The sequence below is a fragment of the Ixodes scapularis genome, unplaced genomic scaffold, assembly GCF_016920785.2.
Source record: "Ixodes scapularis isolate PalLabHiFi unplaced genomic scaffold, ASM1692078v2 PGA_scaffold7__128_contigs__length_106722199, whole genome shotgun sequence".
Classification (NCBI taxonomy): Eukaryota; Metazoa; Arthropoda; class Arachnida; order Ixodida; family Ixodidae; genus Ixodes; species Ixodes scapularis.
The window spans coordinates 101,500,893-101,645,071 of record NW_024609882.1 but is presented as its reverse complement, the minus strand read 5'-3'; the positions used below and the strand labels follow the sequence as shown (position 1 = coordinate 101,645,071).

At 47.1% G+C, this 144,179-nt stretch overlaps 1 protein-coding gene across 1 annotated transcript; it reads left to right on the top strand.

The window, feature by feature from the left end:
* Positions 1-27,984: 27,984 nt before the first annotated feature.
* On the top strand, positions 27,985-141,494 carry LOC120841323 (flavin-containing monooxygenase 5). The gene is made up of 6 exons (XM_040501583.2): positions 27,985-28,389; positions 29,597-29,852; positions 66,386-66,747; positions 80,368-80,575; positions 89,040-89,261; positions 141,288-141,494. The coding sequence occupies exons 1-6, from the start codon at positions 28,013-28,015 to the stop codon at positions 141,492-141,494; spliced, it is 1,632 nt and encodes a 543-aa protein (XP_040357517.1). The 5' UTR covers positions 27,985-28,012.
* Positions 141,495-144,179: the final 2,685 nt, after the last annotated feature.

Genomic DNA, 144,179 nt, shown 5'->3' with positions numbered 1-144,179 from the left:
CGTGCAAGACCTTTTTTATTCTCTTCCACACCAAGCATACTTGCCTCAGTCAAGTCCTGCATTGAAGAGCAAGGGGAGCTCTCCTTCAGAAACTCTAGTGGTGTTTCTTTAGAAGGCTTTCTAGAACTTCTGCAATTCTATTTGAACTCTATGATCGTTGGCTGGAACAATGGTACCTTTACGCAGCGGTGCAAGTGTTGATAGAGCTACTGAAGGTGCCCTTAGCACATCAGAAGTGTCAAAGGTGTTCCGATACGTTGACGATTTTTGCTAGTGTATCCCAAGTCTGTTGAAGGTGATTACGTTGATAAGGTTATGAGCGTATTTTCCAGGTGCGGCCTTGGTCTTAAATTCACTGTTGAAAAACCTTCGGACGGAAAGTTACAGTTCCTGGACCTTTCGTTATCTCTTCATACAAACCATATCTGCTGGAGTTTCTCTCCTAGGTCAAAAAAGAGCATCTTTCACTACACATCCGCACATTCGAAAGTTGTTAAAAGGGGGATTGCGGTTACCATACTTGGGGCTGCACTTACGAAGTCCTGCTTTCACACTGTTCGTGAAAGTTTTAATGCTCAAGTTGAGAGACTCCAAAAGTCGGGCTTTCCATCACAGGTCTTAAACGAGGTGGTGGCGGTCTTAGTACGCAAGACTAAAGGGATTCGGAGAAAGAAACCTCGAGATCCACAGAAACGAAAGGTTGTTGTACCATACATGCACAAAACCTCTCATAATTTAAAAAGAGCAGCCCAAAGGTACGATGTGCCTGTGGTGTATTCGGCTCCTAAAAGAATAGGGCAAATCAGTTCAAAGGTTCGCTCGATAGCGGATAACCTCAACAAAGACAAGTGCCAGAAACGCCACAGCCACCCTTATGTGCCATGTTCAATTGGCGTGGTGTACAAAATCCCATTAACGTGTGGTAAAAGCTATGTGGGCCAAACCGGACGGTGCCTAAACGATCGCCTTCTCGAGCATGATCGTTCGCTAAAATCTACGGTGGGTGGTCACCTTCCCGTTCACTGCAATTCCTGCTCGTGTGCTCCGATTCTAAAAGGCACAACAATAATTGGACACTATCGAGACAAGACAACTCGCGAAATCTTAGAAGCACATTGCATCAACAGCCTGGGGGACTGCTGCGTCAGCCACCCATCAGTGACACTACTAAACACTGTTTTTAGAAAGAACTATGGGGCAAAGACATTGCAGTTAGATGGTGTTGTGTCGCGTGTCATAAGCACTGCGTGCCCTGCGTGTCTTTCAGAACGGTTTTTCTTCTTTCTTTTGTGTATAAATTCAGTTGCGAGTCAGCGCTTGTGTGTCCTGCATGTTCCTTTTCTCTGTCCATGTCTCTGTGTGCGCTGTTCTGTTCATCATGACACCACATGAGCGGCCATTTTGGCGGCCTTCCTGCTGGACGCCCACCTTCTGCGGCATACAAGTCGGATAAACGAATTAGTTTCTTTCGGCACAAAGTAGAAATGGTCAACAGCATGATGCGAAGACGTCATCTACGAACCACGTGTTTGTTTTATTTAATGATTAGAAATATTTAATACCAACACCCCCGCTAATTTTACCTTGAATTAATGACGTGAAACGTAAGTAAGAATTGATTATCAGGCATCCGCCCAATAAGCTTCGCACCAAAGACCAGTTAGACTTCTCAGCGTTCATTTCTACTTTATTTCTAGTGCACTGAATGCAAGCACGTCAGAAGTATTATGAAGGTAGTCGCCCCCGTCATTTCCAACGTGGATATCGTGCTAGCGCCACTAAAGGTGAGAAAGTTCCTAGTTTTGAGGTGCGCGACTCCATCATCCATTCTTTCGTTTACCTATTTACTTAGTGTTTTTTTACGCTATTTTTGACTGATTTTAAGGCAGTAGATCTGACCAGATCGATCAGAAAGGAATGTGCTATCCTAATAGTTTGCCGAAATGAACGTCGGAAGCCGTCGAAGCAAACCTCACACATTCTCTGAATAAAATTTTTTAAAGTGAACACTTGACAGGGATCTGTCTGGTTGGGAGTAATTAATAATTAAAAAGTTCAAACACCAACAAGTTTTGTTATAAGAGACCCTACGTTTCGAAGCCTATTCGGCCTCGTCTTCAGGGGCGACTACGGCTATGGCCGTTGAGGAGCAGTGTCCTTTTATTTTTCTTCTACAGTGGTATCTGGTTTTCTTCTACTACGGGCTGTACCTTTTCGATAAAGTGACGAATCCCGTTCACATATGCGGATGGTAAAGCTCCGAGAGACGGATTGATGTTGGGTGGGGTTGTTTCAACTTTTTATTAATTAATAATTCTCTGAATAGTATACATTAGTCTCGAAAAAAAATGGCCGTAAAGGTTTTATTTAAAATAGTTCAGCATGTATAAAAAGGGAGTCCCGCATTTTCGGGACCGACGGTAATTGTTCCTGTGTTGTGTGTTTCATGGTAATAAAACCCGAGACCAAGGAACACAGAAGGGGACTTCTGTGTTCCCGAGTCTCGGGTTTTATTACCATGAATCATCATCACCAGCTCGCTTGTTTTTAAGTATTATTGTTGTGTGTTTGTTTGGACAGCAGGAAGCTATGTTTTGTTTTAGCTTATGTCTGGACGCAGCGGACGCTATGGGCAGATGGGACCAATCAAACAGTTTAGAAAACACAAGTCATTGCGCCTTCCTTGTACATGATTGGTTCTAAGATGAGAGGACACGTACAAATATACGACGAACGTCACGCTGGCGCGCTTTTGTCGCTGTTTGATTGGTGCCACCTGCTCATAGCGTCGGCTGTTTGCGGGCTTAAAGGGGCACTGACACACCAAAGATCATTGTTGTTGTCATATAAAACGATGCAAGTTGTAGTCATAGACACGCAAAAAAAAAAAAAAAAACAACGCAACGCGAAAAATACAACAAAACAAAACAAAAAGCTTCCCCACGGGCGCGCGCGCCTTTTTATTTTTGGCTTTTTCCTCTCCCACTCCTCACCTCCTCGCTTCTTTTGATTTGTGACGTCAAATAATTTAGATTTTAGAAGCTTTGTAGGCGAAATTTCTGTAACATTTAATAACGGCATTCGTAAAACATGTTTCTAGCGCAATTGCGCACTCACTACGGCGATTCTCTTTTAAATACCGAAAACTGGAGTCCGAAGTGATGTCGCCTCCTGGCTTTTTACCCTCCCTCGGAAAACATGGCGGCGCCCGACGCATGTGGCACTGAGGATGGTCGGTGAGTCGGGGAATCGGACGAAGATCTCTAATTTAGGTGTCCGACAACCTCTTAGACTTCGAAAAACAATATCATCAAACGGTCAAAACAACTGGGTGTTTGGTGTCTGTGTGGCGTTGTTTCGGTTGTGACTGCGGCGGGGGAACCTTTTACGCAGAACCGGCGCAACGTCGTTCCTCATGTCGCTCACAAAAGTCTACTGCGAGTTCTCTTCGACCTCGCACCGTTTCAAAGACATTAAAATCTCTGAAAGGGCCCTGAAAGAGCTTAAGACTCGAAACTAAAGCGTCGTCTGCTCGTCGCCTTTTGTTTGGCGGACGCCAGAGAACACGATACTTCGGAGGCGTCCGACAAACTGGACACGGAGGACGGCTCACTATTCGACTTCACTGCACTGGCGCGGATAGCGCAAGAACTTAAAACATCGTTTTCAATCGTTTCGGATAATAATAATCATAAAAACAAAAATGACTTTGACGTGTCAGCACCTCTTTAAGGTGAAACAATGTATAGTCAAACCCAGTGGGCATCTCGAGCCTCCCCTGTAGATAGGAAATTTAGCTAGTGAAGTACCACTCAAGGCTTAGAATCTTTCCATCACGCAGCAGTTAGGCACCATCGGACGCCGATAAGATGCTTATCCAGATCGAATCTAGCAGAGGTAGGAATCGAACCTAGGATCCCTGGGTTTTGCAGTGCGAGCTTTCACTCCAGTGCATCGGGCTGCCGTGTGTTAATACACGCTGCCATGTAAAACATACCAGGATATCGGTGACTATACGAAGATATGCCGCTTCATACCGGACAAAAACACGAAACAACAACAACAACCAAAATATAATAGCTTTATTGTTAGTAAAAAGTGATTATTGAGTGCGGTGTTGTGTTTGACCTCTCGGCCCGAGTTTCGCTATCTCCAGATGCATCGGACACACATTAATATATACTATGTTTCCTCGGTCGAGTCGGGCGTTGCATCGTGTGACCCGGCGTCACGCGTCTCTAAGCCCGGACAGAATAACTGAAATGTGGCGACACCGGAAGCACTTAACTTCTATAGCGATGGAAATCAGGTAATGCATCTACACTTTCCACCTCACGCCACAAGTTACTTCCGAGGTTGTACTTGAGTGAAGTTTTTATTTGAAGGAAGCTTTTGGGGATAAGTTAGGAATTAAGGTGATAGACTTTGAACGTATTAGCAGGTTGAGGAAAAAGTACCGAACAAGTCCCGTCCTCTCCTACTTCAATTATTAAATTGAAATACAAATGTTACATGCTCAGATCAGAAGACAAAAGAAAAACAACAAAACTAAAGGTATCACCTACTTTACTGTGAGACGACTACTCACGGAAAATACCAATGGTTAGAAAAGAGTCGTGGGCTACAAATAAAGGGAAACTTAAGCGTCAATTCAAACGTTTTCAACTCAACATATTTGCTGAAAAAGTACAAAAAACTAAATCTAAAGCTGCAAGTAAATTTCTAAAAATGTATGAAATATTTTATTCGTACAAATACGATAACACCGAAACCAAAACTAACCTCAAAATTTACTAGTGCGCCGTCTTCTTCTGACGTCAGATGTTGTATAAACATCAAAATATGGACAGCCTGAGACTGTTTCGCCCAGCGTCAGAAGCAGTCGGAAGGACCTCGCGGTCGTCCGCGAGAAATAAGTGACTGTAATTCACCAAGCCTGTCTTAGTCAAGCAATGACCAACAAAGGTCTTCAGATTTTTAGCACGAGATTTCAGACAATTCGTCGTTTGCATTTGATCTGCCAGCATTGCCTCTTAGGGCGGTCCTGCGGGAAACGCATTCGCGATCCACCGACATGTGTACCCACACTCTAAGAAAAAATGGAGGAAAAAAGTAGCAACGGCGCGCCTTCCTCCCTTCTACCGACGCGCCCCCAAGCGGACACGAGAAAAGGGGAGGAACGAAATGTTTTTCTCCTTCTCCAGGCAGACGGGAGAAAGCTTTCGCCCTCCCGACTCATCTTCTTTCGGTTTCGTTTTTCGAGCACATCGCACACGTTGTTTAATAAATTGATGTTGAGTTGATTGAGCTTCAGCAGCAGCGAAGGCCGCCTGTAATTTCGTCTTCCAGTTTAAACGTCCAGAACATTTCGGTTGCATTGACATTTTTATCACTAATTTTATCAAACGAGCAAACGAAGCCGCTAGAAACAGCGAAGTTCCGGAGCAGTGCCAGCAGCGCCACGTACACTGGGGTATGGCCGTCTCCGGATTGCGTGACTCGCGCGGCACGGAACTACAGTCACTGCAGGCTGCAGCACTACAGACTACAGTAGCGAAAGCACGCGGAACTGTGTCGACGTTTTCGACGTTATGGAAACCGCAGGAACTGCGTCCAAGACAGGCAGGTTTTGCTGCCGGCTGCCTGGGTGCCTTCCCCCCTGAGTTCGGTTCTGTTTTCCGATGCCGAGTGCAACCGGCGTTCAACGTGGTTTTGTGTTTGTGCCTGTCAGCAACATAGCTGCAACATCGTGATGACAGTGTTGGGTTGTGAACAGAAGACTGGAATTATCGCCGATGTGACCCTGTGTTCGCGTATCAGTGGTGTAACAAGAAGATGAGATCGTAAACTGTTGGGCATTGATGCCGCTGGTCGGGCTGTGATCGGAGGGTGCGGGGTGTCGCAGGCTGACATTCCGCTTTACATTAAAAAGTTTAATACCACTTGAGGGATTACGTGCAATCGATCAACGTGCGGATAGTCATGTTGGAACGCTGGTCTGAACAGTAGAAGCTTCTATCGTACAGTGGCCAATGTGACTGTCGGAATGGTCTCGTCCCCGACAGCGATTGCGCTCTGGGGCAAGGACTGAACAGTACGAAATCGTGACGTAAAGTACGTATATTTACAGTATGGAATTTCGGCATTAAAAACAATAGTAGGTAAAATCGAAAAAAAAAAAGCTGCCCTTTATTTTGCTGTTTAATTATACTACGGTTGCTGGAGAAACTGCCCTCCGTGGCGCGCTGGGATGAGCGCTAGAAGTTTTCGGGCTCGCCACGGCGTAGTTCCGTACACTTAAACCTGCCGCAAGTCGCGGCTTTGACTATATTCAAGTTGATCGAAAAGCAATTTCTCAGTCCGTGAAGCATCACTTCCAGCTGACTGAATATCCGCTCTGCAGAGATTAATTCAAACGGCAATTGCAGCTTTGCGCGAACAGCACAAATAGAAAAACAAATAGAAATACAAGCTACGACGTGCCGTGTGGGGAAACAAACTCATGGCTTCGAACCGCATTGGAGCGGCTTGATTTATTGGCTTTCAAATAATTACGGCATGATTGAGCGTTTACTTTTTAATAAGAGATTCAACCCCTGAGCCATTCAAAATACTTTCAGAGGTATGACATTGCAGGGAAAAAATCAACATGCTGGGAATATTTTTTATTGCTTAGGGAGTCACCGAAAAGTTCCGCACGTTCAAAACGACCAGTATAAAAGACGGAAACGCAGAGCACGGATGTAGTGTTCGGGTTAGTGTGGTGTTCCGTTGTATTGATATTTGTGTGTGCAGTGCATGTGCTTAATGTATGTTCACCTGATGCTTGTAATAAGTGTATGGGTGTCAAGTGTATATAGTAGAGGGTCCTCAAGCGCAGTAGTGGACTAAGAAAAGCAAATAATTTTTTGTAGAATATGAATTGGGCGGTACCTAGCGCCACCTAGCCTAGCTACTTGCAATTACTCTGCTTGACCCCGCCATCTGGTGGCTAGCGATTTAACCTTCTTTCACGCTACGCGATAAACAGCGGCTTCGAGTTCGTTCTTCCGAGAGCGGCTTTTGGTTTCGCGGATTGAGTTTGCCCTTCCTTGTGATGTGTGGTTGACGAAGGAATTGTGACTCGAGGAACACCAAAGGTAAGACGCGAAGTGCGCGAAGTAACTGGGTATCGGTTGTCTCCGTTTAACATCGCAGTGCTGTCGACGAGCAGACTGAGTAACTGCTTTCGAAACGCAAGTTTCTGTACCTGTGGTGGGAATCTGGCTTCGGAAATAAACACAGTTTGCGGAAAGCTCGTGTAACGCTTTTATTTGCTGCTGCTCTCGTCCCGTACAAGAGACGTAGCGTCCTCGCTAAGCCTTAGTGGGCTCGATTTGCTCGATTCGGGGCCGCCATATTGAGATGCAAGCGACGGAGGAGCTTTGCTCCCCTGCTTCAGGGACGAAGGTTTCTCCCTTTCTAAAGGAACATAGGTTACAAGACCGTTCCTCCCGTAAGGGAGGACTATACGTACCCTTTTTTCTAAGAGTGCAGATGCCGCTTGGTAGCAAAGTGGCATAAAAGGTTTTGTTTCCTAGCTAGGCGTGAACTGTTTTCAAGCACAACGCGAATCTTAAGAGCCAGTATTCACGTCGGCCTGTTCGTACCCCACTTCCGCCGCAGGAACGTCTCGGTCCGAAACGAATAAGATATCACACTGCTGCATTTCTTCGTTGTGTTATTTCATCTGACCGCCAATCACCGATTTTCCCCACCGCCCACCGCATGCCGCAGACAGCCTGAACCAGACGCAATTGGCAAAACCAGAGGCGCTCAAGGGATCGATATATTTAATCCTACATAACGTGGCGCAGCGCGTACGCACGCAATGGTTACGTCAGGTTGGCAAAGAGCCGGCACTTCACAGTCCGGCCCCTCGGCGTAGCCAGCGCAACCGGCGGCGGCTTTCGCCCTCACCAGGTTCACCAGACCAAATCCGCTGCGCTTGCTCGCCGCACTTGAGCAGTGGCACCCGGCATCCCCGCACCAGGGAGCGATGGTGGCCCAGGGTGGCGATTCCGTCGATCTGCGAAAAATGTTCGCATTATCTGACGAGGTCATCATGCCGTACCTAAGGTAAACCCATTTGCATGAATGAAAAATAAACTAATTGGGCTACTTAGCTTTAAATAACGCGGAACAATTTTTTTTTTCCTGAAAACGATTGTGTCATTGAAACTTGTAAACGAAGATTACGATTTAAAGAACAAAGAAGAGGAAGAGGAAGTTTGAGAAGAGAATGAACAAAAATGTTAGTGTGAGCCAGGAATCGTCAAGGATCGAGGCTGAGGTAATAAGGTTATTTTTGTGTCAAGGCCACTGACGGCCGCGCTGACGAAGGAATCACTGCTGGACAGAATGTCTTGTGTTTTATACAGCTCGAGAATTCTCCTTCCCCCAAAACATCTTAGGATTTTCGTGTGGCTAAACAAAGCACAGCACTTGCTACCGGCAATATGCAGCGAATGTTCAACCAACTAGCCAACCAGATGATCTCAATGCTGATGCACGCGCCAGACTACAAACAATAGGGAGAGGTTTGTGAAAAGGATTAAACTGGCATTTGCAACGAGGGCTGCTATGCTACATGACAGGCCGCCCGGCTCAGCAGCGTCCATCTATACCGGGGGTGGCCAAGCTGCGGCTCGCGAGCCGCATGCGGCTCTTTGCGTGTTAAAGTGCGGCTCTCCGGCTCCCCCTCCCGGCTCCCCCTCCCCTACTTCCCCGCTCCCTCCCGGTTCCCCACGAGCACTTCCCTACAAAAAAAAAATGGAACGCGTTTTAAATCGAAAGACATGTTGCGGTTTGGTAGGCTTGTGCTACTACTTTATGTACAGTTGAACTGCTTTCGACTCGGATAGATTGAAAGTAGTTCGAGTTTTTATTGCTCTAAACAAAAGCTTGCTCCCCCCCCCCCCCCCGCAGCTCTTGGAAGTTTCGTGTTTTTTTTTTGTTTTTTTTTTTTGTTTTGCGGCTTTTAGGATTGGTCAGCCTGGCCACCCCTAATCTCAACATTGCACTAATTATTCCTTCTGTGCATGCGCTTCGCAGTCACCGCGCTTCGATGTGTGCACTGTACAGAGGCTCATCTCTGGCGCGCCTGGAGTGGCGTGGCTACAAACGCGTAGCTCTCAAGTTTTGAGAAGCGCCCCTGGCGAGCGAAGTGGGATGTTTGCAGGTCGCGTTACCGTCTTGCGTCGCGTTGCGTCCTTTAAAGCACTCTGTTAGTGCCTGTGGGTAGACGCGAGGAACGCTGACAGACGCTTGTTAAAGGGACCATGAAATGATTTTAAAATCGAGTTTCATCCACCGCACGTCGTAAAAGGTGTGAAAAGAAACACAAAAACACAAAAATAGGGAGCCAAAAAAAATTATTTGCTATCGAACTTTAAAAAAAAAACTGGACTCTTTTGCGCCTTCTTTCCTTCGCCTTTTCACTACGATGCATCCGCGGAAACGGAGCACGTCAGCCGAATCCACGTCGCCTATTGGGTAAGAGCCTACCTCACCAGCACCGCGATCGTAAACAATAAATAGCCGGCGCATGTTTCCTAAAAGTTTTGTTAAATAATATTCAGATCCACATTCTGTAGCATAATTAGAGATGTGTGGCGAAAATTGCCAAATTTGACAATGCTGAGAGCCAAGCGCCATCTATCGTGTGGTAAACAAAGCAACTACTGCGCGTGCGCAGAAGGGCAGGGCCGACTGTTACTTGGGTGGCGTGACCGACGAACGTTTATTTTCTTTGTTTTCCTTCCTCTCAAAACTCTGCCTGACTGAACGTTTATTTTTCTACGTGTTCTTCTCGCGCGTGCCGACTTCAAGCAGCAAGAAAACAGTACTTAAAACAGACCACGACGAACAAGAACGCTGGATCCACCGACTCCGACGAAGCGAGCTGCTCAGAATATAGGCCTAGCAGGCATTCCGACTCGGCGCTGCGTTGCTTCGTCGCAAGACCGTCTGCCTACGACCGGCTGGCGTGCTAAATGGAATGTGCCCGCGCGACCCTTGAGTACCCTTCCCGTATTATAGTTTGATCGCTGACTTCAATTTTAGATTAAGAGGTGAGGTCAATCTCTTCCCCTTGTTTTCGGAGGCAGTGTTGACGAACACCCGTCGAAAAGGGACTCTCGTCGATCCTATCTTCTTGTTTTGTGTGATATAGAGCTGAAATAAACGCCGTATGGATTACCTTCGTAACACGGTATGTACACTTTGTTATTGGTACGCCATTTTTATTCTGACAGACTGCACGTCACTGTCGAGCTATAACAGTTCGCGGGAGGTATACGTGCAACCCCGGTCCAACCTTTCTTTGCCGAGTGTCGCGTCAGTATCGAGTTGCAATCGTAAAAGAACGGTCCCGAAGCGCTTACCAACAGCGCGAATACAGCACTTCCATCAAGCGCGCGCGTCCGCTCCGAGTGTAAACAGTATTTACGTGGCTCTTGCTGAAATTCGTAGTTCAAACGTATCTTTTTTAACGTCGGCTCGCTCCTGCATCTCCAAGGCCGCGAAAAACGCCACGGCAATTTGTTTCCATCTACGTCGCTTTGCAAACGACTGACACGGGCCGGCCCTTTTGCCAACAATGACAGTTGGGTTGACTTCTGGAGTCTTCACTGGAAGACTCGCTGCACTTCCCAGCAGGCATACCGGCGTATACCTGCTGGGAAGTGCCCAGCAGGCATACGCCCGATTAGTCCCATTAGAGGCGCCGATTCAGAAAATACGTCGGTGACATCAGCGCAGTAAAACCTACCGGCGCACCCCAACCCGTTCCCGCTAACGCTCCCATTCTCCTACTGCCGAGAGAACTTCCGGTTCCGAAAACAGCCTACGTCACGGCTTGTTTTGCGGTCAGTTGGAGAGAATGAAAAAGTCGATATTTCAATAATATTTTGTGTAGAAGTTAATAAATCGAGACGAAAACGGATGCCTGTTCGGCATTCAGTGAACATTGACGGTTTAATGTAAAAGTTATCTGGAAAAAGTAAAAAGGTCATTTCATGGTCCCTTTAACGCCCATCGGTCGTGCTTCATGGGACTCTGGAGGCCGCTTCACGTTAGCGGTCAATGTTCGCGTCTCGCGGACGCTAGGGAAGGTGCCTCTCTTGTGGTCGCGTCTCGAGAACGCTACAGAGTCCCAGTGTTGTGCGGAACGGCGTTCCTAAAACGCGTTCCTTTTCGGTGGAACGAAGGAACGCCGCCGTTCCATTTTGCATCAGTGGAACTGGAACAGGAACGCGTTACTTTTTACTGGAACGGAAGAAGGAACGGCGTTCCTTTTTTTTCGTCCAGTGGGGTAGTTTGTAATTTATTTCTGAAAGGGAAATCCTAATATGTATAAAAACAATATCATTACGAAGAGCAGGGTCTCGTTAACTTTTTTGTTACTTATCTTAAGGCACAGCTGTGCAACCGCGTACGACCGTGAGAGACAAGACCAGTTTTTAAGCAACTTATGACGGCGAAGGGCCTACTCCGCAGCAGCGCGTCTGGTCCTACGCCGTCGTAAGAGGCTTAAAAACCGGTATTGTCTCGCTGAGTCGTACTCGGTTGCAAGTATGTGAATGGCACTTTAAGGCCCGTTCACACACTTGCACCCAAGTCGGACCGACCGAGACAAGACCAGTTTTTTAAGCTGGTTGCGACGACTTAGGACCGGATGCGCTGCTGTGGAGCTGGTCCTAAAACGTCGCAAGAGGTTTAAAAACTGCTCTTGTATCTCTCGGTCGTACGTGGCTGCAAGTGTGTGAATGGCGCTTAGGGTTTATTTTGTGAGGTATTCTCTTGATAACACTTAAGTGGAGGAAAGCTAATAGACATCGATACATTTTTTCAGTGGCCGAGACTGCAGTACAAAAAACCAAAACTTTCAGTCGAAGGAAAAGACACAGAAAGAGGGACATCTCAAACTTAGTTACTTTCCTTGATTCCAATCCTCATACACCAGAAATTTAACGCCGACTACAGACATCACTGAACTTTCAGAAAGAGATCTACAGTGACAACAGAACAACAGGTGACCAGACATCAAACGCAACCTTGTATCCCGGACATTGGTCACTTAAAGTATACAAAAAAATTAACCTTCATTCATTCTCCGGTTGTCCCACACCTTAAAACAGAACAACGAATTCTCACCTTCACGAAGGACTGGCAGCTTTCAAGACTGGCCTTCCAAAAACCCTACCTTTTCTCCACTTGCTCGTCTTGCGAACAGAAACATCGAGTACCAAGTGTTGTTAAGTTCGAACACGGAACTTTGTTAGATTGATGCGTGTAAGATTGTTGTAAAAAACGCCTGCAACAGTATATTCGGCTCCTCTGAATTGCCCACCACAAAGATGAATATGGCCCAAAGCTGAGATTTTTAAACGTGAATATATCAACAAATGAAACCTTGCTTCCGGTTGTCTTCTTCTCCTGTCCTTCCATCACGGCATTCAAATTCGTATGTTGCCGTTTGATGGGCTAGGTTAAAAAACATAAAAAAACTCTGTTTGATCCAATTGAATATGGTAATCATCAATATACAAATGTAACGTATATGTAACGGCACGTTCCATTTTTTAAACTGTAACGGGAACGAGTTCCTTTTTCACAAATGGAACTTGTAACGGGAACGGGTTCCAAAAATCAGAAGGAATGAGGAACGTGTACAAGACTGCAGAAACCTCTGGACGAGAGCAACAGGCATATATCGTGGCTAGCGCCGACCGCCGCTGGCGGCCGCGTTGAAAACGTCGGACTATATCGAGCCCTTCACTATTACTACAACCCACAAACTATTACTACAACGCACAACGCCGTGGTGTATGGAGCACCGTCTGCACTCGGATGCCACATTTGACGCCAGTAGAGCGGCAGCAAGTGATTCAGAGGTGTACCAGTAAAATTCAAAGTTCATTTTTGTCGAAAGAAAATGAATGACTGTAGTAAATATTTCGCATGCATAATCAAGAATGAATATATAGTACATTTTAAAAGTTTTATAAAAAATCTGTAACAATATTTCGCCGGAGCTCCCCCTTTAAAGGCACGACCACATTGGCGTCGCGGAGGCCTGCGGCGCGGCGGTCGGCGCTGCCGTTTGCCGACCCAAACCAGTTTTCGGCTTCAACGGCGCGACGTACGGCGCCGCAGAGTCAACCGCTCGGTGCGCGGTTCAAAGCCGGGCGCCGCACGCCGCAGAAGAGAGGAGCCAATGGGAAGTGGCGTAGATAGTGACGTCGCGATGCCATGGCAACGCTCAAGCCGGTCCTCGGCTCGTCTTTCACGTTCCGAAGGACGTGTTTCGCGTCGTCTGCTCTTCCTATTTTCCCCCGATGCCTTCCCCAACGGAGCGGTTCCTTGAAACTGTGCGACTGTTTCCCTTTATATATGACAAGACGCAGCCAGACTACCTAGATAAGGACGCTAAGAACAACCGCTGGGAAATGATAGGAGAGGAATTCGGAAATACAAGTGAGTTTCTCCGTGGCACTTGTTGCATGTCGTCTGTGTTGTGACGGATGTCGTGTTGATTTGGTGACACTTTCGAAAGTAGCCTTCATCTCTGGCGCGCCGCCGGGGCAGGAAAGCCCCGGCGGCGCGCCAGACCTGTCCTGTCCCGCGGTGTTTCGGTAGAACCAACTCGGCCGGACCCAAAACCTGCGCCTCCTTCCCTTCAGAGCGCGGCGACGTCGCAAGATGAACGAACAGGCTAGGATAATCACATTCACGCTGATCACCAGGTCATTATGGATTCCTACCATGTGTGGCAGCGAGTGCGGAACGGAAGAATGTAACGAAGAGCAGACGACGAAAGAGCGGGAAATCCGACGGGAGGCGCGATCGCGGGAACCAGTGCTGTCACGTGACGCCTGCAAAACGGAGGCCAATGTGGACTCCTCGCGTTGGGACGCCGGACGGCGGTGCCGCCCGGCGGCGCCGCCCGGTGGCGCCGTTCACGCTAGTGTGGTCGGGCCTTAAAGATACAAGACAACCAGATGACAATTTCTTCGTTAGGTATGAGAAATTAATAATTAACAACCATGCTCACAAGTAGAACAAAGTCGAAGGGTAAAAAAGATCTGGAGATATTCAAACTAAATGACTCCTAAAACTTCTTCTTTTTTTTTTTTTTAATTTTAAGTTCATACAATATCAGCGCACGTAGTATAGCGAATAATGTAGAATATATATATCTAATCCTACCGGCGCATTCTCCAGGTTAGAAAAACACAGTTGTATTCTAACATTATACGTTTTAAAATATATCCTCCAAAATACATTATACCCAGAAACGAGAGATAGTCAAAAGGGGGAAGAGTAGCACTTTGTTTTTTTTTGTTTTTTTTTAAAGAGGTAACTTTTGAAACGGTAAGGGATATGGCTAACTTCGAGGCATTACTCTGCCAGCTGATTCTCTGAGGGATATAATTTATTATTATCTCAATATGTAGGCATTCGATTTCTTCTTTAGGTGTGTGTAAAGAGGTGAATGATAGTCTAGAGCAGTTTGTTAACATTCGGGGTAACTTCAATTTAGTGGGAGATTTGAGCTTGCCAAATATTAATAGCCCACACTTGAGGGTTAGTAGTGTTGATTCTTTCTTAATTTATTGCAGGTCGTATGGGACAATACCCGAAACCAAGGCACTTGTCACGCCACACTTGATAATTTATTTTTAACAAATTTACTAACAGACCGCGACTGCCAATATGACATTTATAATGGAATCTGCGATCCTAAAACGGTATGAAAAACCATGAAGTATGTATGAGACACAAAAAAAATTTCGAATCCCAATGTGTTTCGTGTGCCAGATAGTCACAATTTAGACGATACTGGCCTCCTCGACTATATGAAAGCCAATTTCGATATATATTTTTTACAGTACCTGTGTGGAAGATCTTGGTAAGATGTGGCTTTGCTTTTCGTTGAAACCTGTGTCGAGAGATATGTATCTTATCGTAAAAAAATTATAATCTAAAAAAAAACGTCGATTATTACAGATGTTCTCCGCCTAAAGCGAAGATGTGCCTCATCAAAAAAAAAAAACAAAACATATTAAACATCAAAAAGCAGATGACTTGGGGCAAGTTAAACAACAGTTCAAGAGCCAAATACAGTACGTAATTCCCCAGTCACAGCATTGGTTTTTTTATGTAGCACTGAATTCATCTTTGCCATGTGCATCTCAGAAGTTCTGGGTTATATCGCGCCTACAAAAAAGGAAATTTGTCTTTCCGGGGTCACCTTCGATTAATTTAACACATTGTTATCTGCATTTACGAAAGACCATTGTGTACTCCCCAAGTTTAAATACAACATTTCTGCTGGAATCGAGAAAGTACAAATAATGCAGGCAGGCACTTTTCATTTCATTTCATTTCATTTCATTTCATTTATTATACCCTCAGGGCCCGAAGGCATTACAGAGGGGCAGAGCAACAAGAAGGTTAATGCAAATAACATAATACATATTTAGACACACTCAGTAATAAAGTAATTAGTTATTGTACTTTTAAAGAGCTCAGAGTCCGTGATAATGGCGATCGACCGGGGAAGGTGGTTCCACTTCTGGGATGTACGGGGAACGAAAGATGAATAAAACGTTGTTGTTTTGATAGAGTTAGGAATGCCCACCTTATGTTGATGATCAAGACGGGAGGAAACATAGACACGCCGAGCAATTATTTTGTCGCGCAGGAAAGAATTATGGTGATACATTTTATGGAATAGGGAAAGACGAGAAATTTTACGACGTAGGGATAAAGGTTGTAATGAGAGAGTTGTTTTCATAGAGGTGACGCTAGCGGTGCGGTGAAAGTTTGTGAGGATGAAACGAGCGGATCTGTTCTGAACGGCTTCCAATGTAGATATGAGAGTGACTAGTCCGGGATCCCAGACAGAAGCTGCATATTCTAACTTGGGACGAATTAAAACTTTGTAAAGAGTTAATTTCAGTGAGACAGGTGCTAATGAAACATTTCGTTTGATTTAACCTAACATGCGGTTAGCGTTAACTGAAATATGCTGAATATGTGTTTTCCATGAAAGGTTAGAAGCTATATGTACGCCTAAATATTTGTACGGAGATACCGGTTCTAGATGAGCATTATTAAGGAAATAGTTAGGACAGTCCTGAGACTGGCGAGACACACGCATAACCTTGCATTTGTTAGTGTTAAGCTTCATAGACCACGAGTCAGACCAACGGTAAATAGCATTAATGTCTGATTGGAGTATACAGGTGTCATTATGATTGAGAATCTCACGGTAAAGTACACAGTCGTCAGCGAACAGAGACACGGACGAAGAGACACTAATGGGTAGGTCGTTAATATAAATTAAGAATAGCAACGGCCCTAAGACTGTCCCTTTCGGAACCCCTGACGCAACTTTGACAAAAGAGGAGTTATTGTTATTCACAGTGACGAATTGAGACCGTTGAGTTAAAAAAGACGGTATCCACGCGAGAACGTTATTGTCTATGTTAAGTTCGGAAAGTTTTAGAAGCAGAAGATTGTGAGAAACTTTGTCAAATGCTTTGGCGAAATCCAGGAAAATGCAGTCCGCCTGGGATCCTCGGTCCAGAATGTGATGTAGGTCATTCGTGAAAGATAGTAGTTAAGTTTCACATGAAAATGATTTTCAAAAACCGTGTTGGGCATTGTTGAAGAAGTTGTTAGATTCTAAGAAGTTGACAAGGTGAGAAAAAATTATATGTTCAAGAAGTTTGCAAGGAATGCTGGTTATTGAGATCGGACGATAATTAAGAGGGGAATATTTATCTCCAGCCTTGTGAATGGGTACCACCTTCCCTACCTTCCAGTCTGATGGGAGAACAGCGTCTTGTATAGACTGTTCAAATAATTTTGTTAAAATAATTGAGGAGTATTGTTTATTGTTTTGCAAAAACTTGGAATTAATACCGTCCACTCCTGCTGAAGATGACAGTTTGAGTTTATTTATGATATGACCGACACCAACGTAATCAAGAAAAAGAGGATCCATGAGTGAGTAATCGGCACCCTCTAGCGAAGGGAAATCGTGCATGTTATCAGTAGAGAATGAATCTGCAAAAGTACTATTTAATAAATTTAAACACTCATCGCTGGCTATACAATCACCGTTTGCGGTTTTTAGTGTGATAGATGACTGCGTCTTTTTGTTTATTGTATTCCAGAATTGTCTAGGATTGTTGATCAACATTGAGGGTAGGCTATGAGTCATGAATTCTAGTTTGGCGTTTTCAATTGCTTTTTTGTACACTTCAGCAGCAGTACGATAACGCAACCAACGGTGCTCGCACGTGGATAATTTTGCGGCGCGAAATAGACGCTTTTTTTTGTTTGATAAGCGTTTTAAGGCTCTGGTGAACCAGGGTGACTGAGAGTTTTCGATAACTCTCCTTAAGGGAATGTACTGATTTGTGAGTTTATTAACTTCGGTTTTGAAAAAGTTCCAGTTTTCTTCTACTGAGCGACTTGAGAAGAGTGATCAATATTCATCGAGGAAAGTTGCAAGGTCAAGATTAATTTTATCAAAGTTAGCTTTGGCGTATTCTCGAATTTGCTTTACATTAGTTGATGGTTTTGGTACTGCTGCTTTTACATTAAAATGCAATATGGAATGATCACTAAGCGCTGGAAGATAGGAGATGGATGAAACGAGTTCAGGATGAGTAGCGAGAACAAGGTCTAATACGTTCGCCGTCAATGGGGTCACTCTGGTTGGTTGAGTAACTAATTGCGTGAAACAAAAATCTAAACAGAGGCCAACAAAATCATTGCATTCAAATGAGGCAGATGAGGGTGTGCCTGTTGGTGGGTTATTACCTGTCCACACAATATCAGGATAATTAAAATCTCCCAACAGAAAAATTGGCGAACTGGGAAAGCGAATGACGACCAGATTTATGGAGTCCTGCAAAGCTTTAATGAAAGATGATGAGCACGAGGGCGGCCTATAGCAAACTCCCATGATCCACTTCATGTGATTAGTGCCAAGACATACCCAAACTATTTCTAAATCGCTAGCTATGTTTAAACAAAAAGAATCAATATGACTTGCAATGGCAACTAAAACGCCCCCACCGCACCTATCTTGCCGATCGTTCCTGTAAATATTGTACCTTTTAGGTCCATAAAAAAGTTCGCAATCACGCACCCTCCCAGTGAGCCAAGTTTCCGTTAAAACAACAAGATCAGCAGCTGTTGAATCAACAATAGAACACAGGTCGTCTCGTTTTTTAATGAGGCTTCTAATATTTGTAAAAAGCACTGATACATCAGAGACAGGTGAAAGAGACACTCTGCCCCTCGCGGCCTGTTATTGCGATGTTGATGGCTGAGATGAGTCATAAGCGGGCAGGGAATTCTGTGTGACAGTAACAACCGGCGTAGTAGAGGGACCAACCTCGTACACATTTTTGGTGGTTAGGTCAAAAGCATAGCATTTATTGTTAATGTGAATTTTGTTATTTCGAAGCTTAAAAGTGCCGCCTTTTTCTTTCGCGAAATTGATTAGTTTTTTTCGTGCGATACGTGTCCCAATTGAGTAAATTTGCTTAGTTACGTACACCCCAAAAAAGGGCCGTTGTCCTCCTGTGTTGCATAATGCATTTTTGAACCGCTATGCGCAGCGGGCGTCCAAATATCTGTACATAATATTTACAGCTTCTCTTCGTTATGGAGTTTCGCGCGCGCACTGGGAGACAGGAAATAAATTTGCATATACAAATCTGGTGGTCGAAATGACCCCCCCCCTCGCCCCCCCCCCCCCATTACAGAACAGTTTCATTGACTAGTACCTGCTGTGAGGTTCTTGAACACATTATATTTTTTTCATTTATTTTATTTATTGGTCTTTAAGGAATCTTTTTTGAGGACACTACCTAAGGAGGGGCAAAGGGAACGAAATTGACGCGTGTTAAAGAAAAACAACGATAAAAACAGAACGACAGGAGGAAAATAACACACTTTTTTGTAAAAAATAATCATACCAAGACACCAGATACTTTGAACTTTAGACTTCTCGAACAAAATGTAAGATGATTGAATTTTTAAAAATTTCATAATCGTCTATTGACAAAACTGCCCCTGGACGATCGTTCCAGTCCAGAATCGTGAGTGGCAGAAATGATTTGTTAAATGCTTCAGTGGAATTAGAAATGCGTTGAAAATCGCACGAGTTATTGAGGCGACGACGTGCACATGCTGGATTATTTAGTAATGAACTTCTAACAATAGGATGAAAGTGAAAGATTTTATAAAGTAAGCACCTTGCGACGTGATTCAAGTGAAGATACATTTCAGCTCGTTTTCATCGCAGAGGCGCTAGGAGTGTAATCGTGGTAGCATAAAATGTAGCGGGCTGCTTTCAGTGGTTACGTACTTTTGATGGGTATTTCGAATCGCACATAGTATTCAATTTTGGCCGAATTAAGGCTTTATACGCAAGTTTCCTAAGTTTACGTAAGACAGCACTTAGGCAGCTCCGTATGTAGCCAGTGGTCTTTGCCGCATCCCCAAAAAATGCTGTTGATAGGGTTAATACATGTCACATGAGAAGTTCGGACAACACCATGATGTTTGTACTTATCGATAACTTCGATGGTCTCGTTGCCTAGGATGTATAAAAAATAGAAAGGGGCCATTTTTCGAATGAAGCGGGAGGCTTTGCACTTGGATTTATTTAACGATAGAAGGCAGTTTTTACACCATACAGAAGCATGCAGTGGCATCACAAAGGGGGGGCCGAGGGGGGGGGGGGGGCAGACCGCTCTGGGTGCAGCGCTCAGGGGGGGTGTCGCGGCGGGTCACAAGAGCGGGGGGGGGGGGGGGGGGGGGGGTCGCGGCGGGCTACCGCCCCGAGTGGCGCTGACTTTACTGACGCCATATGCATCATGAGCTATGTTTCTTTCCTTGAAGAAGTGTTTGGTCACCAGGTAATTTAATTTTGAGATACAATGCACAGTCCTCTGCAAGGAGACGTATGTTAGAAGAAGTTGAATTCGGAAGATCATCAATACAAATTAGTAAGAGATGAGGACTGAGGACTGTGCCTTGAGGTATTCCTATGGGACATTACCTAAATTAGAATTATGTTAGTAACATGCTCAAAGAATTAAAAACCGCGTATCCATGATATGACTTGAGGATCTAAATGAAGGCAAGAACGTTTTGAAATCAGAAGACAATGAGAAACACAATCAAATGCCACGGAGAAATCTAAAAATATAGCGTCGGTTTTGTTACGAGATTGAAGGTTACGAAGGATATCATGGTTAAATTCAAAGCGTTATTTCTCGCAGGAATATCCTCGGCGAAAACCATGTTTGTGTTCACAAAAAAAAGTTAATGCGATCTAAATGCTTCACGACGCAAGAGTAAATAATATTCTCGAGAAGTTTGCGTTGAACCGAAGTTAGTGAAATCGGAGAATAGTTTGAAGGCAAAGAGCGAGCACAATTTTTGGTGGACCGGAATGACGTTGCTTAATTCCCAATCAGGAAGAAGGCGAGCTTCAAATAGTTACTGATTAAAAAGAAATTGATAAACATTACTAAAGACACGTTTCGCATTTGTTTTTTTGGACACCACGTTATTTGTTCTGAAGAAGCAGAAAGTTTTATACCTTCGATGAGAGCAGCAATAATCGCAGTTGAAACATTGATAGAGTCATGGACTGGTATTGGACAGCTGGTAGCACTCCGGCGTTTTTTTTTCTTATTTTGTACATATTTGCCTCAAAAATTTGCTAAAAGACATCAACAAACACCGCTCAAATAGTTACCCGCATATTGGGCATGAACATTCTTGTTTCTTGAAGTTATTTAATTTGCATGTTTGGTCCTCACCGCGTTTCTGAATGTGAAAGTGTCTACTGGCAACAATGAAAGAGTGACACCACGAGAAGACAGGGGTTCACTACTTGCTCTATTTGCCAGCATGCGTTCCATTGACGTCATGTAACTAAAAGTTTCGGGCATTTTTGAATGTTGGTTTTGGCATTATTTTCACCTGCCGATTTTACAATAACACTTTTCAATTTCGCGACACTAAATAACATACCGGAGAATGTAAAGGCTTAGGATTCTGAAGCTATGGTTAGTTGAGGTAGCTCAAGAAATCGCCGGTGTCCCCCCTTCAAGTGGTTTCGCTTGTGAAGACTGAGGCGAAAAAAAACTTTCTATTTGGTTCTGAGCACAATTCTTTTATCCACGGGTTTGGCACTCTCATAGATCAATTAAACAACACGATTGCTACTTTTTGGGGATGTCAAATTCAAAACTACTAGCAGCTGCTTCGACGGATGGTTGGTTCATCAGGATTACGATATTTTATCTTTGAGGGTGTAATGAGACGAGTGCACTCTTTAAGAATGAAAAGCAAGAATATTCGGCAGAAATCGGCTGGGTTGGCTGAGAATGCAAGTCTAAAAATATGACTCCAACCAAATATTGCGAGACAATCCGACGTTTAAAAAACAGCTTAGTTTCATCTTCAAGGGTGACTGAAAGCACCTGGAGGAGCGGAAGTTCCTGACATCTTCGGCTTCAAACTTAGAAATAAAAAGGAAACAGTCGAGCTGAAAGCGCTGTGGTCTTTTCCAAACAGCCCGAAATTAATATTGTGCTAAGTAAATGATTGTTTCAGCGTTCTCAAAAGATTACACGCCAAGAAGTCTTCGGCACACCTCAACTTTATCGAGCAGACCATTGAGTTCAAAACGGCACGCGAGACGGACGGCACCTTGCCGTTCCTCGATGTGCTGGTGAACAGGCAAGTGGAACATTAGAAGTTTACAGTGTACGGAAAAGAAACACACACAGGACGCTACTTATAGATTTTGACTCCAAGCACCCAGCGATTCATAAGGCGTCAGTGGTTTCGACACTCCTGCGTAGGGCAGCGGCTGTCTGCCCGTCCGAAACCGACAAAAAAGAAATGAAAAAATACCGTCATTGCAGACCTTGAAAAAATGATTACCCTAGCAGTTTTATTGAACGCATTTCCTGACGCCAAGGTCTGCCAAGACAAAACCAGAAGCCACTAGAAGGAACGCAGAACCGTCGAGTCAGCGTCTCATACTTAAAGGGGACTAGCGAAACGCTGGCGCGAGTACCGCAGGAAGGAGGAATTCCGGTAGCCCACAAGCCCGTGTCTACACAAGAAATGTTCATGCCATGACCTAAAGATCGTCTACCAAAGAAAAGATACAGGGCGTGGTTGATACGATTTCACGGGCAGAGTGCCTCTCGAAGGAGACGAGCTTTCCTTATCAAATCCGCCCTCCCCCCCCCCCCTCCCCGCTCCAAAAAAAAAAAAAAGGAACAACACAAAAGACAACGACGTGCGGAAGTTTAACATTAAGCGAAGCGCCATCGTTGAACACTTCTATACGTGGCTTGCACATGACGTCATTTCCGATGCCCTCTAGAAAAAAGGGGAAGGAGTTCCCCGTTTATCAGGACCCTTCTTTGTGCCTTCCGGATTTGCACAGGCGTCGCTGTTCTCCTCCCAGATGATTATAGAAGATTAACCCGTCTTTTAAAATTTTTACAAAAGCAGCTACCCTCTCCTCCTTTTACATTGTGTTCAAAAGTATGCAATGTGACGTCAATGCAAGTATCCTATACCCTGGACTAGACCATAGTCTCCTTTATTCTATAAAGCCTGTCAAGTAATGAAAGAACGTGGTGGTTAAAAAATGAAAAAGAAATCAGAGAACAGTGGCGCGCTCAAGGGCTTTCTCTGGCAGCGTCAAACAAATGTCCCAGTGGTAAAATCCAGAAACACAAACGCGCTCCTTTTTCCTTTTTTCGGAAAAGAAGAACATTTTGTGTGGACCCTCTTCGATTCCGCTCCCTCCCGTTTCTCCACACACCGTAAGCTCCTTTGTTTTTGTTTTTTTCTACGTTGTAATTTGTTGCTGTTTCGCGGAGAGGCCACCGCGCGTATTATTTGCACTGGCGGAAGGCTTACCCCTGAAATGCGTCTTTGTTACTATATGGGTAACTGTTCGGGGTCTGCTCCTAGCCTTTTTCCGATGGCCGCGTGCTCAATGGACCCCCATAAGTGATGACGTCACAACATGGCACTCCGCTCCAAATACACTGTTGTTAGGGCCGTTCTGTTAGACAAACGCATAGAGGCTCGACGTGAGGTTAGAAATTTCTTAGAAATAAGTTCTTGTAAGAACTGTCTCTTGTCAACATCAAATCTAATCGGCTCAGTACCATAAAGCGATGACGAAAGCCAGTAACAAAGTTTCACAACCGGTTTTGCCATTGTAGCAGACGAAGAAATGGCCTCGCGGGTTCAGCGGTTTTTTCTTAGGGAGTGCGCGACCCTGTCGGATGAGGTTGGTGACGATCGACGAAACTTCTATTCTCGGGGTCAACTTTCTCTGGGATTCTCGGAAGCGAAAAGCGCCCGAGCACAGCTTTTATCGACGCTCGACGTGTGCAAACGCCTTCCCTCGGAGCTTTCTTTAGCAATATTAAAAAAAAAAGGTGAAAACCCTGTGAAGCCGAATTTACCAAATCATGGACGACGACGACGGGAAGTGTATCAGGGTCGATTTGCAGGCCAGCACGCGTTTCAAAAATTTCTGACACCACAGTTGCTGCATCGCACATCTCTGTGATGAAACGAACTGTCCGTGACAGATATAAATTGTCGCAGATGGAAACGGACCCTCAAGCGTAAAACGGAAAATAAAGATTGAATCAGTGAACCCGTGCCTAGAAACGAAAGAAAGGATGAGCGTCGACGGCGGCAACACTGAGCCACGACAGGTCGGCGTGACAGCGGGCTGTGAGTTGACCAATCCGCGCTCGACACCTTATCTACTCCACTCGGCATCTGAAACATTCGACCCAGAATGTTCGTTGGTAAGCTAGGGCGAGACTGATTAGGCAAGGCCATTCTGACCTTCTTATCTTTTACACTCGGGGTACGGGTAGACTCGAATCTTCTAGAGGGACGGAGGAGCGTTCCCTGACAGTCATGCGCGCTTGGGGTCTTCAGGTTTATACAACTCAACAATCAGTAGGATTATTCTGAGTTCGGAGATTACAAGGCAAGTAGAAAAGACACTGTTCTTGGCATTTACAGTCTTTCTTCGTTTCGTATTGTTAGTAGTGATGTGACGAATTCATCAATTAATCTGCCATTTTTAAAGAAATTATTAGTGGTAAAAAATTAATATTTTTTATATCGCAAAGAGCCCGTTGGTGTAAGTTGATAATTTTATAGCTCCAGTGACTTAAATGAAATTATTTTAATATAAATAAAATGAATCCTATATAAATCAAATATCCCGAAGCTTTTTAAAATCAAATCACGATTTATTTGTTTCTGCCTTCTTTATTATCATCACCGGTATTCTGAGGGCACGCCATTTTCGCCTATAGCCTACAATACTTGTCGGCCAGTTCGATAGCGTCAAAATGCGAGGGTTTTGGGTCTAGGTACCATAACATAATCCTCACTAATTGTTGAATAGTGAGGGTGTTTGGTATTATACTCATAGCTGCACAGTAATTCTGCCTGCGTGCAGCGTGAGTGGAACAGTTTTTTCGAAGACATTGCTCACTCTACGTGGGTAAAAATCCTTCCAAATGCTTTACACTACCATATCGTGATTTGTCCAGAGTATCGGTGTCTAGCATGTAAAAGCTTTTTTTTTTTAAAGATGTATGCGCCATTTTTGTGTTTTATGTAGTATAATGTTTTAGATACGTTTCTTAATCTAGTGCGATTGAGTTCACCTTATAATTTGTAGAGTTTAACATATAAAAAATAAAATCATTCGACAAAGTTGATCAAAAAGTGCTGCTCCACAAATTATCGTCATTCACTTGTTGCTCTGAACCAGTCTGGTTTGAAAGTTATTTGTCATGTCGTACTAATCATGACTGAGTTGTCTGTGTCGTTGTCAATCTACTCTTTGTCCGTGTTTTTTTGGCGCTTATTTTCCCACGATGTACCAACTGGCCCATTTAAGCATTTTACTGAGTTTCCAGTGTCCATTCTAAACTATTTTGCGCAACTGCACGTGTCCCCCAGCGGTCTATTCTCGGGCGTCTTCTCTTTCCGATACTTGTAAACCATATAGCATCATTTGTCGAAAAAACTAAGCTCTACCTGCTTGGGGACGATATTAAGATTTTTATGCCCGTTGCTATTCCTCTTGATTGCAATGCTTATCAGCACGACGCAAATACAACGCTGCAATGGTCTTTGACGAATAAGTACCCCTGAACCCTACCAAATCTAAGGTTCTCTGTTTGAGCGGACGACACGCTGTTATGCATCTTACTTGCTCTATGGGTGGAGCACCAATCGAACCCGTGACTGCTATGAAAGATCTTGGTGTATGCCTTGGTAGCGCGTTGTCTTTAAATGATCATGTTTTCTTTTATTATTGGCGGTGCAATGGAAATTCTTTGTATTATGTGTCGTAAAACTCAAACGTTGAGACACCCTGCATGTATTATTTGTTCATTTTGTGCTTATTTCGTTCATGGCTCGAATTCGCCTTAGTGGTTTGGAGTTCTCTAACACCTACATTGTCTCTTAGCATTGAATCGGTGCAAAAGAGATTAATACGGATTGTATACGCACTTCCAGCGTCGCTTTTATTATGATTATGTATTTATTCTTCAAAATGCTTTACTTAGCTGTTTCTCGAATAAAGGATTCGAGAGCCATTTTATTTTTCTGCACAGGGTGGCAAATGGTGGTATCAATGCTAACCTACTTCTGAGCCCTGTCGATTCATGGCCCTCGTCCCGTTACCAGAAATCGTACTGTTTGTTTACGTTCAACCTATGCCTAAACTCCCGATGCAAATTTCATTTATATAAGGTTGTATCCTTTAGCTTGGACATTTTCACATGTCCCTCAGTTTATCGCCAGGACTTGGAGAGTGTCGTAGAAAGTTGAAACTGTAGCATATTTTGTGTGAAGTACGTCCACTATTTATGGCCGCGTTATTTGCTACATTTGAGGCCGCGCGTGTGTTGTTTCCTATATTTCTCTTCTATGGTGCGCCATTGTGAAGACCCGCTTGATTATTTTTGGGCACATAAAATGAACAATATTAATATTATAATAATTACTTTTAAAAATTCCTCTACCTCTTTAGTCTACATAAACTAGTGTATCATGTTTAGAACGCTGCAGCAACCCTACAAATATTTGAAATTGAACTGGCAGTATTTCTAATCAAAACGTTGGCAGCGGCCTTTATGAATACCCTGTCGTCTAATGACTGGTATGTATTATGCAAGGAGCGATCATTTAAATTTGTTTAGCATACATTAAAGGGATACTTCAACGAAATTAGAAATATTCCCGTCGTGTTCAAAAATAGGTTGAATATGATTATCAATATCTGTAAATGACAATCGCACGTTTGTATTTTGAGCCTGGTGGCTGTATTTTTTGTTATAAACGGCCAACTCTGGCAAGCGCTCGGAGAAGGCCCAGCGGAGACCACGTGACATCCAACGCAATCGTGACGTAGGTCGTCTCAGGACGAGCAAAGGTACGGCGAGGTTGACGTCGAGAGGATGGCCTAGTCGTTCCAGCCACAGAAGCGGCTGCTCTTGTACGAATTTTGAGTGACGGGTTAATCTTCTGTAATCTTGTAGGGGGACAATAGCGACTTCTGCGACACACAAAAGGCATTCTAGGGAAGAGGGGAGTTCCTTCTGCCCCTCTTCTCTCGTCGTGGCCGGAGGCGAGACAACCTCCGTCACTAGCTGTCAAGGTTCCTAGACGGGCATTACAAGCGAGGCGTTAGCGACATCTACCAGGTGCTCTTTGCTAATCGTTTAATCCGTTTTAAAATTTCTTTTCGTAACTTTTTTAAGAAGAAATTGGCATGTTCGATGTGATGCTGCTCCTTTGAACACATATAGACCAAAAAATGAGCGCCAAAATTTCGTTGTAGTATCCCTAAACGGTCGTGCGTCTGGCGAAGGCGCATTTCTTAATTTTGCGTAACCTGAGGTCGCGCGACGGAATAAGTTTACGTGAATTTACGGTGTCCATTACTGGTGTCATGTCATAACATGAGGTAACGCGACGTCAATTTCCTATTATATTTAGCGGGGAAGCGCACGGATGGACGAACAAATTCCGGGGACTACTGGCTTCTGTAAAAAAAAAGACTTCTATGCTTTCCATAAATAATAAAAATGTCACTGACCCTTTTTTCAAGTCCAGTAATGCGTGAAATGGCATACTTAGGACGTGATCGCTTAAAATATTTAGAAGAAATTGAACCTTTATTTTGGCGACTGGAGATGAACTGGTTGCATAGTTCACGTGGCATCAATTTTCCCGCTAAATTGAGCACGAAAATTACAGGTGTTTGGGACTCGCAATATTGGTTTCCTCGTAAATTTAGTGCTGAAGCTGAATTGGTGTAGAGTTCACATTACGACAATTCTCGAGCTAAATTTTGCGTAGAAACCGAATTGCTGTATAGATCGCACGGCGTCAAATTTCCTGGTAAATTCAACAGAGAAACTGAAGGTGTTTAGGTCTCCTTCGGTTTCCCCTTCAAAATTGGCTTGGAAACTGAACTGGTGGAAAGTTCACGTTAAGTTAAATTCCCCACTGAATTTATCGGGGAAAATAATTTGTGTATAGGTCACGTGTAAGGTCACGTGGCATCAATGTCCTCACGTCTTTGCTGGCGAAACGTCATTAGTGCATAGATCACATGACAATAATTGACATGACGTGATCTTAACATCAAGTTATGTTCCCCGCTAAATTTAACGGAAAATGCACGGACGAACGGAAGGAGCAAGGGTCAAAAAATTGAATTTCGGGTTCCGTTAAAAGGAATTGCATGCTTTAATAACTTATTTCTCTTCTTTCAGGTGGCTCTGGCAAGCTGTAAAACTTTCCCCGCCTCCTGTCTAATCCACGGGTCGGCACCAGCATGCCGGCCCTGCGCGTCGCCGTCATCGGCGCCGGTCCGTCCGGGCTGACCGCGGCCAAGACGTGCCTCGAGTCCGGCCTGGATCCCGTGGTCTTCGAGCAGTCGGACGACCTGGGCGGTCTTTGGTACTTCGACGAGAAGGTGTGCCGCGAGGGCCAGCCGTCCGTCATGAGGTCCACGGTAATCAACTCGAGCAAGGAGCTGACCGCCTTCAGCGACTTCCCGGCCCCGGCACACTTCCCAAACTACATGCACCACTCCATGCTGCTCCTTTACCTCAGGATGTACGCCGACCACTTCGGAGTCACCCAGAGGATCAGGACGAGGCACGCCGTGCGGGACGTGCGCCCCACGAAAGATCACGACCGCACCGGGAGGTACGCTCTGCAAATTGCCCTTATTGGCACTGAAAGTTGAAAGTCCCCCGAGGCACTTACGGAAGACGTTTTCAACTTCTTTAACTGAATCTATTGCTCTCTTGAGGTTCGAAGGAATTACAGAGGTCGTTGCGTTAGATGGTATCTGCGGTGATTGATTTGTGTTGATTTATTTTTAAAAGTATACAAGCTTGATCATGGTGATAAAAAGTGGCCGCGCCGCGATGACATTGGCTGTGCCGCCGCTACGGAGTCTGTCCGAGCGGGCTGGCCCCGCCCCAGCCGATTCCTTTTACCTGCGCATTGGCGGCGCGGGCACGCAGCGCCATCGGGTGGCGCTCTTTGAAACTGACGCGAGGCGGCCCATCCCTCAGATTTCGGCTTCATTTCCCTGCCAATTTGTGTGACTTTTTGCGCGGCTTCAAAGCTGGGAGGCTTCAGACCAAGGGTTCATTTCGCTGCCGTTTTTCGTGGCGTTTTGCGCGGCTTCAAAGCTGGGAGCTTCAAATTGAGGCTTCCCTTCGCTTCATTGGGAAAGGAAAATTTAGCTGCCGTTTGGCGCGGCTTTTGACGCGTCTTCAAAGTTGATGACGTTGGGTCGCTGCATAGGACACATAATGCCTTCGCATTAAAACAGCTAAGCACAGAATGTGTGATAGGCCTTCTATGGAAGAAAGAAGAGCACCAAAACGGCAGCGCCAAACGGAGATTCGCTCTCATTTCTGACACTCGTGAAATGGGGTGTGTCAAATACGCCCTAGGGGCGTAACACCTTCCGGTGACGGGCTTTTGTTACAACCGGCTGTTACAGCTGGCCGTTCCAGTCGGCTTTTACAGCCAAACGCTACAACTGGCTCTTACAGCCAATAGTTAGGAGTCTCAATAGAAATATACTGATAAGAAACATTGTACGTTAAAACTGTTTGACGTTGGTACGGGTTATTTTCTCTACTCATTTAACGTGTCTACAAATCACGTCTGATAAATAAAGCGCGTCCCCTAAAAATCTACATGGTTGTTTTCACCAAAAAACAATAAACTATGCACCGCCGAACGCTCAGTCTCAGCCCAAAATGTCCGTAAAAACCAGATGCCAAAGTTGAAAAACTAACCATCTTTTTTTTCTTCAAAACGTATGGGCGATTTTACAAATTTTTCGATAAGAGAATGGTCGCCCATACAACCCTCCATGCCTCATCGCCTGCAGGTGGCTGGTGACGGTTGAAGACCTGTCCTCGAGCCAAACGAGCCGGTCCGCGTTCGACGCCGTCATGGTGTGCGTGGGCCACCACGCCTACCCGCACCGGCCTCCGCTGCCCGGGTTGGAACACTTCCGAGGCAGGGTGCAGCACACGCACGCCGTCAAGGACTGCGACCGCTTCAAGGGACGCCGCCTCCTGGTGGTCGGCACAGGAAACTCAGGCATGGACGTGGCCACCGAAGCCAGCCTCTTCGCGCACAAGGTGACCGCCTCCAATTACGAGTACCTTTTCGCAACTCCAACGCCCTAGACGTGGCACGGCAGTAGCCGCAAGATGCCGGAGGAGATGGGTATAGGGCCTCGAAGATTTCCAGTGCACCTGCTCGCTGACGCTGGTCACTGCGCTAAAATTAATTTATTTGGATACAAATACGAAGCGGTCAGGACAGGAGCATATCAGATGTAACGGAGATGTTGACGTGCGTTGAGAAAAAAAATATGTTGATCTTAAAAGCCGCAGAGCAGGACAAAACCGTTCCTATTTTAGAGCACTCGCATTTTTTGTTAAACTTTCACAATACACGAACACGCCGACCAGGAGATGCGGTAACAGTAGCAGCAAGGTCGACAATCCCTGCCACCGTCTCCACCGCCGTCCCCTCCCCTCTGGTTCTTCGTTCGTCCACGAGTGGGCGAGCGACGGGCTGCTCCTCCGAACACATCGTTTCACCTTATGTCTGAACGCAGCCGACGCTACGAGCAGATGGTAGTAGTTATTCAGCGTCAGAAACGCACTAACATGGCGTTCCCTATGTTTCTGTGCGTGTTCTGTAATCGCCTAACCAATCATGGACAGGAAAGGCCCAGTGACTTGCGTTTTTGACTCTGGTTAATTGATGAAACTATTGTCTAGAGTTACGGCACTCCAATTACTTTCTCTGGGTACCCGAATTTTGGTGCTGAATGCGGAGCGGGAGGGAATTGCGATCGTTACGATTGAAAAATGCGACTTCCCGAGTATTAGATACGCTGCCAGGAAGATCGGTCCGTATCGTTTTGTTTTAAACCATTTTAACATCTCTAAAGGGAGGAAAACCGTCAAGTGCCATTTCGGGTAAAACTTCAGATAACCGACAATACTGATTTTAAGCACCGACACGTCTGAACTTTCATTACCCTGAGGCGTAGCTTCAGTATTTGGTCAATCTACGAGTACCCCTGGACCAATATTTGCCTCCTGCGGGACGCCATATTTGTCTACTGGGCTATTGATTGCGTTTTAAGCGTGCAAATTAGCTATCTACAGCGAAATATCAGACACCACACCTGGCCCCACAGCCTCGGCATGTTTTCCCCGACTGATAAGTGCTGGAAAAACGTATCTCCGCCAAATCTTGTTTCTAATGTCGAGCCAAGGCGGCGTCGCTTCTCGTCCATTGAAATTGACCAATCAGAAAACGTGCTCTCGCTTTTATGCGGTGCGCAAAGCACCTATGTAATGACCAACACGCTGTTTACAAACAAGCCCGTCTTTGCACACACCAAGTGTGGGCACTGCGCATGCGCAGAAACCGGATTTGGGAGGAGTGACGCATGTGCGCATGCGCTGTGCCGCCGACAGCGCCACTGCAGCTGCATGACGTCAGGGCCGCGTGTTGGTCTATACAATTATATTATACGGGCTGTCTGAATTTTGATTGTAACTTGTGTATTAATCAAAATTCGTAAAAGTTATATTACTACGGCCTGTGTACGTGAGTTTTACGTTCAGAGAGACATACTATAGCGGAAACTTCCTCACGTTTAGTTGGTGAATTGATTAAAATTGGCGAATTGACTTTTGATGACTGAAACTAAACACACTGAGAAACATATAGAGTGCCATCTAAAACCACTAAATCAGTAAACTTTAGCGCGGGAATGCGCTAAAGCTACCGCTCGCGCAACAGGCACAACGCTGACGGTGCAGAAACGGGCATAAAAAACGATATCCTCGTTTTCGGCCTGCCACTTTCTAAAAAAAAAAAAAAAATTCTGGTCTTAAAGGAACTCTTTGAGGTTATTCAGCGCTCGTCCTGTTTGCCTCTCCGTCATCGTATTCGTCTTTATTGTGCGCTTTCACTACTTTCAACATTATTCAGCTTGTCCATATTTTTCACCCTAAAACGTTCTTTCAAGCGCCCAGTTGCATTTCTAGTGCGCCTGGGGGAGATAACGGTTGAAGCGAAACTGTTCTTCACAAGTTGAAAGAGTTCTCAGGACATTGAAAAACCTTTCGAGAACAGAGTTTTGTGTGAGATGTTGAACCTGTGGCACGAGTGGAAACTTCAGCGCGCTCCGGCGCTTCTCACGTGCCTCAAACATTTCTAAAAATTACTGATTTCGTTGACTAGACGATCCTAGGCAAGTTTCTAACTATAACGATATATGTCAATTTAAGAAACTAATTTCAGTTGATTATTTGACCTATCGGGACGATACACCTTATTTAATATGTCCTCCTGGCCGCATTATTCACTTGCATAAAACACATGAGCTTTTCTTTTAATATTAACCTGTTGGAATTAAAAAGTAAAATAAAAAACAAATTAAAATTAAAATGTTGGAATTAAAATTGAACACCCCTCTACGGGGTGTTCAATTTTTATTACAACCATATTACCCGTCCCGAAAGGATCGTGAACAGGCTCCTACCACGACGGAGAGGTGGTGCTGAGAGGATACGTACCCGATCAAGAAAGTGACGACGCGCGCAAAAAGCCACAATAAAAATGATAATTCGTCTTTTATGATATATGCGATGGGGCCTTTTACTACCCGGTTACTATTCTGCACCAATAAATTACGTGGTCGACTAAACAAAAACAAAAGCGAAAGAAATATAATAGTTTGTTCAAGAACAAACTTGGTTCAGTTTAAATCCACAAGAAGAAGGAAATAAAAGGTCACCGGAAATCCACATGCCAGTCAGCTGTGATGAACGATAAAAAAATCACTGGTGCAGCGTCTACTCCACATACAAGCAACGAAGGGATAGCAATAGTAGTGTAGCCGGTAACAAATATAAAGACTCCGGTAGCGCGACGCCGAAACACCTAATCAGCAATGTTATACTGCAATTGCTGTGCTTTCCGCGCTAGTCTGTATTTTGGCAGATCCAAATTAATCTAAAATACACTATTTTTATCTTATGCTAATTTTGATTGCTTTTCTTTTGGCAGCACCCCAGAAACAAATCTGCTCTGTGACGCGCATGCGTGAAGAGTGGTATGCGGATAAATTGAAAAGACAGAACAAAACTCCGAAAGTCCCCTAAAGGGAACCGAACCAAGGACCCGGAGATCGTAAGCGCGAGGCTCAGCCAGCGCGCTAAAGGAGAGACGTATGGAGCGGTAGTTATTAAAATGAATAACATTGAGTACGCCATCCGACGCCCGCCAGCGAATGGCTCCGACGTTTGCGGCCGCCGCATGAGCGCTCGTACAACCAATGCTTAATCTAAAGTGGGAGCTTACGCACTTTCCAAAACGGTCAGAGTGCAGAGTATTTCTGGTGAGAAAGGGAACAACTGGGGCCTCAGTTTTGGTAGTTACAAATCTCGATTAACAGTGTTTAGTGACGAAAGGAGGGAACCATTGAAGATACAAGATATTGTAATAGATATACCACCTAAAGAATACTAATAACTAAAGCTATCGCTCAATGAGTGAAGGAAACATCTGGAGACAGGCGAAGAAACGATAATTTTATAAGGAAAATAAATTCAGCTTGTATGAATCTCGAGGCACGGTGGAATTGTATTATCTCTGAAGTGGTCAAGGGTATTCGGCAAGGAGGAGGGATGGTGCCTAGACCATATTTTGGAAATGCAGTACTGTGCATGCGGACAGACGTTCACTTCGGATTTCAAATTCAACACAGGCGAGTTGGCACAGAGCGCTACACTGTTAGCAAAAACAAGCGATCGCCGGTTTTTCCAGTCTTTCTCTTTGAAACTAAAGGATGTTATCCAAGCTAATATTGCTATGGAAAGACCCCATTTAGGCTCTCTAATGTAAGCGATAACATTTCGTGCACGCTAATGCTCTTGAAGAGTAAAATACGAAAATGCGCCCATGTCGTGTTCCCGCTAACAGTGTCGCGATGTGTACATTGGTATTTCTACGTCAACACGGGAAATGAGGAGGTACAGGGGGCGATCGGTTGGCCGTCTTTTGAGATCAGAGGTGCAATTAGTCAATTAAACTTTGACCGAAGCTCAACTACGAGCGATTACACATAAAAGCTTCTAAACACAAAATGAAGAAACCGAACCCGGAAGCTGACATTTAAATATATTCGCAGCAGTTGTGTGACTGAGCAGATTATTTGAATAGAAAGAGAGTAAAGACATCAGAAAAAATAATGCGGAAAAGAAGAATTCAAGAAATATATGCCTCAGGAATAGTCACAAAAGGGGACATAAAACGAAAACAAGAGTTATGTAATTTACACGTTGAGGTGAGAGCAAAAATGTTAAAGGCAAAGACCTATAGAAATACGTTTCGAGACACAGACACATATGTGCCTATGAGATTGTGATAGCGAGACGCTAGAACGAGTTGTTTTGAAGTGCACCGGACTTCGTATTTCTCCCTGAAGTGGTAACAAAAGAGATCAGAGCGCCGGGTTTTGCTGTCGCGGATGGGACGATAAAGAAACAAATAATTATAATTAAGCACATAGGTTAGAAAATTGGTGTAGAAGGTGTAGAGAAGGTTGACAGCGCAAAGAATTGTGAGGGTAAATGATTAAAAGTGATACGTAATTTATAAAAAAAAAATGTATAGGGGAGGGGGATGAACGTTTCTAGGCTAGACGGCACAGGATACTTTTCACATACGAAGTGTACACTCAAAGCAGTTCATTCATTCATAATAAATCCTACGATAGAAGACACGCGCTTGCTGGAAGTATTTTAGTCACATTCACATTGCCTCGCAATATGCCTTCATAACAAAAAAAAAAAACAAAAAAAAAACAACCTTCGAAGTGTTTTTTTTGCATTTAGACGTTTTTTTCAGAGTTGTCATAGCCAGAAGTTTGACAGCCACTTCTAGTTCACTTAATGTGTTTCCCCGTGGAGTATTCATCTTTAACTTTTACGCTGTGTGCGAATTCCCGCCAAAGCGGGGTGGGTGCCGAGTGAAAAGAAGAGTAACTTCAAAGATAAAGAAACGATGAGATGATGAGTGTCTTGCGGTTGGAACAGCCTGATATCCTTATCATTCTCTGTTACCATTTCGTGGTGATACTGCGGTCGAAGAAAGAACATAGGAACTTTTAAGCAATTTTGCAGAAGTCATCACACGCTTAGGAGTGCCAGAAAAAGATCTAGTCAACAAGGACGGTAGTTTTTTGTTCCTACAACAATCCCCGCCAACTGAAACTGAGATCTGCGCTCCGGTTTTCGTCAACGCCAAGGAACGGGAGAACATCAGCTTTACGCTTGGCGAGCTCATCGAAGCTCTAAAGTCCGCCAAGACTAACAGAGCACCTGTCGCAGACGGCATCTCTGTTACCCCTCTTCGGAACCTGCCAACAGAGGACATGAAAGAACTCCTGCAGATCTACAGAGACGCGTGGGATTGCTGTGAGATCCCGGCTGACTGGAAGAAATAGGCAGTCCTCTTGATACACAAACCGGCGAATCCGTCAACCTCGGTTCAAAATTGGAGACCCATATCTTGCTAACTTTGAGCATTTGTAAGATAAATATTCGAGTGCATTGGTTAAAGCGCGGCTTTCGTGAATGTTTGAAATCCGAAATGCGCGGCATCCCATGCAGACCGGCTTCAGGCGGAGATTGTCCACACAGGAAAGCCTCGCCATGCTTCACCACATCTTCATCAAACCGCAGTTCAAAACGTAAACCCGCAATGTCGTTGCCATAGATGCATAAAAGCCTTTGATTCCATACCATACAAGACGGTCGTCGAGGCGGCTCAGTAGATGGGCATTTGGGGAAAGCTTTTGAACTTCATTAAGAAGTTTCTCAATGACAGGTCCTTCCAAGTCGTCGTTGGCCGCACCAGAAGCCAGTAGAAGCACAATAACGTAGGAGTCCCGCCGGGCGCTGTTTAATATGGCAATGGATTCCGCTTTGCAAGATGTCCCGGACGTCAGTTTCACCATTTATGCCGATGGCGTCACGCCCTGCAGTACCAAGGGCCTCGCCAAAACCCAAGAGCTGAATTTGTAGCGCGCCCTTGACAATAGCAACGCGTTCGCGGCACTGTTCAGACTTACTCTCTCAACCGAGAAGACTGCGTACATGGTCGTTTTTAAGACACGACGCAAGCCCAAGCACCCCATTCTTCTCCAACTGAACGGCGCCAACATTGAGTCTACTGACACACTAAAGATTCTCGGCGCCACGTTTCACCGATGTGACTCAAGTTGACTCAAACAAACCAAAGTCCAGTGAAACAAAGGCATCAACCTTCTCGAGAAAATGGCCAGCAAGACGTGGAGTGCCCAAGAGGACATTGTCAAGATACACGTCAGGTCCCTTTTGGCGTTCAAGGTCGTCTACGGTCTGAATTAATTGCGCCCGACCACCACTCAAGAAGCAGCGCGCTGATCGTACTGTACGCAGCAGAAAGGCAATGAGAGTCATTACAGGCTTGCCCAAGTTCAGCACGGTTGAACAGGTTGAAGCTGCCACACATATCATTACTATGCATGGCATCGCCAAGGAGATAAGCGTTGGGCATGAAAACTACGTATCCAGATCTTCCCCGGACGGAATCATTCTTATCAAACTCGAGAAACATGAGCTCCTCGCAAACACAGCGGCAATGCCAACTCCATCTCGGCCATGGGAGCACGAGCCCCCGACTAAACCGGTTCTCAAGATAAAGAAAAAGAACACTAGGGAAGGCTGAAGCACGCGGTTGACAAGCACCTCGAAAAGATTGATCAACTGGCCGGCGCCGAAGTCATGACTGCAGATGCTGCCAAAGACGATGCGGGCCGCTCAGCGATTGCCTGGCACTTCGTCTCCAGGAGCACCACATGGAGTGGCACCACGCACAAAACCAGCAGCCAGAAAACGGCAAAGCTGCTAGCGGTGCTTTAAGTCACCCAAAACGTGGCTCACAAGCTTCCCGGAACAGTCACCGAAGTACGCAGCTTCGCCGATTTCCGTGAAGCCCTCCAATATTGCGGCCGGGACAAGAGCAGAAATCCGGTAATGAAGTAAATCAAGGGCATCATTGTGGAATCTCCTCATCGAGTCAGCATTGTGCTTTCGTGGTTCTCCAGACACAATGGTGTTCCGGCGAACGTGAGGGCTAACGAGGCCGCGACGGCGCAGGTACATGCAGGTTTCATGCCACGGTCCCCTTCTCATGGAAGAAGGCCCGGGCCTATCACCCGACGCTGAGGAGATCAAGAAAGAGATGGTAGCCAGGAAGCTCAGGCCCGCAGCCCTACTCCCTCCTGTTGCCGACCCTGCCTTTCCTGGTTACAACAGGTGGGAGCGAGTCTGCGTACGCAGGCTTCAAACAAAGGTAGCAATTACCCCCGTCTGGCTGGCGAGGTTTCACCGCCTGTCCGTAACCGCAGACGCCGGCCCCGATCCGCTCTGCACGCACTACGGGATCCCCGCCACGTGCACCCATCTCGTCTGGACTTGCGAGGGGGTCGCGGAGCATCGTAACAACACCATAATCTTACTCCTTAAAGAGGCAAGACCAACCACGTACGAAGACTGAGCCCACCCTAAGCTGGAGCACCCGCACCGCAAAGATATTCTAAATTCCTTGATTATAGTTTCGCCCGCTGATCGGGGGTCGCATTTTATATTTAGCCTCCTCACCTAACCCTTCCCATAATCCCCTTCCCCCGTCACGATTGGATGACTTCATAGAGAGATTGTGATGTATCTCTTCCTTTAATTCGTCGACGGGGTGACTGTTCACGAGCGAAAACGTCCGAATGGCGCAGTGCTTGTGTCAAACACGTGAGCTCCGTTCGGCTGACGTGCTTGGGAACCGTGGATGCATCACAGTGAAAAAGGGGAGATCTTTCAAAGGAAAGGAAGTACGAAATTGTCTGCTTGTCTGCGTGTGCGTACCTGTACTGGTCCGATGGTGTATGGTTGTTTCTTTTGTCTAGGTTCGCTTCATTCCCAGTATTTTGGTGCATACTTGCTCGTTACTGCTCTTCGTTTTCCCCTGTCTCACTTCCGTCGTTTGTAACTTTATACATTTTCTGACACCATAATTAAAGTTCGCTCGAAAGCTAGAATTATACATTTCGGTTTCGAAACGAATAAAGTCCGACGATAAGTATATGCCATATTTGAATTTAGAGACAAATACATAAATATTTTCTTTATAATTTTTGGTGAATGCATTACATTTCATATCGTCATCTTCTTTTTTAAGTCGGAAGACAGGGTGCTGCTAACATTTATTAGTATTGATCACCCCTTTTTATACCGTAAGATACTACCCTGTTGTGTTCGGATCGCGAAGACAAAGCTTCTACTTTCGTTGACGATTCTTCAAGATAGCGGAAACGTTTCTGTTCCAGCAGATTCTTCCTCATCCGAATATATATTCGTTATTGACGTTCATTCTGGTATCCCAGTATTGATACCCTAATTAATTTTTTCTGACGTTTTTTTTTGTTTTTGTTTTGCTTTACTTTATGTTATTTTTAACGAAATTACGCATACTTTAATAAAGGTTTAATCTGTTATTATGAATGCAGAGTTCGAAGAACTCTGTCGGACACCACGCCATGCATCTCCGTCCCCCCGCAGAAATAATCAGCGGAAAGAAATAAGTAAATACAGTGAAGCAAGTGCCTTCATGTGCCCCCCCCCTCCCCCCCTCCCCCCCCCCCCCCCCCCCCACACACACCCTCCCAGACCCCTTAAGGTTCAGGCCCCCCCTGAATTTTAATTTCTGGGGAAACCCTGGGATCAAGCCAAGTGCTGGCGCCAGTAGCTTAGACAGCGTTGTATATTAAAGGGCAACTCCGCTTCATTTTTGATATTTAGAGAACTATGCAGTGTTCTTCAGTATTATATAAGAAGACCACATGTAAAATATTACGATCTAATTCCGTCTATACATTTAATTAACTGGTCAGCAAACATTCAAGTGAGCCAAGTCGCCGAAATCTTCCAACTCTAGCGTGCGACGCGAGGCGCAATCATCAGCGCAGTCAATGCCACGGAGTTGGAGCGGCCAACATTGAGCAACTACGACAGAGGCATGACTACGTCTTTCTCACGTTTTGTTTGTTTTTACTTCTCAAAGCAAAATTGAACGATGACGTCATGAGTTTCTCCTCCCGGTGTTGGCTCAAGGGCGTCACGTGATCACCGTGACACGGATGCGCTAGTTTGCGCTGTCCTGTGCGCTTTTCGGAGCTGAGAGATGGGAGCAGTCTGTTTTGTCTCGCCGCTGCTCTAGCTTGAGAAGGACGTTTCGTTTGATACGAGCGTGGGCAGCATTTCCGATGCCTAGCTGCGATGAATGTTGAAAGATCCATAGGCTCACGATGTTGTGTTGCTGCCTGCTCAAATTACCAGTTGACCAGCCCAGGAGGTGTCTCACAAATTTCCCCACGATGTAGCAAACTAGATTGGCGACAATCGAGGAGCAGACGACACTTTCGCTTTGCTGTACGTTCGCCCGCCGTCGCATAAAGGAGACTGTGACGACACCCGTAGGGAAACATAGACGGGCTGTGGCGGGCCCACGCTGAGGTGGGGAGAGACGAGACAAAAACGATACATACTGTTTAATAATAATAGGAGTCGGTGCTGGTGCCGCCCGCAGCTCACCGACCGTCGCGGCGTTCTGGTGGGGTGATGTCCCGGGCAGTCCGTCACTGTACTGGTGCGTGGGTGAGTTGGCTTCGGGGCTCACAGGGTTCAGGGGCTTGGAGTGCTGACGCCAGCGGGTGGCCTTGCGATTTAAGTGATCCGGGCTTCACAGGGCTTGGAGGGTTCGGGGGTTTGAGGCGCTGAGGCCAGCGGGAAGCCTTTCCGTTGTGCTTCTCTGGTGCATTGTTTCCCGCGCTCCCTCCAGTGCACTCTCTGGCACTTTTCTCTGCGCGTCTTCCCGCTCGGACTCGCTTTTCCCGACCTGTCCCAACTTGTTCCCCATGTCCGGTTTCTCCGCTTCCCCTCTCCTCTTTCGTCTTCTCCCCATCCCCCTCTGTTCCGGGCCGTCACTTTTTGCGCCATCCGAAGCGTCCTGCCCTCGTCACGTGTCCTGTACCTTACCCCCAAGAAGGTCACAAGACCACGTGGTTTGACGTGACGTGGCCATGACTCTGACGACACGAGACCAATGTTGCTTGACGCAACCGAAGTTTCGGTTTCGGTATCTGCTGATGTTTAAATTACAATTACACAAAAATTATTCCACATTATGCGAATCCAAAGACGTAGAGCTGTTTGTAGTGCTTTGGAAAATGGAATCGCAAATAAGCCCACAATTTTTGGGATTGAGCGAAGTTGCCCTTTAAGTATGAAGCGGAGCATACATATTTATGGTGGCCAGGAACACCGAGGCGACGGTGTGGCTGGCGGTGACGGTGACGGTGTGACGGTGCTCAACACTAACGAGAAACACAAGTATACGTTGAGGCAGAGCGGTTCTGGCCGCGACGATCGGTACATCCACCTATGAGAAAGGTTCAAGCGCGGTATTCAATTCAACTGTGTCGATGTCGTTTGCAAAAGTCGCGGAAACCCGAAGCAAACAAATACTTACCACAAAAAAGTTGATGAGGTCTTCTTGTCGCATTTTTTTTCTTCCTTTTAAAAGTTAATTCAGATTTTTTTCTTTCTGTCATTTTTTTCAATTTCAATTTCGCGACAATTTCGCCCTTGCGAAAAAGGTCTATACTCTAGATCTTAAAGGGACTATCCCCATTTAAGCAATAAAGGCAATTGAACCACCCGACTCTGCAGAGTTTTAGCGGAGACTCAATGAACTAGGATACATCAAGTTAGACAAAAAAATACCAGGAAGACATGAGAAAAAAGGATTTGTTAGCAAAAAAGAGATGTACGAAGGCCAAATGATATGGAGACGTTTTGATTCATTGACGAACGAGATCTAAATTCCTTGATATTTTAATTTTTATTAATAATAATAATAATAATATTAATATCTTTATTATCTTAAAGAAAAAAAATACATATGTAAGCGTGCTGGCCCACGGAAGCAAAAATGCTTGTATGTGGGACCAGGCAGCCAAGAAAATAACGACTTACTCTCGAAAATGCACAGTTTTTGAGAATGGTGTAACGCGACGGGATTTTAAACATTTGGTTAGAGTAATTAAACTCTAATAGGGAAATAGTGGGTGGGATTTCTCAATGACCTTACTCTCAATGACCTCTTGTTTTACGGGATACAGCCAAACACAAATAACTTTTCGATTCTTTATGGTCTTGTAGTGGATGCGTGAAACCAAGAGAAAACAAAAATGCGAGCGTAAATGTTATTCAGCGCAGTCCCTAAGCAAATTGTATGGAACGACATTGAAATGTTTTAGTGGACAGATTCATGTTTTCTAGGAGATGAAGAAAAAAAAAACCTACATTTGGGGAGGACAGTATACACACATAATTATTTACACAAGTTATCAAATGAAGGGTTCTTCACAGCACGAATATCACCTTCCGTCGTCGGGCTCCTGGCGCGTGGCGGTCTACCCCCTTCTGTTGGTCGACCTTCACTTCTCGAATGACGTTGAGGAGAACAAGACCGTTTACTCGCTTTTCCAAGTCCTAATCCGACGAAGGGTAGAGAAGGACCGCTCAGCCGTCGTAACAGTAAGTAATCGCAATCGTAATCGTAATCTTTATGGGCTCAGGAGAGCCGTGGCACAGCGGAAAGGCGACAGCCCGTACCGTGGAGGCCCGCGGTGCCACATCTAGTGATGATGATTATGAGGCGATATATAAAGCAGGGGACGACGCGGTCTTCTCAACATCGCAAGCATCGTTGCTTGAAGGTTCGGGGTTTGCCAAGACACTTCTACCAGCTGTAAGAAGTGTCTGGGCAAAGGGTGGTGTCCGGAGGCTTCACCGTGCGTTGCGGCTGGGAAAGCCTAGGCGGTTTGATGGTGTTGAGGAAGACGCGCTCTTCTGATCCGCCGCACGAGTCTTGGAGGTTCGGTGGCAGTTCAGGCCAGTAGGCAAGCGAGCCAAGGTGACCTTCGGTAGGCTGTTCAATGGACGTTCTGGATGGTAAAGCGTTGGCGGTTGATGGTGCGCTCGCTCGCTCGCTTCGTTGAAGGCAGCGGCTTCAGGTGGTGGCCCAGTCAAAGTAGACGGCTGCCACCCCCGATGCATTGACGTCCAGGGCTAGAATGTAGCGCCGCGGTCACCCGGCGTAGCAGTGTGGCGAGAACGCGCAGCAGAGTCCTGATGTTGGGATACAGCTCTGGCTCCGACTCTTGAAGTGTCTCCACAGCTGTCTCCAGAGCCGTCTCCATTTCGCCACCCACAGTGCAAATTCGGCTCTAAGTATAGTTTGCAGTACTACATTTTCAATTCCGAAGACGACGCGGTATTTCGCTGCCAGGATGCTGAGCTTTGCTTGAGCTTTGTTGTCATTTACGTGGGCAGGCAAAAGTGTGTTTAGGCAGTACATCTCTAGCCCATCATCCGGCAAACGCTGCTTGAGATCATCCACCACGGATTTCACAACAGGAATGTAGACTGGTGCAGGGAAGTGTGACTGAGCTGTCTGTTGAGGCGATTTCGCGCAGATCATCTCTCATTGCACAAGAGGAGGTGAATCTAGTTGGGCTCCTATGTTCTCGGCAATGTCTTCTGCATGTGAGCATGTTTTTTTTTTTAAGTCTTCTCGACATTCAACGGGTTCCGCTTTTTGCTCAGGACGACGATCGTGACTTTCGGATGGCCGAGGCACTGTTCATTTCGAGATCCGGGTTTTGGAGCAGCCCACGTATGGGAAGCGTGACTGAGAAAACGTCATAGAGAGCTAGGGTTGCGATGACGAGTTAGGCATCCATCACTTAGGTAAGCAGGGATCTCGTCTCGGCAGCCCAGCTTTGTAATCGTCAGTGGGAAACCGTTCTCGCCTTTGCAATGGTTCCCAGGCTCTGCCTGAACTGCAAAACAGCGTCGTGACGTTCGACCCAACGTGTGTTGGGTCGAACGCCAAGCTGCCGTCCTACACCGCGCCGCCAAGCTGCCATCTAATGTTCTTGACTTCGAAGAAGCACCGCTTTCCCTTCGCTGGTACATTTTGCGTCTGGTGAACTTGTCCTGTCAATTCTCTACTTTTTTTTCATGGAAATAATAAAGACGTTGCCAAGGAAAAAAAAAAAAAAACAGTTGGCCGAATACACTGCCCTGCTTCGGCTGCACATATTTAGTTTGTTAACCAAACAATCACCACTTGGTCAAGAACGAGGCATTTCTTCAGAATCTTTTTATACCGTTTAGGCGCGTCGAATGGTGAGGCTCCGCCCCCTATAAATCCGCCCCAATATAACATCCGATGTATATAGTTTTTAACTACAACATTAGTATATATTAACCTAAAATATAGTACTAGACCGACCATACTAGAACAAGCGGCGGAAAATACCATACTAGAACAACTCGCGGAAAAACTGAAAAAAAAACACACCGACTGCTTGGCTTTACTGAGACATGACGCATAATACTGCCCAATAAAAAAAGTTGTTGCTCTATATCCATCCGTTTATTAGAGCACCTAGGTACAATTTCCTTTATAAGGACGCTGGTTTGCCCAAGTGGGTTTACCATCGCTTCGAGAAAACCGGACCTTGTGAGCACAATGCGTTCGCAAGACTTCTCCTACTCGTTTGACCGCGATATTTGGGTGCCTTCGTAGTATTTGTAAGACTTCTAGTCTCATGTCATGGTGATGAGCAAATTTGGTTCGCGTTTAAGGCGGACCACTCAGTCCTCATGCCCAAAACCGCACCCCCCCCCCCCTCCCCCCTTCCCCAGGACCACGAAATGCTTTCCAGCACCCCTACGTTGCTTCGGAACGAGTCCACGCCGCTCGCCTCACAAGAAAAACAGTGTTACATTAGAAGGTGACCGCCGACACTGCACAAGCGAAAACTATTTAGTATAAAAAAAGTATTGAATTGAAAGATATTCGCTCACGAGGTGTCGACGCCATGGCTTTTGTTTTTGCTTCGTAGTATGCTCTTTCTACCCCACCAAAAGAGCTTTCTTTTCTTTTCTTTTTTTTTTTGCTATATACTTGCCTTTTTCACTTGTTAACTTTTGAAGAGGCTGACCATGGTTTGGTTTAAAACACACTGGCCCACACAAACAAAAAATTGTATTCCTTACAAAAAGGACTAGCTAAATGAGGCATTATGCATAACATAAAATATGACGGATCTGTTTTGGTAGTAGGGTGATTCCACGTCAGGTCATGCAATGGTGGTCCGGCTCGTAATTTTGATATTTTTGTTAAAAATATATATAAAAACCATGTTCGTGGGAGGAATATTCCGCTCTATATAAACGCCGTAGCAATATTTTTTTTTCGCTGAGATATAAACTAGAGAAGCTCGAGGCGTGGAAATTGAGAAGATTTCACGATGCTACTTTGCACAGTCGTCATTTTCTCACCGCAGCCTTCACGTTACCATACATTTTTTACTACATTTCACAAGAGATATAAAACACATGCACAAAAAAGTAAAAGCATCAATAACATATTTTTATGCAAACAAAAAAATCAAACATGGCATAAAAACACGTTTTAGAGACATATTCACAATTTTATTCCAAACAAACTATCTTGTATAATACTTCACACAATATATAAAAATGAGTGTCTTTAACTTATCTTTACGAATATATAACGATAATATGGCCGCCCTCAATTGCCTTCTTGTTATTAACGCGGAAATGCGGCTGATTTCACAAAATATGCCAAAATTAAACGTCGATATTAAAAAAAAAAAAAAAACTCCGCTTTTTTATTTTTTCTTTAAACTCCCCTTGGCAGTTCGCTGTGACGTGAACTAACTTGTGATGCTAAAACATTGAGTAACATATGACCTCCGAACGGGAAAATCTGCGGCAAACCTTCACTCGGAGTGAGCCGACGTCTCGTTATAGCGGCTTTGCCGCATGACGTCCCCTTCATGGAGGCGTCAAAAGCTGGAAAGCGGGACTCTGTCGTAGAGAGGGGAAATTCGTGCTGTTCCGAGCATTGCTTTATCGTTGTGTGACTATACCCCCCCCCGATTCCGAGTCAAGAGGTCCAACGAGTCAAAAGATCCAACGCGTCAAAAGATCCATTATTGGACCTTCTGACTCGTTGGATCTTTTGACTCGTTGGACCTCTTGACTCGCCGTGGATCTTTCGACTCGTTGGATCTCTTGACTCGTTGGACCTCTTGACACACATTGGATCTCTTGACTCGTGTTTGGCGAGTCAAAAGATCCAACGAGTCAACAGATCCATTATTGGACCTTTTGACTCGTTGGACCTCTTGACTCTCTGCCCGATCACCGGGGAAGGGTGAAAGGGCTTTGAAGAAGAGCAGGAGAGGAAAGAAAGTCAAAACTACGATAAATGACGGCTTTCGGGTGGCAAGGAGGGGGAGTGACGGTCACTGCACTGAAGCAGGGTGGGATTTCGCGTCTAATGACAAAGCAACAAAAAAGAGGGAGATGAGAGATGAGGATACAGTGGCCTCGGGGACGACCGATTTTGGGATACTGAATGGCTGGCTGTGTCACGGCGCTTTGCGTTCTCCAGTTTAATCAGATGGTGACCAACGCCATCTCTTCATGCGGTCTGCTTGACTAACGCAGGAATTTCCCGAGAGTTGTGCACGCTGCACGGTAGTGGGGACGTAGGGTGTTTTCCGAATTTAGAAATCAACGAACAGTTAATTGGTGACTGAATTACGAGGCACGTATAGACCAACACGCGGTGCTGATGAACCGCCCCTGCGGTGGTGCTACTATCGGAATTGCGCACGCGCAAACGGTCCACTTGACGCGCTTCCTGCGCACGTGCAGTGGCCACACCTCGTGCGGAAACTGCACCTTTTCCCGCACCTTGTGAGGGCTTGTATGGAAACAGCGCGTTGGTCTATGCGCAGCATGACCTGAACCGGGAGGAAGGGTTATGTGGATCCTTTCGACAGTATAGTGTTTGGCAGTCATCCAGAGTAGGGAGCCTTCATATGCGCTTTGCTAGGGTAATGCCACCCTTTGTAATACCACTCGCCGACAAACCAGCAGCTATTTTGGTTCTCGGCAATAATCCGTAGGGCTTATAACCCTCCCGGAAACAAGCACCTTATCTCACAAGTTCGGAGCAGCGTTGTGGAATCCACGGAGGGAGGATTAGCATTTTCCCCCTCGGATGGGAGGACCGATGGACACAAAGACCACTTTCCGGCGCATGGGGAAACAATGAGAGAAACAAAATGGCGGTGGAAGAGGGTGCGGGAAAAGGAAACAGGCAGTTGGCATCACTATATGTGAAGCGCACATGAAGGCACCCTAATCCAGAGGGTTAACTAGAGTGCCTTCATGTGAGCTCACATGAAGGCTTCCTAGGGTTAACATGTCACAGTATCTTGCCGACCAGTGCAGCGTGACTGCTAACTGGCACCACGCTATAGACCTTTCCAGCGGCAGTCTCGAACGAAGCGATTTACAGCGCGCGTCCCTGGTTTTGAGAGTGTACGTCAGTGTTGCCCGACTGCGCTGAGCTGTGGAGTTTCTCGTCAGTGAGCTGTGGCAGCCTGCGTAGGCGCAATTCCGGACGCTGGTGGAGGCTAAATTGCCGCGTTTTCTTTTTTTATTTTGTGTTCTCTGGCGAACATAATTTATAGATGTATTTAAGAAAGCAGTGCTCTATTTTTGGGAACAAAAACAAAGAAATGAAAGCTGTTTCGGTGAGTCCGTGCGCGACAGAACAAATGCAACTGGAATGTTTGTTTCATTTTATGTTCATCGTTTTACGGCACCGTACACTCAGCCGTGTCAATATATATAGGTCAAAATATTTGACCACACAGGATATCCGAACTGCATGGATATTCCCCACCGCCCACAACATGAAATTCAATGAGTCTCATAAATCGAACAACATGCATTGTACGTACCCCACGGTGCCGCGTTATCCGAACACGATTTGAGAAAGGTCTCAAATAACACAGCATATCCAATGGGACCGTTCGGCTGGGCCAGGGGGCGCGCTGGAGCGATACCAGTGGCGCCGCGCCGTGGCCCAAATTCGCCCTACTTAGCCGTACGCTCGTCCCATCGCGCTGCCAGTTGCAATGGCGGGCACCGCGTTGAAGTTTTCTGTCCGTTAAAAAACTGCGATCATTTTTTAGGGAGGCGAACCTCCGCAAAGGAAGGTTGCCTGTGTGTCAGGTCTCCGGGGTGGAGCAAATAATCCAGGCATAGGAATATTTGTCGTTTGCGAAGTATGTCTCGGAAGTCCAAGACAGCGTTGACTGTAACATCCGCCTCGAGATAAATGCTATTTTTCTTTATGGTTTCGCTAGCTCTTCAAAGTCAGGACTATTCGGATAAAGATGAGGATGTAATATTGTTTAAATTGTCTTTTCGCGCACAGCTGCGCTGTGGCATACACACCTTGAACTCAGGTCATTTCTCGGAGTTACCGGCTGATGGAAGCATGCCGCGCCTGTTCTAATTCATCCGAAAGAAGTTAATGACGAGGCACGTACAGCCTGATCGCAACACTGGGTCAAGTTCTAATAAAAAACCGAAACGGTACGTCAATAAGGCCTGCCTCCGCTTTTATTTTGAGCGGGTCTAACAAAAAAAAATATATATATATTACTATAGGTTGTATTCGTGAAGCGGTGCATGCTGGGACCAGCGCCATCTTGCCGTCCTCGGGAGCAGACAGTCGCACAGTCGCGTACGGACAACCGCATCCTACCTTTTCAAACTTCAGGCGAAGCCGCAGCCGCGCTTTCTGCCTCGGGTATGGTGTCGTGTGTGGTGGTAGGTTGCCACAACAAGACGCAATCGTCAAAGAAGAAGAAAGAGTGCAAGGTCGCAGACGCTCGGTTCTTTAAAATACCGAAGGTACGGACTCGTGAATGCGACACGACGCGAACACTGTCCGCGAGGAGACAGCGAGAATGGTTGAAACGCATCAACAGAAAAGACCTGGACGCTGACCTCGACAAGTACAAGGTGTGCTCACGCCACTTCGTCTCGGGTGAGTGTCGGCATAGTTTGTTTTTCTCTGACATTAACTTCCTGGAGCTTTTCGAATCAGTGGGCTAGGCCTACTTGCAGCGCAAGTTCGATCGAAGTTAGTTGGTTCAGTCATTCTAAAGGATCTTAAAAACACTCGAATGCGAGCTTTCTGTCGCAGGAGCGGGAGAAACAGGATTTAGATAACTATTTTACATTCATGAGCACGATTTTCTGTTTTTATTTTTGCCTTGCAGCAATCTTTAAGGGGTGCCACTGCTCCGGCGGAAAATCGGACAGCTGTTCCGTGTTCTCCCCTTTAGACGTCTTTTGATCGATTCTTTACATTGTGCAGGGGCAGCGGCCGATCTTTTTGACGACTGCAACCCTGACTGGGCACCTAGCCAACATTTGGGTTATGCATCCACGCTCGACGGCCCGCACTCGGGTCGCTACGTACGTGCTCCGATCTAAGACGCGCTAGGCCACCATCATCTGCTTCGCGCTATCACTATCACTGGCTACTACACGCTCCTGAAACAGACCGTTTCGCCGTTTCAAACGAAATTAAGCGAAGATACGCGTCCGCAAAAACATGAAAAGTTAGGCTCACCTTCGAGACGATGATCACGCTGTCCGCGTTCGCTGCTTTCATTGCCGGCTCCTGGACCCATCCGCTCGTAAGGTAATTATGGGCGTCTAATGATTTGTACGCTTTTAGCTGCTTGCGCGTCACGAAACTTGTCTTGAGGATCAGGTAGTTGTGTATGTCGCCCATTTCTACCTGCGGCCATAGGTTGCTGTTCCGGACTAGGTCCATCGGCGGCAGCGCGAACGGATCCGCGCCGCACATTTTAACCTTTTCCTCGTAACGTGTGCGTTCCCGTCCGCTTAAACTTAGGCCGTATAAACCCAGCGGTGGACAACCACTTGAAGAAGACATCTTCACGTTAGCGGGCGAGCAAACACCATAAATACGTCGCACTGCAACGGTGCGTGCGTAACGCGTCCGTCACCTGTCGCTGGGCGCTACGGGAGTGCGCGCGCGGCTGTCTGCTCTCGAGGACGGCAAGATGGCGCTGGTCCCAGCATGCACCGCTTCACGAATACAACCTATACGCCGCAACACCTTGCTGTGTTTGCGCGCATCTGTCGCTGCCGTCAAAGCGGTAGAATCGCAATTCATGCACATGCCTCAGTAACCCACTTTTAATTTTATTAGTGAAGAAAGGGATCTCCAATCGACTTGCATTTGCGTTGTAAAGCGTCCCCTTTTTCTAAACTTATTTTTATGTGACCGCAGAATGATAATTTTGAACACTGTTCCGGTGCACAACAGATAAAAAAATTTTCGACACTATTTGCTTTGTTTGCTGTTTAGGTACAATTAAACTTGATATATCTTTAGTCTGTGTGCCAGGAGAGCATCGTCAATATTTCTTCACTCTCTCTCTCTCTCTAAAAGAAAATGTTAATTAATTTTAAATTTCAGCCCTGAATGTCTAGTTATTGGCCTTTGTGACGTGCACTGTCCTCGTCCTTTTTATGCTGCTTTCAATTTACACATCTAACATTGCCAGTCTTGTACACGTTACTAAAAAAAAGTAATCGATTACAATTACTATTACTCTTGGCTAAAAAGTATTCGATTAGATTACTTGATTACTCGACGGCAAAAGTAATTGGACATTACTTAAAGAAGTAATCGTTACTTTTCCGATTACTTTATTGTGTGAAGACACATCTTTAGCGCTCATAACAATGAACTACTTCCAACCTATATTTCACATTTCCACAAGTATGGAAGAAGAAAAACTGGCTCCCTCTTCGTGGTCGTTGCACCTTCACAATGCGGACACAAGCATAGAATTCGTTTGAAGACGTTTGATGATTTGGGCGTTAACCAGTATGGGTGTGTGTGTGTGGGGGGGGGGGGGGGGGGAGGGGGGGAGCGGAGGGGGTTCTATAGTCGGTTACAAGTCAAGAAGGTAGGAGAAGCTCCTCCCACAAGTGTGATGCGCCCGTTTCAAATCTCTCCGCAGTCGAAAGAAGAATTCACTGGAAACGCTCCTTGTTCCGCTTCAATGGATTCCCACTTGTCTCCGACCCCACTTTTTAAGAAAGCGACCTTTGTATTCATCGGAGAGGGAACAGAGCCCCTGAAAGCAGCCTTTGTATCCATCGGGGGGGAAGCTAATCCCCGAAAGTCGTATTTGTTTCCGTCGGTGGGGGAGAACTCTAATCTCCCTCTCGTGGCTTCCACAATGCTAAGTCAAAGTCGAAAGATAAAGCAAATATGTACAGAAAGGCAAGACCCTCCTCGCGCGTTGTTTGCGACGTCACGGAAACGGTGGGACGCTATTGGATGCAAAGGTGGCGAAGGGATATCTGATTCCCTTTGAGGGGCATTTGCCGCTACCTTCTTAACCTGTAACTGACTATAGATCTTGTTAAGCTTGAGCAAGTGTTGTCGCTCAAAGTTTGCGCCGCTCATTTTATTATTCACATGTGGATGAGCTCGCATGTTATACAAAGAGCAGCAGCTCCGGGATTTGAAGCGGATCATGTGTACTATCCTTAGCGGAAGAGATCGCCCCGACCACTTCTCAACTCGAAACATTGCTTGTCACAAGGACCACGTAGGAGAAATGGGGAAATATTTCAACTGCCTTTGTTATATTTTGCATCCACTTTAGGCATTCTTCGGTTCTGGTTCTCCTACGGGCCGCGGGTAGGTACCCTAAGCAGGATTTTTTGTTTATTTTTTTTATTTCTGTGTGTCTGTGCGTGAGGGGGCTAGTTTGAACGAAGGAGTCACAAAGCTCAATTCTGCTTCCTCAAACTTTGCCCTGAATGGCCTTTGTCATTCCCACTCCCAGTCCCAGCTCAAAAAAAGAAACAAAAGAAAGACGGATTTTTCACAGAAACTGTACATAGAAAGAAATTGACCTCGTTTCCTACAGCTCCGCAAAAATCTTTCGTCTTTCCGTTCGAAAAAAAAAAGAAGCAAATTTTATTTTTGTCGTTTCATAAAAGAAAGGCGTGTGCCGGGGGGGGGGGGGGGGGGGGGGCGTGGACAAATTGTAACGGTTACAAGTAATTTTATTACTTCAAAAAGTAATCAGATTACTCTTCTGATTACTGCCTAATAAAAGTAATCAACTGATTACAAAATTACTCCAAAAAGTAATCGATTACAAGTAATTTGATTACTTGTAATGCGTACGGTACAAGTCTGAACATTGCCAACACACTCTTATTGGTTGACCGAGGAACGTCCGGGTTTGATTTTTTAGAGTTACTTGGAAAGTTATTATGCCTGTTGTAGGTTAACTACATCATTTTAATAATATAAAAAAGAACTAGAGTACGGCCGTTAATGTAAATCTCTTTTAGACTATGCGCTCAAGTCAGTGCTCAATGTGGGCTATGATTATCTGCCTCATTGGCCCTCATGTCTTTCGCTGCTTACTCGCCTTCTCTTGTAAGCATCGGGGAACAAAACTGATAGACATTACTGTGAGAGCGCAGGCGTGCCGGTGTGTATATTAACAATTTGGATGAATTGCCCGGGACTGGGGCGAAAAATCTAAAAATATTAACCGTGTATCAGAGATACCTCTTTCTGTCCACGGTTGATGTTTCTAGTTTTCTCGACCCAGTCTCCACTAATGTATCAAAATGAAAAATTGGCTAGTACGCAAAGTGAGCTGGGTTCTCAAATTTAAACTTGTTTAATAAGTAGTAACTGCATAATCGGGCTTATTTTGTCGACACCCACGGGGAACCATCCTAGCTATTACATTAGGAATATCTAACATCAACAACACGCTCAAATTGTTCGACCCAGGGAGGTTCTAGTGTCTAATTTTGTGACGCCCTTAGGAAGTAATTATGCCTGTTGTGGGCTAACTACATTCATTTTAATATTATATAGAAAAACTAAAATACAGCCGTCAATTTCTGTTCAATTATGTATTCAAGTCAGTACGCAATAGGGGCTACGATTATCTGCCCAATTTTTCCCCAAGTCTGTTGCCGCAGCAAAATGGGCGGGTAAGCAAAGTGAGCTTGGTTCTCAAATTTAAAGTATTTTATAAAAAGAAATGGTAACTGCGTATTGGGGTTTCGTTTGTTGACAGCCGTGGGGAACCATCGTAGCTATTACATTAGGGACTTATCGTAGAACGTCAGTGTCGGATTGCGGGCCCCACGAGCGCCAGCTCATACCGCCCCCAAGCAACGCAAAACCCCTGCATGCTCTCGCGTGTGACCTACGAAAACTCCCTATTAATGTGACAAGCAAGCGTAGTTGCATTACTGAATCACGCGACAAGATAGAGAAACAATAATTAAACCTGCCCTCCGCACAGCTGGCGATTCATGCTTCTGGCGATCTTTCTTGAATCACCCAGGAACTAAACAAAACTTTTCGGGAGGCGGATACCTTTCTGTTTAATATCATGATGTGACATTTGGGTGCCTTTTGCATTCGGTACATTACTTTACGAAGCGCGAGGCCAGCACGACAAGCACACCAGCCTCCTGCGTCGTCTGCTCCTCGTACTTCTAACAAGTATCGGCGCGCCTCGCCAGGAGGAGGGGTGGCGCTGCGTATGCGCAGCGAAACTTCAGCCGCACAGCCCTATATACAGTGTCGACGATAGTCACTTCACGGCAATCGGACGGAATCCGCCGCGTTTTGGGGAACATGTAGAAGAGAGCAGCTTTTTTGCACAGCTTCAAAGCAAATGAACGAACGTGTCTATTCTGTCCCCACACCCCGGACCCGACCCTATCAGCTATTTTTCGCGAAGACCCGGAACACAGCCGGGAAGGCTTTTTGGAGATTATCTCAACGGAAATAATCCTCCAAGAACGTCGAACTGCCTGCGTTGCGGGCTGCTTGACGTTCGCTCTCTTCGTTCGTTTCCTGCGAAGGCCGAGCAGGCTACGAGCCCTGGTATTCTCTGGTTCTCACACTGGAAGATAACATACAAAGGGTAAGCATCCTGAACAGGCGAATAAAGTAAAAACTTCCAAGAAAAGCCGGCGAACTCCGAATGCAAAATGCAGGTGGGGAGTAACGCTGGCCGGGTTTCCACAGCTCAGCCGGGTGCCAGAAATTTCTGGCTGATAGGGGTCGCTCGATTCGCAAAATGGCGGCGGCCAATGCGCTCTTTTTGCAAAGGTCTATACACCTTTCCAAAAAACACTCGACCCCGGGGACCGCAATCCGTTTTCGAGCCCAGTCACTGAGTTTGAGGCTACACTCTCACCGGCGTCCCTCCTAACCCTAACCGAGTGGACTGTGATTTCAATAGGCGCGCAGCCTGCGTAGGCGCAGTTTCAAACGCTGCTGGCGGTTAAATTCTCGTTTTTTTCCGCAATATTTTGTGTTTCATTGTACATGTATTTTCCCGAGGGCATTAAAAAAGCATTGTGTCACACAAAACAAAACAAAAAAAAACTGTAAACTGTTTTGTTGGGTACGCGCGCGACAGAACGAGTGCGACTGGAATGTATAGTTCTAGTTATTTTTTTTTTTTTTTTTACGATCAGTTTTGACGACGCCGCGGGATTCGCCGCATGTGAAGCGATAAAGCGCTTTGCTGTCAAAAATAAATTGCAACAGAAGACGGCCAAAAGGCATGCATTTTTCACGCTCACAAATAACGTGTTTACCGATGGACAGGACACGGACATACAATTGAGGAAGTGGTAACATTAGAACAATATATCGTACATACCACACGATGCAGCGTTATCCAAAAAGAATTTATTTGAGAAAGATCTCAAATAACACAGTCACAGTCGACGACAGTCACATCTTGACGATCGGACGGAATCCGACATGACTTCGTTTTGGGGCACGTTTTGGGGAGAGCTTCCTTTTTTCACAACCGCACCAAGGCAAAGAAACAAACGCGACTGACCCGTTTCTCACCCCAACCCAGGCAACTATTTTTGGAGATGACTGAGGATTCTACGCGGATTATCTCTGGGAGGGGGGGAGAACAATGTTCGCAAAATCGCGTCGAGGGTCATTCGACGTCCTTCACCTGCTTCGTTTCCCGTGAATGCCGAGCAGAAAAGCTTGAATGACAGGCACTTACCAGCCTTATTTCTCACAATGGAAGATAACACAAGAAGGGCAGGCAGCACGCATAAAAAAATGAAGTGGAAACTTTCAAGAGAGCGAGAAAACGTCGAATGCAAAACCGCAAAAACGTAGGTAGAGAACCGCGCTGAGCGGGTCTTCACAGTCCCAGAGAGTGGCAGAAAACTTCTAGCTGATAGGGGGCGCAAAAGTCGCACCAGCCGCATCAGCATCAGCAACATGGCGGCGGCCTGGGAGCGTTTTTTGGAAAGGTGTATACGGGTAACCAGAATCGGCTTACGTTCGTGTAATCACTACTGCGTGGAGCACCTAAAGACCCCAGGGTATACTTCGTTTCACCTAATGATGGACCGCAGCCTATGCTATAGAAGCCGAGAGCGCGACGCCTTGAACACCTTTGTGTTCGAGGCATCTCAGAGTTGGAGAAGGACCCTAGTACCCCTTGTCTTGCTGTGCATGCACACGCTTCACTGGCTCGTGTTCAGGTTGAGCAGCGTTGATCAAAAGCCATGCACAGTTTTATTAGCCTTTCGATGTATCGCGATAGTACCAATATATATATATATTTTTTTTTTTGATAATCTCGGAAGTTTTATATTACTTACTCTTTTAATGTACGGAACCTAGTGGATTTTGTTCGTGCAAAGTGAAATATTTTATTCGCACGTAATAAAGCCGAGAAAGAAAAACGCATTGTACTTTCAACATTTTCGTGACATATTTTGAGCCTTGCATCCCATGATCCATTACAGCGACCGCTTATCAAATGCTAATTTAAATTTCGTTATATCTTGTGTCGAACCTAAAAGTTTATTAAAAAGGAAAAGTTTACCATAATATCAACCCGCACTTTAAGAAATATATATATTTTAAATTACTATTTTGAATTATTTTTCGTCGTTTGCCTTCCCATTGGCCAAGTTGGATACCTTACCTGCACGGAAAGAACCGGTGAATTATCGGGAGTTCCTCTCTTCGAAGTGGCCATCTAAGGCGTATCCTAAAGGAGCCTTGAAACAATCTTTCTACTTTCGCTAAATGCTAGTTAGAATCACTCCCTAACGTTAATCACTAAATAAACTTGCATTAGTTTTTCTTTCTAAGCACAGTCGCCAAATAAATTTGAGAAATATAATCATCGTTCATCCCCTCAACTCGGAGCCAGAACAAGCGGCCACGTGGCCCGGCGCCTATCATATACCTTTAACGTTAATCATACGCACGTGCTGGGCTTGACAAAGTAGAGAACGTGTGCTCAACTCAGACATTATTGGAGTTGGGCTATTCTCATCACCGCTGTGGTTGGACACGAGCCAATACCCGAGTGTCCGACGAGGCATTGATTGTTACGAGCTGAAGGCGAGTGCTCACATAGCTCTCGTGTCCAATCTATGCATGAGCCGCGCTCAAATGTCGTCAGTCGGGTGATTCCGATTCCATAATCACGTCATCCACCTTTGCAAAGGCAAGACTGAAAGAAATAGTCCCCTTTTATCTTCGCGATTTCGCAATTTCATCGCGACAGAGAAGTTTCTGAGTCAGTGGCGGTCTGTGCGATTATACTTATCCCAGGCTGGGACCAGTACAAACCGGCAAAGTCATGAACGTTCCAACCCGATAACGTTTCATGACCCCTTTAAAGGGGCTGTGAAATGATTTTGATGTTCAAAGAATCTAGTGCGTCAAGGGCCTAGGACCCGGGGGGGGGGGGGGGGGGGGGCAACAGGGGCTTACCGCCGAATTCAGAAACCTCACTCAAACCGCACTCAAACTGAAGGGCCCCTCCACTTCCTCGAGAAAGGCGCGAGGGCCGGCGCTGGCCAATCGCGACGGCGGATCTGTCCTCGCGATTGGCCAGCGCCGGCCCTCGCGCCTTCCTCGAGGAAGTGGAGGGGACCTTCAGTTTGAGTGCAGCTTGAGTGAGCTTTCTGAATTCGGCGGTTAGGCACCCGCTGACATTTTCTAGGGGGTGCTGAGCATTATGCTGAGCCCCCGTACGTTTGGCTCAAGGCCTACTGAACTGATTCCTACTGTACAACGCCTCCCCACGACTAGGGAAGGAGCGGTGAGGCGCTTTCCGTGACTCCTTTGCAATATGAAGCGGCAGTTCTCAAGTGATTGGAGCTGTTGACCCGCAATGGATCTCTTGACTCATGTCTGCCGAGTCAAGAGATCCAACGCGTAAAAAGATCCATTATTGGACCTTCTGACTCGTTCGATCTTTTGACTCGCTGGACCTCTTGACTCGCCGTGGACCTTTTGACTCGTTGGATCTTTTGGCTCGTTGGACCTCTTGACCCACATTGGATCTTTTGACTCGTGTCGTGCGAGTCAAAAGATCCAACGAGTCATAACATCCATTATTGGACCTTTTGACTCGTTGGATCTTTTGACTCGTTGGATCTCTTGACCAGAAGCGCCCCCCCCCCCCTTTTCCCCCGCCCTGCCCTCTTCTTCCCGCGCTTCTGGTCAAGAGATCCAACGAGTCAAAAGATCCAACGAGCCAAAAGGTCCAATAATGGATCTTATGACTCGTTGGATCTTTAGACTCGCCAGACACGAGTCAAAAGATCCAATGTGGGTCAAAAGGTCCAACGAGTCAAGAGATCCAACGAGTCAAAAGATCCACGGCGAGTCAAGAGGTCCAACGGGTCAAAAGGTCCAACGAGTCAGAAGGTCCAATAATGGATCGTTTGACCCGGCAGACGCGAGTCAAGAGATCGCATGCGGGTCAAAAGGTCCAATTACTCGAAAACTGCCGCGTCATATGGCAAGGAGGTTAGGAAAGGCCCCTCACCTCTCCTGACCTAGACGCGGCCCTCGGGGAGGCATTGTACTATAAAATTCAGAAAACAATTTTGACTAAAACCCGTTTTCACCTCAAGTAAAAAAAAAAAAAGTCCGGCTTCTCGCGGAACACTGCTGACTTCCGCATTCATGTAGGGAATTAAGATATACGTGAGTGAATTGTAGGTTACATATATGTTATCTTAATAAGACGTTCACGTTCCAAACGTCAAAAGCATCGCTTTTCCCTCCGACAACCAAATCTCGTAAAAACTACTTCGCGCCGCGTATGAATAATGCGCAAAGCTTGCTTTTTCTTGGAGTGAAAATGGGTATAGGTTCCTTAATTTTTGTCACCAAAAAAAAGTTAAAGGCATTTAAATTTGACGCGCCGTTTAACTCCTCACTATTTCCCGGTTTGCGGACGGAAAACGTTCCCGAGCCAGGGGGCAGAGTATGGGTTGCGATAGGGTGTGTTTTTGTTTGCTAACTAGTTCGTACAAGAAGGCCGATACAGAGTGCGTGTATATTTTTTAATGAAAAATGATTTGGTCGATTTTGTCTGTTCGTTACAAAAAAAGGCCCCACCACGACCATGGAAGATGACGCCCTTCGCACGTTTTTGAAACGCGATTGTGTCGCGTTCACGCTCGCTAGAAATATGTGCTAAAGAGCACCTTGTAGGTGATATATGACTTGCTCGAAATGTGTTTCTCTTGTGCGAAAAGCTAGTTAAATGAGCGAAACAAAAAAAAAAAGAAAAAAACAGGAAAAAAAAAAATGACGGTCCTGCGTGTTTGAGGTCTGAATCTATTCTCTCAGACACTTAATTTGACAGACATGTTCGTCGCTGTTAAGGTTTCATTGTACAACCAACTACGAGGTTCCCTGCTTGGAATTTTATCATTACACAAGAAAAATGACAGAAATAAACTGAAGATGATGAACCGTACGCAGTCAACGCAAATCTCTGTGGTGTTTGTGGATATTGAGGCATCGCGATGCTTGTCAGCCATCCAAAGGGCGACATATTTCTAAACCGCAAATGTGCAATTTAGCCGGGGCCGTACGACGTTGTACTCTGTTTCACCTTGAAGGCTGGTTCACACTGTTGCGACCGACTACGACCAAGTCTGACGGAACACGTTTTGAAGCCCCCTTACGACCACACCGCGCAGCAGCAATGGCGGCCGTAAGCGGCCTAAAACTTCGTTGCCATAGCAACCCGTAAAAGAGATTAACGACGCGAACCGTTGCAGGCGCACACGGTCGGACTCATGCATGTGAGTGAACCAGACAACGCATCCGATCCTTCGCCGACAGTGTGTCACGTGACCTTCCGGTTCGGCGCGGCGTCGCGCGGAGCGAGATGTCCCATGACGCTCTCGACTTCTAGCATAGGCTGCGGTCAATCCTTCGGTGAAACGGAGTATAGCCTTGGGTCTTTATGTGCCCCACGCAGTAGTGGTTACTAGGGAGCCTTCATGTGCGCACATGAAGGCACCCTAGTGGTTACCATGAACGCACGCCGATGGTGGTTCTCCGTACAGCGTGGTGCCAGTTAGCAGTCATGCTGCACTGGCCCTTTTGGCAATATACTGTGACCCTCTGGATGGCTGTCAAACATTATGCTGTCCAAATATAAAGCCATAAATGTTCTGCTTGTTCCGCTCCTGCTGCGTATACACGTCTTGTAATTAAGTCACCGACCAACTGTTCGTTGTTTTCTAAATTCAAGAAACAACCTGCGTCCCCGCGACCTTACAGCAAACGCCACTCTCTGGAAATTTCTCCGATAATCAAGCATTGCCGACGAAGAAATGGCTTGGTTACTAGCCCATTGAAATGAAATACGCACAAACGCCGTGACACAGCCAGCCATTCAGGATCCCGAAACCTCTCGTCCCCGAGGCCACTGCATCATCTTCTCCCATCTGCCTCTTTTTTGTTGCTTTGTTATTAGACGCGGGATCCCACCCCGCTGCAGTGCAGTGACCGTCACGCCCCTCCTTGTCACCAGAAAACCTTCATCAATCGTAGTTTTGCTTTTCTTTCTTTCCTATACTCTTCCAAAAAATACTTCCTCCTCTTTCCCGTCAAGAGTCAAGAGGTCCAACGAGTCAAAAGGTCCAATAATGGATCTTTTGACTCGTTGGATCTTTTGACTCGCCAGATACGAGTCAAAAGATCCAATGTGGGTCAAAATGTCCAACGAGTCAAGAGATCCAACGAGTCAAAATATCCACGGCGAGTCAAGAGATCCAACGAGTCAAAAGGTCCAACGAGTCAGAAGGTCCAATAATGGATCTTTTGACCCGTTGGATCTTTTGACTCGATGGACCTCTTGACTCGGAATCTTCTTCCCGCCCCTTAACACGAGCAAGAAACGCCTGCGAACGTCACTGCTTGCGGCAGTTAGAAATCGTAAGCACATCACATCGCCTTGAAACCCAAATACGGGAAGAGTCAGTAATGGCAAAATAAGGCGGGAGTAGTTGCCCTGAGACGAAAAAAACAAAATAACGGACAGTACGAAACGAAATCTCAAACGCGGCTGAGCTTATTCACAGGAAGAACGACAATAAATGCATGTCCACGCGGAAAGAAAAAAAATAGGGAAGATCAAGACATGCGACCGCAAAGACTTGACCGAACTTTACCAGACAAACTAAATTACTGCAAGGTTAAGGACAGCAACGGGAACGCCCACCTCTCCCAAGGGCCTGAACAGATGGGTTGCATGCACCACGCTATGCGAACCGACTGAGACCGAACCCCTAACCTCTTCTTCCATTTTACTGCCAACCCCCTTCCCCAACACGCACACAAAACACACACACACACACACACACACACACACACACACACCGAAAACCCCAAAAACATTACAATAAAAAAAACTTTTACACTGTAAAAAAAAAGCGGCTGACTATCTCTATGCTTACAGGAGACTCGAGGTCTTTGATGCTCAGTAAGTGGAACTAGAAACAAACACTTGCTTAACCATGCGCGACGCACCGATTATATCTACAAGGGAAGACAGAAGTTGATAACCACAAGGACATTTTCTTTCGGAACTCTGACCGGATATTCGGAGCCAGAAAAGAGGAATTCTGAACCTCTCACATAGGCGTTTGCGAGGACGTTTCACATTCTGTCATTCACGGATCGAGTAAGAGTTAGTGTCAAATCGAACAGCCATGGCCCAACGATTCAACTCCGTGCAATGTTTCTGTGTGGACTATCTACGGAGACACAAGAAGAAAGTGTGTAGCGACAAGCACTTCGTATCGGTAGGTAGACTCAACCAAGTGCCGTTGGAAAAGCTATTGGCTCCATGGATAGTGAACGAATCTGACCTTTTATGCCAACGTTGCTACAAATACCTCCAGAATGAGATTGCTTTACCTCACAACGTGAGTACATTAGACTCTTTTTTCTGGGACTCTGATGAAATTCTGGCTGATGTGAGTCAAGACTTGTGTGCTGCTACTCTGCCGGTAACTCCCTTGAAACCACATAAAACCATAAAAAAAAAGGCGCGAAGCATATATGAAGAAAAAACAAGCTCAAGTGAGTTCTTCGAGAAGAAGAAAGCTGTCAGGCCTTTATGGCATGAAAACCGGCGAAGACAGTTGTGAGCACTACGCGGAGTGCTTTGACGCGTTCCGCGAAGCGCTGAAGGCGTGCAGCTCCCACTTTCACCACAGCATATACGCAGACGATGTCACTCTGTGGATGGTAGGAGGAAGCGATGGCGCCATCCAAGGCTCGCTGCAAGAAGCTATACGCATCGTGGAAGCCTACGCTAAGGAGCGCGGACTAGCCTGGTCTCAGGAAATGTCGGAGTTGCTACTCATGGCCGGCACCACGGTAAAAACTCCCTCAAGCATCATAGTGCAGGTAGGAGGCAAAGACGTCCCTCGGGTCCGGCGACTTCGGATACTCGGTCTGTGGTTGCAAGAAGATGGCAAGAACACATACAGCATCGGAGTCTTCCGTAACCACGGACAGCAAGTAGGTAGACTCATAGCAAGAATCGCCGGAAGACGGTACGGGATGAAAGAGCGCAATGTCATTCACCTCATCAAAGCCTTCGTGATTAGCAGGATTGCCTAGATCGCACCCTTCCTGGACTTGACACTCACGGAGAAGGATGCCATGGATCGCATCATCCGCTGCGTATACAAGAAAGCGCTTCACCTAACACCTTCAACAGAGACCAAGCGACTCGAGAAGCTGGGGCTTCACAAAACCCTCTCGAAAATCATTGAGTCACAGAGAATAGCCCACTACGAAAGGCTATCTCTGACCATAACGGGAAGAACCATCCTCACATCTTTGGGCATCAACTACCACCCACCGAGGCTGGCTTCCAAAGGAGCTACGCGAGCAACTGCAGATTTCGCCTCTACCTCGTCCCATGCATCCAGTGCACGACGCAGGCAGACGCATGGTCAGAGTTAAGGCTGTGGAGAACACTCTACAGCAAGGCTACGACGACTCCGAGGTGACCTATGTCGACGCAGCCTCAGCTGACAGGGGTCGAATGACCCTTGCAGTTACGAATCGCTCCGGCCAAATCCTCACGGCAGGCAGCATCTATACCAGCAACGGTGCAGAGGCAGAGGAAGCAGCCATCGCCTTGGCCCTCACCCTCAGCAGCACGAAAGCCATCGTCAGTGAGTCCCAGATGGCCATCCGCCAGTACATGCGTGGTCACATCTCTGACAAAGCCCTCAAGATCGCCACTGGTCATCGTCTGATCGACCACCCAGTCCTCATCCTGTGGTCTCCAGCCCATGCGTCACTCCCAGGCAACAAGAGTGTTCACAGTGCAGCCCGCGCTCTTACCAACCGGGCTAGCACACCACGTGAGCACTCGACCTTCGCCTCGTGGAACCACGACAACCTCTACACCTTTAAGGGGGTGCTGGACCACTACCGAGTAGAACGCCGAGCCTACCCAGAGGCTCACAGCACTCTCAGCAAGGCAGAATCCACCATCTTCCGTCAAGTCCAGACGGAGACCTTCTTCAACCCGTCGCAGTTGCACTCGTGGTACCCAGATACCTATGACTCGTCCTTCAAGAACTGTGGCGAGAACGCCACACTCCACCATATACTCTGGGGGTGCCCGGAGCTGCTTCTTCATTCGAAGAATAAGGAGTTCATCAAGCAAGCCAGGCAACCAGGCGCCTGGGAATCCTTCCTGCGGGATCCTGACCCCACGACTCAGAAAATTCTAGTCCAGCTGGCCTCGGACGCCACCGGGAACGTCACGTCTCGTCTGTCGACCGAGGGGATCACTTCGTCAAGTGTCTCTTCCTAAGAGAGAATCGGTTGACGCGGGGATCTAAGTCTTGGACCCAATAAAGTCTACCTCACCTCACCCACCAGGAATGCAAGCGATTGTACACGCTTCTGCCACCAAACATCTCGAAGAAAGAAATATTGCGTCTGGTGCCAGAAGCGACTACCTACATGACTGATCAAACAAGGAAACTAAAGCGTAAAGGTGGTGTATGGGCGACCCCTGATCCCTACATGGGGAAAAAGGCGAATGCCGAAGACGTGACCCTATTGGAAAAACCAGCATGAAAATCAAACTGGTCAAGCTGGTAATTAAGGTGGTCAAGCTGGTAATCAAGGTGGTCAAACTGGTCAATGTGGTAATTAAACTGGTTTAGCTGGCAATCAAGCTGGTTTAAGCTGGGCAAGCTGGAATTTAAGCTGGTCAGTCTGGTCTAAGTAAAAACCAGCATGGTCTCACTCGAATCTGGTTTTAGATTCAATCTGGTGTAGCTGGGAGCCAGTCTGGTCTTAACTGGTCAAACTGGTTTTCCATGGAGCCAATGTGGTCAAGCTGGGAGACGAGCTGGTCATGCTGGGAGACAAGCTGGTGAATCTGGTCGAAATAATAATCGTGGTGGTCAAGCTGGTCATGCTGGGAGCGCGCACGCCAAGGTCGGCTAGAGATAGCCGAACTGGCATTGCTGGGAGCGCGCGCGACAAGGTCGGCTGCTGGAACGAGGTCACGTCCTGTTCTTTGTCCTCTCGTTTTTGGTAGACCACCGGGCGCGTCAGGCGCGCTGCAAGCTACCTTTGTGTGCGAGAAAAGAGAGAGAGAGAGAGAGAGTGGTAGAAACGGAGAATCGAAGACGCGTTTGGATAGCTTGGGCAGAGGGCAGATCGAAGGGACGGCTGTGTGCGCGTTGTTTGGAGACTATAGTTGAACGACGGTGCAAGCGAAGCGGGTTTTGAGAAGACAGCGAGCGGCAGTCCGTTCAGTGCGGGAAGATGTCAGACGTCCCGACTGCGGCGTCGCTTCGTGTCTTCGAACGTGTGTGTGCCCAAGAATGACGGCGGTGCCGAGGAGTATCGCCAATGCCATCCAAGCCACACGGATTTCCTCGCCTCTGCCGACCACGCAAGTTGCCGCTTCGCCCCCATCGCTGGCGGGACCCAGGTTCGCTTCTCTCGTCCGTGTAGTATTTTCGTCTGCTATTGCCTGTTTTTGGCCTGTGTCTAGTATTTTTTTCGTGTTGAGAGATAAGCAATCTGGTTTTATTAACATTGTAGACAATTTGCACCGAGAATCTGTGCGTCGGTTAGTACTGTGTCAGCGCCGAGGATGTGTAGCATTTGAGTTCATGTGAGGCTGCCGCAAGTACGAAAATAATAAATTGGATGCCGAGTTGGCTTTTCTGACGAGCTTGGCTTTTTTATTCTGTGTATTAATTTAAACAGGTTAAACTGGTTGGGAAGTTCACCAGCATGACCAGTTTAACAGCATGACCAGCATGCCAAACTGGGCATGCTGGGGCAATAACCCAGCTTGAAGCTGGGACCAGATCAACCATCATGACCAGTATGACCAGATCAACCAGCATGACCAGCATGCCAAGCTGGGCATGCTGGGGCAATAACCCAGCTTGAAGCTGGGACCAGCTTAAGCTGGTTTTTTCAATAGGGGAGAGTTGCACTTGAGTACTCCACACGCGACGACCTCGGATGCTCTGTTCAAAGCCCCAACAAAAAGGACGTCGTAAAAGCCATGATCAATGATAACAAGACCAAAGTCGTAAAAAGGTTTATGACCCGCTCTATAAAGGAAGCTTACCAGCTGTTTAGGAAGGACCATCCCCATCGAGAACTAGGCATCTCTAAGTTTTATTCTCTACGACCAAAATGGGTAAAAAAGTGTCCCGAGCATGAGGTGCGAGCTTGCATATATTGCGTCAATTTTCAGTTGCTTTTAAAGGCAATAACAAATGCCTCACCAGAGATATTTACTGAAGACAACTTGAAGCGCATCTACTTCTGCAGCACTCCACAGAACGATTGCTTCCTGTGCCGTGCGAAAAGGGCCCAAAAATGCAGAGCATCTCGCTGCAGTCGCTCCATCTCGACGAAGACGAAGAGGTTTGTTTCGCGTTATGGGACGCCGGCGAACTCGTCAAAAAGGCTATGGACACTTCCGCCTTCCTAAAGGAACTGGAGTCGTGGAGCGAGAAGTATGTGAGGCGTTCTTACATCCGTGACCTTGAACGAAGCCTGCTACGTGACATAAGAATCGCCTTACCATCCAAGGCAGTGATGTTCCACTTCGATTTTGCGGAAAATCGGACAGTCATCTTCCCAACCGAACTGGAGAGTTTTCATTGGAAAAAAAAACTCAAGTGTCTCTTTTCACATGTATGGTTAGGTCCACGCAAGGCACGCAAAGCTTTCCTTGTCAGCGATGACAATACACATGGCGCAGCTCATGCTCTTCTAGCTACAAAGGCCATCGAAAAGTATGTTGATGAACATTACCTGCTCTTTTCTGAAATAATTTTTGTATCAGACAGAGCGGCGGCGCCTTTTAAGAATGGCTTCCAATTGCACGAATTATCTCGGAAGCCGTGCTCTTCGGCAAGATGGATCTTTTCAGCCACTGGACACGGAAAAAGCGTAGGTGGTGTTCTTAAACACCACGCAACGCTCACCAACTCGAGATTTTCGCTCAACTCAATAATTGCCACCGCTAAAGACTTTGTGGAAGTGCTGCGTGAAAATGTGACAAATGTCTGCATGTTCCACCTGTCTGCGGAACAGGTTCGAGAGTTTCGTGCGGTCAAGGAAGTAGAGTGGGCCACCGTAAAACCAATGAGAGGAATTCAGGCATCTCATCCGTGGAAGTCATCATATGCCGAGAGCCAGGATGTATACATGGCCACTTGCGCAACTGAGTTTTAAGCTTAGGTATGCATAGTTAGCGAATTTGCAGAGTTCCGTTTTGTTTTTGTGAAAGCTAGGTAATGGTATTCCAGCCGAAAGCAGATTTTCGTGTCAGTTATACTAACCCCTTCTGAAAAAAAAAGAACTTGAAAAATGTAAAATACATGCCATGACTAACACTCAAAACGTTTGGTGCTGTGCGGCAAAGCCGCTATGACGAAGACGTCGGCTTGCTCCGAGTGAAGGTTTGTCGTAGCTTTTCCCGTTTGGAGGTCATATGTTACTCAATGTTTTGCCATCACAAGTTAGTTGAAGTCACTGCAAAGTTCCAAGGAAAGTTAAAAAAATAAAAGAGTTTTTTTTTTTTAATATTGACGCCCAATTTTGTCACATTTCGAAATATCAGCTGCCTTTCCGCGTTTATAACAAGAAGACAATTAAGGGTGCACATAATGTCTTTGTATATTCGGAAAGAATGTTTATAGGCGCTCATTTTGATATGTTTCGTGAAGTATTTGAAATGGTTTATTTAGAAAAAAATTGTGAATATGTCTCTAAAACGCGTTTTTATGTTATGTTTGATATTTTTTGCATAGAAATAATTTATTAATATTTTTACTTTTTTGAGTATGTGTTGCATATCTTTTGTAAAATGTATTAAAAAGTTATGGTGACGTAAAAGTTTTGATGAGAAAATGACTACTGTGCAAATAAGCATCGTAAAATCTTCTCGATGTCCACACGTCAAGCTTCTCTATTTTATATCTCAGCGAAAAAAATTGTTCCGGCGTTCATATATAGCTTAATGTTCCTCCCAAGAACATGGCTTTCATATATATTTTTAACGAGAATATAAAAATTATGACCCGGACCATATCATTGCATGAACTGGCGTGGAATCACCCAGTACGCAAACTCTAACTCAGGAGCCTCAAGCAATGAGTGCATGCACACTAAGCATTTCAGATGAAGGTCCCTTCTCTGAAATTTCTTCCTTCAATAGCACAATTGGGAGAGCAGTTGACTTTAGCGGAAACGATTGCTGTCAACTTTAGATCGCTGGTTTGAATTCGGCTAGACAGAAGAAATTCGTCTTTCCTTATAAATTCTGCAGGGGTGAGTGCAACTTGGCCCCGCAGCTGTGGTGGCTGAGAGAGATCATGTGATTGATGACGTCACCGTGAGTGTTCGCGAAGGACACCCATGCAATTTCCCGGGAAGGTTCCCGCTAAGAGCTGTCACTGTAAATTCCATTTAATGGGTCATGTGGTTACTTCATAAGGGATATGGGTCGTATGGGTGCGTATATTTTTTTTATTTCTTTCCAGAACAAATTTTATTATAGCGACGTGTCGTCGACGTTGGTTCGACTGCACTCTCCTTCTAAACGTTCGCTTTCCTCGACGACGTGGTACAGGTATACCTGAGCACTCGGCGAGGCTCGTGGGTCCTCCACCGCGTGGCCCCCAACGGGTTCCCGATGGACACGGTGATTCAGCGCCGCTACTACGCGCCCCTGCCCATGTGGCTGCTGAACACGCTGGCAGAGCGCGAGAGCCAGAAGCTGTTCAACCACGACCTCCTAGGCCTGAGGCCCCGGCACCGGTTGTTCCAGCAGCACCCGACCATCAACGATGCCCTGGCCAACCGCATCCTCAGCGGCACCCTGGTAGTCAAGGGGGACGTAGCCGAGGTCACCGAGAGCGGCGTGCTGTTCAAGGGAGAGCAGGAAGACACCAAGCTGGACGACATCGTGCTCGCCACTGGATACGAGATTAGGCAAGTCTACCAGAACCCTGATTTCGGTGAAGGCGAAAGCGAGAGCGTTCTTGTCTTCTGATTGGACATGGCGCGCACGTAGTCAAACAATAAAATGTTTTACACGTTCACTCTACTTAGTTTCAGTCCCGACGCAGCCATACTACGAGATAATGGGACCAATCAAGTAGCTTAAAATGCACAAGTCACTAGGCCTTTTTGTTCATGTAGAAATATATAGAAACATAACGAACAGCAAGATGGTGTGCTTATGACACTGTCTAAATGTTCAAATCGCCTCGCAGCCTCGGCTGTGCCTGGAGTTAACGTGAAACTAAGCATAGCTCAGAATTCGACGCTATTTTGGTGAAAGCACATCCACAACATTCAACTAGCGAGATAAGTCTTGCGAACTTTGATGTGCTTCTCCATTCTTTCATTCACCGGTTTATGTCAGCTGATGTATGGCTGCGGAAAAACTTCAGTTTTGCCAACGAAGCGGGGTTTTAGCCAATATCCGATTTCACTTTGCAACAGCGCTCGATTCGTAGAAGACAATAAACTTTTTTGCGGTGTGTTAGCAGACGACATACGGTATTTCTTGTTTAATTTATGTCTTCGAATAGCGTTTTGTAGCACACAAACCGCCTATGAACACTATCTTCGCTCACTCCGTGAGAGGCCAATCAGATCGCGCTATTTCTTTCGCGGCGTCTAAAATCGGACTCCAAGTCCCGCTTACTCGAAGCGCTAACCGCGGCTAAAGTTAACCGCAGCACCTAGGAGAGGGATTTTGAAATAACTTGACTGGGGGTCTCGGTAGGGATGTGGGGAAACACGGCGGTGGCCCGGTGAGTGAGCACCGCTGGCTTTGGAACTAACATGTCGTTTTGGGTGCGATATCGGGCGCGTTAGTCAGCAACGAATGGTGCAGGAGGCTTTCGCTTTGCCTAACCTCACTTAAATCGCAAAGCATGAGCAATGAGCTCGCCGCATTTTTTAGAAAGTCTTTCAATTCTGGCCGTTCTTAAGCCTAAATGAACGCGATAATGGACCTTTTCCAAATAGATCGGCACCAGGCGGTGGCTGCACGAACTAAAAATCGAGGAAGTGACCTACCTGCGCCAGCAATCGATAATGGGAGCTACGCTACCAGTTGCTTCGCTCTCTGAGCAGCGTCGCGTGCCTAACGCGGCTTTAAAGAGGGAAATCCGTAGCGTCCACCCAAACGTCGTGTTTTTCTTTCCGTCCACTTTCTTTTTTTGTGCAACACAATTATATATATGCTGCAATTACGTGTTCTACTCGTCGATCTACAGCCTCATTCCGAATTTCCTCGGTTTTTCGTGCCGACTTCCACCGCTTGGCATCGGGCGCTCGCGCGTGCGCAGAACGCTTCTCGGAAAAGGTCTATTGTCGGCATGGCAACGTCTTTGGAAAGCAGATTACCTTGGCTCAATGGGCCGGGTATTGATAGCACACAAAAGCAGAGAGGTTCCAAATAGACCTTTTTCTAAATCACCCAAGCATCGAGGAGAACGCTGGAAGTGTAATTCTACGGTCCGCGCTCGCTGGCCTTCCTCTTACAAAAGATTTGAAGAACATAATCACAAAAAGGCTTTGACGAACCCGCGTTCGAGGCAAAATTTGTTTTAGACTTTTTTGCTTTAGAACAATTACTTATGCAGACGCCAGCACGTGCAACCCGTGTAACTACACTCGTAGCGTGCACCTCGGTGCTTGGGAAAATTAGAAAAAGGTCTATAGGGATGCTGTCTGCTTTTGTCTGCTATCAATGCCCGCCCCATTGAGTCAAGGCAATCCACTTTCCAAAAACGTTTCCATGCCGACAATCATCGCGTTCATTCAAGCTTAGAAATGACCAGAATCGAAAGACTATCTAAAAAAAAAAATGCGGCGAGCTCATTGCTCATGCTTTGCGATTTAAGTGAGGTAAGGCAAAGCGAAGGCCTCCTGCACCATTCGTTGGTGACTAATGCGCCCGATATTGCAGCTACAACGACATATCCGTTCCAAAGCGAGTGGCGCTCATTCACCGGGGCTCCGCCATGTTTCCCCGCATCCCTGCCGAGCCCAGTCACGTGATATCAAAATCCCTCTCCTAGGTACTTCGGCTAACTTTAGCCGCGGTTAGCGCTTCGAGCAAACGGGCCCAGGTGGCAGTACCATACTGTGTGTCTAGGGTCCGCATAGCGGCTTATGCGGATGGCAAGTTCGCCTGCTTCTTGCACAGCGGTTGCGATGATGTCCGAACGCCGAGCTCTCATTGGCTGATTGATAAAAACAGTGGGTAGACCTCAAGGCATCTAGCATTGAGGTCTACTCACTATCCTTTCAATCAAAGCGAATCAAAGCTCGGCGTCGTTCTGACGTCACCGAAACTTCTGCGCGAGGAGCAGACGACTTGCTCTCCGCATGCGATGTTGTTACGATCTTCATTTGCCACCGCTTCGAAGGGCTCTCTCAGAAATAGGGGGTGTAGGGGCCACACTCCATTTACCGGATGTAATACCACTCAGCTACATTTCGACGTTCAGTCCACTGACGTCGAGCGGGCGATTCAAACTTTTACGAGCGGCTTGATAGCTGTTGGATGTCGAATTGTTGTTTTGGTGTTACATATGGGACAAAGGGTGTATCCTCCTATACCCCCTATTTCTGAAAGTCCATTTAGCCACTGCGGTTCCATGACTCACCCAGTCTTTAGCGTCCACCAAGGAATTACACGAAAGCAGCCAGCGCAGAGTTTATCCGTGTGGAAAATGTAGTGATGCGAGTTGAACTCGTGATGGGGCGGCTCGAAATCTAATGGGCCTTTTTGCGAAACGTGGAGAGAAATCCCGCAGCACGTTATGACACACAGCTCTCAGCTGTGCCGAAATTCTTTTGGGGAACAGATTGCATGGAATCGGCTGCAGGAGACGACGGAGGCTATTGCAGAGAAGCAGGCGAGTTCCCGACGGAAAGCAAGCATCTCCGCTACCCTACCGTCTCTCTCTCTCTCCCTCCCTTTGGCTCTTTTCTTGTCACGTAGTGCATGCTGAGGGTTAGAGCAAGAAATATACAGAACCTTGACATATTTTTTTTTTCGAGCTTGCGTGAGGCCTTTGGTACTTTCGCAATAGGTTTAGGGATAGAAGAAATGGCAGAGATCGCCGCCTCGTGCGCAAATGTAGTGGGTATGCCAGATACATAAATTGTAAGGTTGCACTGATGTTGCTTCGTCTGCTGGGGATGTTTCATACAAGCGTTAATTTTGCACCTGGATGTGGCACTTTGTGTCAAGCAATCAGTAGAAATAACCTCACGTCATGCGCAAGAAAAATTGTGTGCTTTACTTAAACATTAACTCGGACATAGCTAGAAGTCACTGGGAAGTTTGTAAAAATCAATTAATCAACTCGCGTTACGTCAAAAAATGTCTGTAATGATGCTTTACTAGGGCACTTCCGAAGAAATAAGCAAACTTGATTTCGTCATTATTAAATTTCATACGTTTTTGCAATACCGTTTCTTGCTATATAGTATTTAACATACTGCATTGTGGACCAGAATGTAAGACAAAAACATAAACTATTTAACACCACGAATATGGAAGATAGGGTGATAGGTCTTACCATTCTTAATCCAGTGTGAAATTTGAGCTCAAGGCTGGTTGCAAAATGAGCTGGAAAACATTTGTGCCCGCACAAAGTGAGCTAAGATAGTAATTTGCATGTAACAATTGGCAAAAGCCAGATAGCCGTCGCGTCTTTTAACTTTCCTTCTAAATTTAGCGATCCGCGGCAACGTTCACTCCCGAAGGAAAAAAAAAAATCTGAAGAGTAAATTTTTTTTTTAGCTTTTTTGTTTAATGTTTAAATGATTATGGTTCGAACAACTTGATCTTGGCCACGGGGCTATTCGGCCGCAGTTACAACACTAGCTGCGAGGAAGCGGCAAAAAGAAAGCATTTCACTAGAAGAATAAATCCTACACTGCGAAAACAAATTGTCTCTGGCTCGAACGGTTTTGCGTATTTAAAAGAGCTGGATGCTTGCAGCGTCGCGTTTTCCAATTTTAAACTTGCTGGGCTACGACGGCAGATACGGTGCCGCCATCTGTCGTCGTAGACGCCCGTCGCGAGAGCAGATACAGCCGCCTCTGCTGACTTTTCGAGTCCGGTATCTCAACGCGCCGGTCGAAGCCCTTTCTCTCGACACCGTGTGAATGCCTGACAGCGTGAACAGCGCGATTCGTTCTTTCGAAGATTAAGCGCCCCCCAGCTGGGGGAGGAGTTGGCGCTTTAAGTGCACTGTCTAGCGCAATAGAGCAGATGATATTGCCGCCCGCGTAGCTGGACAAGTGGGCGGCGCGGCCGTAACCTAACGGTTATCGTGCTGGCCTCCCACGTGAAGAGCCAAGGTTCGATCCCTGGGCGCGGCGCGTCTTTTATATATTCTTGCAATTCACTGTTCTCGTAAATTCGAAAAATCTGTTGCACGTTCTATGAGCGAACCTTCTATGCCGATTGTTCGAGAAGCCCACGCGTGTACACAGTGGCGTAGCTAGACCATCTGGCACCCGGGGCCCTCAGGTCTTTTGTCACCCCCCCCCCCCCCCCCCCCCCCCGCTCCCCGAGACCGCAAAGCTAAAAGCCATAACCGCGATGCGAGGTCACGCAGCGATAATGAAATAATAAATACAGGGTCAAAGCACCATCGGCACCTCGTCGGCTCCCTGATACCCCACGACCCCCAGACATCGTCCTGCGACCCCCCTTTGCACACCTCTGGTTTAGAGAACGTGAAGGCTCAGTTTAGAGAAACTACGCGGCGGCAAGCTAGGCTTCCAAACAGACCTTGTGGTCACCCTCAGTATCGCTCCGGGAAAGTATGATATAATTTTTATTTTTATTTTTATTTTTATGTAGCCTGCACTTTGTTGTGATACTGAAAGATTTATGGCTTGTGAATATTGCTCTTTTAACTTTTGTATAACTATTCGTGTTCTTCATTTCCAACTTCTCCCCCCCCCCCCCCCCCCCCCCCCCTACTGTAATGCCCCATGGCGCTGCAGGTATCTGAATAAATAAATAAATATCAAGCTCGAGCGTGCACCGCCAAGGGTTCACCGCTAACGATTCGGCAAGCTACAGCATGCCGGCGGCCGCCATTTTCTCTAAACAGGGTTTCGAGGCGATTCGGTAAGATGTTGTCGCTAAAACGAGCCTCTAAACCGCACGCCTTAAAATGGAAAGTAATGCAATCAAACAATCGTTGGCATACGGTACACTGCGGCGCTGAAGCCAGTCCGTCCACGCAGATTTCCGGCAGCTCGACGGTCTCCAGTCGTGGCACGCTGTGGCAACAGGGAAACGGCGTTGCCGTTACAACATTACGAATTCCCTTGCCAGAACACTACATTGTGACCGCCTCTCGACAGCGAGCGACGCGCTTCAAGAACTTACGGCGGGGTCAGAGAGCGAGAGAGCTTGCTGAGCACAAGCCTTTCGCCAGCACCTCCTCTCGGCACTTCCCCCTCGGGGTGAGGGAGACGACACGTTGAGAGTTTACCCAACACGTTTACCCCCTCCCCCCGACTCCCTTCGTGTAAGACCTTCGTGAGATTTCTTCCTTCGTCTGGCACCCTTCTCTTGCTGTCTCGGCGCAGTCCGGCCGTGGTCGGCGCCAGCCAGCGTCCTGTTGCGCTGGGTTTGGCGTAGACTAGGTGGCGTTGGTTCGGCGTGCCCGGGCACAGCTCTTTCTCGAGTCCTCCCGCACTTTCCGCGCTTGTTTTTTTCCGCCGGTGCGCGATGACTTTGCGCGAGCCAAGCCGGTTTTGCGACTCTGCACCAGACACGTTCGTGATGGAAGAGTGGTGACCTCATGCGTCTACACATTCTTTGCCACTTACGAACCAGTCAAGCCGGGGGAGATTGCCGCCATAAGTGGCACCCCCCTCGTGACTGAGACTCCTGGTACCCGCCCCCCCCCCCCCCCCCCCCCCCCCCCCCCCCCCCCGTTACTACGCCACTGCGTGTACAAAAGGGGCTCCGCGTGGCTAGCCGCAGTCAGTTTCGCCCCAGCGTTTGACTCTGCTCTCACGCCGACTTCGGCGCCCGCGACGCTCTGCTTTCTTCTGTTCCCTTTTTATTTTCGGGCACAAGTTCGGGCACCATTAAATGTTTAGTTTCTTCAGTTATCATCGCCTCATCAATTGTCACTGTGACAATATACATAGCTGGCATGTGACGTCAGTCCGCTCCTCTTTCTGGGTGCCAGAAGCGACTTGTTAACGCAGCGGAAGCTACCCTCTCACGCGCCATTTCTCCCATTATTCTGACCAAGTGACGTCAAGGCAAGCTTTGTATTGTATTCTCCTAGCAGATTAGTTCAAAATCATTGAGCATCTCCAAGATTCGACGACAACGCACGCATCCGGGCGAGCAACCAATCGGCACAAGAGATGTTCACAATTAACCTGCAAAGGTCATCTAGGGTTTCACTCGCTCACTCTCCAAACATAGGTTCTCCATCTCACCTTTTGCGCCACCTCTTGATAGCAGCTCCAGATAGAACCCTGAAGGCGACTCGATCGTATGCATTGGCATCTGTCGTTAAATTTACCATGTTTATTGCTCTCATCACTTTCAGAAGCCAAGCTACGTCTTCAATTGCCAGAATCCGCCAGTATATAAATCTTCGATTCAAACTTGAATGAGCTACGCGAAGCTTCTAATTATTCAGAGTGCCAAAGAACGACTCCTGTGAAGCGATGCACAAGCGTAATTTAGCTACTGCTGTACAGCGTGGGAGAGCCCAGAAAAGCTGGCTGATGTGACCAAATACCTATTACGTTTCTTACGTGATACCCAACTTATTTGCCGTCTTTAAGGAGCAGATATAAAGCTCCACGTTATTTTGATGTGTTTTTATTAATTTCCTCTTCTTGCCCTTCCTTGGCATCCCCTATTCCCCCTCCCCAGCACAGAGAAACTGGTTAATGCAAACTGCATGGAGCGACCTCTCTGTCTTTCTAAATAAACCTCTTCTTCTTCATTTTCACAAAATCGTGTCCCCCGCAAAGAAATGCCGACACAAAACTCTGGACAGTTACCGCCATCTAGGAGCGAGGCTTGCCGGCCTCACTCATAGATGGCGGCAACCTTTCCAGCTTTTCCACTCTGGTGAAAAACAGCGTTTCCACTCTGCTTTTCACTAGAGTGGAAACAATGAATTTCTCTAGGCGTCGTCGTAAATTCCGTGCTCGGGGTCGTCCTTGGAGTCGTCCTTGTGGTCGTCCTAGACGTCGTCCTTGAGGTTGTCCTTGAGGTTGTCCTCGAGGTTGTCCTAGAAGTCATCCTTGAGATCTTCCCAAAGGATGTCCTAGAAGTCATCCTTGAGGTTGTTGTAGACATCCTCGAGGCCGTCCTGGAAGTCGTCCAAGACGTCGTCCTTGAGGTTGTCCGAGAGGTTCCTTTAGGTCATCCTAGGCGTCGTCCTTGAGGTCGTCCAAGATGTTGTCCCTGAGGTCTTCCTCGAAGTCGTCCTAGAAGTCGTACTTGAGGTCTTCCTAGACGTCGTCCTTGAGGTTGTCCTTGAGGTTGTCCTCGAGGTTGTCTTTAAAGTCATCCTTGAGGTCTTCCTAAAGGATGTCCTTCAAGTCGTCCTTGAGGTGATCGTAGACGTCCTCGAGGTTGTCCTGGAAGTCGCCTTAGACGTCGTCCTTGAGGTTGTCCGAGAGGTTCCTTGAGGTCGTCCTAGGCGCCGTCCTTGGGTCGTCCAAGATGTTGTCCTTGAGGTCGTCCTAGAAGTCGTCCTTGAGGTCGTCCTAGACGTTGTCCTTGAGGTTGCCCTTGAGGTTGTCCTCGAGGTTGTCCTAGAAGTCATCCTTGAGGTCTTCCTAAAGGATGTCCTAGAAGTTGTCCTTGCGGTCATTGTAGAGATTGTCCTCGAGGCCGTCCTGGAAGTCGTCCTAAGTGTCTCGTCCTTGAGGTCGTCCAAAATGGTCCCTGCGGTCGTCCTCGAGGTCGTCCTAGAAGTCGTGCTTGAGGTCGTCCTAGACGTCTTTCTTGAGGTTGTCCTTGAGGTTATCCTTGAGGTTGTCCTAGAAGTCATCCTTGAGATCTTCCTAAAGGATGCCCCAGAAGTCGACTTTGAGGTCATCGTAGACGTTGTCCTCGAGGTCGTCCTGAAAGTCGTCCTAGACGTCGTCCTTGAGGTTGTCCGAGAGGTTCCCTCAGGTCGTCCTAGGCGTTGTCCTTGAGGTCGTCCAAGATGTTTCTGAAATCGTCCTCGAGGTCGTCCTAGAAGTTGTCCTTGAGGTCGTTCTAGGCGTCATCCTTGAGGTTGTCTTGAGGTTGTTCTCGAGGTTGTCCTAGAAGTCATCCTTGAAATCTTCCTGGAGCATGTCCTAGAAGTCGTCCTTGAGGTCGTTGTAGACATTGTCCTCGAGGCCGTCCTGGAAGTCGTCCTAGACGTCGTCCTTGAGGTTGTCCGAGAGGTTCCTTGAGGTCATCCTAGGCGTCATCCTTGAGGTCGTCAAAGGTGTTGTCCTTGAGGTCGTCCTCGAGGTCGTCCTAGACGTCGTCCTTGAGGTTGTCCTTGAGGTTGTCCTTGAGGTTGTTCTTGAGGTTGTCCTTGAGGTTGTCCTCGAGGTTGTCCAAGAAGTCATCCTTGAGGTCTTCCTAAAGGATGTCCTAGAAGTCGTCCTTGAGGTCGTTTGGACATTGTCCTCGAGGCCGTCCTGTAAATCGTCCTAGGTGTCGTCCTTGAGGTCGTTTAAGATGTTCTCCCTGCGGTCGTCCTCGAGGTCGTCCTAGAAGTCGTTCTTGAGGTCGTCCTAGACAACGTTCTTGAGGTTGTCCTAGAAGTCGACCTTGAGGTCATCGTAGACGTTGTCGTAGAGGTCGTCCTGAAAGTCGTCCTAGACGTCGTCCTTGAGGTTGTCCGAGAGGTTCCTTCAGGTCGTCCTAGGCGTTGTCTTTGAGGTCGTCCTAGATGTCCCTGAGGCCGTCCTCGAGGTCGTGCTAGAAGTCGTGCTTGAGGTCGTCCCATCATAGTACAGCTTCGCTGGTCTTTCTCCTTCACCACAAAAAAAAACGAGTTTTTTTTTTTTTGCAACGGAGTATATTTTAGAGCGATATCTCAATATGGCAACCTTCAAGGGGCCTTGGTTGCTCGTGTTAGTGTTGGTCGCACCGTAGCAAGGCAATGGGACAGTGGCAGCAACAGAGCGAAGCTGTTGTTTGACGTCATTGACCTTGCCACGACATGTAAAGTTTCACTTGACATCATTGTGTCACTCAACATCATGATGTTTTAAGAGGTCATATTTTCCCCGCTAAATTCAGGTAGAGCGGGCTGCTCATTAATAACATTATCAAGTGCAATCGCACCTTGATTGCATTTGATGGATTCCTTAAGCGGGGTTTATAGAGTTTTGTTTTTTGCGTTGCAATGTTTTTTTTTATCATGGGCTTCTAATATTATTCCTTAATTATCGTATTTCGAAAATAGGCATAAAAACTGCGTTGTTTATATCTGTCTGTTTGCAACGTTTCTGCCAAAAGACGCTTAGAAATGAAAAAAAAAAAATCAGAAACCTGGCGTACTAACTGCTTTTCCAACCTTTTTTCGAATATTTCTTACGTTCTTCCGTTTCAAATGCATGTGCGGTAATAATTAATATATTAACAAGAGCAGTTTTATTCAAAATGTACTTGTGTAGAGTGTTAGGTACACGTGGCAGAGGTCGTGGCAGAGGCTAGATGGAGTACAGTTGACACGGAAAGAATAAAAACCCTGCGAATATGGGAACGCGACAGAACAGCACACGACAAAACAGCACCCGACAAAACAGCACGGTCAAAACAGCACGCGTCAAAACAGCACAGCGTCAAAACAGCGCGGCGACAAAACAGCACGCGTCAAAATAGCACGCGACAAAACAGCACGGCGTCAAAACGGCACAGCGACAGAAGAGCACGTGGCAAAACAGCACGGCGTCAAAACAGCACAACGAAAAAACAGCACGCATGAAAACAAAACAGAACGTAAAGAAATAGGGTTGGACATTGCATGGCATTATTTGACAACTAGTAGAGAAAAAAAAAAAAAAAAACGTACGCTGGCGGCAACAGGATTGCACGTGCATTTTTTTTTTTTTTTTTTTTTAACTTCAAACGTTATATTTAGGGTTCAGCGTTTTCGGGTTAAAGCGAATATAACCGGTAAAAGTACGCCGAATTCATTTTTCTACATTCAGGCTTAACTGAAAGAGTTCAGAATTTTCCAGGGCGTGTGCTTGTGTGTGCTTGTGTGCTTTCCAGGGCGTGTGCATGTGTGCTTGTGTGCGTGTGTGTGTGGGGGGGGGGGGGATGTGACTCCTAACTACGTTTTCGTGTTTTCGGATAAATTCGAAAAACACCCGCCGGTAAAAGTTTCGTCTATTCGAATTTATCTGATAAACTCTGAATTTCGATATGCCAATCCCCCCCCCACACACACACAAACACACACACACACACACACGCGCACACACACACACACACACACACACACACACACACACACACACACACAAATATATTTTGCAAGTAATGGTTTAATCAGCGCGTAGAGTAAATGTCCTGGGAAAATGCCACCACATATATCTTTCGAATTTCGGTCAGGACAACAGGTCAATGTACTATCGGGTCAAGACAAAAGTTACTGTTTATGTTTCTGGTTTGGGCCTTACTATTTGTGCCTGAGGGGAAGGAAATGTTGTGTTCTTGTAACCGCGAAAGCTATGGACCATAGAAATTACATAAAGTGAAAAAGAGGACAGTTGAAACTTCTCTATTACATTCTTTTCCACTCTATCTCTTGCGGCCGCGCCGTAGGTTGATGGAATAGCATGGAATAAATACAGGCTTCCCAGCGACTACCTCCAGTAGGTTATTGATTTTAAGGTATCGACGTTTATCGAAATGACACTTTTGTGCCACTTTTGTTCTAGGACAAATTAGTATTGCCATCAGTAATGGCACCAACGCCAAATCCACCTGAAGAAAAAATTATTTGATACAATCGCGTTTTTTTTTTTTTGTCCAGCATACGTTTACATTTGGATATTGTTTGTTTATTTTTAATAAGAAACACTGTGAATTTTAGCTCAAAATTTCGAAGAATTTGGAATAAAAAAAAAAAAAAAAAAACTCCGATAAACTCCGAATTTTCGGCGAAAAATAAACTGAAAAACACCCACCGAACTTGACGTTAACTAAACTCCGAAAACACGGAACCCTACTCATTACTGACCATATGTCTGCGGGATCGGTTCAACTTTCAACATAAGCTTCGGGGGCGCAGGGGTCCTCAGGACAAAATCTGGGTTTTTCACTGCTGATAGAGGTTTGTGCCGAATTCTTCGTTAAAAGAAGAGAGTTTAATCGTGAAATCAAACAGCGAAAATCAAGAGCGTCCGTAGATGCCGCGCATTGTTTAACACCTCTAGCTTCCGTCTATTAGAGGAGGGCATAAATACGAGTGTTTTATTGTCCATTCTGCCATCAGCGCGAATTTATCGCCTCTCGCAGTCGTGAAAATGGGGGAAAACGCACCGAGTACAATGCTTGCTAATTTTTCCATTTTGATATTTGCCTCTCCGACCGAAGTGGTACTGAAGCTCATGCTCATCCTGTGTACAAATACGAGCACACGACGATAATGTCAGATACGATAGGGCCCCAGTGCATTTTACTGAACAGGTCGCGTCGGCTGCCAAAGACGGCAACAAATAAGAAGACCAGTACGTGGTACTCAATACACATTTTACACAAACGCTTTTAATTATTGCATTTTCGTTAGTGTACTGGTTTTCGTCAATAAACCTTATATAACTGAGAAGTTTATGAGTCTACAAATATTCACCGCAATAAACCGAAAACTTTTGTTTGGAATAAAAACCGAAAAAAGTGCGCGGAATTTCAAATAATACAAACCGAAAACGCCGAACCCTAGTTATATTGTCAATGTCATGTTTTGACGCTGTGCTGTTTTGTTGCTGGCTGTTCTGACGCTGTGCTGTTTTGTCGCCGTGCTGTTTTGGCACGTGCCCTTCTGTCGCTGTGCCGTTTTCACGCTGTGCTGTTTTGTCGCGTGCTATTTTGACGCGTGCTGTTTTGTCGCGTGCTGTTATGTCGTGTGCTGTTCTGTCATGGACAGACACACACAGTTCTTTCATACCTTTCAGGGACAGACACACACAGTTCTTTCATAAAAGAACTGCGTGTGTCTGTCCCTCGTATATTTTCAGAGTTTTTATTCTTTCCGCGTGAACTGTGTAAAGTATGATAGGAACTAAGAAATAAATGCTGTCCAAGAAGATTCAGAGGTCCTTCGCCGTCTTAAAGACACACAGCAGTGTCGGAAAGCAAAATAATTACATTAAATTACATTTAAAAAATCAACATACCTTCTTCATATAAAAATCAGCAAAAAGAAAACCTTTGGGAGTTGTTTACATGCATTGAAAGAAGATAATACCGAAGCTCAAATTGTTACTAAATTCTGTATGAATATTTTAAAGCATGAATAGAGCGAATAATTTGGCAAGGTGTGTGGTTTATGTGTGTACTAATCAAAGCTTTGAGTGATGAGTGAAACATTAATAAATAAAAACATTAATTTATTTATGTATCCGAAAGCTAGACAAAAGCTGCCAGAGGCATAATTGACGTAGCCTGGGGTCGGTAGTAGTTACAAAAGGAAAGACAGGCTAAATGATTGAATAGTAAATCATAAAATAACAAAAAAATCGCATGCGTTCAACTTCAAATGCATCATACAAAGCAAAACAAAAAAGATCCCATGTTACAGCTTTTCGTGTTAAGGATGCTTATAGTGTTGTAAACAACAGTTTATAAGCGGTATAGTTTGGACTTTAAACTGAGTCTAAAACTGCAAAGTATGTATTTCTATAAAAAAAAAATTCAACTTAAAAAAATTGTGTCCCTTTTTATTTTACAACATAAATAGTGCAAAGGACAGGCGAGGAAATAAAAAATGAAAGCCGTTTACAACTCCCTGTAACGCCGAATTAGAGCGCAGCTCTTGAGGAGGAGGAGGGGAGGGTACTGAGGGGAGGTTGCACCCCTCCTCCCTCCTCCTAATCCATTCCGCTATTCCTCTGTCCGAGCGGCGTCGCCATCGCCTCATGAGGGTCACGTGACCTCACCGGGTCATGTGACGTCACCGGGGTCACGTGACCCTTGACGTTATCGTCACGTGACATGACGTTATCGCGATGACGTCATCCTGATGACGTCATCAGTGACGTTACCAGCGACGTCCGTGTGATGTCATCATCGTCGTCGCTGATGACGTCATCAGTGACGTCATCATTATTGGTGACGTCATTGATGACGTCATCAATGACGAGGATGATGACGATGCGGATGCTGATGACGTCATCAGGCGACGTCGCTCAAGCCGGAAACGGGCGCCTAAATTTTGCGCTAAAAAGAATGATAGAACGAGCCTTTGTCCCATCCTCCTTCCTGTCCCATTTTTCGCGCTATTTACGTTTAATACGCAACTAGCCCACTTGAATAGTTTAGTACGGAGCCTCGGAATTCCCGGTGTCATCGTGCAGGTTCCCTTTCCTGTCCGAGTCCCTGGTGAGGGTGGAAGACAACCGGTTGGCCCTATTCAAGTACGTGTTTCCGGTGCGGCTCAAGAGGCCCGAGACGCTCAGCTTCCTGGGCTACATCCAGCCGCTGGGAGCCATCAATCCCATCGCCGAGGTGCAGGCCCGCTGGGTCGTGCAGCTGCTGCTGGGCAACGTCCGGCTGCCCACCAAGGTTTGTGGGGGCGCCACTGCGCGGGAGAGGAACTGAATGATGGAGTCGGAGTATCGCCTTCATTGTCACTTCGCCGCCTACTCTTCTTTGACTGACAAGAGGTCATGTGCGCCAAATTTGACTACAACACTCGTAGGGAAGCGGCCTCGCTGAGGTCCGGGTTCGGGGCGTTACGTAATCTTCGCTCTGCGCTCGCAAAGTGCAGATTATACACTGAAGAGCGACAAACAGGAAGCTCCCTTAGCCTTTGGATATCATGTTCCACTTGGACATGCGTAATAGACCGATTGCTAAATTACCCAAGCATGAAGGAGAATGCAGGGATGGGTGTTCCACGCGCCGCAAGTGCTGGCCTTAGCAGTAGTAACGTCTCTAAATCAAATGCCTAAAATAAATTGTATCTTGCACGCCCGTTCGCCAACGCTTTATTTTGGTTATTTACTTCAACTCTGTTATATGGTGTTGATTAAAGTAGAAGTTTGGGCTAGTTGGTATTTCATGATTAAAGATTAAAACAGCGCAAGGACACGGACAAGAACAAGAAGGTAGACAAACAAGGCGCTGCCTTGTTTGTCTACCTTTTTGTTCTTGTCCGTGTCCTTGCGCTGTTTTAATCTTTAATTTGTTATATGGGTAAGGCGTGCGCGAGTGGCGCGTGAAACACCAATCCCGGCATTCTCCTTGATGCTTAAGTAATTAAGCGATAGGTCTACTGCGTTCTTTTTATAACGCACGCACTGCTTCAAAGCACTCGTCTACACGCAGACGACGCGACGACCGAGGACGTAGCCCGCGCGCGCCCGCGCTATCGAGGGAACCCAGAGACGCACGACTGCGCATGCGTGTCGCCGAGTCCCTGCAGACACAACAAGGTGAAACGCCATCTCGTTTCGTGGCGCCCGTCGCGCCTCCTGCAAAAGCGCCGGTCGCTTACCTCGCTTAGAGTCAAAACTTGGAGGCTGTTGCGATACCCTGCTCCGCAAGCGGAGTGTATACTAGTACTCTACAGCGCTACACCTTGTGAATAACGACGGTGTAGTGCTGCATTTTAAGCGTCCCACAGCGGGGGCCAGTGCGGGGCACAGAGTGGAAGCGAGAGCTGCGTCAACGTTCGGCTGGACTCGGGTTCGATCAAGGAGATAGTTAAATAGTTTTAATAAACACAAGGAGACGTAGGCCGGACTTTGTTCTCAAACTGGTTACTTTGCAGGAAAGCGTAGAGGGGAATGCAGAGGTTGAGAATAAGAGTAATGTCGCGCACACGGAATAACATCACACTCGCACAAACACAGGCATGCACTTAAAGTTGATCTTGAAGACCAGTAAAGGTTTGCTCACGCAGACCCGTTTTCTTACGTTACGTTACGAAAAGTCACCGCGAAATCTGTGCTTCGTATTAAGCGTGGCTACCAATTCAAGGAGATAGCCTGCTCTTTAAGGCAACCCTGACGACCACCCGGAAGAGGCGGTTAAACTTTCCAATTTATGTTGTGCCTTGAAAACTAAATTTACTCCGAACCTCTTGGCCACTGACTTTAAATTATGAGATATTCCATGATAGTAATGCACACAGACCACATGCTTCACAACCGGTTTTTCCCATGGAGCCGAACTGAACTTTCCTGACAGCTTGCGCATAACACTAGCAATTACACCCTGGGGATGGCCCGCTTCCAAAAGACGCAAATTTTGCAAATCTATTGCCTTTCCAACGCGATGTACACGTGACTTTTTACAAGCGTTATCTAACCACAGACGCAATCACACTTCTCTTGACTAACTTCGAGTGACAGCTGTCAGCCGGCAACAAGGGTTTGGCCGATTCCTTGCTGTACCTCCAGCAGAAGCCCTTTTCTGTATGTAGTAGGAGGTATACGTTCCGACGGACTTTGAGCTGGCGATGTCTAGTTCAGTTTCGCCGTGGGAAAAACAGGGTTCGGTTTTTTCGGGGACGCACGGTATATTGCTATTTCGATGGGCACGTGGCGGGGATTGCATAGTCATAGTTTTTACTACTTTGTTTATGCGAAATCTTATGTCATTTTTGGTAAACGGAACCTTTGTGAGCCTTCACGGCTTATGTCTAGCTTTAGCTGCCTTGCGAGCTTGTTCATTTCCGCTGACCCTGCGATTGCCCGAAATCTATTGTAAAACTCTTTGGTGTCCCATGTCAGTCAGGGCAGACGCGGGTTCAAGCCGAAGAGCGACGCAGCGTTCGATTGGGGCTGGGAAAAATACTTGTTACGATATGTTTGCCTATGTTGCTCGTAAACGTTTTGTTTTATAGTGGACTGTTTACCGACATCTACATTAAAGACTGGCCTGAACTATAGCCTGAAAGAAAGGAATATAATAATAATAATAATAATAATAATCGTTTATTTCACCATAAGATTTTTATGGTGGCGACCAGGGACAAAAAGCTGTAGAAAACAGCTTGACGAGGTCCCCAACCGCCTACAAGCAGCAGAGCAGCGTGATACTCACAGTATAAAATACATACAGAGCACAAGCTATAGAAAGAATAGCAGAAAAGACCTTCGTCATCACACACTTTGTTAAGGCTGATTCACAGGATTGTTAACTTTTGTCACTTTCTAGCTTTTGAAGAAAGAAAAAAGATACGTGATACAATCGCGACATAACTAATAAAAAACAGGAGAAAAGAATTATGCACACGATCGACATCAAACAGAAGGGTCCGAATATCCTTGACAGATGATTTCTCCCAATCGAAGTTTTTTTCGGGCAAATAAATTTAATAATTTCGGAATAGTGTATCTGAGCATTTGTGTTCAGTAGTTCGTTCTGGGAGTGACCACCTCCCAACAGCTCGCAGAACGAGTAGGATAAGGATGAACATATTGGGAAAGGCGTCCAAGGCTCACTAGAAAGCTAGTATTTCTAATTTCTTCCACTTTTAGAGTAGTGGAAAGTCTGTAGTCGTAGAGAGAATATATACTAATAATGTGAAACTTCTTGAATAGATTGGCTGTAGGATGATCAAAATCTACATTCCCGATTGCCCTCACGGCTTTTTTTTGCAAAATATTTATTTTATCGAGATTTGCTATTGTCGTCTTACCCCAGACTAGGTGGCCGTAAATTAAATTGGAATAGAACAAGGAGTTATATATTAATAATTTAACATTTGTTGGCAGTACATAGCGGTTGCGGTTTAGGATACCGACTATCTGTGATAACTTCGAGGTAACGTAATTGATGTGATCGTCCCAAGACATATTCTCGGAAGAAGTGACACCAAGCAGTTTAAAAGCATTGACGATCTCAATCCTGGTTGAGTTTATTACGATATGTTTGGTGATATTTACAAGTTTGCTCTTGGGACGAAAAAGCACGGCTTTTGTCTTTGCAACGTTTATTTGTAACGAATTGATGCGGCTCCAGACGTTCAACTTAGAAAGCGCCAGGTTTGCCGATTCGAACAGTAGATCAACGTTTTCCGCAGTGAAAAGTAAAGTGGTGTCGTCGGCGTAGTTTACAAATTTTGCTTCGGAAGTAATGTTAACAATATCATTTACAAATATATTAAAAAGAAAAGGACCCAATATACTACCTTGTGGGACACCAGAAATGATTGGGTTTGTAGTTGAGGAGTTCCCATCAATACAAACAAACTGCATTCGGTCTGCCAGGTAAGATTTTATTAACTTCAGTGCGTGCCCTCGAATACCGTAAGTGTCTAGTTTTTCAATTAAAATTTTATGACTTAGGCAATCAAATGCCTTTGTGAAGTCTACGAAGATACCAAGAACCATCTTCTTTTCCTCGAAGCTTTGAAGTATGTGTTCTTTCTGAACAAGCAGAGCAGATTCCGTTGACTTTTGTTTTATGAAACCAAACTGTGAGGCTGTTATTAAGTTATACTTATTAGAAAAGTTAATTAGTCTTATATGAAGCAGTTTCTCGAGTATCTTCGAAAACACAGGTAGTATCGAAATTGGCCTATAGTTTCCCATATCGTTAACACTCCCTTTTTTATGTAGGACGGACACCTTTGCTATCTGCATACGTTTAGGAAATACACCTGTGGTTATACAAAGATTAAATATATAGGTTAGTACCGGCGCCAACGCATGAACAACATGCTTCACTGGCCTTATCTGTATGCCATCCGCATCACAACTACCACTATTTTTAAGTTGCAAAACTACAGAAATTAATTCGGCGTCAACGACTGGCTCTAAAAATATTGAGTTATTATTTCTGGTGTCACGAAACAAGGAAGAATTTACGGTGTTAGTTTTATCTGCAATGCTTTTGAAATGTTCATTAAAGGCATTCGCTAACGCATGCCCAGTTAGTTCAGCACCGTCATTGACAATCTTTACAATAGAGCCGCGGGAGCGATTTCGACCTAAGAGGGCGTTTAATTCTTTCCATATGACATCGGCATGACCCTGCGCTGCTTTGAACACGTTAAAATGATAGCTTTGTTTAGCTCGCCGCAGCTCTTTTGTCAAGCTGTTGCGATATGTTTTGAAGACTCTTAGATCGTTTTGATCTCTGGACTTCGCAAATCTTGCATATAACGCATTTTTCGTACGAATTTTACAATGCAGTTCGGGGGTAACCCACGGTTTTTTAATGCGTTTAGAAGTTTTCATAGATTTGAAAGGAAAGTGTGTCAAATATTGCTCAGAAAACAATTCCATAAATATATTGTAGGCCTCTTCGGCGGTATCCTGGTTGAGTACGCTATCCCAATTTATATCTGATAGAGCGGTTAAAAAATGGTCTAGTCCATCAAGTGTTATTTTTTGAAGCATTGTACACTGCTTCTTATTTGCCTCCCGTTTCATATATTTGTCAGAAATAAATATTGGGAGGTGGTCACTAAGATCGCAACATACAACACCAGCTTTTATATGCTCTGTCGAGCGATTTGATATGAACAAGTCTATTAGTGTTTTGGATTGGCAGGTAACTCGCGTGGGGCTGTTGATAACGTTTCTGCATCCGCCAGTATTAATTAAAGTCGTAAATGTGCGTTTAACAGTAGTGTCCGTACACATATCAATGTTAAAGTCTCCACCACAAGTAACATTATACTTTCCTTCATTGACAAATATTAAGAAGGACTCAAAGTACTCAAAGAAGGTTTCAAGACTGCCACTAGGGGGTCGGTATATAACAGCAAAAATATTATCTTTACTACGAACACAAAGCATCTCGTAATCCTGTGTGACGCAGCTGAAATCTTTTATTAATTCACAGCGAGAGTCTTTAGTCAGGATGGCCACACCGCCACCACGCTTCTCTGAGCGATTGACGTAAAAAGAACGATACGACGGCAGTTTCAGAACATCAGCTTCATCCGTGTACCAAGTTTCGGTAAGCATTATAACATCGAAGTGAAAACCAAATTGATCGAAAAGCAACTCAAGGTCAACAGCTTTGTTTTTGGCTGACTGAGTATTTAAATGAAAACACGTCACGCATGACATTAGATCTTCACCGAGATAGCTTTTCACGTTTTGCGGTAGAAAAAAGGCGCTTTCGGTCATTCACCCCAAAAAGGACAAGGAGGAAAAAACAGTAAGTGATATTCACAGAATCGTATCAAGGTCGGCAGTATCCGAGATTTTAAGCGCCCTCTCGCCGTCTTGTTTCCTGATAAACACCTTATCATTCCGGTGCCAGACGTATTGATAGTTATTTCGCTTTTCCCATTCTTTAGCCACCCACAAAAGGGCCTTACTCTGTCTCGTCAAGTTTTCTTGGAAGAAAACGTTGCTTCTACTACGCCTGAGTTCTCCTTTTTTGTCAAGCCACCGGTCGCGAGTGGTCTGCTGTGCGAAACGCACAATTACGCCTGGATTTCTATCTTGCTTTGCCGGGAGCCTGTGCATATTTACGATATCGCCGTCAGTCAGTTCTGGAAGGTTTAGTCTTGCTCCAATTTCATTAACACGAACCAAGAGGTTCTCTTCTTTAGCTACAGGGATCCCGTAGATTTCGAGGTTGGGTCGCCTACTGCGCCATTCCATATCGCTTAGATCGCGTTTTAACTGTTCAATTTCCTCGCCGGTTTTTAGTCGTTCAAGAGCTTCAAGACGCTTTTTCACTGCCTTTGTTTCATTGTCCTGATGGTTAATATGCCCGAGAATCTTATCATACTTATCAGATAGCATCTGCATTGACGTTTCGATTCCGGTCACGGTTTCTTTTAGACTCATTAGACTATCTAGTTTGGCGTTGATGGTTACCAATAGTGTAGGCATGTCGACCACTTCCCCCTTCCTACCGGATGGGCCTCCTCTTTGTTTTACTCTCTGGCAAGTAGAACATTGCCAACTTTTCCACGCGCTTGCCTTTTTAGACTTGAAGGCTACGGCTGTGACACCTGAGCACGCACCAAGATGGCAAAAAGAGTCACATTCACAGCATGTAATAGAAACTTCTACGTCGGATAACACCTCTTTACATACAATGCAGATCGAATCTAGAGGCATTCTAGCACATCAGCAAATCAAAGAAGTTTGCTTGGCAGCAGCAGCGGCGTAAATAAACAATAATTGGCCCAGATCCCACACTAACCTGTAAAGGTCAGATGAAATCGTAAGCGCTGTGCCACGAGCCGCTGCCGCTGCCAAATTGTCCTGCAGAGTCGCTGGTCTTGCTTTTATAGCTGCTAGTCCTTGTGGTCTGGCAACTCGTGCAGCGTGTTTGCAGCTCCTCCTGGTACGTGGGTTTGATGACTCGGCGAAGCCGCCTCGACGACGAGCTGTTTGTAGCACGGTCACTGTAAAGGTCAGATGAAATCGTAAGCGCTGTGCCACGAGCCGCTGCCGCTGCCAAATTGTCCTGCAGAGTCGCTGGTCTTGCTTTTATAGCTGCTAGTCCTTGTGGTCTGGCAACTCGTGCAGCGTGTTTGCAGCTCCTCCTGGTACGTGGGTTTGATGACTCGGCGAAGCCGCCTCGACGACGAGCTGTTTGTAGCACGGTCACTGTAAAGGTCAGATGAAATCGTAAGCGCTGTGCCACGAGCCGCTGCCGCTGCCAAATTGTCCTGCAGAGTCGCTGGTCTTGCTTTTATAGCTGCTAGTCCTTGTGGTCTGGCAACTCGTGCAGCGTGTTTGCAGCTCCTCCTGGTACGTGGGTTTGATGACTCGGCGAAGCCGCCTCGACGACGAGCTGTTTGTAGCACGGTCACTGTAAAGGTCAGATGAAATCGTAAGCGCTGTGCCACGAGCCGCTGCCGCTGCCAAATTGTCCTGCAGAGTCGCTGGTCTTGCTTTTATAGCTGCTAGTCCTTGTGGTCTGGCAACTCGTGCAGCGTGTTTGCAGCTCCTCCTGGTACGTGGGTTTGATGACTCGGCGAAGCCGCCTCGACGACGAGCTGTTTGTAGCACGGTCACTGTAAAGGTCAGATGAAATCGTAAGCGCTGTGCCACGAGCCGCTGCCGCTGCCAAATTGTCCTGCAGAGTCGCTGGTCTTGCTTTTATAGCTGCTAGTCCTTGTGGTCTGGCAACTCGTGCAGCGTGTTTGCAGCTCCTCCTGGTACGTGGGCTTGATGACTCGGCGAAGCCGCCTCGACGACGAGCTGTTTGTAGCACAGTCACTGTAAAGGTCAGATGAAATCGTAAGCGCTGTGCCACGAGCCGCTGCCGCTGCCAAAAGCGACCAGGCGAAACGTTTTGCTCGGCAACAGGTTAATGTTTTGTGCGGTGCAGTAGGCACAGTTCTAACGCCGCGCGTAGAGCAAACGCCGTGCGTTTGCTCTATTCGTTGCTTATTAACTCCGCGCGTTTGCAAAATTTATCGCTTATCAGCAGCATATTCACTCTATGAACTCCAGGCTCTGCAATGGGGTTGATGCTCATGTTTCTAGCGGGAATAAACAGAAATACTGGCGTACAATGCTTACATTGCAATGACAGCTAACATACGACGTGCAATTACAAAGTTCCGATCCTAATTTTGTAGCATAAAAACAAAATTACAGCACGATGATGCACGCGCAGCTGATGAACGCGGAAACATTCGCGCGTTTTGATGCCCAAAGGTTTCTTGAGCATTTCAAGATGTGCTACGCAGGTATGTGTGACTCGTGCAAAAGCACGTCGTCGATTTCAGCATAGCCTCTAACCAGAGCGATGAGCGCGTACCACTTCCGTGTCGGACTCGGCAAATCTGCCTCAGAGATCTTAAAATTGGTCAGCAGAATTACACCGAAAATTAAATGAGTCGTGCGAAAGGTACTGCGTGCCGATTGAGCTTCAAGAATGGCAGAACGTTGCTACAAGACGTGTTCGGGGAAATTCGGCATACTTTTAACGGCTTACGAACTAAACCTCCCTAAGTGATCGGTGAGAGGCCTTTGGTGGTAATAATCCGAAGGGAAAGAAGGCCCGTGCGCAGCAAAGCAAACCAAACAATTTATTTATTTATAGTGCTCTTAAACAGCTTGAAGTCCTAAATGTCGTTCGGCACGTCCAGGAGGCGATGCTGGAGGACATAGCGCAGACGGAGTCCAGGCAGCGGCGACGCTACGTGTCCAGCCCCCGGCACACGATCCAGGTGGACTACATGCCCTACACCCGGGACATCGCGCGCAGGATCGGCGCCGACCCGAGCCTGGGCAGCCTGTTCCTCCGGCACCCGGCCCTGTGGTGGGCCGCAGTCGCGGGCCCGCAGGTCCCCTACCTCTACCGACTACAGGTACGGGATACAGAGCTAAGGCGAAAGTCACACAGTCGAAGGTGCACTAGAAAGGTTTTAGAGCGCAGCTCTTAGGGGCCCGTTCCCGGCTTGAGCGGCGTCGCCGTCAACGTCGGCGTCGGCGTAACCAAGGTCACCCCAAGGTCATCCCAAGGTCACATGACCCCAAGGCCACGTGACCCTCAGAGGTCACGTGACCTCTCCCCAGGGTCACGTGACGCCCAAAGTCACGTGACTTCCCAAGTCACGTGACCCCCCAAAATCACGTGACTTCCCAAGTCACGTGACCCCCCCGAGGTCACGTGACCCCCGATGACGTCATCAGTGACGTCACTGATGACGTCACCGGCATCCACATCGTCATCGTCATCATCACTGATGACGTCACCGGCATCCGCATCGTCATCGTCATCATCACTGATGACGTCATCTGTGACGTCACTGATGACGTAATCGGCACCGGCATCGTCACGTGACCCCCTAGGTCACGTGACCCCCCCAAGGTCATTTGACCCCCCCCAGTACCCTTCCCTCCTCCTCCTCAAGAGCTGCGCTCTAATTCGGCGTTACAGGGAGTTGTAAACAGCTTTCACTTTTTTAAGTTCGTCGTTCTATTGCGATAAATTGATCTGTTTGCTCTGCATCGAGTAAATAATGAATGTAACTGCACACATGAAAAATTTGTTTTGCGTACCTTTATGGTGGTGACCTTCTTACGCACGATATTTCTTTAGTGCCAGATCTCGCACACGGGTCAGCAAGTTCTCTCATGAGGCAAAATGAAATTTGTATGTTAAAAAAAAAGGTTTGAAAGAAACCTATCATTATAATAGACTTTTAGGGAACCGTTTTGCATCGGAATCAGTCGAGCCGCGTACTGAATACGGTGGTCGAACAACGTGCCACAAATGCGCCTTCGTTTTGATCACGAAAGTGCGAATCCGCTCGCAGCAACTCGACAAAGAGGCTGGAAATATGAATAAAATGAATCTCCCCCGCGTACTTCAAAAGCGACGAGTAAATATATTACCGAGGAATTATGTAATGAACAAGAATAATTAAAAAACGCAACTCTCTAGACCTACGTCTCATAGAAATGTTTATATACCACCGTAATGTCTTCGGAATCTTGTCTTTTATGGTGACCAATAAGTTTGGTGCGTCACACTCTTGCTACGAAAAGTTTGATTTGATTTGTTTATTTCAATCAGGTACTATGAACGTATATAAAACTGGAGGCGTGTGCAAAATCTTCTTACAAGGACAGATTGACGAAGCCGCCTGGGGAATAATTTTGTTTTATGGCTTTTTTGTACTTTCTTTGATTTGAAAGCACAAGCCTTTAACTTAAACATAAAATTGCTTACTGAAATATTTTTTCTTACTCTGTGTGTGTGTGCGTGTGTTTTTCTTCCACTTGCTGTAGTGCTTTGATGAGAGCAGCTTCCAACGCGTTTTTGGTTTGCTATCACAGACGATGAATTGGTGCCGAAAATATGTGCCTGCGTTTTCAACTAAAAAACACCAAATACAACAAGGAAAATAAACTTCGCTGTAAGAAGAATCGCACCCAGAACTTTATGTAGCATAGCGGAACGCACCAGACCTCTCGGTCACCAGCCCATTGACATTTGTCTTGTAAAAACCTATGCATTTACACTTATTTACAAGCTACGCACACAATTCTTCAGTGGAATATATATATATAATAAGTACGTAGAGCGAATTAATATATGGTGTTACTGTTTATTACTTCCATGATGTAATACGTTATGAGTGTAAACAAAAGAAAAATAGGTATTCGACCCAATTGGCTACATTACTATTACTAGTTATACATTTCACATGAATCACGACTAGTTTTACGCGTAAGAAGTATTAAAGGGAAGCTAAAACAATTTTGCATTCAAGAAAAAAAAAAAAAAAAAACCTAAATCGTTTGTATTTGGCCTCGAGAATCACGAATATCGAGATTATTTTTCAGTTCGGTGCACGGAGGCTGCTGATATTGATTTTCAAAGTACCGCTGAAGCCCCTCCTTCCCGGAACGTGCCGTTGTAAAAGGAGTGTAATGAATCTCCGCTCTCCCGCATCTTTAGCGGGTGTCAAAGCCATGCACGCGCCATCTTGCTATTTTTAAAAAGGTCAAAGAGAGATGTCACGACTAGTGTCAGTACGGGGGAATAGAGACGCTTTGCAGCAGCTCTGCAAGAACGCCGCCATAGCCGACTTCCAATTTTTGTTTTCTCTTATTACGCTTACGTCACTTCACAATGACCAGAGCAGGGCGGGTTGTTGCCATTTTAGTTTCTACTGTTTCCTTCTCCCCAGCATTGGCCTTAGCGGAAGCTCGGCAACGCCCGCTTCGCTGGCTCAGCGTCTGGGTAAAACAAGAGAAGATTAGCAATGGCGTCAGTAATTTGGGGCGTGTGCAAATCATCTATTAGCCGCGAGATGTTTCGGTGGCGTTCTCGTTTGGTTACTTTTCGTGACGTCATTACCCTGTGAACAACAAGTTCGATGGTGTTTGTAATGAGCATGGTGGCAGCCTGAAATCATAGCGCTCTCAAAGCAACGCTGCCAGCACCGCAAAGATTGAAGTTCTTACATTGCTCTTATTTCCGTCGATGAGACATCCTTTGCTGACGTCATAGTCACGTCGCCAATACATCGTAAGCTTGCTTTGGCACGCGCTGTCTACAGGAGCGACACGCGCTTGGTGGTCCAAAGATCATAGTGGTCACGACAGGTCGGAGGTTTTTCATGTTTTCTCGCGTTTAGTTACATCTTCGGGCAAAAGGAACGTGATATTCAGATTCACGGGATAAAAATACGCCAGAATTCACCTCTAACTCGTTTTTCTCAAAAAGTGTTTTAGCTTCTCTTTAAAGAAGCGGTGCAACGATATTCAATTGAAATTTTTTTCACTTTACACAAGCTTACTGGCACTAGTGGGACTCAAGGACACTCGCACGCAACGCCAGTGGCCAAGAAACTCCTTTGTTGCGGTGTAATTTCAAGGACAAAAGCGATCATTTTCATTCAATCTTTTCTTTGCAAAATTTGATGACGTAACGTGGGGATCGCAGTACACCCCAATGACGATATTTGAATGCGGTTCATAGATTGGACCCGAGCATTGCGTGGCCACTCGATTGGGGCTCGTTATAATTACTAGCTCGAGAAGCATTCGGGTAGGGGGCTCGTGTCCAATCGCTGCATCAACGGCAATAGCCGAGCCATAACAATGTCTGGAACTCAGCGCGTGTCCTGTGCTTTGCCAACGCCAGCGCGTGGCTATGATCAACATTGGCGGCATATAATCGGCTCCAGATCACGTGGCCGCTTGTTCTGGCTGCGATTTGAGGGGGTGAACGCTGCTTGTTTTTCTTTAATTTTTTCTGGGACTTCTATTGCGTGGGGTGAAAAACGAACGCGTGTTTCATAGGTCATTAACGTCAGGGATTCGTTCTAAGTGGTATATGCAGGGTTGGGCAGTATCGCGATACAAATGTATCGCGATAGTATTTCAGAAATACATTTTGTATCTGTATTTCTGTATCGCGATACATTTTCTCCGCCAGTATCTGTATTCCTCTATCGAAATACATTTTGAATGTTCCTTTGTATCGCGATACAATCAGGGTGAAATGTATTTCGTTACATTTCTTGAGAAATACCCCCCCCCCCCCCCCCCGAAAAAAACAAAACAAATCAGAACGCTTTTTTTTTTTTTTTTACTTCTGAGGGCACCAGGGTCAGGGAGATGCTTGGGCATTGTTACCATGCTGACCAAGGTTCCTTCTGTTTCTACAAACTATTTTTCTATGCGTCCTCTTCTCTCTTCTGAGAAGTGTTGCGTAGTGTTGACTCGAACCAGGTGGCGTGCCAGGAGTGGAGTCAGAGCATCTTGTGCCGCAGGTTTTTAGGTAGGGGTTTCTTGAGTCATATATTGTTTGCTGGCATCCAAAGCTCGCTGCTAACCGTCTCTCTTGCCTTAGCGTATACAGTACACCCAGTACACCCAGCCGGAAAAGCTGAGTCACAGTCCGTTGCAGCACGAGCCTGGCGGTGGTTGGCTTGAAATAGTAGGATGACTTACCCAGTGAAGTTAAACACATATTCGAATGCGTCGGCGGCTGCACCCGTAATATTGCACGGCTCAAGGGTACGTCCTCTGCCGACGTGAAAGTGACCTGCTGTTCTGGTGATCCGAACCCAGGAAGGAGCTCAGACGTGGCCTCTCTGTGCTGACCCAGACTTCGTACACCTGCGACTCGTCTCGAGCGCGCCGTTTCTCGGAGAGCTCGCACCTGTGCCGGCAATATCAGGTCGCCATCCATGAGGTTTCTATTCGGAGTATGCAAGACGAAACTTGAGGACTGCAATTCATGCGTTGGTGGTGGAGGGTCGGCAGGAAGGACCTTTACAACAGGGATGCACGGTATCGTTTTTTTCAACCGTAACAGAAGATAAGACAGGTGTTTCAGAATGCTTCAGGTGGTCTACTATTCTCGAAAATTCCAAATGACACTGCCCGCACGATCTTCAACGAGGTAACCTACAACGAAAGTACGTATTGTCCTTTCATACAGCAGCGTTGTAAAGTTTCATGTTCAAGGCCACACGTAGAGATAAAAAATACCAGTTCATCCCACCGTGACCTCATGTGATAAATGTTGACAGTTGCACAATTGGACAGGGCGTGGTGACGCTTTGATGTGATTTAGAATGACATAAAATTTCTTTAGAGGTCAAAGTCTTTTCGCATCCCTCGTCAGACAGACAGGATGTCAGCTAAGGGACCGCGGTCAGTCCTTGATTGACGTTTTTTCGAGCCCATTGAAGACTCCTCGTCGTTCGAATTCACTACCTTCAAGGCAATGTGCCAAGCCTACGGGAAAGTAATTTGGGGATCAAAAACTTGCACTTCAAGCTTCACCTCAGTTGGCGTCTCAAACAAATGTGAAAAATGTATTGCAGTATCAGTATTTCTGTATTTGTATTTCCGCCCTCCCTAAAATGTATTCCTGTATTTGTATTTCCAAATACTTTTTTACTCTTTTTAAAATGTTTGAGTGATCATACCTGGCTTGAGTGATCATACCCTTTTGTCATTTCACGTCAACCTGCAGCGCGTTAAGACTAAAAGAAAAATGAAAACTATTCGTAATTATCAAAAGGCAAATTTTGAGGCTATTAATAGTGATCTATCTGTCTTCCTCGAAACATTTTTAAAGGACTTTGAAATTCGCAGCGTGCAATCCAACTGGGATATCTTCGTGGCCAAGATCAACGACTTAACTAATAAGTACATTCCTACCCGCACTATCATATCTAACAGTAATGCTCCCTGGTATAACCCCCACATCAGACGTCTATCTAACAGAAAAAAGCGATTGTACAGATCGGCCAATTCATCATCAGACGATGCTTGTTGGGCCGCTTACAAACTGGCTTCTGATGAATACGTGGCGGCCATTAAAACAGCCAGAGAAAAATACCATAATACTACCTTACCATCCATGCTTGTAACCGACATTAAAAAATTTTGGCGCGTGATAAATCCTGCTGATGATGATAATATTTCATTAGTTGACAGTTCAGGGAATCTCATTCCCCCTCATCAATGTCCGTTTATCTTCAAGGAAATTTTTACGCGTAATTTTTCTGTAACTTCCGACATCTCACTACCAACTACCTATTCTTACGACTACCCTGCTATGTTCCCGATAGTCATAGATCCTTTAGGTGTCGAAAGCATAATTAGATCACTTAAACTTTCCTCCGCTCCTGGTTGTGACCTCATCAGCCCCAAATTTTTAAAATGTACGAGCGTTTATTGTTCAGTTATCCTGTCAAAAATTTTTCAACAGACCATCGATAATGGTTGTCTTCCAGCTGAGTGGACGGTCGGGAAGGTGATTCCACTTCATAAATCAGGTAACAAGCATTGTCCACTTAATTACCGACCAATATCACTAACCAGCATCCCATGTAAAATTTTCGAACATATACTATCTTCGAACCTCGCCAACTTCCTTGAATCTAATTCGTTTTTCACGTCGTCACAACATGGCTTTCGAAAAACCTACTCATGTGAAACACAATTGGTATCAGTCCTTCATAAACTAAATGTTATTCTTGACCATTCCTCATTAGCCGATTGCATCTTTTTAGATTTTTCAAAAGCTTTTGATAAGGTAAGCCATAAGCTATTACTCTATAAATTGCACCAACTTAACCTTGACCCAAAACTTCTTATTTGGCTTGAATGTTTTCTGGTTAACCGCTCGCAGTTCATTGTAGCTAATAATCACCTCTCTCAGCCGAGTGGCGTTCACTCCGGTGTGCCACAAGGCTCTGTGCTCGGACCTCTTCTTTTTCTTATATACATTAATGATCTACCCTCTTGTGTCTCTTCCCATATTCATTTGTTTGCCGATGATTGTGTTGTATTTAGGGAAATAACTTGTGAAAATGACATTAACACGCTCCAGTCCGATCTTAACGCTATTTCTGTTTGGTGCAAAACGTGGTGCATGCAATTGAACATTAACAAATGTAAATTTATGCGGGTGTCCAGGAAAAATCATAATCTACCTGTTTACCATCTTCATAACTCGCCCCTAGATGCTGTGACTAGTTATAAATATCTTGGTATTCACATCACATCAAATCTCACTTGGACAGTTCATATAACATATATAATTAATAACGCTAACCGTATGTTGGGATATCTTCGACGTAATTTTGCAAAAGTTCCCTCATCTCTAAAACTTTTACTTTACAAAACACTAATTCGTCCAAAACTTGAATATGCCGTTTCAGCCTGGGACCCTTGTCATGAAAATCTAATTCACTCACTCGAAATGGTCCAGAATAACTCTGTTCGCTTTATCTTGTCCAACTATAACAGAACTGCGAGCATAACCACAATGAAATTCAGCCTTGACTTGCCGTCTTTGTCATCTCGTCGTAAAAACTTTCGTCTTTGTCTCTTTCACAAGTTATTTTATCACCCCCATCTCCGCACCGAACTTATATTACCTCCCCAATACGTTTCATCTCGATTAGATCACGTCCATAAGGTCGGTGTCCCATCGTGCAGGACTAATGCTTTTTTTCAGTCATTTCTCCCACGCACATCAGAAGAGTGGAATCGCCTTCCCGTACCAACAGCTTCAATCGAAGACCTCCACCTGTTCAAGAACGCCTTAACTAATATTGTATGAATAGACGCCATTTTTTTTTGTATTTCTAGTAACTGCTTTCTTTTACTCCAACACCATTTTTGTAACCACTCCCCTCTTCAATGCCAAAGGCCCTGAGGGTACATGTAATAAATAAATAAATAAATAAATAAATATTTCCGATACGTATCGCGATACACTTTTTCAGATGTATTCCAGTATCAGTATTTTAGCTACTATTTTAATGTATCCCAGTATTTGTATTTCCAAATACATTTTTGAGTATTTCTGCCCAACCCTGGCGCAAAGTACAAATATTGACGCATCGCCCCTTGAAAACGACACTGCAATGAAAAAAAAATATTGCTGAGAGCATCGATGGGACAGGTTTTTTTACGTAATTTTTCCACGAGAACAAAAAGATCGCGAAATACTTGCGCCACTAGACGCCATTTAGGTGGAGGTCACGGCCAGCTCCAAGTCCCGCCAACAAAAGCTATTACTACAGGATTAGCTTGGCCGCTCGACCGAACACGCTAACAAATCTAGATCTTACCCGAGTAACCTGTCTCCTACTTCAGCGGGTAATACCACGTGACATCGCGAGTAAACGATCCGCGACCTGATCTTGAAACTGTCGAGATAATAACCTGGATACTGCGCGGATTGGCTTCGTCTCGGGCTACGGAAAGGAAAACATAACAGCGATGGAAGAAAATATATTTTTGATAATGAACAAAGCATTCGAAGAGACGATAATATTGATGGCGACCCGGTGTTTTCTGAGGTGGCTCCCCCAGATCCTTTTGCTCACCTTCGTTTTGGGCTATATATTAAGATCAAAATTACTTACTCCTTTCAGTAAGACATCAAACATTTGTTGTTATTGTTCAGCGCGATCGCTGCTACTCCAGGTCCTCCTAAGGCCACGGTCCCACTGAATGTGGCAGTTTAGGTACTTTTTGGCAGGTCATTACTCATCTTCTTTTGAATACTGTTTCGAGGGATTGATGTAATTCGAAAGGCAATGCAATCTTCTTTCATTAAATATTAGGTATGTGTTGGTTTTTACTATTCATGCGCATTTGTAGCGCTGCGAAGATGATGGCGCGGAGCCTCACTTGCTCCGCTAGTTCATGTTTTATGAACGATCCATTAAAGATAACACGGTTCCAATATAGCAGTTTTGTTAAGATGATGTCGGAGCAGAATTTAACGATACACTTTGTTGGTGTTTGCACTACTTTGTTTTTTCATCCCTCCAAATATTGCCCTAAAATTGACATTTTCAGCACAAATATGTTTTTAATGACACCCGCTAGGGCAATGAAATTAGCTACAGATGTAGTGCTTATAATTGGTAATATGCAGAAAAAAATTTAATGTCGTGTAAATTTTTTTTTTGTTTAGATATTTTATATTAAACGTAGCACTTTTTTGTGCCTCGAGTCATAGTACTTCAAATGCCGCTGAGGAAATAATTAATCTATGATAAAATATTTAATAACATTTAGAGCTACAATGGTTGCCCAAGAGGTGGACGATAGCTTTTTTCATTTTCAAAGTCATAACGCTCCAGGAGCGTTTCAAACTTACCTGTTTTGACGCATATCTTTTTTGAATATCAAACAGATTTATTGGCATCTAATAATATTTATTGTTTGAAATAGATATACATTCCAATGTATTAAATTTTCACAATGACCTTGCTTTGGTTTCTTAATAGGTGTAGAGCTTAGCTAATTTTAAAAACAATTAAAAACTGTTTGGATGTTTTGTTGCGCTACCTGGCGGATGGCAGACAAACTGCTGATTTCTAATGTTCAAAAAATTTCCGAGGGCGACGTTGGCGTCTGTATCATCATCAATCTCCGTGTCTTTTTACCCTCACATTTAAAAAAATATATTGGAAGATTTACTATCGATAACTAAATGGTTTAAGTACTGGCTCAGGCTAATAAATCTAAGACAAATAATTACACAAGCGTAGCGTGATATAATGTGTTCATTATTCGATATGATTGAAATCAATAAACAATGAAGACGAAGAGGAAAAGAATACACGGGACTTCACTTTATGCCTAGAGTCACTAAATGAGCTTTAAAGTATCGGCACTCCGTTCCCCAAAATTGTTTTGAGCGCCGCCATTTTGGGTCTTGCTCAGAGCAAACGCAACTGCCGATCATCATGATCCAAAAGTACGACTTCCTCAGCATTAGATGCGATGCTAGGAAGCTGATGCAATATTGCAATGCTCTGTCGCGGGTTGTTTAAACATTTGTGAGGGACGGAAAAGCGTTTTCTGTGATTTTAGATAAAGCTTCATATAACTGGCAACCATGATTTTAAGCCACAATATGGCCAAGTGTCGTTACTCTGAACCATAGCTAATTTACTGGCACAAGCGGGAACAATGAAGAAAAGGCAGGTGTCAAAAGGTAGTGGCTTGTGGAATCCACGGGGCTTACGTCATGGCCCCTCCAGGTATAACAAGCCTCTTGAAAAAGAGCATGAATAGTGTCATTAAATAAACTACGCTTCAGAGTAGCGACACTTTTCTTTATTGTGGCTTAAAATCATGGTTGCCAGTTGTTTGAAGCTTTATCTGAAATCACAAGAAACGCTTTTCCGTTTTCCACTTTAAGCAGTTTGCGACAAAGCAAAGCAACATTACATGAGCTTCCTAACACCGAATCTAATGCTGAGGATGTCGCACTTTTGAATCATGACGATCGGCAGTTGCGCCTGCTCTGCACAAGCACCAAAATGGCGGCGTTGACAACACTGTCGGGGAAGAGAGTAACAATACTCTGAGCGCAGCTCATTTATTGGCTCTAGTTCCCGCGAAACTCCTTTTCCCTGAGTGAAACTGAAAATAAATATTAATAATAATCATTATTATAGCTAATTTAGTTATAACCAAATGCACATAATAGACAGTTTTAGTATAGCGTTGCTGGCTCTTACGTACGCAATACGCAACAGTATAGCGTACGCTAAAAATGACCTGCTCGGACCGAATTTAGCGGTGCGTTACGTTTTCGAGTGAACACCACGCATGATCTTGGTTAAATTTGCTAGAGCCTTAGAAGTCCGCGTGCTTATAGCGCAACCATGCTCTGTGGAAAGAAATATTCATAATGAAAACGTGGCCAATCATTTTATTTCAAATTAAACCAAGCCGCAGCTGCCTCGTCCAGCGCGGTTTCCTGTGGGGTACCGAGGCATATACGAGTAGGAGTGCGCAGCCCATTTCGATCACAAAGCCTCCGTCAGTCGTCCCGTGGAAACGGCACCTTTTATCAATGCTATCGCGGAATGAAATTCATGATTTACTGATTTCCAGTGCATAGCTAGAACTTCGGCGATTTCTTTTTCGTCCGTCGGCGATGAACTGTGCGAATAGGCTTAGCGTTGAGCATATCGCAGCGTTGACGCACATTCCGAGCGGCGAACATTTTCACTGTGCACTCCTTCAGCTGCACGGCGATCTGATTCGACCGCGGTAGGTCCCAGAAAGGATTTCCGAGCTGAACACCACGCAATTTCACGTAACAGAACTTTGAAAAACACCACGTCGCCCTTGCTACGCCAGTCGAGGTAACCGCCATCTTGAACTGGCGCTCTCGTTGGGTCAGAGGTCTCTCGAGAGCGTCCCCAGCGTCCCGCAAAGCCCGCTAGCCCGCCACGCAAAATCCCCAACGTTGCGTGCGTACGCAATACGCTAGCCCTTCTATTGCGCTCTGCGCATGCGTACTCACGGCCCGCAATTACCTTGTGTATGCAAAGCTATACGCTCCGTGCGGGAACTATAGGGGGCGCTTTGAAAAACGCGTAGCGCCGCTAGCGGAGGAGCTGGCGTTCGACATTGAGGCGCGCTCAGCAGCCTGCGGCGCCTTTTCGCATGCCAAGCTGTGGCGGCGGAAACGCGCACGGACGGAACTTTTGCTTTTTGAGCCGATACATTGAGGGTGACGTTGCATGAGTGCTGGGGCAGACATAGGAAGGGAATTTAGCTGTTCTCCACTTCTTATATATTGAGTTTGAGTCGTTATTAGGAGTAATTTCTGTAGTCGCGGCCGAAACGCAAGACGGCCGCCACCATAATTGCTCTGAGTGGGAAATTTGTTTCGCTCGTCGCTGTAAACGGGACTGCTGGAACGATGATATTTCGAGGCGAGTGACAGGTTCACTAAGTTTGTGCACGAAGTGTGCCAAGTTTCATTAAGACAGTAGGTGTGAAAGTTATGTTTCTAACGAATAAAGGAATAAAGCTGTATGGGATATCCAATATATTGGACCCAAAATGTTCTGTTATAACCGGGCTGTGCGAAGCGCAGATTTGGGCGCACAGGTGCTTGGATTTGACAGTAACATCATACAGCACTTTTTATACTAAAAAGAGGTGGCATAGGGAAACCAGGTGGAAATTTGGTTTGGGCGGCGTAATTCAATGGGAACCTGTTTTGACCATGAAAGGGCTGTCAAGAGAATACCACTCGTCGTGGGAGGTCGAGACTTTGCAGGTTGGAAGGGACTAGTGGACAGTACTCTCAATTGAAACAACTTTACGAAAGGTGGCTCTAAAGCTGAGAAAACAAAGTTGTCGGCCAACACACGGTTTGGCCGTCAAAGGCTTTTGCGGTCAGCTGTTGTGTAATAACCTGTTGCGCGGGGCGCTGATTTGCGGCACACAGGTACCTTGGCATGACCGTCACTTGACACAACACTGATTATACCAAAAAGAGATGGCATAGCGAAAGCAAATGGAAATTTAGTTTGGGCGGCGTGACTAAATGAGAACTAGTTTTTACAGCCAAAGGCTGTCAAGATAATACCGCTCATCGTGGGAGGTGCACACTTTACAGGTAGGAAGGGACCAGTGAACGGTATTTTCAGTTCGAACAACTTTTTGATAGGTGGCTCTAAAGCTGAGAAAAAAAATTGTTTTCTACAGAACTTGGTGTCAGCGTTTCCGCATCCAAAAGGAGGCTGATCAAAAAAGAAAGCACGCCACATTACCTTCCATTGTCAATCGTCGATTCTCTAGTGACTCGAAGTTTCATTGTAGTTTTTTCTTAAATTCATATTTGTCACTTTTTTTTTTACCGTTGGAATCTTTCTGCATGAAGTACAGATTGCGTGCCATACTTGTCCGGAAATATCACCGACACGTACGATGGGGTCGAAACTTCTTTGGAGGGCATTCCTCCAATGAAATCGGCACTGCCTACCCGCGAGTGCGGGACGGCATTTCAGTTCGTCCCATCGGCGCTTACACATGTAGGCGTCACTGGTACGAAAACAAACGCAGAGCGCAAAGCGGCATTGTAGAATATGTCAACCGTGCCGACACAGTGGCAGATATGATCGGGAGACTAAATTTCTTGCGTAGTACGGCGCGGGTCCATCGTTGCCGCTGTCCCACAAAACATTGGCGAGGTGAAAAACTGTGAAACCTTGTCTTCACGAGATACGACGCCCAACTATTGAAGTACTTAACGACGCAGCACCGGCAGCACTTCATGCGGTGAACCCAGCGCAACCGCACCGCTCCGACTTCAATGCGTACCAACGTGCGTGCCGTGGTTTCGGTTTCGCTTTCTCTTGGGTTCTCACTGCCTACCTTCGGTAACGGCCGCGCGGCGGCGCACTAGTCGCTTCGCACGGAGTGTATAGCGTACGGTCCACTAAAACCGCCTAATGAGAGGAGGAAGCGGGCGGGTAGGAGAAACGCGGGTTTTATGTGCGACCGTTCTAACCGTCTCAAAAGAGAGAACGCACAAGCTTATGCTAGTTAAAAAAAAAAAAAAAAAATGGCATCCCCCTTTCAAAAAAAAAGAGGCGGCTCGCTGTTTTTTATTATGCGTCTAATTGCAAATTGTTGAGTGTATGTTTATACAGCCGGAAGCTAGTCTGCCTTAGTGGGCGTCTGGTGTCTCAGCTGTAGATGAGCAATTTAGCCAGTGCGGTACAACCGCAAACCTGGTGTCTTTAACGTGCAGCACGCAGTAGTGATACACGACCGCACGGCGGTACGAAGCTCTTCCAGATCGAAACGGGCAGGGCCGGGGTGGCTTCTGCAGCGCGAGCTTTCGCTCCAAGTGCTCCGAGCTGGTGTGCGCTAGACCGTGCACCAGTCATTTGCCGTTCGAAAAGCAAAGACGGAATGATACCTCGACTAGATTGATACAAGCGGACGGCCGATTGCCTCCAGTCAGTTGGCTCGCAAATTCTTAGCTGTGTGGGTATCTTCTCGGTATTGAAACCATGATCGCAATCACGACGGTTGCACAATTCGCAGAGCAGCGGGGCCGCTTTTACGGGAACCAATATCTTTATTTAGCACTAATACGCTCAAAGAAGGAAATAAAGCCTGATTGATGGAGGAAATTGCCTCCACCAATCAGGCGCCGTTACGTCACTGTCGTGACGTACCGGCGTGCGGTCAAGATAGACATAACCAACGATGACAACTCCATGGAAGTTGTAGCAAAAAAATATAAAAACTTCTTCGGTCTCGCTGAGCACGTTGCGACAGGGCAGTCTTTTAGTGACCAGTGTGGCCACGTTTATTTACAACGGCAAATAATTTACAGGAGACGAAGAACGTGCGTTAAAAGAACAAATCTTGAACTCTTTTTGGTCCGAAAGTCCGAATCTCCCTGAAGGCTCTCGCGCTTCTTCATTTATAGGCGTGCGAGGGATCCCCCTTTCCCTCCATCCAGGCCACGCTCTGGGCCCGAGGTTACAGACGTTATGACGCACACACACCAGCCCACAGCAGTGAGCACCCACTGCCTACATAACCAGACACAGGGCATCCTGAGTGCGGACGTGATCAAGCTCTCGTGCTTCATTCATGGTGCGCTCAAGTGTCCTAGCTTATGGTACTGTACATGCCCAAATCCAGGTGCATTTCGAGTGCGTACGTAAGCGGGCACCAGTGCCTGACGGCGTGCTGCGTTTAAGCATAACATTCAGTGCATAGCGTTAATACAAGAAAAAACACAAAAAACAGCAGCCGACTGCGTCATGCAGGGCTGCTGTTACAACAATACGGACCTAGGCGAGAAATGTTATACAGCCCTCCACGAGAGGCGTTCTCGTTGAAAGGCCCGTAGAATAGATCTCGATCGCTTCAGAGAAAAGCTGGACTGGAAGATAATTCGTACGAGGAGCCTTTAGGTAAAATAGAAATCAATCATAAAGCGTGCCCAAAAAGCACACCCACACGAAATTGAATAAACCTCCGAAATTAACACGAACTCTGGCTGTGGAATCTATTTTAATATAAACATTTAGAAACCCAGACCTGTCGTGTAATATTGCTTAGGAACAGCCTTCATTCAGTTGATAACGGGTTGTCACATCATCCACTGTCACTCGTCTATCCAACAGAATCTATGCACCTGCAAGCTCAATGTCGTCATTACTCGTGGACCAGTATGGATGCCCAGCTTCTTCTTTATAACTCACACTTGTGTGTACATCCATAAACTTCTGTATCTAATCAAACGCACCTCTTTGTGACAAAACACGTTCTATAGGCTGCGCAAAGAGTTTTCAATAGATATCGGCCCAAGACACACCCTCCGATCATAAAAAAACAATTTGGCTACTCCCCATGAGTAAATAACAAACGGGGCTGGAATCTTTCTTGCACTTCATTGACAACTGAACTGACATGTCGAAACCTGTCAGCAGTTTTATTTATTTATTTATTTAGTATACCCTCAGGGCCAAAGGCATTAGAGAGGGGAGTGGTTACAATCAAGAAGAAATTAAACAAACAGAGTACAGCAAAAATGGTAATACAAATAAACAAAAAATGGCATATAATCATACAATGTTAGCTAAGGCGTTCTTGAAGTGATGGGAGTCTTCGATAGTGGCTATTGAAGCAGGAAGGCGATTCCACTCGTCAGATGTGCGTGGCAGAAATGACTGAAAGAAAGCGTTAGTTCTGGCTGATGGAATTCCAACCTTATTAGCATGATCAAACCGAGATGAGATGTACTGAGGAGGTAAAATAAGTTCGTCGTGCTGATGTGAATGGTAAAACAATTTATGAAAGAGACTGAGACGAAAAGCTTTACGGCGAGATGCGAGAGATGGCAGGCTGAGGCTAGACTTCATTGAACTTATGCTCGCGGTTCGGTTATAGTTAGAAAGTATAAAACGAACAGAATTATTTTGGACCATTTCGAGTGAGTTTATTAGGTTTTCTTGGCTGGGATCCCAAACTGACGCGGCGTATTCCAATTTAGAGCGAATTAGTGTGGTGTAAAGCAGTAGTTTTAATGACGAAGATGCTCGGGCAAAGTTACGTCGAAGGTATCCCAACATCCGGTTAGCATTATTAATCACGTATGTGGTATGGGCGGTCCAAGTCAGATCATGTGAAATATGAATGCCGAGATACTTGTATGAGGATACAGGGTCAAGGGGTATGTTATTAAGGCAGTATTTTGGCAATTGGCAAGGTTTTCTGGACACATGCATTAGTTTACACTTGTTAATATTTAATTCCATGCGCCATGCTTCGCACCAGACAGAGATAGCGTTAAGGTCAGATTGAAGGCAGATTATGTCATTATCGCAAGTTATTTCACGAAAAAGTACGCAGTCATCAGCAAACAAGTGAATGTGGGAGGAAACAGTTGACGCGAGATCATTAATGTAAATAAGAAAAAGAAGAGGACCAAGCACCGAGCCTTGCGGTACACCAGAGTGGACACTGCGCGGCTCGGATGTTAGATCATTAGCTGAAACAAATTGTGAACGGTTAATAAGAAAGAATTCAAGCCACGTGAGAAGTTTGTGATCAAGGTTTAGTTGACGCAGTTTATAGAGCAGCAGCTTATGACAGACCTTATCGAATGCTTTGGAAAAATCTAAAAATATGCAATCTGCTGATGATGAGTAATCGAGGATGATATTCATTTTATGCATGAAGGACACCAGTTGTGTTTCACAGGAGTAAGTTTTTCGAAAACCATGTTGCGCGAATGTAGAAAATGAATTCGATTCGAGAAAGTTAGCAAGATTGGAAAACAGAATATGTTCAAGAATTTTACAGGGGATACTGGTGAGTTATATGGGTCGGTAGTTGAGTGCAGAGGTCTTGTTACCTGATTTGTGGAGTGGAATCACCTTCCCGACTTTCCATTCCGCGGGTAGAAAACCATTGTCGAGTGACTACTGAAAGATCTTTGTTAGTATGATAGAGGAATAAACACCTGTGCTTTTTAAGAATTTTGGATTAACTAGATCGCAACCAGGGGCAGAAGAAGGCTTTAATGATCTAAGTAGGTGTTCTACCCCAGCTGGCTCAATCAATATGGGAAACATTACTGCGTAATCGTACGAATGAACGAAGGGTAGAGAGGGATCCGCAGATTCTGAAAAGTTGCGTATAAAACATTCATTAAGAGTGGACGCGCACAGGTTAGATGGGATTACAATATCAGTATCGTCGATGAGGATTATTTTATTATCATCTTTCGGATTTATAACGCGCCAGAACTTTTTAGTGTCGGTTGTTAGCATTAAAGGTAACGTTTGCTGTTGAAATTCTTCCTTGGCTTTTTTTACTACTGAGACATATTCGTCGGCAGCCTGTTTGTAAGGCATCCAGCGGTCATCATTTGAAGATCGCTTGGCTGATTTAAAAAGACGTTTTTTTTTGTTTGACAAACGCTTGATGTGAAGATTGTGCCATGGTGCGTTACGATTATGACGAACAGTATAAGTAGGGATGTATTTATTGGTTAGCTCGTTAACTTTCGCCAAATATAGATTCCAGTTAGCTTGTACGCTACGAAGATTGAAATCCTCCAAAAATATGTCAAGGAAAGCTGATAGTTCATTATTGATAGCTTCAAAATTAGCTTTTTTATAGTTTCGAAAAGTTTTCGACTTTTTAGGAGCTAAAGGTCTCGACAGGTTAACGTGAAATGAAAGGAGGGCATGGTCGCTTAAACCAGGCAAATAAGTAATGTCCGAAATGAAATCAGATCTAGAGGACAATACGAGGTCAAGGGTGTTAGCTGCCGACTGGGTGATTCTCGTAGGCTGCTTGACAACTTGTGTAAATGAAAAAACAGAGCAAAAGTCTAAAAACTCCTTCGCTAGAGAGGAGACAGGGTGCATCAGGGGTGGTTCACTGTTCCATGTTATGTTCGGGATGTTAAAATCGCCAAGCAAAAATAAAGGCAACGTGGGAAAGCGCGATGAAACAATGTTTGTTGCGTCGTGAAGCTCATTCACAAATGTGGAGGAATAAGTGGGGGGACGATAACACGCACCAACAATTAATTTTTGATGAGTTAGCTCAATGAGAGCCCACACAATTTCAAGGTTACTGGAAATATGAATGCATTGCGATGGGAAGTCTTTGGAAATGGCCAGAAGGACGCCACCGCCCCGACGAAAGGTGCGGTCGCAACGATAAATGGAAAAATTATTAGCGCTCGAAAAAATTTCACAATCCCGAACATACGAGTGCAGCCACGTCTCGGTTAAAACTATTACGTCAGCATTGCAGGTGACTATGGCAGAGGTTAAGGAATCGTGCTTGTTAACAATGCTGCGAACGTTAGAAAAAAGAAATGATACAGACGCTAAATTTTGTCCACTGCCCCTCGCGTTTCCCTACGTGGTGGCACGTGCCGCGGTGCTTGTATGACGGTTCACTTGTGCCAGTAGTGGCGCATGCTCGATTACGCTATCACTCAGCAGATGGTAGACGTAATGCTTGTTGTTGATGATAACTTTGTTGTAACGCAGCTGGAAGGTGGGTGCGCCCGGTTGGTTTTTCGCAAACGCGATTAGCTTCTTACGCGCGTGTCGCGTGGCGGGCGAGAAGTCTTCACTGACCGTTACGTTTGTTGCTTTCAATTTTGTACGCGCGGAAAGTATATTCCCCTTTATTTTATAACTTGAAAATTTGACTATGATAGGACGGCATCTACTCGGCGAGTGGGTACCGAGACGATGAGCCCGTTCGATTACATTGTCAGGTAGGACGTCAAATAGGCATGTTGAAACGCTTTTTATCTTCGCCTCGGACTGTTCCCATGACTCATGAGAATCAGGAATACCCCAAAAAAGCAGGTTGTCTCGCCGTGATTGGTCCTCCTGCTCATCCAGGCGTGATTGCAAAAGGTTCTGCTGAGTGGTCATGGTCTCCACTGAACCATGGAAGCTGGACATATTTTGGCCAAAATCGTCAAAGGCGTTAGTTTTTTCTTCAACGGCATCTAGTCGTTTCTGAATGCAGCCAATTTTGGTTTCAATATTTTTTTGGCCAGCCTTAATTGACTTTACGTCCGCAACCAACTCAGCTTGACTCTTTGCAGATTGCACTGACCGCGCGTGAAGGTCTTTCAGAAGGTGAAAAAGAACAGCCATTTGTTCTGAGGGCTCATCAGGCAACGAATCTAACTCAAGCAAAGCCTCAGAACGGGTGACGGGTCCCGGGTTCATCTCTACGTCCCCAGAGCACAGTAACAATAACATCATTGAGTAACATTCGCCAAGAGTTTCACACATGACCCGTGGGCACGGGAGCAGAAATAAAAAACGGTTGTCGTTTTTTTTAGCGAAGAGTGGAAAGCATTTACAAACCTGCGAAATGCAAAAGCAGGGCATGTGAGCCATGCTGTCGTTGTTGCTGCTTCCGTGCCCACTGAAGAAACGGTCGGTCTTCTGACAGTTTAAATTGGCTGCAGGAATTGATGTCGCTGTCGTTGATGCCGTCGCATTGAAAAGGGTTTGATCCAGACCCGGCAAGTCCGAAAACGCACCGCTGACGGAGCACTGGTATCCACCACAATCTGGTGATTGCAGAAAAAGCGCCGGGTAGCTTGCTGACGCGTTCGTGCAGGGCGATGACCACAGCAAGAGGAGCGCCAGGAATGCCTGCGAAATGCAGAAGCAGGGCATGTGAGCCATGCTGTCGTTGTTGCTGCTTCCGTGCCCACTGCTTTTGCATATCCGGTTAACCTAACAGTTAACCGGATATATTGTGTAAAAAAAGCACCGATACGACTGTGGGGCAAACACAGGTTTTTATTGGTAATAGGAGTGCGGACAATATTTTAATAATCGTCGTATAGTGTAAAATGAGCTAATCCATGCCATTCCTTTCTACCTGTCGTCTTCGCGCGCAGTAAGTAAACGCTGGCCATCAAAACTGCGATGTTCTTCAAATTCACCCATGAATGTTTGGTAACTCCCCCCCATCAGTATGTACTTTCCTTATTTTCTACAAATTGTAGAGCCCTAAAAACAAACAAGGGCATCAAAGACTCAAAGTTAAAGCAAGTAGGCAGACGAGCAGGTTAAGGACACACATGGTAACCCTGGAGCGAGGCGACAAAAAAGGATGGGCAGACACGAAACAGACTCGAAGCACGCTGTCTAGCTGATCTGAAATGAATACAAATAACGAAGAACTATTTTTTTAACTTCAACAACTTACTTCAGTGTTCATTTTAAAGCGTCCCAGAAAAATTGTGCATCAACGAAGGCTACAAAGACATATGTGACTGTCTACGCCAAACCAGGGTGACTCATGTCATGGAGCTATATAATCATTTTTAGCAGAGGTAGGCTCAGGACGTTGTAGTTTTTCTTTTATTTTTGATTACAATTTCTCTCAGCAACTGCTTTATGCGCCGCTTCCTAAATACCCTAAAATAGTTAATTTCGCTGGAATTACTCACTTGTTCGTCTATTCTCCAAGCGGCATCGAAATTGTGTGGTCGAAGGGATGACGAATTTTAGGCACGCCATTTAGCGGTCGTACTAAAAATCTGGTGGACCAGGCTGGAGAATGAAAGCGAAAACGATCTAAATTGTGATTTAATCATGCTTTATATCGTAGTTTACTCACGATTACTATTGTAATTTAGTCATGATTTAAATCGTGATTTATATCAGACCAGATCTACTATGATGATTCAAGTCAATCATTTACCGCAAAAGTAATTCCGAATATAGTTTTCACTTACCGTTTCTCTATTATTTATGTTTTCTGTGTGCACTTGTTTCGCACACAAAGAGGATACTGTATTTATTAACCAAGACAAATTAATATCAGGCTACACAGGAGCAAAAATCAGTGGTCTATAGGCAAATCGGGAGCATTGGGCTTCCTTCCCACCTTTTACATCGTTCGTTAGTTAGTGAAAGTTTTTTCCCCTTCGAGCAAATCAAAACGTAAAAAGTAAAAGAAGAAAAACTAATGTTTTACTGCAAGCAAATCATAGCGCGAAAGAAATAAACTAAATAAGGAATTATTATATGGTTGCAAGCAAATCAAAACCCCAATAAAGAAAATAATTTTTTTATATGACAACAAAATTCAAGCTGTTTTTGTTCTGATATGGCGGGGTGTACATATTTAAATATTATTATTAAATTGTAATTTTAGTTAATTTACGGCAATTCTTTCTTCCGTATTTTTATCAATCACCAGAAGAATAATTAGATTAATCTACCTTCTTAGAAAATGCACGTTTTGATCAGGAATCACAATTTTCTAGCTAAAATGACTTAAATGATATAGATTCATCGGATTTTATTCATGTAAATTTGATTTAAATTAATAAATTATGATTTCAATAGAAACACGGTTGTAATTAATTTCTTTAAAAAAAATACAACTTTTTTTCTTACTCCTGGCTCATTTTATTTACATGTGCAAATCGGCTCACCTCACGATCCTTCTTATTAATGTTCTGACACCGTAATATAGCACAAACGCGCGGAGAAGTAGCATTTTTTTTTTAATATGGAAACGCAGTTTTGCCATAATTATAACTTAGAATTTCAAAACTCCACCTTTAGAAAAGAAAAAAAAAAAAAAACAGCTTGCATTTAGACCCTTTTTAAAATAAATAAAAATTACAAAAATAAAATAGAAAGCGAGGAAAGTAAATACGACTTTCCTGTCGTTCCTTCTTTTGGCCAATAAAACTCCCGAATGGCCTAGATGATCGCTCTTTTCACTTTCACTCTAAAAAGGCTTAACTGCATGCTGGGCAATTTTGGATTTTGACTTGCAACTTTTGCTTAAAAAAAAATTTCTCATCGAAACTAAAAAAGTGAAAGCCGCTTACAACTCCCTGTAACGCCGAATTAGAGCGCAGCTCTTGAGGAGGAGGAGAGAAGGGCACTGGGGGGGGGGGGGGGGTTAAACTAACCAGGGGGGGGTCACGTTACCTTGAAGGTCACGTGATCCCCAATGCCGATGATGTCATCACTGACGTCACTGATGACGTCATCAGTGACGATGACGATGCGGGTACCGATGACGTCATTAGTGACGTCACTGATGACTTCACCAGTGATGATGACGATGACGATGCGAATGTCGGTGACGTCATCAGTGACGTCGCTGATGACGTCATCAGTGATGATGACGATGACGATGCGGATGCCGGTGACGACATCAGTGACGTCACTGATGACGTCATCAGTGATGATGACAATGCGGATGTCGGTGACGTCATCAGTGATGATGACGATGACGATGTGGATGCCGGTGACGTCATCAGTGATGATGACGATGACGATGTGGATGCCGGTGACGTCATCAGTGATGATGACGATGACGATGTGGATGCCGGTGACGTCATCAGTGATGATGACGATGACGATGCGGATGCCGGTGACGTCATCAGTGATGATGACGATGACGATGTGGATGCCGGTGACGTCATCAGTGATGATGACGATGACGATGTGGATGCCGGTGACGTCATCAGTGATGATGACGATGACGATGCGGATGCCGGTGATGTCATCAGTGATGACGATGACGATGTGGATGCCGGTGACGTCATCAGTGATGATGACGATGACGATGTGGATGCCGGTGACGTCATCAGTGATGATGACGATGACGATGTGGATGCCGGTGACGTCATCAGTGCCGATGACGTCATCGGGGGGTCACGCGACATCGGCGGGGGTCACGTGACCTCGAGGAGGGGGCCACGTGACTTCGGGGGGTCACGTGACCCCCCACGAGGTCACGTGACCTTGGTGGGGTCTCGCGCGGTGCATTATGGGACATTTCCCATGATGCACCGCGCGGTTACGCCGACGGCGACGGCGACGGCGACGGCGACGCCGACGCCGACGGCGACGCCGCTCAAGTCGGAAACGGGCCCCTAAGAGCTGCGCTCTAAAAAGAAAACACAAGGGAAACCCCACAAAGCTGCATCGGCGTGCTAAATTACAGTTATATGTATTTATCATTTTAGTTTTTAACATAGGTTCGCTTTGTTTTGGTCACATTGTTTGTGCCTTAAGAAACCCACTAGAAGTTCGGGCGAACTGAAGCCGAAAATCTTTCACTGGTTTCCTTTCATCCACATTCAGCGATCAACAGTGATGTTGCGCCACCTCATGTGCCAAGTCATGCCTGGCTTGCTAAATACAGAATCATATATTTATATGTTTTATTATTTTACAGCATTAGCAGACATTTCAGTCGGACCCTTTATGATGTATTCGCATGGCTGACATTTCCCCGGACAATTTCCTACGAAATCGGCGAAGTCACAATTTTCGAGGTTTGAAATCCGCTATGTTTGACACGAAAAAAGCCTGCAAAACTCAAAAGATGCTTCACGGACGACAGGAAAGAATCCTGGGTCGAGTCCGCGGACCTGTTGAAGTTGTGTATCCCGTGGACAAACGTCATAAAATAGATCCGCGGACCTGTCGTACTACGGTTGTCGAGATTTTAAACCCATTCCATTGACGATTTTTTCTGCTCCGTCGAGGTCCGTGCCAGGTTCGCCGACTCGGCTAACTCGGAAAGAACCAATCTCGCCAAACTGCTCGCGCGACAAATGGCTGCACAAGTCATCTTTTTTTCTCCTACAAACTACTTTAGGCATTTGTTAATATAGCTCCTAGTTACACGGCACTGTCAACTGTATTTGAGCCGCCAAGGACAGTTGACTGCCGCAGTGTCAATCGCAATATGCCAACTGTCATTGAGCTGCTAACTATCACTGAGTTGAACTGAGCTGGCATGCCTCAGTTAACTAGTGGGGGCTTGTCCCAATGTGGAGCGCAAGTTCATCTGCTTCTTGCACAGGGGTCACGATGATGTCAGAACGCCGAGCTCTTATTGGCTGATTGAAAAAGAAAATGCGTAGACCTCAAGGCATCTAGCATTGAGGTCTACCTACTATCCTTCCAATCAAAGTCATTCAAATCTCGGCGTCATTTTTACGTCACTGCAACCTCCTGCGCAAGGAGCAGACGACACTCTCTGCTCATAGAGCTAAAGATTGCAGCGTCCGCCGCATTGCCGCTGATCACCAGCGCCAGCGATGCGCTTACTATAGCGGACGAGTGGGGGACGTATTTAGAAAGTATCGTAGCAGCGAATATTGTCGGAAGAGGTAGGATTCGGGGCCAGAGCTGCCACGCAATCAATCCCGGCACGAAGCGGAAGCCCATGCTTGGCGAGCGCGGCCATTGTGATGTTGGTGCCGATAAGAATTTCGATATACCTCTCTTGCTTAAATTTGTGTTAAATTTTCTGGTTATCGAAAAAAGAAGAAGCACCTAGTAGATGGTCGATCCTTTTTCTGCGTTCCAAATTATTTTTTGAAAGATTGCCGAAGCCTCTGGATTACAGCCTGATCTGTTCCTTCGCAACAAAAGAAGTAAGCCTCTTTTATACCTGGACCTACAAATGAAAGTCCTGGAGGCCGGCAGCTGCGTGGTCCCTTTAAATCTGGGTCCCACCAAGGTGCTTCCGGATTATCCATCATGGAAAACTCCGATCAAGAGCCTTCACCAAATAGAAGACGAAAATTACGCCCCTCAGCGAAGGCATTAGCGAAAGATCTAGCCGGCCAGCCAGGCCAAGAGAGAACGTCAGGGCAAGCGCTCAGGGGTGTTAAACGACTCAAAGGAGAAAATGATGACAAACCTGACGATGACGACCAACATGAGGATATAGGAGTACTGGAAGCAACATCAGATTCTACCATGCACGTCGACGTGGAGAAAAGTGACCTGGAGGGATTGACACTTGTTACATACCGCCGTCAGCGAATAACTGGTGTCCCAGTTTTACTGACACCAGTCAACGATGACCAACGACTCCAAAAATGGTATCCGCTAAAGCTATGTGAAGAAATAGTGGCAGCAGCAGACGCCCCTCTTGTGAGACATCATTTCACTGCTTGGGGGGGTCTCCTTGTTGATGTTGCAGACGCTGGTGCCATGAACAAGCTGCTGAAGGTTCGTTCTCTCTGTGGAGTTGCGGAGCAAGCAACCATACCGAAGAATTACATGCGGAACAACGGCCTGGTAAAAGGGGTACCGGACTGGTACTCGTACAGCAAGCTAACGGAATTCCTGGAACCGGCCGGTATGATCGCAGCCCGTCGACTTTGCCAACGTCGCGCAGAGTTTGGCGAAGTGGCTAAACCGACTGACCGAGTTGTTCTGACTTTCCTGCCAAGCAAGAGGGCCCAGTGAGAGTGAGCCTTGGGTTTATAATACATGAGGTCTGCGATTATGTTGAAGCTTCCTCCCGATGTTTCAAGTTGCAGGCAGTCGGACACATAGCCTAATACTGCGAGCACGCTGTCAAGTGTAACGCGTGCGCATAACAACACGCAACCAAAGACTGCAAGGGAGAATATCCCGTGAAGTGCGCAAACTGTGGTGGTGACCATCCTGCCAGCTACGTCAACTGAAAAGTGCCCCTCGGAGCACTTGCAAGAGGCAAGGCTTTTGTCAGTGGACAACTACAGGCTTTGAAGCCAGTGGGGACCGTGGAGGTCAACGATACTGCCGCCTCGCAGAAATCACCTGTTGCATCAGTCGCCATTAAAATCCGATAGACAGCCAAACATCATCTGGCACGAAACCACAGGACGGGCGACGAAGAAATAGGAAAACGAACAGCGCCAGTAAAAATCTAAAAAAAAAACAAAAAAAAAAAAACAGACGCTATTCGAGGAGCAGTGCCTTCCTTATCACCCAGAGAATCGCAAGTCCCCAACGCGTCCCAAGCTCGCCTGGCTTCTTCATCGACGGGTAGACGCCTCTAGAGTTGAGCGAAAAAAATATCTCACCACCACCAAAGACAGAAACTGATCTGCCTGGGACATCAAATGTCAACGACACAGTAAGTTTACTTTTCTTGGCCTCACGAGACTTTATCGCCCAACTGCCTTCGGGTCATCTCAAGATGGTACTACAAAGAATTATGGTTTTCGAAGTGACGATTACCGATATAATCCGAAACTGGATGTAGTTATGGCCCAGGATCTAAAACATCAATCAACAATGCCACCTAAACAAAGAAATGTGTCATTAATAATGCAGGGCAACTGTGCGAGCCTCCCAGTAAGATTGTCGGCACTGTCCTTATATTTAAAAACTTATCAAACACCAGTCTTAGCATTGAGTGAAACAGGGCTACCAAATAAAAAAAAAAAAACCGCATCTACACGTGGTGAATGATGTTGATAGGGGCGAAGCTCTGGTGGTGCTTGTCTGCGTAGACGGCGAGCCGCAGCATGCGGAGCCTTTCGTTCGTTTTCATCTATGTCACGCTGCGGTCAAATGCTCAAGTGCGTATATAACCACGTTCCACACCACACATTCTCTTTCTGACATGGATGAAAGGGAACGAAAGGCTTGGCATGCTGCGGCTCACCGTCTACGCAGACAAGCACCACCAGAGCTGCGCCCGAATAAACATCATTCACCACGTGGAGATCCGGTTGCTTGTTTTTGTTTTTTTTTGCCCTACACGAGCTCGGGAGCACGTGCTCACGTGCTCGTGAGCAGGAGCACCCGACGCCGGACATCGGACGGACATACGGACATGGCTAGCCCCTAAGCAGCTTCACCCTTAATAGCATTTCCGGATATATTGCCGCGCGCCAAGTAGGCAGCGCGGCCGCAGCCTAACGGTTATCGCGCTTGCCTCCCACGCGAAGGGCCAGGGTTCGATTCCTGGCCGCGGCTATGCATTTTTGTTAACACTGTAATGTGATGTTCTGGTGAAATCGAGAACCGTCTAGCTGATTCGAGGTCAGAATGTTCTACGCGCCGAACCTTCTACGCCGAACGATCCAGAAACCCACGGGGGTACATAAGGGATTCCGCAAGGCGAACGGAGTCAGTTTTCGCCCCAGCGTTCGACTGTGCTGCTACGCCGACTTCGACGCCCGCGACGCTCTGTTATTATCTTTGTACCCTTTTATTTTTCGACACAAGTTCGCCACATTAAACGTTTATTTCTCCCTTTTTATTTCCTGTTTTCTTTTGGTCACCACCCGTGACTATTTTGGTGGAGGTGCGGTACCCCGCATGCCCGTGCAGCGTTCCTCTCCAAGGAACCGCAGTGCAAGTCCGATTCCCGGCTCGGTGACAAGACCACTCAACGCGGAACCTGAAACTCGGACCAGTCGCCGCACCCAAGGTCTACACCCGGAATACGCACTTCTGCCACCCAGGACCAGGCAGCCTACGAGGCCGACGATGGACGACCAGCAATCGCAGTCCCCGACCGCCGCCGCCGTCGTCTACCTGCCTGTTGCCCAGCGAACCCCGACGACCTTCCATGGTGAGACCCACGAAGACGTAGAGGACTGGCTCCTGCACTACGAACGTGTAGCACGCCATAGTGGATGGACCACTGAGCAGCGCCTCCAAAACCTCTACTTTTCCTTGGAGGTTACCGCGAGGCAGTGGTTCGAGAACCACGAGGCGTCGCTTACGTCGTGGGACACCTGTATCGCTGGCCTGAAGGAGACATTCACGAACCAGACACGACGACAGCGAGCGGAAGACCTCCTTCAAGTACGAACACAAGGGCCCAACGAAACGGTAACCAGCTTCGTTGAAGACGTCCTCCGCCTGAGCAGCCGCGCCGACCCTCAGTCCACCGAGGAAAAGAAGCTGCGTATCCTGATGCGCGGCGTGAAGGACGACATTTTCGGTGGCCTCGTAGGCAACCCACCGACGACGATTCAAGCATTTGTAACCGAGGCGACGAACATTGAGCGTGCACTGCAAGCCCGAGCCAGCCACTACCAGAGGCTACCCGGCGTCAGCGCGGTTCCGCCGTCCGCTTGCGACCTTGGCTCCAGCATCTCCAGCATTCGCGAGATGATCCGGGACGTCGTCCGGGAGGAAATTAAGAAGCTCCTGCCTGCTACCCACCAGCCGGCTTCGGTGTCAATAGCCGAAGTTGTCCGCGACGAGGTTCAGCGGGCAATTCAACTGGAGGCTCCTGCCAACGTAGCTGCACCCGAGGAGCCCACCGTGACCTACGCCGCAGTGGCCCGACGGCCACAGCCTCCTCCTCGCGCCTATGTCGCGCCGCCCCGACGCCAGTCTCCTGCGCCGCAGCACGACCGACGCCGCGACGACGGCCCCAGTACGCCAGCCAGAAGCCCCGTGTACCCCGGAAGACCGATGTGTGGCGAACGGCCGACCGACGCCCGCTCTGCTACCACTGCGGGGAAGCCGACCATGTGTACCGCCGATGCCCATACCGACGACTCGGGCTGCGCGGATTCCACCCAAACGACCCGCGCCCCCGGTATGGTGAACGCCCTCGGGAGATCGACGAGTACCTGCGACGACCCCAGTCCCCCGAGCCTGCGTCCCGCCGAGAGTTCCGGTCGCCATCGCCCCGACGTCCAGCTTCGCCGATGCACCGACCCCGACGTGAAAGCCTGTCACCCCTCGCTCCTCACCGGGGAAACTAGGCGCGGCAACCCCTGGAGGTGGAGTTGCCGAAGACAACCGACGTAAAGAGCCTCCAAGAACGACGGAGCGCTCCCACTCCCCCGACCCCACGCATCACAACGACGCTCCTGCATCGGTGTCCAACAACCTGAACGTTGTGATCGACGGCCTCGACGCATCGGCACTCGTGGACACCGGAGCAGACTACTCAGTCTTGAGTGGGAGGCTCTCCCGCCGCCTTCGAAAAGTCATGACGCCGTGGGAAGGACCCCAGATACGAACCGCCGGAGGACATCTCATCACACCAGTCGGGAGATGCACTGCTCGCGTCGAGATCCACGGTGAAACGTGCCCTGTCAAGTTCGTCGTTCTGCAAGACTGTTCGAGGGACGTTATCCTCGGAATGGACTTTCTCTGCGAGTATGGCGCCGTCATCGACCTCGGAACAAACCGGCTGACGCTACGGAAACCTGCTCCACCAGCGGAGGAACCCCAAGCGACGTCACCCACGGTCCGAGTCCTCGCAAACCACGTAAACCTACCACCGCGGTCGAGTGTTTTCGTACTTGTCGGGATCGATGAAGCTTCCTGTGGCGAAGTTCTTCTCGAGGGAAGCCTCCGATTGCTCCTGGGAAGAGGCATAGGCGTCGCAAGGGGAGTAGCTGAACTTCAGGATGGGCGGACTGTGGCCCTCGTGACGAACTTCCGAAACGAAACGCGACACCTCACGAGAGGTGCAGCCGTGGGCCACGTCGAGAAACTCCGAAACCCCGCCGAAATCACCGCGATTACTGACGAATCCTCGCCGCCCCAGCAAGACAGTACGTCGCCAGCGCAGCTCGACATTGACCCTAAGCTTCCGGACCCGAAACGGCGTCAGCTGGCTAACCTCCTCGCCGAATACCGCGACTGCTTTGCGACGTCGTCGAAGATGCGCCAGACCGCGGTTGCCAAGCACCGCATCGTTACCGAGGACGACGCGCGCCCTGTGCATCGATCGCCGTACAGAGTCTCCGCTAAGGAAAGGGAGGTGATCCATCAGCAAGTTCAAGAGATGCTGAATGACGACATAATCCAACCTTCAAGCAGTCCATGGGCCTCTCCAGTTGTGCTTGTTAAGAAGAAGGACGGAACTCTTCGGTTCTGCGTGGACTACCGGCAGCTCAACACGGTTACGAAGAAAGACGTCTACCCACTCCCCCGCATCGACGACACCCTAGACCGGCTGCGCCACTCTCGATACTTTTCATCGATGGATCTGAAAAGCGGCTACTGGCAAATTGAGGTCGACGAACGGGACCGAGAGAAGACAGCCTTCGTCACGCCGGATGGACTGTACGAGTTCAAGGTGATGCCCTTCGGACTATGCACGGCGCCAGCAACTTTCCAGCGTGTCATGGACACCGTACTGGCAGGGCTGACGTGGCAGAGTTGTCTCGTCTCCCTTGACGACGTCGTAGTATTTTCAGCTGACTTCGACGAGCACTTGAGACGACTCCGAGCTGTTCTTCAAGCCATTCAGACCGCCGGACTCACACTCAAGCCGTCAAAGTGCCGGTTCGCCTATGACGAACTGAAGTTCTTTGGCCACGTGGTTAGTAACGAAGGCGTCCGCCCAGACCCCGAGAAGACTCGCGCCGTCGCGGCATTTCCAGCGCCGACAGATAAGAAGGCCGTGCGAAGATTCCTTGGACTTTGTGCCTATTATCGACGCTTCGTTCGGGATTTCGCAAGGATTTCCGCACCACTTACGAATCTCACGAAGGACGCCGAGAAGCTCGAATGGGCCGAGGAGCAACACCAGGCATTCGACGAACTGAAACAACGACTCCAGACTCCTCCTGTGCTTGGACATTTCGACCAGGATGCGGAAACAGAAATTCACACGGACGCAAGTAACGCGGGACTGGGCGCAGTACTAGTCCAAGTGCCAGAAGGCATCGAGCGAGTCATCGCCTACGCAAGTCGGACATTGTCCAAGGCGGAGAAAAATTACTCCACGACTGAGAAAGAATGCCTTGCGGTCGTCTGGGCAATAACGAAGTTTCGTCCGTACTTGTACGGGAGCCCGTTCCGTGTAGTCACGGACCACCACTCGCTCTGCTGGCTTGCGAACCTGAAGGACCCGTCAGGACGCCTCGCTCGATGGAGTCTTCGACTACAAGAGTTCAACATGACAGTGGTCTATAAGTCAGGCCGCAAGCACAGCGACACCGACTGCCTGTCCAGAGCCCCCGTCGAAACCCCTTCCGGCTGCAGCGACGACAATGACGACGAGTGCTTCCTAGGAGCAGTGAACACCGACGATATGGCACGACGTCAACGGGACGATCCTGAGCTGCGCGCATTAATCGAGCACCTGGAAGGGGGCAGGAGTACCGTGCCACGTGTCTTCTCACGAGTACTGCCGACCTTCAACATCCGACAAGGTGTACTCTACAAAGAGAACTTCGGCGACAACAACACACCGTGGTTGCTGGTAATCCCTAGTGACCTTCGAGAAGAGATCTTCCAAGCCTGCCACGACGACCCGACATCCGGACACCTTGGTTACAGCCGGACACTGGCCCGTATTCGCGAAAAGTATTACTGGCCGAAGCTCCCCGAGACCGTCCACCTATACACACGATCATGCCACGAGTGCCAGCGACGCAAGAAACCGCCGACGAGGCCGGCCGGACTTCTGCAGCCCATTTCTCCTCCAACTGCACCCTTCCAGCAGATCGGAATGGATCTACTTGGTCCTTTCCCGCCTTCAACGTCGGGGAACCGCGGGATCATCGTCGCCACAGATTATCTTACGCGGTACGCCGAAACGAAAGCTCTTCCTTCAGGGACTGCTGTGGAAGTCGCCAAGTTTTTCATCGAGTCCATCGTCCTCCGGCACTGCGCTCCCGAAGTTCTGATTACAGATCGCGGATCTTCGTTCATGGCCCAGCTGACGCAAGAGATTCTTCGTCTCAGTGGCACCGGCCATCGTCGAACCACTGCATACCACCCGCAGACCAACGGGCTGACCGAGCGACTCAACAAGACAATCGCCGATGTGATCTCTATGTACGTCGACGTAGAGCACAAGACGTGGGACGAGGTGCTGCCCTACGTCACGTTCGCCTATAATACGGCGGTTCAGGAGACCACTGGATTCACCCCTTTCCAGCTGGTACATGGTCGGAAGGTAACGACCATGCTGGACGCAATGCTTCCCGATGAGCCATCTGACAATGAGAGCGACGACGCCCAGGCGGTTGCTCAACGCGCCGAAGAAGTCCGCCAGCTCGCCCGACTCATGATTCAAGACCAGCAACGCGTCGACTCTGGCCGCTACAACCTTCGTCGCAGGGACGTTCACTTCCAGCCCGGAGACAGGGTGTGGGTTTGGACGCCCATCCGTCGCCGCGGCCTCAGTGAGAAACTGCTGAAACGGTACTTTGGACCATACAAGGTACTTCGTCGCCTCGGCGAGCTGAACTACGAGGTGATGCCCGACGGAATAAGAACATCATCACGCCGCCCACCACGACCTGAAGTCGTCCACGTCGTGCGCCTGAAGCCGTACTACGCTCGATAGGACTGTGGATTTTATGTGTTTCAAGTGACTCTTTAGTTTGTCGTTCTTTTTATGTGCTTTGTTTTGTTTTGGGATGCATCGGGGCGATGCACTTTTTAAGGGGGGAGTAATGCCGCGCGCCAAGTAGGCAGCGCGGCCGTAGCCTAACGGTTATCGTGCTTGCCTCCCACGCGAAGGGCCAGGGTTCGATTCCTGGCCGCGGCTATGCATTTTTGTTAACACTGTAATGTGATGTTCTGGTGAAATCGAGAACCGTCTAGCTGATTCGAGGTCAGAATGTTCTACGCGCCGAACCTTCTACGCCGAACGATCCAGAAACCCACGAGGGTACATAAGGGATTTCGCAAGGCGAACGGAGTCAGTTTTCGCCCAGCGTTCGACTGTGCTGCTACGCCGACTTCGACGCCCGCGACGCTCTGTTATTATCTTTGTACCCTTTTATTTTTCGGCACAAGTTCGCCACATTAAACGTTTATTTCTCCCTGTTTATTTCCTGTTTTCTTTTGGTCACCACCCGTGACAATATATGCTACAAACATCCCACAATGAAAGGCTTTGCCCACGGATCTTTAGCGTTATTTATACGAAAAAGCTTCCACAACTAAAGATTGACACAAGTGACTTGTGCACAGAACACCTCGATCTAATAGAAGGGCATGTAGACGCCGGTGGACATCCATTATGCATCGGCTCAGCCTATGTGCGTCCGAAGGAGGGCAAGGCTAACGTTGCCGAGTGCGGTTGCCGAACTCTGCAAAAACTGCTGAGACCCCATTGTGTTATGCGGTGACTGGAACGCGCATCACAGCCTCTTGGGGACTGTAAAAGTTGACGCTAGAGGGGAAGCACTGGCACAGGCTTTTGAGGAATGTGATTTGGCTATAGCAAATGACGGAGGTCCGACATTTTAGATCACCCGCCACCTACACTGCAATATACATCACGGTCTACTCAACAGACCGCAGCATACAATAGAGAACCTTTCCAGATACAATGGGTAGTGACCACTATCCCATAATTATAGAGTTAGCAGGTGTTTGCTCAATGCAACAACGTACTGGGAACTTCATTCACTCGGACAATTAAAGAAAATATCTCACAGCATCACCGGAACCCGTAAACCAGGCGATGGTGATTAGTGCTGAAGGAGGTACAATCAGAATGCGCCTTCCAAGCCATTATCCTGACCCCGACTTGACACTATTTAATCTTTTTGTGGAACGAAGAAAAGTAGAAAGAAAAGTTCACCGAACCTTTATTTGTGAAGTCAAAACCCAGCTAAATGAAATAAATGCACTCATTCGTCGATATGCAAAAAAGACCAAGCGCAAGTAGTGGGATGACAGTACTTCGTCGGCCGATGCTAACAAGCCTGTAACCCACATAGGGGAATTTTGAACAGCTTCACGGGGAAAAACGAGACGCAGATATCTTACGCTTCAATGGCACTTCGCCAGGGTGAAAATCTACAAGACACACTGGAAAGCTTTGCGGATTATTTTTCGACGCGTCAAAGTGAGGTTGGAGCAGAAAGCTACGCGGTAAAAATGAAATCACCTCTTGATGCTCCCTTCACCGCAGGCGAACTGCCCGCTGCACTAAAAATGTGCCGCAGACCAAGTGCACCGGGCCCTGACGGGATCACAAATCAGATGCGCAAAAGCTTACCTGACGGACGACTAGAGGAAGTTCTGAATTCCTTCAATATCATTTGGGCAACGGGAAACATGCCACAAACTTGGCGAACAGCATGGGTTGTTCTTATACAGAAGTGGGGAATACCGATAACAACACATATCGACCTATATCGCTAACGTCATGCGTAGCGAAACTCATGGAGCGAATGATCCATTCCCGTGTCTCATGGTGGTTTGAGAAGTATCAACTATTACCGAAAGGGATGACCGGATTCAGAAGGGGCCTGCCAACAGCGGATTGTGTGATTGATCTATTGAGTGCAGTTGAGCCTAATCACTACAAGAAGAACTCAACCTTGGCAATATTCTTGACATCTGCAAGGCTTATGACAATGTACAGAATTCGGCAGTCCTGAGAAAGCAAACATTAATTTGGAATGACGGGACATTTACAGGTCCTTCTGAGGAATTTTTTCTGCTGGACGAACGTTCTAAGTTCGGCTGGGACGAGCAGTGAGCTCGCAGCGTAAATCTCTTTGTGGCCTGCCCCTAGGAAGTGTACTATCGCCGAAACTTTTTAACATCCTTTTCTCAAAGTTACCGAAATCACTTCTCAAGTACACTCTTCCTACCAGTATGTCAATTTACGCGGATGATATTTGTTTTTGGACTTCAGATTTCAGGCATCATGATCCACAAAATGCTGCTCAAGCTGCCATTACAGCCGCGAGTGAGTACTTAGCTGATTGCGGACTACATTTTTACCAGAGAAGACGGCGTTCATTCTTTTTCCCGGAAAAGATAGAAATAGCACAGGAATAGACCTTCGGGTAAACGGAACTCCGATTCGTCGTGTCCGGCAGCATCAATTTCTAGGTTTCTCCGTCAATTCTCGGCTGAATTGGCATCCACAGGCAATGGCTGCGGCAAAGTCCAGAGTAGTGGTGAGAAAGGCCATTAGGAGGGTGGCAGGACAGTCGTTGGGGAACTCTCCAAGGTCTATGCTACGTCTCCATTCAGCATTTGTAGAGTCCCGGATCTTATACGCCCTCCCTTATATGAACTTATCTCGATCCAACTCTGAAATTCTCGAACCCATTCATAAACGAGGACTTCGTACAAGCCATGGTGTCCCTAGTTCTTCCAGAAATGACAAGGTGTACATAAAGGCGCAAGCTCTGTCACTGCTTCTTTTGGCAACGCAGCACCTGCTTCTACAGAAGCTCCGCTTACAAGAAACAGCTACTGAAAGGAGCCTGCTTCAACGACTAGCGAGAAGGACGAGATCACGCTTTCACATTTCTTTACAGACTCTGAAACACCGAGGGTGGCAATCAGAAGCGCGACCGAATAGTTTTAACAACCAACCTAAACCCCCATGGGAGGCATTCATCCCAAAATGCAATGAGAAGATCCCGGGCATACTAAACAAGAAACGATATATCGAAGTTGGGCTGAAAATTACAGTGACTGAGTACGTTGAAACAACATTTAAAGATTTTTGCAAGTTTACACGGGTGGTTTTGTAAATCGCCGTAAAAGAAGTAGCACAGTCGCCTATAATGTCCCAACCTATAGCCTTGAGTGGAGCAGCCGTATCGACCAAATAGTGTCCTCCACGATTTCCGAAATAATAGCAGTTGTGGAAGCACCTCATACTCTTAAGAGACTTAAGGCCTGTTCACACATACAGCGGAGCGCTAAGTTAGCGCTACGTGAGCGCTCCAAGGAGCGCTCATGTGGCGCTTCCAGCGCGTGACTTCGTTCTAATATAGCACGTGGTTAGCGCTTTAGTAGCGCCTTGTCAGCGCTCCAGTAGCGCCTTGTTAGCGCTCCAGTAGCGCCTTGTTAGCGCTTCAGTAGCGCCGTGTTAGCGCGTCATTAGCGCTTCTTGTACCGCGGTGGCTGCGGATTAGCAGGTGCACTGCGGTTTCGGTTCCTGTGGTTGGGTGTGCATCAGCAGCACCATGGCGGACATGTGGGATGCTCAAATAGAAATGCGACAAATCTTTCGCCAAAGAGATACCGACGGGTCCCCGGCGAACCTTGTTCCTAGGCTGAGGGACCGAGACACAGAGCTCTTTCGAAGGCGATCATGTTTACCTGCGTGTCCTTGAAACCAGCGTCACACATATCGAATTGAAAGATATGAGGTCGTACCCAATCAATTAGTCGCTCAGAGTCCATGACTCTGGGTGGCCTGCCCGACCCTCTGCTTAGAGAGTGGCTCTTTTACTTCCTCTTCTTTCAATGCCAAAGGAAAAACAACAACAAAGGAATCGCCGTGCACGCGCTATTCCGCAGCAGCAAGCACGGCACAAGGGGCTGAGACCGCTAAAGGCCCTGTCACACTGCGGAAACAGTCGGAGAACTTTGTCCTTCAACACGAGGAAAACATGTTTTCGGGGACCCTGTCACATTGCGGAAACAGCAACAATCCGAAAACATGTTGCTGTCGTCCGAAAACCATGTTTCCCAACTTGTTCTCCGACACTCGGGGAACATCCTGTCACACCGAGAAAGCGTGTTGGAAGAACACAAATTGCCTCCTCTCCTGCGCGCTGCATCCCTCTCTCTCTCGCCCTCGTCTGCCCGGCCGGCTCGGCTAATGGTGAATTCCCCTCGCAGATCTCGAGCGCTCCAAAAGCGCTCCATTTGGAGCGTGCATATTCCGCTCGCAGATCTGGCTCAAGTTGGTCATCTTCCACTCGTAGATCTCTGGCAGCTCCCGCTCCACGGAGCGCCCCAAACTCCGCCGAACTTGCTCTGCGGGGTTTCACAGATCTCTCCGGAAGTTGACAAAGCGGCCCACGTGATTTCCGTCTAAATCGGCGGTGCGCATGCGCGGCGAGGTTGGAGAGATCGGCGGGCCGGTCGGGTCGTAGAGTTGGAGCTGTTCGGGTGCGTCGGTTGTTTACTCTGGATTGTGACGGCTCCAACGCTTCTACTTCGCGTAGATCAGGGATGAAAAGCCGGGAATGTGGAGCGTGGCAAATCGTAAGCGCTGACTCTGTGATCGCGAGAGGAAAAACGAGAAAAGGAACGACAGAAAAGCCGGAGGCAGACGCAAGGTTAGGCCTATTCATTCTGCAGCCAGTGATTGTTTACCTTTTTGCACTGCATTCCGTCGGCGTTTTCCCGTGAAATAAAGCAAAAAGTGGTTAGGCAACGACCGCGCAAGTGATGGTTTGTTACCTCTGTGTTTATTAAAGTCGTATTACAAATCTGAACTCCACCGCTGGCAATCGCTGTCCGTGCCCCGCCCCGCCGCTTCGATGCGGCCTAAAGGTATGTGACGGTGCCGAACGCGGACGTCTTCGTTATTTGTGACATGGGCGCCGTGGTACGTATAGTTTCGCCCGGTCTGTGTCGCGTGTTACTTCTGCAGCTGCAGTGCCAGTCGTCACTGGTCGTCGGAAAGATTAGCCGGCTGAGGCGTTGGTGGGACCGGTCAAGTTCGAGCAGCGGCCATTTTGTACCGCGGAGGGAGAAGCGGTGGGGAGGGGTGTGGGGGAGGTCGCTCCAAAAATGCAAGTTTATCTTCCCCTCGTCGATTCGGAGCGGGTCCCACGGAGCGGAATTTTGCCTCCCTCGCGGATTTTGGAAAGCACTCCAGATCTACGAGTGGAATTCACCATAAGCTACAAGCGCGAGCTCCGGGCTTTCAGCATCCCTGCCAAGCACGCGCGCCCGTGCAGTGCAAGCACTGTTCTGGGCCAGATGCTCGCGCTTGTAGCATCGGCTGCGTCTGGACCGAAGCTGAAACGAAGTATAGACGCTTTCAGGCAGCTGTACATGGGCGCCGCCATAACCGACCTTCAGTTTTTGTTCCATCTTATTCCGTTCGCTTCACTTCATCATTACCACAGCAGGAGAGGTTATTGCCATTTTAAGTGTTACTGCGTCCTTCTCCCTAGCATAGGCGTTTGCGGAGGCTCGTCAACGTCCGCTTCACTGGCTCGGCATCTCGGTAAGACCCTAGGTAAGACAAAAGTAGGTCGGCTATGACGGCTCGATCTGGCGCGCGCTGAAAGCGTCTATAGGCGGCTAGGCTCAGATCCGCTGGCTCCGCTCGCCCCTTGAATCATTGCCATTTTGGATCGCCGTCTCATCGACGTCGCTCTACCGTAGTCGGTTCATCAGCCGCGCGAACCATCTCGTGTTCTCTGGATTTGGCGGTTGCGTTCTGCTACAGGGCTAGACCCTTGCACGATGGCATACGCGCCGGCCACACCAGCAGCTTCTGCTTTGAGGCCCTGTCATATTGAGGAAACACGGCGGAAACATGAACAAAACATGTTTCCCAACAGTCGGGAAACATGTCGGCTGTCGGCTCTGTTGCCCGACAACCCTGTCACATTGAGCAACACAACATGGACGACAGAGATAATGTTGTCTCGGTGTGACAGCTTTTGGCAACGGAAACCTCGACAACTTGTGTCGGACGACACGTGTTGCCCATTTCGGTGGCTGAGCGAATTTTTTTCCAGCAACACGGCAACATCTATCTTTTTCTGTACAGATAGTCGCACGAGAATACTTCAATGATAACGTCAAGCGTGAATGGCCATTTTGAACGCGGCTTCTTGCGCGGCGGCAGCTGATCGTCAGAATCATCTGAATCGATGGCACAGAGAAGCACCAAAGCAGAAGCTGCTGCTGTGGCCGGCGCGTATGCCATCGTGCAAGGGTCTAGCTCTGTAGCAGAACGCAACCGCCAAATCCAGAGAACACGAGATGGTTCGCGCGGCTGATGAATCGACTACGGTAGAGCGACGTCGATGAGACGGCGATCCAAAATGGCAACGATTCAAGGGGCGAGCGGAGCCAGCGGATCTGAGCCTGGCCGCCTATACTTCGTTTCAGCTTCGGTCCAGACGCAGCCGCGCGAGCATCTGGCCCAGAACAGTGCTTGCACTGTACGAGCGCGCGTGCTTGGCAGGGATGCTGAAAGACCGGAGCTCGCGCTTGTAGCTTAGCCGAGCCGGCCGGGCAGACGAGGGCGAAAGAGAGAGAAAGGCAGCGCGCAGGAGAGGAGGCAATTTGTGTTCTTCCAACACGCTTTCTCGGTGTGACAGGATGTTCCCCGAGTGTCGGAGAACAAGTTGGGAAACATGGTTTTCGGACGACAGCAACATGTTTTCGGACTGTTGCTGTTTCCGCAATGTGACAGGGTCCCCGAAAACATGTTTTCCTCGTGTTGAAGGACAAAGTTCTCCGACTGTTTCCGCAGTGTGACAGGGCCTTTAGTGAAGGAGGGGGGGTCGTTGGTCGAGTGTGTTGTGGCACCGCAGATCAGAGAACGTGCGGAAATGCGCGAGCACGAGCTCCGCTCAAAGCACGGAGAAACACCAATCTCTTATAGAAGTGATTGGTGTGTCTGATGTGATCATACTTCCTTGAACACGAATAGACGAAGAAATAAGCGCGTAAATTTCGTTGTAGTATCCATTTAAAGGGTTCGTTGCAGGGTGGTTGGAAAGGTAGACGCGTCATGGCGAAAAAAAAAACTGTCTTGCAGTGCTTAGGTCTTAGGAGACGTAAGTTGAAATGCGTTCGTGAAGTCTTGTGCGAGTAGCACGGCTCTTTCTCATGACGTCGCGGAGCTGTTGTGGAATAGCTAGAAGCGTCGGGAATGGTAGAGACAGCAGGTGACTCGAAGTAATCACCAGGAGGGCGAAGTGCAGTTCCGTGAACTATACTCCGTTCATCCTTAAAGGGGTCATAAAACAATATCGGGTTGGAACGTTCATGTCATTATTTATTTTATGTTTTTATTTATTAAGTCCCTCAGGGCCGAGGGCATTACAGAGAAGAGTGGACCAAGGTAGCATATATATATTATGAAATTTGGCAGTCTAACACAACACAGAACTTAAAAAAGGCAATTAGGAAAACAGAATATAATCATGAACAGCATTTTTAAAATCGGCGCTCTCGGTTAAGCCAGCGACAAGTGCGGGAAGGCGATTCCATACCAGTGATGACGTAGGTAAAAAAGAATGATTAAAGGTTCATGTCTGACAATCAGGGATGCCTACTTTATTTTGGTGATCGACACGAGATGAGACATAAGATGGACACAGGCATATTGGTCCTAGTTAGGCCCAAGTATAGATCTTTGCAAAAAAAAATAAAAATAAAACAAACAAACAGTGGCTTAGCTCGGCTATGCCAGGTTATACGTAGCGTAAGCTTAGGTTCAGCTGGTTATTCTTAGCTTTCCTGATTGCCTAGGATTAGCTTGATTATTATGCTCAGTGCTGCTTCAATGACACACACGCGGTATACGCATTATGAGACTACTTCAGGATCCGATGAGTTAAGCTTCTCCGCTCTTCTTATTGAGGAGGAGGCGCCGTGTAGCCGAGCTTTCGGTTGCACGTCAAAAGATCCCAAGGTGGTCCAAATTAATCCTCCGTTCTCCGCTGGGCCGTGCCAGATGCCCGTCGTTGGTTTGGCCAGCTGTGTGCCGTGTTGTTATGTATCAAGCAACCAAGCTGCCGCCCAGAACAACCGGACAGCGCGAGCCATGATCTCGAGCGGCTGCATGCGCGCGGCGCGTGCATCGGGGACTGATCTAGGCGCCATACCAGTCCCGCCCGCTCCGTCACTGCTCCTCACGCATGCGCAGCACGGCTCTCCAGGAGCCAGGCAAAACTGCTCAACCTCGGCCAGTGTAGTTTACGCTACAAAATAGCTATCTGGCCACCACCATCTCGCGATTTGTGCGACCCCTCTCAGCCAGAAAATTCTCCCACCCGCCTGAGCTGTGGAAACCCCGTCAGCGCCACTCCCCACCTGCGTTGCGCTTTCGGAGTTCGCCAGCTTTTTGCAGCGGAGCTTTAAGGGCTAGTTTCCCCAGGGATCGTGTCCCCCGCAAAGAAATGTCAACACAAAACTCTGATTGTCGCCGTCGCTCATAGATGGCTGTATCTGTCCAGAGTTTTCCTTCCTTAACCTTTCTCTCTGTCCTCTTTGGTCGTATCTTCCCTCCCTAAGCTACCGTTTTAGATGAATACACTTCAAGCGGCACGGCGGTTATTTCTATTTCTGCTAATAAAAAAACGTTTCAATCAATCAATTTGCCGGTTGTCCGCTTGCCGCCATCGGTCATAGATGGCGCAACCTTTCGAGCCCAACCACTCAGGTTTGCCAACTTGCGGCCGGCCATTACTTCATTCCCACCATAATACAGCTTCGCTGGTCTTCCTTCTTCAGCAAAGTGGAAAGGCTAAACGGTTTCTTAAGTTTTACTCTATTTGCCTTTTCAGGATGCTTACCCCTTCTGTGTTATCGTCCACTGTGACGACCAAGGAATACCAGAGCTTTAGCTTACTCGGACTTGGCAGGAAACAAACGAAGAGAGCGAACGTCAAGCAGCCCGCAACGCGGGCCGTTCGATGTCCTTCGAGGATTATATCCCTCGAGATTATCTCCAAACATTCCTTCCGGCTATGTTCCCGGTCTTCGGCAAAAAGATCTGATATGCTGCGGGGTATTGGGACAGAATAGACGCGTTCGCTCATTTGGTTTTGTGCTGTCCAAAAAAACCAGCTCTCTTCAAAGCGCGCCCAAAGACAAGTCGGATTCCGTTCGATCGTCGTAAATTGATTCGTCGACTCTGTATATGGGATAAGCCGTGTAATCTGTAATTTCGAGATCTTTCTCAAATAACTCGTGTTCGGATAACTCTGCACTGTGGGATACATACAAATGTTCGATTCAAAAGACTCGTTGAATTCCGTGTTGTCAGCGGTGAATAACCATGCATTTCGGCTATCCTATGCGGTCAAATATTTTCGACTGTTAAGACCTTTGTAGATTGACACGGCTGAGTGTATGGCGCAGTAAGCATATTAATATAAAATGAAACGAGCATTTTAATTGCATTTCTTTTGTCGCGCATAGACTCACGAAAAATGGTTTTCATTTCTTTGTTTCCAAAAATAGCAAAATGCTTTTTTAAAAAACTTCGAGAAATTCTAACCGCCATACCAGCACAATAAAAACAATAAAACTGGTTAATTTAGTCGCCACCATCTTCCAGAATTGCGCCTACGCAGCCTGCCACAGGCCAGCGCAGCCGGGCAATACTGACGTACACTCTCAAAACCAGTGTCGCGCGCTGTAAATCGCTTCGTTCAAGACTGCCATTGTAAAGGCCTATACTCGCAGGGACCGCCACTGATTCAGAAGCTTCTTTATCATGGTGAAACTGCGAGGATCAAAGGGGACTCTTCCTTTCGATTTTGCCTTCGCAAAGCTTGATGACGTGCTGCGGGACCGAAACCACCCGCCTGACGACAGTCGAGCGCGGCTTGTGGATTAGACACGAGAACTGCGTGAGCACTCGACTTCGGCTCGTAACGATCAATGCCTTCGCGGACGCGTGCGTAGTGGCTCGTGTCCAACCACTGCGGTGATCAGAATAGCCGAATGCGAAAGCATTTTAGTCCCGCTGGTGAAAAGGTTTCGAGTAACGTTTCTACGCGTATTAAAGCTGTTTCTGCCGGTATTGTAATCAATCTGTGTGTTCGCGTATTCTTTTCCACCAGACCACAAACGGTGGGACCCTCATGCTGCACAGAAATGAGGATGACCAAGGTTGCATATGGTATTTCGACTCGCACGCTGCAAACTTGGATGACGAGCACGGCATGGCTTCGGAGACAGGACGTCAATTGCTTTCGTTGCCTGCCTCTTCGCTTAATTTGTCTCATTGGTCCGCTCCCTTGCGTCCTCGGCTATGGCTTATTTGCGTGGGCGGCCACGTTTGCCTCCGGAAGCCGCTGTATATCAAGACGCTGCTGCCGATGTCGATGCCGTAGATGTAGATGCGGTCCCCTCGCAGCCCATCGCGCGAAGCACACAACGAGAACCGATCAAGTCCGAAGCGCAACTGACGCCCCGGAGGCAGCGCGCCACGTCTTCCTTTTGCACAGGGTTCTACGGCAGTGACATCACGCTCCCCCGCTGCGCAGCCGCGGTGCCCCCGCCAGCTCCAATGCTTCCGCGACGAAGCATCTGCGTTGCTGTGCTTTTCGTTGTGTTTTATTTCTGAGGCACGTCCGCTTTGACCTTGAGCGGCATGTGGTTGATGACGTATTGTTCTGAACATCTTTCGGGCACAACGCCCGCGCCTTTTCTCGTCATGGGACATATAAGGCTTTCGCCTTAAAATATCCTAAGAAGTGCAACGCGGAAGTATACCGGCAAATTGTAACCTTTCCCGTGAAACGCTACGGGAACACGCGAATTCGTCTGCAATTCTCCATCAATTTAATTTGCTTTCTAAATTTTTAGGGCGATATAAATCCGATAAGTTCAGAAGAATTCAACATGCACCTTGCGCTTCGAAATTATCGTAGAAAAACAGCGGAACTCGGAACACGAGGCACATTCTGTCTGCCGACTTCAGGCTGGTTCACACAGACCCGTTTTCTTACGCTACGTTACGTTACGAATTTCACCGGGAAATTTGTGCTGTGTTTTTAGAGTGGCTACCAATTCAAGGAGGGAGCCTTGCACGCGACATTCGAGACACGAATGTTTCCGTGACTTGGATGTATCGTAAGAAAACGGTGCTGGGTGAAAAGTTGAACCGAGCTCAACTCCGTTACGTTGCGAGGAGCCTTGTGTCCTTGGCTGCCACGGTAACTCACCGTCCTAGCTCGTCGTCACCGAAACATTCGTGTTTAGAACGTCGCGTGCCAGGTTATCTTCTTGAATTGGTAGCCACGCTTAACACGAAGCACAAATTTTCCGGTGACTTTTTGTAACGTCACGTAACCTAACGTAAGAAAACAAGTATGTGTGAACCAGCCTTTAAAGGGGTATTCACACAAGAGAGAAATCCCGGGGATTTCTCCACGGCCCGCGCATCCCGCTACGAAAACGTCAGGCTTTGCGATGTGCAGAAGCCTCGCGCGTTCGTCTCGTGATACGCTCGCGCCGAAGAGAAATCCCCGGGATTTCTCCCTCATAGGGTATTTACACGAGGGAAGAATCCCGGGGATTTCTCCTCGGCACACGCGCATCACGATATGAAAACGCGAGGCTTTTGCACATCGCAAAGCCTGACGCTTTCGTCGTGGGATGCGCGTGCCGGGGAGAAATCCGCCACTTTTCTCCGCGGAGGGCGGATCACGTGAGACATACGTCATCCCTTTTTGACTCCTCGCAGCGCCGTTCTTTTCCGTGACGAAGGCGCGGAGGCTTCGTACTGTCAGCACGAAAGCTCCAAAGGCGGGCGGCGGAGCCGAGGACGGAGTTTCCCGGACTGTTTACGTCACGACATCTGTCCATGGAGTTCTCGGGCTAGTGCACATCTACTTGGAGCACGTGGAGTGAAAGCTCGCTCTGCAGAACCCAAGGATCCTAGTTTCGAGCCACACCCCTGCCCGTTTCGATCTAGATGAGCATCGTACCGCCGTGCGGTCGTGTATCACTACTGCATGATGCACGTTAAATACCCCAGGATAGCAGTCGCACTGCACTGGCGAAATTGTTCATCTAATCTGTAAACCAGTGTCGCCCCATACTGGCAGACCGACCTTACGCTGTATAAATCACTAAACGTCCAATTTGACTTTTGACTTTTTGCCGACTTAAGATTCAGATACTTTGAGATTTATTCATGCATAATGGACCTTAAAAAACGCATCAAGCAACCTTGGCTGTCGCCATTTGTTGGGCACGAAGAGTTTCATTGGCTCCAAGTCTTCGCAGAAAGCTTGCGCAGCCCTAGTGTCCAATACGTGCTCAGAGTACGTGGTCCAACAATGGCGGACTCAAATAACTGGCGCAGCAGCCACGAAATGGCACTGGTTTATCGCAGAAGCGAATAAAGTTTTTGTTCTTTTTGACGTAGGGCGTCTTTTATTGAACATAAAGGTATGGTGCCTGGAGCGCGTCTATGGCTGATGGGTTTAGGTGCCGATTCCGCCCATGCATCAAAAGTAGTCCCGAAGTGGCAGCAGATGCGGTCATAAAAGCCCGAGTGCCATGCTGTCAGATGTCGCGATTCTGGTGGTTGGCCGTAGAGGTTCCGGCAAAACACACGAGCCAAAGCGAGTGGCGCTGTCTTCACGGCGTCCCAACGTCTAGCTCCCGAAGCTTCCGTGGACTGTCAAGTTGGAGAGCGGCCTGCAGCAGAATAGTCTCCTGCCACATCCACCACCACTGCTGTGACGCCGCCAGGATCGCGACCGGCGACAGCATCGCACTTCTATGACGCCATCAGTCAGAAATCGAGGGCCAATTTTTTTTTTTTGGACGTGGTAAACTCTCGAGTTGGAGACGAGCTCTAGGCACTATAGGGCAAAGCAGCAGAGTTAGTTCCCTGTCAAACACCTCCATCTGTAACAGCGCTTACTTCGTAGGCGTCACGTGGTAACACGTTACGAACAAACCCATTCCAAGCTTTCTTCGCCCAGCCTGCGCGTTCTCAATGCGGTCGCAATAAAAAAGAGGAAAACAAAAAATGACGATGAAACGCATCGTAATAATGCGTCAATTTTTCATGGTACGATTCGGTCGGTACATTAAAATAAAATATATCATACCGGAAATACGCAGAACATCAAATCGCTCTTCTTACGCTCTACGGCAATCCGACGTACGTACGGCGCGTGAAGGAGTTCCCAGAAATATAAGGCCTGTTTCGCATTGATTTAGTGTGATATGTTCAGTGGGGCCGAGAACGCTGGCTCAGGATCAAAAAATGAAAGCCGCTTACAACTCCCTGTAACGCCGAATTAGAGCGCAGCTCTTGAGGAGGAGGAGGGAAGGGCACTGGGGGGGGGGGGGGTAAAATAACCAGGGGGGGGGTCACGTTACCTTGGGGATCACGTGACCCCCAATGCCGATGATGTCATCACTGACGTCACTGATGACGTCATCAGTGACGATGACGATGCGGGTACCGATGACGTCATTAGTGACGTCACTGATGACTTCACCAGTGATGATGACGATGACGATGCGAATGTAGGTGACGTCATCAGTGACGTCGCTGATGACGTCATCAGTGATGATGACGATGACGATGCGGATGCCGGTGACGACATCAGTGACGTCACTGATGACGTCATCAGTGATGATGACGATGACAATGCGGATTCCGGTGACGTCATCAGTGATGATGACGATGACGATGTGGATGCCGGTGACGTCATCAGTGATGATGACGATGACGATGTGGATGCCGGTGACGTCATCAGTGATGATGACGATGACGATGCGGATGCCGGTGACGTCATCAGTGATGATGACGATGACGATGTGGATGCCGGTGACGTCATCAGTGATGATGACGATGACGATGTGGATGCCGGTGACGTCATCAGTGATGATGACGATGACGATGCGGATGCCGGTGACGTCATCAGTTATGACGATGACGATGTGGATGCCGGTGACGTCATCAGTGATGATGACGATGACGATGTGGATGCCGGTGACGTCATCAGTGATGATGACGATGATGATGTGGATGCCGGTGACGTCATCAGTGACGATGACGTCATCGGGGGGTCACGCGACATCGGCGGGGGTCACGTGACCTCGAGGAGGGGGCCCCGTGACTTCGGGGGGTCACGTGACCCCCCACGAGGTCACGTGACCTTGGTGGAGGGCTCGCGCGGTGCATTATGGGACATTTCCCATGATGCACCGCGCGGTTACGCCGACGCCGACGGCGACGGCGACGGCGACGGCGACGGCGACGCCGACGCCGACGGCGACGCCGCTCAAGCCGGAAACGGGCCCCTAAGAGCTGCGCTCTAAAAGACACGACCAGCCCCATCCGAGTCCAAGCACGATCTCTTTTAATCACGAGCCCACCGTGAGGTCTCACGCCGGCACGTTAGAACTCGCAGTATGGCGGCGCCGGCTTTTGGCGCCGATTTAAGTTCACGTGCTAAAATCACTTCATATACCGTTCCTTTTTTTTTTAGAGCGCAGCTCTTAGGGGCCCGTTCCCGGCTTGAGCGGCGTCGCCGTCGGCGTCGGCGTAACCAAGGTCATCCCAAGGTCACGTGGCCCCCAAGGTCATCCCAAGGTCACGTGACCCCCAAGGTCACCCCAAGGTCACGTGACCCCCCCCCCGAGGTCACGTGACCCCCCTTCCCACCCCCAGGTCACGTGACCACCCCCAGGGTCACGTGACTCCCCCCCCGAGGTCACGTGACCTCCCCGATGACGTCATCGATGACGTCACCGGCATCCGCATCTTCATCGTCATCATCACTGATGACGTGATCAGTGACGTCACTGGTGACGTCATCAGTGATGATGACGATGACGATGCGGATGCCGGTGACGTCACTGATGACGTCATCAGTGATGATGACGATGACGATGTGGATGCCGGTGACGTCATCAGTGACGTCACTGATGACGTCATCAGTGATGATGACGATGACGATGCGGATGCCGGTGAGGTCATCAGTGACGTCACTGATGACGTCATCTGTGATGATGACGATGACGATGCGGATGCCGGTGACGTCATCAGTGACGATGACGTCATCGGGGAGGTCACGTGACCTCGGCGGGGGTCACGTGACCTGGGTGTGTCACGTGACTTCGGGGGGGCATCCGCATCGTCATCGTCATCATCACAGATGACGTCATCGGAGTCCGCATCGTCATCGTCACTGATGACTCCCCAAGGTCACGTGACCCCCCCCAGGTCACTTCACCCCCCAGTACCCTTCCCTCCTCCTCCTCAAGAGCTGCGCTCTAATTCGGTGTTACAGGGAGTTGTAAACGGCTTTCACTTTTTTCTAAGCAATGATTGAAGCACAATTACTATAGTTTTCCTTTCCTCCCTCGGATGGGGTAAACTGTTGTCAGTGGTCGTCCTTCGTACATCTGGTAAAGGACGGCCTTGGACAATGGCCAACTCTAGACAAGACTTGAGGACTCTATTAAGCCTCTCCACCTGCCCATTGCATTGGTGGTGGTACAGGGATGCCTTGAGATGTTTTATCCCACGTCGAAGAAGAAATTCCTGGAGTTCTTTCGACACAAACTGGACACCATTGTCCGAGACGGTTCCGCAGGGTATTCCCTCACGTGCGAAGATGCTTTTCAAAAAGTTTATAACTGTAGATGAAGTCACGGAAGCTGCTGCTTGAACTTCCGGCCACTTGAAGTGGTAGTCCATGAAGACAATGAAAAACCGCTGACTTGCTGGCGCCCGCTCTGTTGGGCCCACGATGTCAATTCAGAGCTTCGTCCAGGGTTTCTCAGGAAACGTGATCGATTAAGAGGTGCTGGTGCTGCTTTGACCGGCTTATCGGTGGAATGACAGACTGAGCTGTTCAATCTTGAACTTTATCTGCTGGTTTATTCGCGGCCAAGTGTACTACACTCTGATGATGCTAGTTGTTCTAGAAATCCCTTGGCGAGTTTCGTCAGCCAGTTGAATGATACTGTCTTGCAGATTTTCAGGGACAACAATCTTCTCCCCTTGAAAAAGGAGTCCGTCATAGAGGGACGGCTGATCTCGTATGTGGAAGTACGGCCGAAGATAAGGGTGCACAGTATTGTCTTTTGGCCACGACTCAGTCCTGTAGCGAATGACGCTAGGCAGAACGGTGTCATTGGCGGTAGCCTCTTGAAATCCCTGACGTGACAAGGGTGTTGCAATGATAGCAACAGCATCTTCTTCAAACAGGATACCACCCTCAGTGTCTTGGCGAGGTAGTCGTGAAAACGCATCCGCGACTAAGTTTGTAGATCCTTTCTGACATTCCTAGCGAAAGTTATAATTCATCAGTCTCGCCGCCCAACGTGTGATGCGCAACGGGCGAACACCAGGCCTTTTGTTAGATAACAGCGTCAAATGTGCTTGATGGTCGGTCTCGAATAACAAATGGACGACCCCATAAGTAGACGTGCCACTTCTCACATGCCCAAAGGCAAGCGAGAGCTTCCTTCTCCCCAGATGAGTACCGCCGCTAAGCGTCTGTGAGTGATCGGGAGGCAAAAGCGACCAGGACAAGGTAGTTCCCATGCTGCTGTTGAAGGGCGGCACCCAGGCCGTAATGAGAAGCGTCTGTAGCCACGATTATGGGTAGAGACGGATGAAGCATGGCTAGAATGGGAGCAAGCAGAATACAATTCTTGATATTTTGGAAACTCGCGTCCGCTTCGGGGGACTAGACAAAACGAACATTATTTCGGAGTAAACGACGAAGAGGCTCGACCACAGTGGAACAATGCGGGACAAAATTGCTATAGTATTCGACAAGTCCCAAGAATGCTTTCAGCCTTGCAGGGTCTGAGGAAGTCTCAAAATTCGGAACAGCATCTACCTTTGACGTAAGGGGTGCTAACCCTTCTATGGAGGGACGGTGCCCAAAATATGAGAGTTCACGGACATTGAAAATAATCTTTCGATTTAACTTCACTCCTGCGCGGGAGATGTAAGACAAGACTTGACGGAGGTATACATCATGTTCCACCTGCGAAGATCTGTAGACGATGAGATCATCGAGATAAAATTGGACGCCTTGACATCCTTCCAAAATTTTCGACATGATCTTTAAGAACGCTGCAGATGCAGATGCCAGTCCGAAACATACGCGCTTAAAACAAAAAAATACGTTCATCGTGATGAAAGCTGTTAGATTTCGATTCGCGGGGTCGAGACGGACTTGATGGTACGCAGACGAAAGGTTTAGCATGGAGAAGACGGCAGCTCCTCGGAGGGAATTCAAAAGTTCATCGATGTGCAGGAGTGGGAAAGCGTCGATGACGATGGCTTGATTTGGCGCTCGCAGATTCACACACATCCGGATATTTCCGTCTTGTTTCTTGACAACGACGATGGGAGAAACCCATTCCAAAGCGTTGACACGTTTAATGACTCCTTGCTGTTCCAGTTTGAAAATCTCCTCGGAGACGGCGTCACGAAAAGTTAAAGGAAGACGTCTTAGCCTTGACTGCACTGGTGGGACATTATGTCGCACCTTGACCTTGTGCGTCTCATTCCGCACCAGACCCAACTCGGGACCGAACAGGTGTTCAAAGTCTTCAAATCCCGGGGGTAACTTGGATGTGTCCCGCGGAGGTGGACTTGGCTCCCGACACTTCGAAGGAAGGTTGCTTTGCTCAGGAATAGGTTCTCGGGATACCTTTATACGTCCAGGATCAGGAGGATCAGTATGACGTTGCGGAACACTGCAATCACATTGATATTCAGGTTGAAACTCTGGATTGCTGGCTCCACGCTGACTTACAGAACGGCGATCTGGACTGGAGTTGGTTGACGGTATATGGTCAAACTCCTCCAAGTCTTTCAGAACTGTTGTTCCCAATCAGAAGGTTGAAGTGGCCTGGATGCGTAGGCACCCGACGGTACTAAAGGTTGCTAGATGTAACTGAAGGTTGATGACTTGATGGTTGTGATGGCTGGCGAGACGGCAACGTGAAGGGTCTTCGCTGCGGAGCGCCAGCCGGCCCTACATTCCAAGGTGGCTCTGCTCCACTTCCAGCTGCATCCACATAGGAACAATCGTTCTTAGCTCCACATAAGGTCATGCTCAACTCGCGCACTTTGTCGGTTCCAAGCAATGATCGTCCCGTACGCGTCACATAAAACTCCAGCGGCGCGTATCGGTTCTTGAAAACCACCTTTCCAAAGAAACATCCCAGAACGGGGATGGGCTGTTGCAGATAATGCACTACCGCTCTTGGTGGACGACGAAGCTTAATCTTACTTTTTTTGTTACATAATTAAATGTTTGTTCGTTCAAAATCGGGACGTAAGATCCGGTATCAATAAGAAGCTTGAGAGGAGTGCCATTTACCTGGACATCTGCCAAAAACACGTTGCGAAGTCCCGGGTCGCGAGCAAGGTGATCCGTAAACTGCACCAAGATCTCGTTTGGTCAAACGTCACACTCGGCAGGACTTCCTGATGGACAGTTCCCACATAAGTCGATCCGTATCGTTGATAAAAACGGCCGCGCTGGTAGCTTCCGGCAGGTTACCCACGGCACCAGGGTTGTCGTCGACCCCGCACTGGAAATGATGTTTGCCGTTCATCGTTAATGAATGCTTCTGACTGTGCTCGATGACTGCGGCAAACCAAAGCAAAATGTCCCTGCTTCCCACACAAAAAGCACGTCGCGTTCCGTGCCGGGCAGAACTCGCGGGCATGGTCGCGGCGGCCACAAAACCAGCATGCAGAGAGAGAGCCTCCATCTTGTCTCTCCCTCACCCGCTGAGGAGGAGGCTCGTGGACTGCTGGCCGCCTTGCCAGCCCTTGGAAACAGGGAAGACGGCCGTCAGACGATGGCTGACCCCACGGCATCACTGGACCTCGCTGCGATGGGGCCATCCCGGTGGAAGAGCACGGAGCGTGACCATATTGGTGATGCAGTTGGGCGGGGAACGCGGAAATTCCGCAATCTTGATTCGCAGGCCACTGAGCATGCGCATGTATATCTTGGACCGCGGCCGGTTCCAAACCACGGCTTCCGTCGTTAACTGGGAAAGCCGACACCGCGCTCGTAGAGCGATGAAACGATTCAGTCGTTTTCGCGAGTTGTTCAAATTGTATCGCGAGCTGGAACGCTCTGTCCAGTGTGGATACCTCTGCCCCGACGCATTCACGTAAAATGCGGTCCTGAACTCTTTTCGAATCCAACCCCTCCAAAAAGATTTCACACAGGCGCTCGTCTAACATAGTGCCGTAGCTACAGAAAGAGCCTTGATAACGTAATGCGGCGAGGTATGCGGAGATTGATTCGCCGGGACGTTGAACTCTAGCGCGGAGTTTCTTTATTTCCCGAATTACGGACCCCGAGAACTCAAAGTGTTTTTCTAACTTCTCCGAAAATATTTCATACTCGTCATTGAGCTCAGTCGCCGGTGCATCGTCCAAGCGGTATGCACCAACCACACGCTGGCCTTCCGTGCCAAGCAACGAAAACAGGAGTTAATTGTTTTTTTACGACGCGGTTCCATCTGTTCGAACCCCGAAGCGCCAAGAAAACTGGCAAAGGCACGCTTCCATGCCGGCCACGCAAGGGTGGCCGTGTCGGGAACAGGAAGAAAGACGAATGGCGGCGGCAGAACTGCCGTTCCAAAAGCGATATATTGATCATGGTGGTGAAATGTCAAAAAGAACCACGGAAATAGTCAAAGCACGCTGATGGTCGAAGCCTACCGTTATGGAAAATATAAGATTGCAACCGACATGGACATGAACCAGACGGTATGCGCAGCGATCGGGTGCGGAGATCATGCTAGGAAGAGACGACGAAAGATCTAGGAAGGAAAGAAACCTTTACCTCGTCGCCTCCTCGCTTCCCATCTTCGTCGCCATTGTAATATTTTCAATGGGCGCGAAAACGCTGGCCCAGGATCAAAAAAAGACATGACCAGCCCCGTCCGAGTCCAAGCACGATCTCTTTTAATCACGAGCCCACCGTGAGGTCTCACGCCGGCACTTTAAACGTGCAGCACGGCGATGCCGACTTTTGGCGCCGATTTAAGTTCACGTGCTAAAACCACTACATTTAAAATTTCGTGATTTCAGAACGCAAAGAAAGCAGACGATTACAAAATGTGATACTATTGGGTTGTTGATGAGTTTTCTCTCTTTTCTTTGTGTTCTGAACTCGCAGTAATAAGTACGAAGGAACTGAGCCGATTCCAGGACGCACGGAGCATACGAGCCGGCACGAGTGTATCTGGATAGACCAACAATTCCCCGCGCCACACAGTGAAATGTGGGATGTTCCGAAAAGGCCTATTGCAATCTTTTGTACAATTTTTACACTGACTCGCTCGCCTGCCTCTGCAGTACTGTATCAGATTTTTTTACGCTGTTGTTTCTACCGCAAGGGACCCCACCCGTGGCCCGGCGCTGCGGATGCGATCCTGAGGACGAGGGAGAGAGTGCTGAAACCGCTCCAAACAAGGATGGACTTCGGCGACCAGAGTAGACCGTCCAGGGAGGTGGACAAGTTGGACTACACCGTTATGTTGGCGGTGGTCGTGTTGGTGTCGGTGTTGATGGTTCCGCTGCTGGCGCACTGCGTGTTTATGTGAGCGACGACAACATCATCGGGACTCTCGTCGACAGGACTGGCGTGGAGGTCATAGCAGTCACGGGTCATTGAGTAATAAAGATTCAAGGAAGTGTGGTGTCAGGTTGAAAGACCTCGTGGCATGCGTTTTTGTAAGGCATCAGCATTTGTTGCTCTGGTGTTCGAAGCCGCCGCCCTTCGTTTGGAGGGTCATGGCTTGGACTAAACTTGTTTCGTGAGGCTGCGGCGCGGCCCCCACCGTGCGTAGTCGCTCCGTTCGCTCGGTCGTTACGTCCACTTTCCCTCGCCCTTGCAGGGTACGCGACGGGCGCGGTGACGTGAGGCGCAATTTAGCGCGCATGCGCGGAAGTGCATCTCCCAAACCACTCAGAAGCACGCGCGCGTTTGCTTCGTCGTGGTCGTTGTTGTGTCGTCTGTGAGCTCACTGTCAGTCATAAACTGCACTCGCGTTATAAAATTCATTCAACTACGCATATCTAGGTGGTGCACACAATGTCCGAAAACTCATGACGCTCTCTGCTCGTCATACTGCAGTGTTATATCTACTGTATATATGTATTATAAATGGATACCATTAGAAATTTATTAGAGCGTTTTCTTGCGACATTCGTTTCTTGCAGTGTAAACAGCTACGAACTTAGCAAAATGTAAATTGGGGAAGATTGGTGGCGAAAATATGCCATGGAGAAGGGGAACAAAGTGAACAAAGGACAAACACCGACTTCCAAGCACAGTTAGGTGACTAGTGCGCGACCAAAAATTCCGTCTGGTCCTGGTATCAAACAAGGGAGCTGTCCATTTCCAGTGGAGCGCTCTACCAGCTGAGCAAACCAGGAGGAAGTTGTCTGTAGAGCAAACGGCTTTTATCAGCTGCCACCAGTCCTACACTAACAGAGGTGAATGTCCTGAATTTTAAGTTTGCGATGATAATGCAATTAATGCAAAGGCGCAAGCGAGCTGGACAAGAATGACGTAATTCTTGTTCAGCTCGCTTGCGCCTTTGCATTAATTGCATTATCATGAGATTGGTGGCGTTTTATGGTGGAAACAATGCGAAAAGAAACGAGGACGAACGAGGAAAATAGAGAGGACCAAGCGCTCTTCTCTAGAAGCGTTTAGCTTTGTGATGTTGCTACCACAAATAGCAGCAAACCGTCAATAAATATAATTTAGTATAGAAAAAAAGTATGAATACCGGCAGAGAAAAAAAACTGATGTACGAGGTACTGTTACATCACAGTAGTTGTAGTTTGAGATGGTGTAACATTTTCTGGACTGCCCAAAATGTGATAAAGCAAGCGGAGGTACCTGTTCTCGCATAGTCCCCCACTGCCAATGTAGCAGGATTTCCGACATTTCCTGTTATTGCAGGCTCGGGTACGCCGCGTTAAACAATTTCGTACGCCATTCTAGTTTTTTTCTTACATGACAACCGGTCATATCTAATTCATTCGGCTCTTCAACAGCCAGTCTCATCGAGTCCTTCGCAGCAGACTCAGTGTTACTTAGGAGCTCTTTATCGTACATCGAAAACTTTGTTCGCGGTTGAGGAGGATGAAGCATGGCACAAAGTAAATTTCGCGCAGCCGGTCCTTTACCAGCGCTCCTGAAGGCGTAGACCGCCCTTAGGTTGGCTTCATGGAAGCCAGAACTCGTTTCTTGTGAGGTCTGAAACCGTATTTCGGCACTGCATGTTTTACAGTTGCACTGTAAATCTACGCCTCTAGACGTGTGAACTGTTGCTCAAGGGCGACCACCCCAAATGGTGTTCCTTTTCAACGCAAGGCTCGCTGTATCTTGGTGACACGCGAGGTCTCGTGTAATATGAACCTCTCTAAACGTGTACTTTGTTCCGCAATCGCACGTATAGGGGTGGGTGTTTTTTTGCGATGGCCGCATAAATTTAAAATAGCGGCCGCTATTTTAAATTTATGCGCACATCTGGCGTGAAAGAGTAGTTTGCCCGTTTTTATACGTAAATCTTCCGTACGCGCTAAACAACCGGAGGCATCCGCCCCAAAGCGCCGGCATCGTATCCATTACGGCGATTCTGCGATAGTGGGAGCGACTGCTTCCAGTCCCGTCTTTCCCCATCGACCAGTCCCGTCCGCCTAGCGGTTCAGCCGACCTCCGGGGCCTCATGCAAGCTGCATTTTTACCGAGACCGAGTAAGTTTCAAAAAAGCAATCTTTTCGCGACCATAGGCGTGAAAACTTCATCGAAAACAGCCTCTTTTACCATGAGCGACGACGAATAGCTCCTTCACCGTTCCGACCGGCGTTTCCGATGTCCTGCCTACCTCTCTCACGCGAGCAGCGTTGGATGCGACGTCGTGAGGTTTTTATCGCGTCCGGGTATCCACTCATAACTCGTCTGTGCGCAAACTTCGTGGTTTTCCGCGCAGGAAACGGCCCCTCTAAGATCCAGCAATAAAACCCTGAGTGGCTGCCATTTTAATACACAGTTACTTCCCTACTAGATAGTTAAAGTGCCTATAGTTCCCTACACGACTACTGGACACATTGAAAAAGCTAAAATAAATTTGGGCGACTTTTAGCATCGCGTAGTGAACATGCTGGAAACTAGGTAATGAAAGGGAGATTCAATTTGTACTTTTGGAAACACTACACTCGAGTGGATGGCAGTGTCCACACATCTACAACACATTGATATTGATATAGTGACA

Coding starts and splice junctions, on each gene's coding strand:
- LOC120841323 (XM_040501583.2), top strand. CDS start 28,013: ATGCCGGCCCTGCGCGTCGCCGTCATCGGCGCCGGTCCGTCCGGGCTG. Junction 80,576..89,039: donor ACGTCCGGCTGCCCACCAAG/GTTTGTGGGGGC, acceptor CGGCACGTCCAG/GAGGCGATGCTGGAGGACAT. Junction 89,262..141,287: donor CCTACCTCTACCGACTACAG/GTACGGGATACA, acceptor TTCTACCGCAAG/GGACCCCACCCGTGGCCCGG.